The following is a 144,179-nucleotide window of genomic DNA, read 5'->3' on the forward strand; positions in this document are numbered from 1 at the left end:
GTCTAAAAATCTTTTGTCCAGATCTATTGTATCTTTGCCCTTTTGAAAATTGCAATTCTTTTCTCTTGGATAGAATTCTTTTCTCTTGGATAGAATTCTTTTCTCTTGGATAGAATTCTTTTCTCTTGGATAGAATTCTTTTCTCTTGGATAGAATTCTTTTCTCTTGGATAGAATTCTTTTCTCTTGGATAGAATTCTTTTCTCTTGGATAGAATTCCAACATAAGAAGCTGCTTCAGATTAAAATTATAACTGAATTGGGTAAAATAGTTTAAAAGTTTTTAGTTAATGCATTATGTATGATAATGACATGCTCTTACCTGACTTAGGCCGGCCAGTGTGGCCTTGCGGTTCTAGGAACTTCAGTCTGGAACTGCGTGACCACCACGATCGCAGGTTCGAATCCTGCCTCGGACATGGATGTGTGTGATGTCCTTAGGTTAGTTAGGTTTAAGTAGTTCTAAGTTCTAGGGGACTGATGACCACAAATGTTAAGTCCCATAGTGCTCAGCCATTTCTTACCTTACTTAACTTAGAACAACGTCTTTAAACTGAACGTAAATATTCCGCTCTCAAATATTAACGATTACCTGAGTCTGGGGTGCTGCCCCCTGTAGCCTTGGATGGAACTGGGTTGGTATCGCACGTCAGCTGTGTCGCGATGTTGAGACTTCATACACCTCCAACAAAATGTCAAAGTAGTTATAGTGTAGTATGAACAAATAAAAGAAAAAGTTCATTTCATCAAGATTTCTGCTTTGACTGAACTAGCTTCAATGCGTTACTTGGTTTATAGTTAAATACATAGTCGTAACATGTTCCAACTCATGTAATGCAGAATCATTATCGTTACTTAGCTTTGCCGATGTTGGGTGTGATAGTTCCAAAAGTATTAAATTTATGAAATATTTGCACTCGCCCACGTTTACTTTCCAAAACCTTTATTTGCAGAACGCGCTTTGACACCAAGCTGCCATCTTTTGTGTAAGTTAGGCGCCTGACAGCACCGTGCTGCCCACTCATAATGAGTGAGTGGTAGGGAAATATACGTGACTGAAGGTGGAAGTGTAGTTTTACGGATTACCTCTATAAATAAAAATTCTACAGGACAGTGTTCCCCGAATGGTTCCCTCGCCACCGACTCCCCATCGTCTGTGCTCGGCGAGACATTAATGGACATTCTTTTTTTCCGCAGGAAGGCGGCATGGAGGTGGAGGAGCTGCCTGCTGTAGCTGCATATCCAGGGGCTGTCGTGCTGCAGGCGGCCGGTAAGTGTTGTGGCACAGAGCAGACGTGAGCCGCCTTGTAGGCGATCGCCAGTCTCGTCTCAACCGTCTACTCAGCAACTACCGCTGCCATTCTGATACTGTGCTAAGACGCGTCTGTTTATATGGATCGTTGTCGTTCACACGTCAGTCAATATTTGGTAGTTTGTGAGGTGTATGCTGTGCAGTATCGTACCTGAACGGTGAAATGAGGTCATGGTGAAAATTTTTTTACAAAAAAGACCAAATATGGTTACAAAATATATGAAAAAGCGATAACACTTCGTTAGTGGTGGAAGTTATTGACAAAGGCGACGTTGTAGATTCATTACCCTCCTGAGAACTGGACGAATAGGAAAAATCATTGAAACAGTTCAGAACACACACATTTGACCTAGAAATTTGTGTTTGCAAGTACATATTTTCTTTAATTGCAGTAGGTAGTTGTTCTTCGGTTTAACTTCTGTACATTGTGTAACACTCCACCCATCACTTACCTGGTTTTGGCGAGTGTTGACCCCAGCTAATTGACTAACAGATCAACAGAGAGTGCAAAACTGCCGCAATATCGGATAACGCAAAGAAAGTAATAAGGCCCAGTCACTCCTGATTGAACTGCGGTGGCAGTGTTGACATTGATTGGTTCAGAATTGATCCCTTTTAACTAAAAGGGGTGCACATTCATCTTATTCAGCTACTGAACGCCAGATGCAAATGTTGAACATAAAATTAAGAATAAATTGCGTTTACGTGGAGTAAAACGCGGTAAATCAAATTTAATTCCTATCGACTTCTACAATACACGTCCCATGAAACCCTCGTGGAAAATTTGCCGACGTGATCCAACAAATTAATCAGTGGCCTAACTCAAGCCAGAGTGTGCGCAATATCACCGAATTCGGCGTGGTGTGGCGGGGCGGGGCGGCTCGTTGTGTGGACGTCGGCCGGCCTCGTGGTGCTGCAAGGCTGCGCTCGTCTATTCACTCCTAGCTATCTTGCTCAGTACATAGCTGAATGAAACCTTTTTATCTCCAAACTCAATCGTTCCGTTTGCTAAGCCCTAAACTGCAGAGGTGCTCACTCTCAGGCAAGCTGAGTAAAGAAAACGTCTGCACTCTAGGCAACCTGGGAACGGAAGACCCCTACGGAGACTTCTGCCAGTCTGCTCTTCGCCTCGGTGTCCCCTCCAGCAAAATAACTTACGCCAATTGCAGCGCAAGTTGCGTTAATTGTGTGTCGCTTCCCAGCGCCGACCAATGCCTGCTCTGGTAAGTGAAACTCCCACAAAATTTCCCTTCTTCTCAGCTTCCGCTATTTAGCTCCTTCCAGGCCACCCATCAAGGTTAGCATCTGCATAAAACACCAATTTTTCCGGAATTCTGACTCCCAGGAGAGTACTTCAAATTCCTTGGTCCTACGTTCCCATTGGAGGCCGGTGTATTTCATTCTGTCGCTCTTCACCTGATTTACATCAGACTGCGCACCGTGAATTCAGTGTGGAGTTGCTATAGTCACGAACACGCATATTTCGGCCTCTGTTGACTGCTCCACCGTAGCTTTGTGTGGTTTTCTCGCATGTTTCACTGAAAAAGGGACGTTGGACATTTATCCTGTCCTTCATGACAATTCTCCACATCATACTGGTGCAACTAAGTTGTTCATTCAGTATTTTCGATGCGAAGCGTTAGATCACTCACCATACCTCTGATCGTCATTTCTGCTCACGTGAACCGCTGGCTATGAAAACAGAATTTTGGCACACATCCAGCTGGAAACCAGAGTAGGGAATTGGTGGAAAGAATGACCAGAGTACTGCAAATTTCGTACCGCGCAATTAAGAATGTCGAAGTCGGAGCGGCGACTATGTAGAGGAGTAGCTGGAAGATGTGCCTAAATGTCGCAGATGAAACATTTTTGATTTTCTGCGGTTTCCATTTCGGAGTAATCAGAATAGTTCGCGCCTTCACATAGGCAACCCAATGGCCAGATGTGAGCTGTTACGTCGGCGGCAGCGGCAACAGCAACTTCAATGAGTTGCGTGCCGCTAAATGAGTTTCACCGCATCAGAAACGGGCTATACAGAGCACCAGCAACGGGAGTTTACACTGAGGTGACAAGCCATGGGATGCCTCCTGACAGCGTTCGGCACGCTTTTGCCCGGCGTATAGCGGCAACTCGACGTGCTGTAGACTCTACAAATTATTGGCAGTCCCCTGCAGAAATATTGAGCCTCTACAGCCGTCAAGAATTACGAAAGTGTTGGCTGTACAGAACTTTGTGCACGAACTGACCTATTGGTTATGTTCCATGAATGTTAAATGGGATTCATGACGGGCAATTTGGGTGGCAAAATCATACGATCGAATTGTCCAGAATGTTCCTCAAACCAGTCATGAACAACTGTGCCCCAGTGATGTGACATCGTTACTTGGGAACATGATGTCTTTGGATGATGGAAAACGGTATCATAGTCTAATGTAACAATTTCCTGTAGATAGGTTCATTTGGACCAGAGAACACAGTACCTAAACACACAGCCCATATAATTATGGAGCCATCTCCAGCTTGCACAGTGTCTGACATGGGTCCATGGATCCGTGGGGGTCTGCGCCACACTCGAACCCTACAATCAGCTGTTACCAACTGAAATTGGTTGTAGCTTACCAGGCCATGGTTTCCCAGTCGTCTAGATGCGAACCGATTGTCAAGAGTCCACGAGAGGCGCTGTAGGCGATATGCTGTCAGCAAAGGCACTCGCGTCGATCGCCTCTACTGTAGTCTACTAACACAAAACTTCGCTGCGCTGTCTTAAGGGTTACGTTCGTCGTACGTCCCACATTGATTCTTGCGGTTATTCCAAGGAATGCTGCTTGTCTGTTAACACTGACAAATGTAAGCAAACGCAGCTGGTCTCGATCATTCAGTAGAGGCCGTCGGCCACTGCGTTGTATGTGGCGAAAGCTAGAAACCGAAATTTATTCTCGTCACACTCTTGACAGTGGATCTCGGTATACTGAATTAGTTACAGATTTCCCAAATGGAACGTCCCGTGTGCCTAGCTCCAACTACCACTCCGCGTTTAAAGTCTATTAATTCCCGGCGTGAGGCCGTAATACGGAGTACAGCTCCGCCTTTGCACTGCCCTTTCATAACTTGTGTACGCAATGGTACCGCCATCTGTATTCGTGCATATCGCTATCCCACGACTTTAGTGACCTCAGTGTATAGCGTAGGTTCTGTATGCACCGACTTACGTCCATTTTTTGAATGATCTGATTCTGCAGTCTTCGGATGACACACGGGTAGAGGAAAGGTGCCAATTATGTGATAGTTCCCTAATGACACCCCAACTGTGCTCATGTTAGGGGTTGCACTCTGGTGGAGAGTTTCTTGAACACATCTACTGCGTGCCAGACGACGACACAGCGAGTAGGACGCCATAGTTGAGCCGTACACAAATTTTGTATCAACCTCTACGTACTGAGTTTTTGCGACAGCGGTGTTAAGACAATATTTCGGCTTAAAGGTTAGTGGATATTACTGTACTTTTATTATTTGTGACGGTATTACCTATAATTATTGACAATTAAGTTCATTTTCCAACGAACGTTGTTAGCAAGTGCGTGACTCTTAGCGTAAGATGGTGAAATTCCTAATATGTGATAGTGTGGGGATCCAAATACGCGACAGTGTCGCATATTACGATACCTATCGAATATTGGGAACTCGTTCTCTTACGATTTGTTATATGCAGTTTACGCAATACTATCATGAGATAATATTTTATCATTTACTGTAGTAAAATTCTGGCAACAGCGTTTATTTTAATTCGATTAAATTATCATAAACAGGGATTGCTTTGACTAGTCTTATGATTAGAAATTGGAATGTTTTTTTGAACTTTCTTCCAAGGCAGTATTTTGCCCAGAAGTTGATCACTATTACTCTGTTCACTGTACTTATAAAATATAATCTAACAAGTAAAATCATAGAAGTTGAAGTCCTTTAAGAAGTACGTCTAATTGTATTTATTCTTTGTAGATGGCACTAGCACCTAAAAGGAAAACGTGGGATAAAGCCGCCATGGTTCGTGCCATTACATGTGAGAGAAATGGCGAGATGGGGTACTTAACAGCCTGAAAAGATTTTGCTGTATCAAAACGTAGTTTGGAAAGGTATGTGAAGGATAAAATTCGTACACCCGAGAAGCTGGTTGGTGTTAATCTTGGCAGAAGGCCTGTTCTCTCATCTCAACTTGAAGATGAACTAGTGAAATACTACCTTGCAATGGAAGAGCGATTTTATGATTTTAAATGTAAGGACATACGAAGCACGGCCTTCCAGTCAGCTGTCAGGAACAGGCTGAAGAATCCCTTCAATTCAGGAAAGACTTCAGCAGGAAAGAAATGGCTCCTAGCTTTCCTTAAGAGACATCCCATTTTATCAATGAGAACTCCGCAGGGTCTAGCAGCAGCAAGAGTGAAAGCTTTCACTCCCGCAAATTTGGGGGATTTTTTGACATTTACGGGTCTGTGCTACCTGAAGTGAACCATGACCCGCATCGAGTCTTAAATGTTGACGAAACTGGGGTGACGTCTGAGCAGCACACACAGCAAGGTTATTGCTATGAAAGGGAAGTTGCTACCTTGACTTCAGCAGAAAGGGGAAACATCACAGTTGTAACGTGTATGAACGCAACTAGCACTTATGTTCCACCACTAATCGTCTTCCCAAGGAAGAATATGAGGCAGGAATTGATGGACAGTGCACCTGCAGGATCAATATCTGCTTGTCATCTAAGTATCCGGATACAAATTCACATTTTTACTCAGTGGTTTGATCATTTTGTGAGTCATGTAAAGCCATCTTCAAATGACCCTGTAATTTTGATTCTTGATGGTCATTATTCCCATACAAAGAATCTCGATGCGATAGATAAAGCACGTGAAAACAATGTTCATGTTGTATGTTTGCCACCTCACACAATGCATAAAATGCAGCCCCTTGACGTTGGATTTATGGGGCCTTTGAAAACCTACTATGCCCAAGAGATAGAAACGTGGTTGGCAAGTAGCCCAGGTCGTGTTATAACCCCATTATTAATAGACAGGTTATTTGGGGCAGCTTACAACCGAGCAGCAACAATGGAAGCATCTGTGAATGCCTTCAGAAAAACAGGTCTCATCCCATGCAACAGAAACATCTTTAGGGAACATGAATTTTCAATTCATCGCCATGCTGACAGCAGAAGAATCGTCTAGTGACTCGGCATCCGATGTCCATCTTGAGGACGGTGGGGATTCAGGCAGCAGTGGCGACGACGCCGCAGCGTGTCTGTTCTGTACTGGGCAAACACGAGGAGACATGGGCACAGTGGACGAAGTGTTATCGCTGGGCTCATGAAGATTGCGATGTCACAGAAGACAATTTTGTTTGCTGAGGATGTCGTAAATATAAACCTGAGTACTGTGAAATGAGTGAAGGATAACAGAATTGAATGAACATGTAAAAATTGTATATTCATGTTCATATTCTGTAATAAAATAAAGAAAAATATTATTACGGTCTCATATTAGGAAACCTTGATCTCATTTCTACGAAATACCTTGTTTGTGATTTAATTACTACTCTAAAATATTGTTTATTATTGCAAATACGATAATTGTATGATAAAATTAAACACTGCAAGATATTATCAACATCATAAAAAAATACAATTGCACTTAATTTTAGGTCTTTTAAATGGAGTTACAAAAGTGTCTTATTAGGCACCTTTCCTCTACTTAGTAACAGCGCTGTATTCCCTGAACGCTAGCAGCGCTACCCAAACGAGGCTTCAGACAAGGCCAGATCTCGGAGCCAGCCACGCGGTGGAGGCCCCCGACTGCAGTTTAACTTCAAACCGCCTTCTGAATATTGCAGATGTACCCTCCAAGAGAAAGCGGCAAAGACAAGCAGTTCCTGCACGCCGAGAAACTGTTACTGCACCAAACATTTGCGCTTGAAACAGGCATTTAGCCACCACATAATTTGCTCCAGACCTTAAGCCGTGTGACTGCTTCGGCAATGCGAAGTGCTGGCCAAGAATTGCGCACCGCCAAGCAACCTTACGGCGGCGCTTGGATAGGGTGACACGGGCTCTGGTTAATCACTCACCAGGCGATTCTCTGCGGTGAAGTTGTTTCCTGTCGCGTCGGGAACAGGAGTAAGGGATGTGAACTGGAGACGAAGCACCACACTGGGATGAAGCTCCCGCCTGTGGCTGTCGCTGTGGAATGGGCCGAGGTGCTAGTTCCTTGCAGCTGCAGTTGTCGCAGGCAACACTAGGCCGTCTACACCGCCTGTTGTGAAGCAAATTCCAGGCTTACTGTACTTCCGTCCGTATGCCATAATGCATTAAATGTCATTCGAGTCGTTCATTTGGATAACCAGCTAATAACTGCATTTTTTCTTCAACGGTACAGTCTCTTGCTTCCTTTATTTTGTAAATTAGTGTTAATTATTAGCGACAAAGCTCAAACATGCTACAGACATTAGGGTAGATAGGATACAGGCGGAATACCGTCAGACATTCAGGAAGAATGTAATAATTAAAATTCTAAAGACAGCAGATCCAGATTGGAGTGAATATTATTGAACTATCAGCTTAATAAGTTATGGGTGCCAAGTACTAACACAATTTTTTTTGCAGGAGGAGAGAATATCTTGTAGAAGCCGACCTTGGGGAATATTTGCATTCCAGAGAAATGTAGGAACACGCAAGGCAGTACTGACCCTACAACTTCTCTTAGCATATACTTTAAGGAAAGGCAAACCTACGTTTTTAGTACTTGAAGAGTCAGAAAAACCTTTTCACAATGTGCACTGGAATACTCGCTCAAATTCTAAAGGTGGCAGGGGTAAAATACAGGTAGTGAAGGCTACTCAGAATTTGTACAGGGACCAGACGGCATTTGAGTCGAGGGGCACGAAGGGAAGCAGTGATTCAGAAGGGAGTGAGACAGGGTTGTAGCCTATACCCAATGTTACTCAATCTCTATTCAGCAGTAAAGGAAACAAAAAATTTAAGTAGGTGTTAAAGTCAAGGGAGAAGAAATAAAAACTTTGAGGTTTGCCAATGATATTTTGTCAGATACAGCAAAGCACATGGACGAGTAGTTTAACAGAATGGACACTGTCTTGTAAGGATATAAGATAATCAACAAAGCAAAATAAGGATAATGGAATGTACTCGAATTAAATGACGCGATGCTGAGGAATTAGATTATGAAATGAGACAAAATAGATGACTTTTGCTACTTGTGCAGTAGATTAACTCATGATGGCCTATGTAGACAGACAATGGCAAGAATAGGATTTCTGAATAAGAGAAATTTGGCATAAAGAATACATTTGTCAGGAAGCCCTTTCTGCAAATGTTTGTATGGAGTGTAGTCATTTATGGAACGGAAACATGGCCGATAAACAGTTCAGACAAGAATAGAATTGAGGCTTTTGCAATGTGGTGCTACAGAAGACTACAGGTCAGATGGATAGATGAATTAATGAACAGAATAGGGGAGAAAAAATTGTGGCACAGCCTGGCTAGAAGGGATCAGTTGATAGAGCACATTGAGACATAAAGGGATCAGCAATTTAGTATTGTAGGTCAGTGTGGGGGTAAAATCATGAGGCCAAAAGATGAATACAGTAAGCAGATTCAGAGGATGTAAGTTGCCATAGTTCTTCCAAGATGAAGAGGTTTGCACAGGATAGAGTAGCTTGGAGTGCTGTATCAAACCAGTCTTTGGCTTGAAGAGCACAACAATAATCCTGAAGTTTCGTGTGTAACTATAGTTCCCTGGCGTAAGGTTTGGTTTCTATACAACTTGTACATAACTTCTCCTTCCCTGCCTCTTTAGTTCCTGTTGTAGTGTAATAATTGGATTCCATCATTTTAGTGGGCATATTTAATCTCAGAATGAAAATTCATCTTGTCATATGCTAGTTGCAACAACACTAAAAAGCTCATTTCTGTCGCAAGCATTGGCAGTTTCCACTTCGTCGCTACTTTACCTGGCGTCATGTCGCGGTTAAAATCGTTGTCACCTATATCAACGGCAAATATTGTTGAATGGAGAAAATCTGTCAGCGTGACACTGGTCTGAAAGCTGCTTGCTGCTGCACTGACTCAACACCACGATGTCATTTAGACTACCTCCCATTTCCCTTGTTTACAACTATTTACATTCATGGTGTTCTGCGGGCTGTAAGAAGCTGATGGACATTTTATGTATTTACTCAAGGCTGTTTTTTAATTTTCTTTGGACTAAAGAGATGCACATAAAAGGTCTTTCCTGCTTTCTTTCCAGTACCTTTTGTTTCGCTAGGTTTTATTTTCTTTCTTCTGTCTATATCGCACTACCTCTTTCTTTTTTAAGCTGCTGTAACTTTTTATATTTGCTCAGAACTTTTATTTCTCCTGTTTTTTCCAAATTTTTGCTTTTTCCTCAGGTTGCTTTAACTCCGTTGATCCACGCCACTTACGTTTCCGGGTTTGTCAAAGTAAATTTTCCTCCATCGTTTTTAGTCCTCCATGAAAAAGCTCTCCCCCTTCTTCAGTGGCTGTTTCGTTGTTTATTTTGACTGGCCTTGTATTTGGCAACATAACTCATCAGTAACACAGCGGATGGGCTAAAGGCCAACAAAAAATTAATGAAATTTCCAAGTAAATGGAAGGGAATGTCATGACACAATTTACAGCGTGGCATCTACAAATATACTGGTTTGGCCAAAATAGTTTGGTCTGTGTGTATATACAGTCATCAACCCTTGTTTGTTTAGTTCCTGTTCATCTTAAAAATCCCGCTATACTGCTCTTTAAAGGCCTTTGCCAGCTGATATAACGCCAGTGCTATCAGTAAACCTGAGTTTTTGGTTTCTGAACTTAATTCCCTCTCCAGATTTGTTGGGCTGCGTTTATTGATTACATAATGTACAGCCTGAACAAGATCGGTGGTGGGCTACAGCTGTGTCCCACTGATTCACCTTCGTGTCCTTAGATTCATACAACTAAGGTCTGGTTTTTGTACAAAACTACTTCTTCCTTGCCTCTTTAGTTCCTGTTGTAATGTACTCCAGTCATACTGCCAAGATACCTCTTCAGACAGGCATATATTTCTTTACCCTATATTCTAAACAGCTGTAGTCTCAGCATCACCTAGTGTGTTCCTACATTTGTCTGAAGCCCAAACAGATCTTCCCCCAAGGTAGACTTCTACCAGTTTTCTATTCCCCTGTAAGTGGGTAGCGTTTTGTAAGTATGACGTAATAAACGGATGGTCGGCTACTACTCACGTGTTAGCATCTGCCTTCATTGGAATAGCCTACCAGGTGGAAACCTCGTTTCAGGCACAAGTGTGATGGAGCCAGGAGTCCAGCCAGCCGTGACTTCTCCAGAAGGGCAGGAGGAGCCCATGGACGTCGAGCAGGAGCGGTGCTTCGCAAAGAAGTTTCCGTCACTGGCGCAGTTCCTGCAGCAACAGCAAAGGCAGCAGGCAGGCGTCGAGAGCAGCTCCGAGCCGATGGAGGAGGAGCAACCTCTGCCAGGAGGCTCCAGCAAGGGGTAACTTTCTCCAGTACTGCAAGGCAGCATGTGCGTTCCACACTTCACAAACTGTACACACGTAAAGCCATATATTGAAAGTTAAGGGCACATTTATAATCAGCCACGCCACCCACAAGTTGTACTTTGCAGCTATTAACTGGTACAGTGTCATCGGAATAGATCTTTCACTCAACACATTAATAATATTTCAACTATTGCAAACATGAACAATGCTGAACAAATTGGTGGGAAAAAATGTAAGTTATGACTCAGATTTCCCAGAATTCACTGAAACATTGGCATGTAATTCATACACCAACTCCCCATACACTGGACAGAGCATCGTAGGTACGTTTTTGTGGGTTTCTTGACAAAAAGTAAATTTAGTTTACCCATCTTTTTGCAGTTAACATTCTGAGAATCAGTTTTCCTGATAATGTTACCAGAGTGCGTTCATAGATGCCCTCGCAACTTGCTCATTCCTTTCCTTGTTTCTCCCTTCTGGATGTGTACAGCCTTACTTCCTTTCTGTGTCGCAAGTTTAAACATAAACTACCCTTTGCCCCTGACGTTCCATCAGATGGTTTCCTTGGTGCACTCTCTGCTTGCACTTGGTGTATGATTTAGGGCACGAGTTCACACTTCCGACAACGTTTCATTAAAAAGACGCTGTAGATATATTTGCATCCTTCCCTTTAATAGAGTAATACACCCAAAACCCAGCACATCAGCTGTCCTGTTGTGGGGAGCAATCGTAAATTACCTGGCTAGTGGCAGCCCTCGAACCATGCACCAATCGCATTGTTGGTGCCTGAGCTGAAAACTCTCCATATGTGGCAGTGTGTGTGCCTGTTGTGGCTAGGGCGTGCAACTCTGACAAACAGTGGTAAGTTAGCCATTACTGAGGGTGTCTGGCGTCCATGAAATCTCCCATTCAGCGGGTGGCACCATGGCGGATGAGCCATAAATAAAGTTCTCCCACTGGTGCCAATACAGCCCCAACAGTCTCTATAGAAGGAAAATTCTCGTTTAATGCGGAGATCTAACTTTTTTCATCAGTCTCACTGGTTTGATGCAGCCCCCCACGAATTCCTTTCCTGTGCTAACCTCTTCATCTCAGAGTAGCACTTGCAACCTACGTCCTCAATTATTTGCTTGACGTATTCCAATCTGTCTTCCTCTACAGTTTTTGCCCTCTACAGCTCCCTCTAGTACCATGGAAGTCATTCCCTCATGTCTTAGCAGATGTCCTATCATCCTGTCCCTTCTCCTTATCAGTGTTTTCCACATATTCCTTTCCTCTCCGATTCTGTGTAGAACCTCCTCATTCCTTACCTTATCAGTCCACCTAATTTTCAACATTCGTCTGTAGCACCACATCCCAAATGCTTCGATTCTCTTCTGTTCCGGTTTTCCCACAGTCCATGTTTCACTACCATACAATGCTGTACTCCAGACGTACATCCTCAGAAATTTCTTCCTCAAATTAAGGCCGGTATTTGATATTAGTAGACTTCTCTTGGCCAGAAATGCCTTTTTTGCCACAGCGAGTCTGCTTTTGATGTCCTCCTTGCTCCGTCCGTCATTGGTTATTTTACTGCCTAGGTAGCAGAATTCCTTAACTTCATTGACTTCGTGACCATCAATCCTGATGTTAAGTTTCTCGCTGTTCTCATTTCTACTACTTCTCATTACCTTCGTCTGTCTCCGATTTACTCTCAAACCATACTGTGTACTCATTAGACTGTTCATTCCGTTCAGCAGATCATTTAATTCTTCTTCACTTTCACTCAGGATAGCAACGTCATCAGCGAATCGTATCATTGATATCCTTTCACCTTGTATTTTAATTCCACTCCTGAACCTTTATTTCCGTCATTGCTTCCTCGATGTACAGATTGAAGAGTAGGGGCGAAAGGCTACAGCCTTGTCTTACACCCTTCTTAATACGAGCACTTCGTTCTTGATCGTCCACTCTTATTATTCCCTCTTGGTTGTTGTACTTATTGTATATAACCCGTCTCTCCCTATAGCTTACCCCTACTTTTTTCAGAATCTCGAACAGCTTGCACCATTTTATATTGTCGAACGCTTTTTCCAGGTCGACAAATCTATGAAAGTGTCTTGATTTTTCATTAGCCTTGCTTCCATTATTGGCCGTAACGTCAGAATTGCCTCTCTCGTCCCTTTACTTTTCCTAAAGACAAACTGCGCATTCTCAATTTTATTTTCCATTTTTCTGTATATTCTTGTAAGCAGCTTCGATGCATGAGCTGTTAAGCTGATTGTACGATAATTCTCGCACTTGTCAGCTCTTGCCGTCTTCGGAATTGTGTGGATGATGCTTTTCCGAAAGTCAGATGGTATATCGCCAGACTCATATATTCTACACACCAACGTGAATAGTCGTTTCGTTGCCACTTCCCCCAATGATTTTAGAAATTTTGATGGAATGTTATCTATCCCTTCTGCCTTATTTGACCGTAAGTCCTCCAAAGCTCTTTTAAATTCCGATTCTAATACTGGATCCACTATCTCTCCTAAATCGACTCCTGTTCCTTCTTCTATCACATCAGACATCTTCACCCTCATAGAGGCTTTCAATGTATTCTCTCCACCTATCTGCTCTCTCTTCTGCATTTAAAAGTGGAATTCCCGTTGCACTCCTAAGGTTACCACCGTTGCTTTTAGTGTCACCAAAGGATGTTTTGACTTTCCTGTATGCTGAGTCTGTCCTTCCGACAATCATCTTTTTAGATGTCTTCACATTTTTCCTGCAGCCATTTCGTCTTAGCTTCCCTGCATTTCCTATTTATTTCATTCCCCAGCGACTTGTATTTCTGTATTCCTGATTTTCCTGGAACATGTTTGTAGTTCCTCCTTTCATCAATCAACTGAAGTACTTCTTCTGTTATCCATGGTTTCTTCGCAGCTACCGTCTTTGTACCTATGTTTTCCTTCCCAACTTCTGTAATGGCCCTTTTTAGAGATGTCCATTCCTCTTCAACTGTACTGCCTACTGAGCTATTCCTTATTGCTGTATCTATAGCGTTAGAGAACTTCAAACGTATCTCGTCATTCCTTAGTATTTCCGTATCCCACTTCTGTGCGTATTGATTCTTCCTGACTAATGTCTTGAACTTCAGCCTACTCTTCATCACTACTATATTGTGATCTGAGTCTATATCTGCTCCTGGGTACGCCTTACAACCCAGTATCTGATTTCGGAATCTGTCTGACCATGATGTAATCTAATTGAAATCTTCCCGTATCTCCCGGCCTTTTCCAAGTATACCACCACCTCTTGTGATTCTTGAACAGGGTATTCGCTATTACTAGCTGAAACTTGTTACAGAACTCAATTAGTCTTTCTCCTCTTTCATTCCTTGTCCCAAGGCCATATTCTCCTTTAACCTTTTCTTCTACTCCTTCCCCTAGAACTGCATTCATCGCCCATGACTATTAGATTTTCGTCCCCCTTTACGTACTGCATTACCCTTTCAATATCCTCATACACTTCCTCTGTTCATCTTCAGCTTGCGACGTCGGCATGTATACCTGAACTATCGTTGTCGGTGTTGGTCTGCTTTAGATTCTGATTAGAACAACCCAGTCACTGAACTGTTCACAGTAACACACCCTCTGCCCTACCTTCCTATTCATAACGAATCCTACACCTTTTATACCAATTTCTGCTGCTGTCGATATTACCCGATGCTCATCTGACCAGAAATGCTTGTCTTCCTTCCACTTCACTTCACTGACCCCTACTATATCTAGACTGAGCCCTTGCATTTCCCTTTTCAGATTTTCTAGTTTCCCTACCACGTTCAAGCTTCTGACATTCCACGCCCCGACTCGTAGAACGTTATCCTTTCGTTGATTATTCAATCTTTTTCTCATGGTAACCTCCCCATTGGCAGTCCCCTCCCGGAGATCCGAATGGGGGACTATTCCGGAATCTTTTGCCAATGGAGAGATCATGACACTTCTTCAATTACAGGCCACATGTCCTGTGGATACGTTACGTGTCTTTAAGGCAGTGTTTTCTATTGCCTTCTGCATCCTCATGTCGTTGATTATTGTTGATTCTTCCGCCTTTAGGGGCAATTTCCCACCCCTAGGACAAGAGAGTGCCCTGAACCTCTATCCGCTACTCCGCCCTCTTTGACAAGGCCGTTAGCAGAATGAGGCTCAGTTCTTCGGCCGCAAATGCTGATTATCAAAGTTTAGGCAGTGGCGGGGATCGAACCCGGGACCGAAGACGTTTTGATTATGAATCTAAGACGCTACCCCTAGACCACGGGTCAATTCCGGGAAAGGGACGCAAGGATCTAACCTAAAATGTTAAATTAGATGGATATGCTATGGCAGGAACATAAGACTAAGTGGCAAGCACAGAAATACTCCCCCCCCCCCCCCTCCCCCCAAAATACTTAGTTTGAACATGGACTGATAGGGATTGCTTCTTGAACACAAAGCCCCTATTTTTTGTGGAAATATTAGACAAGTTTCGAAGGGTGGCAGCCATCTCTAAAATAAATTGGCTTAGGTTTGATCAAATCAGCATCCCCTGCCCCGTTATGGGCGTGGCTAGCTTGTAACAAGTTGGGTGACATAATAGTGACTGTCACTTCCCATAATACTCTAAATATCGTTCAGGGGATCATTTTTCAGAGCCCTGCTTTTGCAGTCTGGTGATCAGCTACGGACCAACTTGAAGCAACAGGGTGTACACTTTGTCCATCGTGTCCATAGCGACCAAAGGACAAACACCCCCCTGCGGGTCTGGGGTAAGAATAGGCCCGAGGTATTCCTGCCTGTCGTAAGAGGCGACTAAAAGGAGTTTCAACCGTTTCGGCCTTCTATGTGATGGTCCCTCTTGGGGTTTGACCTCCATTTTTCAAAATTCTACAGAAGTACGAGCCTTTTGGGGAAGGACACCTAACTTGGTGTACCACTGGTCCTAAGTGCACTAAGACCTTGGCACTCAGCATTGCACTGGCGTTGTAACCATACCCACTATTCCTCAAACTGGGCCTAAACGCCTGATGGGTTGTCCAAGTTACGCCCATAGTGCATCTCCATCTGCACCGGCGATCATGATGGACTTTCCATGGCACCAGAAATCCAGCACGGTAGCCAGCCCGTTGTGGTGGGGTCGTCATGTACCCTCTAGGTTGTAGCCCCCTGACAACACAGGGATCGTACTGCTGATACCTGAGCTGCACCCTCCCCACGTCGGCCAAGGAGTAGATGCCCGTCTCTTTGGGGCATCAGGACTCCCGGCAATGGTCATCCTGCCAGGTGGCCCTTGCTGCGGCTGGGTGGCGCCCGTGGGGAGAGCCCCTGGTCGGAGTGGGTGGGATTGGGGCGGACGTTTCGCAGATGAAACGTCAACATGTATCAGGTCGCTCTGCGGCCGAGTCTTTCAAAAGAAAAGGTACCGTTTCTAGTTGTGGTTCTCCTGCCCTTTCCCCCTTGGCCGCTCCATGGGAGGAGGGACAGGCCCGCCGGCTTGGGGCGAAGTACTTCCCCCGCTATTTGGTCTGTTCTCGAACCGATGGGGGGACGTTCGCCACCTCCAAGCCCATGTTCTTTGTTCAGCACATTGAGGACGTCTTCGGGGAAATCGAGGCTCTCAGCAAGATGCGATCTGGGTCCGTTCTTATCAAGACCACCTCCGCCACACAGTCGGCGGCGCTCCAGGCGTGCGACCGCCTAGGGGACATCCCAGTATCCATTGTCCCACATCTGGCACTAAATAGGATGCAGGGGGTTATTTTTCATCGTGACCTCCTGCTACAATCTGATGAGGAGCTCAGGGCCAACCTGGAGCGCTGCGGCGTGCATTTCGTCCGGCGAGTCCAGCGCGGCCCCAAAGACCGTCGCATCGACACCGGGGCCTTTATCCTCGCCTTCGAGGGGCACGTTCTCCCGGAGAAGGTAAAGGTGATGTGCTACCGGTGTGACGTCCGACCTTACGTCCCGCCTCCTATGCGATGTTTTAGGTGTTTGCGCTTTGGGCACATGTCGTCACGGTGTGAGGCTGAGCCCCTTTGTGGCGATTGTGGACGTCCTCTTCGTGAGGAACATACATGCACCCCACCACCTCGGTGCATTAATTGTCCTGGCGTCCACTCGCCTAGATCCTCAGACTGCCCCGCCTATCAGAAGGAGAAGAAGATACAAGAAATCAAAACTTTACATCGTCTCTCTTATTCTGAGGCCAGGAAGAAGTATGACCGCCTTCATCCCGTGCCATTGACCACTTCGTTTGCCTCAGTTGTGTCCACTCCTTCCGCGGTATCCTCACCCCCTATCCTGTCCCCCCTCTGCCTCCTCTGCCCATCAGGGGCCTCTGCCTCTGCCTTCCAAATCCCTCCCTTCCAAATCCTCCTCCCCCATGGCCCCCACCCCCTCTGCCCCAGGGGCCACCCTTCCTCCTCCTCCTCCCCCCACGCCACCTGAGAAGCGATCCTCTTCTCAGGCGTCCATCTGGGAAACGTTCCGGACCCCAGCTTCCGAGGTCCGGCGTTCCAAAACGGACCCCGCGTGTGAGGACCTTCTTTGGGTCCAGCCTACCATCCCTGTGCCTCCTCGGCCTTCCAAGACGGCCTCCAAGAAGAAGTCTCTATCCCTCTCTCCACCCTGGCGCGTTTCGTCTGAGGCTTCATCCGTGAGTCGCTGCTCCTGGCCGTCCTCAGTTTCGCCGGGACGCTCTGCTGCCAGGCGCTCCACCGGCCTTTCGTCGGCAAATGCTGCGGCCCCTCCTACACAACCAGGGACAGCAGCCGCAGCTGGCGACGAGTCGATGGAACCGGATCCGCCTCCCGTCGGTTGTAGCGTTGTTGCCTCGCAACCTGGCCCTCCACGGCCATCGAGGTGACCAGCTCTTCCCCGTCTCGTTCCCCCAACTTTTTGACTAGCGATGGCGTTGTTTCATTGGAACATAAGAGGTATTCGATCTAATCGGGAGGAATTACAACTGCTCCTCCGCCTGCACTGTCCGCTCGTCCTTGGTCTCCAGGAAACCAAGTTGCGCCCGACTGACCATATTGCCTTTACCCACTATACCTTGGAGCGGTATGACCTCACCCCTGTGGACGGTATCCCAGATCATGGTGGGGTCATGTTGCTCGTTCGGGACGATGTCTATTACCATCCCATCGACCACCCCACTCCAAGCAATAGCTGTCCGCATTACTCTTTTTGCTTTTACTTTTTCAGTTTGTACCATCTACACTCCACCGTCATCTGCTGTTAGTCGGGCTGACATGACGCACCTGATCGTTCAGCTTCCCCCGCCGTTCTTATTGTTTGGCGACTTCAATGCCCATCATCCCCTTTGGGGCTCTCCTGCATCCTGTCAAAGAGGCTCACTCTTGGCGGATGTCTTCAACCATCTCAATCTTATCAGCCTCAATACTGGCGCCCTGACTTTCCTCTCAGACTCAACTCAGACCTACTCCCACTTGGACCTTTCGATCAGTTCTACCACTCTTGCCCGTCGGTTCGAGTGGTATGTCCTCTCTGACACCTATTCGAGTGACCACTTCCCCTGTGTCGTTCGTCTCCTGCGCCACACCCCATCCCCACGTCCTTCGAGCTGGAACATACTGAAATCTGACTGGGGACTTTACTCCTCCCTGGCGACCTTTCCGGACCACGATTTTCTCACTTGTGACAGTCAGGTCGAATACCTCATGGCTGTTATTATCAATGCTGCCGAACGTTCCATTCCTCGTGCTACTTCTTCTTCACGTCGCGTTTCCGTCCCCTGGTGGAACGAGGCTTGTAGGGACGCTATCCGTGCTCGACGACGTGCTTTACGCACCTTTCGCCGCCATCCTACGTTGGCGAATTGTATTGAATACAAACGGCTCCGAGCGCAATGCCGTAGAATCATCAAAGACAGCAAAAAAGCTTGTTGGGCCTCTTTCACCAGCTCCTTTAACAGTTTTACTCCCTCTTCCGTCGTTTGGGGTAGCCTGCGCCGGCTGTCGGGCATTAAGGCCCACTCCTCGGTACCTGGCCTGACCTCAGGTAATGAAGTCCTTGTTGATCCTGTGGCTGTCTCCAACGCCTTTGGCCGCTTTTTCGCGGAGGTTTCAAGCTCCGCCCATTACCACCCTGCCTTCCTTCCCAGGAAAGAGGCAGAAAAGGCTCGGCGACCTTCCTTCCACTCGCTGAATCTGGAAACTTATAATGCCCCCTTTACTATGCGGGAACTCGAACGTGCGCTTGCACTGTCCCGATCCTCTGCTCCGGGGCCAGATGCCATTCACGTTCAGATGCTGGCACACCTTTCTCCGGCGGGCAAAAGCTTCCTTCTTCGTACCCACAATAGCGTCTGGACCGAAGGGCAAGTCCCCAGGCGTTCGCGTGACGCCATTGTTGTTCCTATACCCAAACCCGGGAAGGATAGACACCTTCCTTCTAGTTACCGCCCCATTTCTCTCACAAGCTTTGTCTGTAAGGTGATGGAGCGCATGGTTAATGCTCGGTTAGTCTGGATTCTTGAATCTCGACGACTGCTTACTAATATCCAATGCGGCTTTCGTCGCCGTCGCTCCGCTTTTGACCACCTTGTGACCTTGTCGACATTCATCATGAACAACTTTTTGCGAAGGCGCCAAACGGTAGCCGTGTTCTTCGACTTGGAGAAGGCTTATGATACCTGTTGGGGAGGAGGTATCCTCCGCACTATGCACAGGTGGGGCCTACGCGGTCGCCTGCCCCTTTTTATTGATTCCTTTTTAACGGAACGAAAGTTTAGGGTACGTGTGGGTTCCGTATTGTCCGACGTCTTCCTCCAGGAGAACGGAGTGCCTCAGGGCTCCGTCTTTAGCGTAGCCCTTTTTGCCATCGCGATCAATCCAATTATGGATTGCATTCCACCTAATGTCTCAGGCTCTCTCTTTGTCGATGACTTCGCGATCTACTGCAGTGCCCAGAGAACATGCCTCCTGGAGCGCTGCCTTCAGCGTTGTCTAGACAGCCTCTACTCATGGAGCGTGGCAAATGGCTTCCGGTTCTCTGAAGAGAAGACGGTTTGTATCAACTTTTGGCGATATAAAGCGTTCCTTCCGCCATCCTTACATCTCGGTCCCGTTGTTCTCCCATTCGTGGACACAACTAAGTTTCTAGGGCTTACGTTGGACAGGAAACTGTGTTGGTCTCCACATGTCTCTTATTTGGCGGCCCGTTGTACACGTTCCGTTAATGTCTTCAGAGTTCTTAGCGGTTCATCTTGGGGAGCGGATCGCACTGTCCTGCTTCGCTTGTATCGGTCCATAGTCCAATCGAAGCTGGATTATGGGAGCTTCGTCTACTCGTCCGCTCGGCCATCCCTCTTACGCTGGCTCAACTCCATCCACCATCGGGGGATACGTCTTGCGACCGGAGCCTTCTACACTAGTCCTGTCGAGAGTCTTTATGCTGAAGCTGCAGAGTTACCATTGACCTACCGGCGCGACGTACTGCTGTGTCGGTATGCCTGCCGGCTGTTGTCTATGCCCGACCACCCCTCTTACAAGTCCTTCTTCGCCGATTCTCTCGACCGTCAGTACGGGTTGTATGTGTCTGCCCTGCTGCCCCCCCGGAGTCCGCTTCCGTCGCCTGCTTCGACAATTGGATTTTGCCCTCCCTACCACCTTCAGAGAGGGTGAGAGCCCGACACCACCTTGGCTCCAGGCTCCGGTTCATATTTATCTTGACCTCAGCTCACTCCCGAAGGAGGGTACTCCGGCTGCAGTGTATTGCTCACGGTTTGTCGAACTTCGTGCTCGACTTGCCGGTCACACCTTTATTTACACCGATGGCTCCAAAACTGACGACGGTGTCGGCTGTGCCTTTGTCGTCGGGGCCGCCACCTTTAAATACCGGCTCCTCGACCAATGTTCGAGCTTTACGGCCGAGCTTTTTGCTCTCCATCAAGCTGTTCAGTATGCCCGCCGCCACCGCCACCGCCATTCATTGTACGTACTCTGCTCTGACTCACTCAGTGCTCTTCAGAGCCTTGGAGCTCCCTATCCGGTCCATCCCTTGCTTCAACGGATACAGCAGTCCCTCCATTCTTTCGCCGATAATGGTGGTTCTGTTAGCTTTCTGTGGGTTCCCGGACATGTAGGAGTGCCTGGGAATGAGGCTGCGGATGCTGCAGCCAAGGCTGCAGTCCTCCTGCCTCGGCCAGCCTCCCACTGTGTCCCGTCATCTGACGTTCGTGGGGATGTATGTAAGAGGCTTGTGTCGTTGTGGTGGGATGCTTGGTCATCCCTCCAAGGAAACAAGCTCCAGGCAGTAAAACCGCTCCCAACTGCTTTGACAACATCCTCCCGACCATCTCGGCGCGAGGAGGTCCTTCTGACCAGGTTGCGGATTGGGCATTGCCGGTTTAGCCACCGCTACCTGCTCTCCGGTGACCCAGCCCCGCAGTGCCCTTGTGGTCAGGCATTAACAGTGCGCCATGTTTTGTCATGTCCCCGTTTTAGTCAATTTCGTGTTGTCCTGTCCCTGCCATCTACTTTACCAGATGTTTTAGCTGATGACGCTCGAGCAGCTGCTCGTATTCTGCGTTTTATAACTTTAACTGGCTTGTCCAAAGACATTTAACCTTTTTACTTATTTTATCTGCATCTTTGTCAGGTCCTTCTGGTGTCCCCCCCATCCCCTTGAGTTTTAGCAGATTCCATGTGCTCTAACACCAGTGACTGGGCGCTAATGACCTCAGCAGTTGAGCGCCCTTAAACCCAACCAAAAAGTAAAGGACAAACAGGTTGCTACCTTTGCCTGTATCTTCGCCTTGCTGGGCGATTCATAGCCTGAAATGATAAAGGTGATGGTATACCAATATGTCAAATGGTATGCTCACCCCCCCTCCCCGTCCTCGTGCGGTGTGTGTAGTGCTTGAAATATGGGCACATCTCTGCAATACACCCTAGTCCCATCTGTAGATGTGCATGTGAACACTCCTTGCGTCCCTTTCCCCATCTGAGCCAACTGTAGAAAGAACCATTATCCCTGCCTACCAGACTGCACAATTTACAGCAAGAGACGAAAGTGAAAGAACGTAAGACTTCAGACAAACTAACTTAACAAGAAGCTACGTAGTAGTATGAGCAGTTGCACCCAGCATGTGCTGTAGCTCTGACAATGTCGAGCCCTTTGGTGACAGTACTCCTGCACATTAAATCTTCTATATTGGCCCTCAGGGTGGCTTGACTAAGCCTGCTCGCCTGGTGGTTGGGGACTCTACTCCTGCAACTTTGTCCACATCTACTTTCGGAGCATTGGCCTCCCATTCGCTGGAGACGTGTCACCACTTCCCAGTCAAACCACGTTCCTCCTGTCTCTCGCCAAGGTGGTGTCCTTGGACACACTTCCTCAAGGCTTCTGCCAGTCTACAACTAGATACCAGTCAGGGTTTTGCGATAATCACCATTAACTGAAACTGACGCAGAGAATCCCTCGCAATCATCTAAATCCTCTAAGCAGAGGAAAGATAAGGAAAAGTTCTCAAAGGATTGGTTCCTGCTGACCCCCAGGAAAACACATGCCACCTATTCCATTCCTGTGGCTGAGGTGGAGATTCTGGCGGCCCTTGAGGCCCTGCATCGTACTGTGCAATGGAACACAGAACCTCTCTCTCTTCCTTAACCCATCAACCAGTGGCACCAGGTGACCCTAGCGTATAAACTGCCTCCTTGGTCCTTTCATGGTCTCGCTGTACATATCATCCTCAAGTGCAGTTCTAGTGGTTCCTTGCAACACCTGGCAGAGCTAAGACATCTTTCAAACACATCACCTGACTTCATTGCCCTTAAAAGGATGTAACAGATTTTGGTCCAAAAGATCGATTTCTCAAAAATATTTCCTCGATATACACAGTTTAATCTGTTGTGTGAATTTTATATTGATAGCAGGTTTAGAAATGCCTTTAAATTATTAAGGGGAGGGGGATGTAAAGGAAAATGTTAACATTTCTTTAAAAATCATTACAGCCATATTTATTAATGTAAAAATGTAAAATTTTGCATGTGTAAAGCAAAAGAGCTGTTTTAACTAAAAAATATAATAAAATAGGCAACATTAATATTTTTTCGTTCTTATAGACAGCCATAACAACGAAAATCTACAACGATGAAGATGGTAAGAAACTGTGGCAAGAAAAGGATGCAGTAGCATGCTCCAAGACTTAGTGGCTCAAGTGGGGGCACAGAGGCTGCTGCAGTTCTCCAGATATGAGGACCAGTATGGTGTTACACTAAATACTTTGGTAATGGGGACTCCTCTTCGTTCAAAGCAGTAACAGATAAAAATTCGTACAATACAATAAAAAATTGAAATGTTTGCCACATCCAAAACAGGCTTGGTGGTAGGCTTCATCGCTTGCTGAAAAAGAAAGGTGAAGTGCTTGTGGATGGAAAACCACTAGGAGGTAAAGGCAGCCTCACTCTGAAAGAAACTGATTTTCTTTGTTTATTTTATGGAATAGCTATCAGGAAAAACGAGCACAATTTAGAGGCAATGATGCCTGCTGCGTGAGCAATTTTTTTCCACGAACTATGCACTGGCCAAATGCCAATGCACAGTCTGTGTCCGAAAGACGATTGGTGTAAGTTCAACAACATAAATGAGAAGCCTTTACAGAAACTCATTACCAGAACCTGTTATCAATGCGATTTATCCACTTTCAGGTTTCTTGCAAATCCTCACTTATTGAGGAAGTGTCTTCACAGAAAGAGACAAAATGCAAACGAGTCTCAATGTAATTTGGATTAGATGCTCAAAAAGACATTCTGTGGGTTTGAAGTACTCATATTAGGTGTCTATGATGCAGTTTTATGTTAAAATAACGGAAATTGAAGTGTTGAGAGTTTATATAGATCCTCGTGTTTACAACAAAAGCATTTTACACCATCGACGAGAGCAGGGACAAGAAAGCTAACAGGTCAGCGTCGTACCTGTAAATATAGATCAGGCAGATTCGAAAAGGAGAAAAGAAAAACCTGGAGAATGAGGGGTATCAGTATTGAGGATTTGAAAATTGAGGTAAGCTTATTACATGTAGAAGTACGAGGAGAAAATCTTTTAATCTCATTTTCTCTCTTCTAAATTTTTAAGTTATTGGAAGCCTTTCCTCAATGTATACGGGCTAATGCTACGAAATTTTCAGGAACTGTTCGCAACGTGTTGCTGTCTCCGTGGAACTAAAAAATACGAGATCCTGCAATGACATTCTGATTTTTAGATGATTATATGAAGAAAAAAGTTAATTTTGGTTGTACAAAATTAAACCTCTGTTAATGACACAATTTGTACAATAAATTAATAACTGTAGTTCAGTGGTCTTATAACCTTCTCAGGACACAATAAAACTATCAGATTAATTGCATAATTATAATTTGAGTTACGGCTTTTTATAAAAAGCAAATTAAATTCAAATTTCTGGATAAATACGAGGGTTGACTAAAAGTAATGTCTCCACCTTCGTAACTCAACAGTTCGCAGCATTGGTATGCGGCAGGTACTGGCTTGCTCTGTAGCCTCTTCTCTACAGCTCCGGTTGGCGGGAAGCCTCAGCATTGAACGGTTGTTGTTACAGTGTGAAGTATGGAACCCTGCGCAGAAGGTCGGTCAATTCCATTTAAGCAACGTGCAGTCATTGAATTTTTGACAGCAGAAGGTGTCACCCCAAAGGAGACTCGTCAGAATGAAAGCGTTTATGGTGATTGTGTTGAGTACTGTGCGTCGTTGGACGAGTAAGTTCAAAGACGTTGAGGTGGAACACCTACCTGTGACAGTGTCGGACGTCCTGTGACAGCAACCACATAGTTTCACAAGCATCCTCTACACAGTCCAGATTTAGCACCGTCTGACTTCGATCTGTTCTTGATAATGTCCTGCAGGGACGTCATTATGCTTCTGATGAAGACAAGGGAACTGAGAGGCTGTGGTTGTGGAAAGTGTCGACTTCTTCCGAGACAGCTTCAGAAAACTTGTTCATCGTTGGCAGAAATGTCTCCAATTACCTGATGATTCTGCGGAAAGTGCTTATCGGTAATTAAAGATAACATTCTAAGGTTTATTTCTGCGCTTGATTTATTAAAATATTCCCATCCAAATCCAATTAACGAAGGTAGAGGCATTACCTTTCATTCAACCTTCGTATTAACCCTACATATTTCGTATTTTTCGGTTAAAACGCAGCTTTTTTGCTTTACCCATAAAAATTTTAGATTTCTACATTAATAAATATGGCGGTAACGGTTTTTTAAATAAATTGTAGGATTTTCCGTTAGATTCCCACTAAAGAAGACTGTTTCCAGCAACGTGAATACCAAAGATATTCTAAGACTCTTGCTGGCTATGAAAGGGTGTCGGGCAGAGTTGGCACATATGTTGTAGAACTACATAGCGAAGTTGTGCATCTTAGTACACCTTTGGAGGCTATGGCTGTTTCGGTAAGGATACTTCAGAAAGTTACCATCTGCAGTGTTTACCTTCCTCCCGATGAAGTGTCACCAAACACTGTTCATATTGGTTTTCAGCTCTCCACTCCTATCCCAATCTAGGGTGATTTCAACGTACATAACCCTTTGTAGAGTGGAACTACTATCAGTGGCCGCTGCATTAAAGGCATAGAAAATCTACTGGCAGAACTTTAACTTTGGCGGTACTCCCACACTCTTCAGTGTGGTTCATGGAATTTCGACATTGTCCTTTCCATCTGCAGCCCTTGTCTTTTCCTGTCCATCCACTGAAGAGTCCCCATTGACCTGTGTGGTAGAGACCACTTCCCAATCTTCCTGTCGCTCCAGTGGACGCCTACCCCGATTGCCTGTCGCACTTTGCCCCTGCTGCATGAAGATACTGATGATGGAGTCTAAGAGTACAACTACAGTCACTTGTTTGGCAGCTGGTATAGCAAGCAATCCCTAGTTTTTTGGCCCTCCCCATTGGAATAAGATATCGTGATCACCAGGTATCAAACAGGCCATTACAGATCGTAGATGGGGTCCCCAATGCCATGAGCGGCTACTATCGATGGAGCACCTCATTGCCTTCAAGTGGCTCCGTGCCTGGTTCCGCCACCTAATAAAATGGATGTGAGCAAGCTGGGAATGTTATGTTCCGACCATTGGACCATGTACTGTATATTGCACCTCTCCTTTGCAGGTTGGACAAAGATGAGAAGTTTCTAGAGATAAAAAACCTGCAGATGTTCCTGGTATTATCTTGAATGCTGCTGTCTACACTGATCCATACGCCTTTGCTGAACATTTTGCTCTGAATTATGCTGGAACTTCAACATCTGAGAATTACTAACCTGCCTTTTACACTGAAACAGCAGGTGAAATGAAAGTAGTTATTTTCTACTACACGCTGCTTGGAGCCATATAATTCTCCATTCAGCGAGTGGGAATTCGTCAGTATCTTCTCCTATATCCCTGATACAGCCCGAGGGCTTGGCCATATCCACAACCTAATAATGAAGCACTTAAAGTGGATTGTAGCGTCATAGCTTTGCCACCTTGAACTGCATCTTAAGACAGGGTGAGAGTTCTCATCGCAATGGCCAGAAAGCATCATCATCCTAACACTGAACCCGGGCAAGCACCCTCTAGAGATTGACACTTATCACCCAGTTTGTTTCATCAATGTTCTGGAAGCTGCTTGAAAGCATTGTGAGTTATCAGCTATGTTGGCTCCTTGGGTATCGATTTCTTCTAGCTCTGTCCCAAGATGACCTCCACAAAAGCCATTCCATTACTGATCAGGTTTACCTGGAGTCTGCCACCCAAACGGCTTTTGCCTGACATAAAAGCTTATAGCCGTCTTCTTCGACCTGCAATAGGCTTATGACATCCTATGGCAACGCCACATCCTCTCTACCTTGAACAAATGAGGTCTCCTGGTTCTGCTCCCTATTTTTATCCAGAACTTATTGCACCATACTTCTGGATTAGAGTTGGTGCCTCCCACACTACCCCCATATCCAAGAGAATAGGGTCCCACAGGGCTGGGTATTGAGTCTCTCTTTCTAGTAGACAGGGGTCTAGCAGCAGCAGCTGTGTGGTCCTCAGCATAACTATCTTTAAATGCTGATAACTTTTGCCTCCACTATTGCTCCTCTACTGTGTATATCGTTGAACGTAGACTGCAAGGCGCCATATGAAAGGTGGAGGCACGTGGCCTCACCCACCACTTCCCCCTGCTGGTCCGGGTTAAGAATAGGCCCGAGGTATTCCTGCCTGTCGTAAGAGGCGACTAAAAGGAGTTTCAACCATTTCGGCCTTCCATGTAATAGTCCCCCTTGGGGTTTGACCTCCATTTTTCAAAATTCTACAGAAGTACGAGCCTTTTGGGGAAGGACACCTTACATGGTGTACCACTGGTCCTAAGTGCACTAAGACCTTGGCACTCAGCATTGCACCGGCGTTGTAACCATACCCACTATTCCTCAAACTGGGCCTAAACGCCTGATGGGTTGTCCAAGTTACGCCCATAGTGCATCTCCATCTGCACCGGCGATCATGATGGACTTTCCATGGCATCAGAAATCCAGCACGGTAGCCAGCCCGTTGTGGTGGGGTCGTCATGTACCCTCTAGGTTGTAGCCCCCTGACAACACAGGGATCGTACTGCCGATACCTGAGCTGCACCCTCCCCACGTCGGCCTAGGAGTAGATGCCCGTCTCTTTGGGGCATCAGGACTCCCGGCAATGGTCATCCTGCCAGGTGGCCCTTGCTGCAGCTGGGTGGCGCCCGTGGGGAGAGCCCCTGGTCGGAGTGGGTGGTATCGGGGCGGACGTTTCGCAGATGAAACGTCAACATGTATCAGGTCGCTCTGCGGCCGAGTCTTTCAAAAGAAAAGGTACCATTTCTAGTTCTGGTTCTCCTGCCCTTTCCCCCTTGGCCACTCCATGGGAGGAGGGACAGGCCCGCCGGCTTGGGGCGAAGTACTTCCCCCGCTATTTGGTCTGTTCTCGAACCGATGGGGGGACGTTCGCCACCTCCAAGCCCATGTTCTTTGTTCAGCACATTGAGGACGTCTTCGGGGAAATCGAGGCTCTCAGCAAGATGCGTTCAGGGTCCGTCCTTATCAAGACAACCTCCGCCACACAGTCGGCGGCGCTCCAGGCGTGCGACCGCCTAGGGGACATCCCAGTATCCATTGTCCCACATCTGGCACTACATAGGGCGCAGGGGGTTATTTTTCATCGTGACCTCCTGCTACAATCTGATGAGGAGCTCAGGGCCAACCTGGAGTGCCGAGGCGTGCATTTCGTCCGGCGAGTCCAGCGCGGCCCCAAAGACCGTCGCATCGACACGGGGGCCTTCATCCTCGCCTTCGAGGGGGACGTTCTCCCGGAGAAGGTAAAGGTGATGTGCTACCGGTGTGACGCGCGACCTTACGTCCCGCCCTATGCGCTGTTTTAGGTGTTTGCGCTTTGGGCACATGTCGGCACGGTGTGAGGCTGAGCCCCTTTGTGGCGATTGTGGACGTCCTCTTCGTGAGGAACATACATGCACCCCACCACCTCGGTGCATTAATTGTCCTGGCGTCCACTCCCCTATATCCTCAGACTGCCCCGCATATCAGAAGGAGAAGAAAATACAAGAAATTAAAACTTTGGATCGGCTCTCTTATTCTGAGGCCAGGAAGAAGTACGACCGCCTCCATCCCGTGCCGTTGACCACTTCGTTTGCCTCAGTTGTGTCCACTCCTTCCGCGGTATCCTCACCCCTATCCTGTCACCCCTCTGCCTCCTCTGCCCATCAGGGGGCTCTGCCTCCGCCTCCCAAATCCCTCCCTTCCAAATCCTCCCCCCCCGTGGCCCCCACCCCCTCTGCCCCAGGGGCCACTCTTCCTCCTCCTCCTCCCCCCACGCCACCTGAGAAGCGATCCTCTTCTCAGGCATCCATCGGGGAAACGTTCCGGATCCCAGCATCCGAGTTCCGTCGTTCCAAAACGGACCCCGCGCGTGAGGACCTTCTTCGGGTCCAGCCCACCATCCCTGTGCCTCCTCGGCATTCCAAGACGGCCTCCAAGAAGAAGTCTCTATCCCCCTCTCCACCCCGGCGCGTTTCGTCTGACGCTCCATCCGCGAGTCGCTGCTCCCGGCCGTCCTCAGTTTCGCCGGGACGCTCTGCTGCCAGGCGCTCCACCGGCCTTTCGTCGGCAAATGATGCGGCCCGTCCTACACAACCAGGGACAGCGGCCACAGCTGGCGACGATTCGATGGAACCGGATCCGCCTCCCGTCTGTTGTAGCGTAGTTCCCTCGCAACCTGGCCCTCCGCGGCCGTCGAGGTGACCAGCTCTTCCCCCGTCTCGTTCCCCCAACCTTTTGACTAGCGATGGCGTTGTTTCATTGGAACATAACAGGTATTCGGTCTAATCGGGAGGAGTTAAAACTGCTCCTCCGCCTGCACTGTCCGCTCGTCCTTGGTCTCCAGGAAACCAAGTTGCGCCCAACTGACCATATTGCCTTTACCCACTATACCTCAGAGCGGTATGACCTCACCCCTGTGGACGGTATCCCAGCTCATGGTGGGGTCATGTTGCTCGTTCGGGACGATGTTTATTACCATCCCATCCCATTGACCACCCCACTCCAAGCAATAGCTGTCCACATTACTCTTTCTGCTTTTACGTTTTCAGTTTGTACCATCTACACTCCACCGTCATCTGCTGTTAGTCGGGCTGACATGATGCACCTGATCGTTCAGCTTCCCCCGCCGTTCTTATTGTTTGGCGACTTCAATGCCCATCATCCCCTTTGGGGCTCTCCTGCGTCCTGTCCAAGAGGCTCACTCTTGGCGGATGTCTTCAACCATCTCAATCTTGTCTGCCTCAATACCGGCACCCCGACTGTCCTCTCGGACTCTACTCATACCTACTCCCACTTGGACCTCTCGATCTGTTCTACCACTCTTGCCCGTCGGTTCGCGTGGTATGTCCTTTCTGACGCTTATTCGAGCGACCACTTCCCCTGTGTCGTTCGTCTCCTGCACCACACCCCATCCCCACGTCCTTCGAGCTGGAACATACTGAAAGCTGACTGGGGACTTTACTCCTCCCTGGCGACCTTTCCGGACCACGATTTTCCCAGTTGTGACTGTCAGGTCGAATACCTCACGGCTGTTATCATCAATGCTGCCGAACGTTCCATTCCTCGTACTACTTCTTCTTCACGTCGCGTTTCCGTCCCCTGGTGGAACGAGGCTTGTAGGGACGCTATCCGTGCTCGACGACGTGCTTTACGCACCTTTCGCCGCCATCCTACGTTGGCGAATTGTATTGAATACAAACGACTCCGAGCGCAATGCCGTAGAGTCATCAAAGACAGCAAAAAACTTGTTCGGCCTCTTTCACCAGCTCCTTTAACAGTTTTACTCCCTCTTCCGTCGTTTGGGGTAGCCTGCGCCGGCTGTCGGGCATTAAGGCCCACTCCTCGGTACCTGGCCTGACCTCAGGTAATGAGGTCCTTGTTGATCCTGTGGCTGTCTCCAACGCCTTTGGCCGCTTTTTCGCGGAGGTTTCAAGCTCCGCCCATTACCATCCTGCTTTCCTTCCCAGGAAAGAGGCAGAAGAGGCTCGGCGACCTTCCTTCCACTCGCTGAATCTGGAAACTTATAATGCCCCCTTTACTATGCGGGAACTCGAACGTGCGCTTGCACTGTCCTGGTCCTCTGCTCCGGGGCCAGATGCCATTCACGTTCAGATGCTGGCACACCTTTCTCCGGCGGGCAAAAGCTTCCTTCTTCGTACCTACATTCGCGTCTGGACCGAAGGTCAAGTCCTCATGCGTTGGCGTGACGCCGTTGTTGTTCCTATACCCAAACCCGGGAAGGATCGACACTTTCCTTCTAGTTACCGCCCCATTTCTCTTACAAGCTGTGTCTGTAAGGTGATGGAGCGCATGGCTAATGCTCGGTTAGTCTGGATTCTTGAATCTCGACGACTACTTACTAATGTCCAATGCGGCTTTCGTCGCCGCCGCTCCGCTTTTGACCACCTTGTGACCTTGTCGACATTCATCATGAACAACTTTTTGCGAAGACGCCAAAGGGTAGCCGTGTTCTTCGACTTGGAGAAGGCTTATGATACCTGTTGGAGAGGAGGTATCCTCCGCACTATGCACAGGTGGGGCCTACGCGGTCGCCTGCCCCTTTTTATTGATTCCTTTTTAATGGATCGAAAGTTTAGGGTACGTGTGGGTTCCGTATTGTCCGACGTCTTCCTCCAGGAGAACGGAGTACCTCAGGACTCCGTCTTGAGCGTAGCCCTTTTTGCCATCGCGATCAATCCAATAATGGATTGCATTCCACCTAATGTCTCAGGCTCTCTCTTTGTCGATGACTTCGCGATCTACTGCAGTGCCCAGAGAACATGCCTCCTGGAGCGCTGCCTTCAGCGTTGTCTAGACAGCCTCTACTCATGGAGCGTGGCAAATGGCTTCCGGTTCTCTGAAGAGAAAGTTTGTATCAACTTTTGGCGATATAAAGCGTTCCTTCCGCCATCCTTACATCTCGGTCCCGTTGTTCTCCCATTCGTGGACACAACTAAGTTTCTAGGGCTCACGTTGGACAGGAAACTGTGTTGGTCTCCACATGTCTCTTATTTGGCGGCTCGTTGTACACGTTCCCTTAATGTCCTAAGAGTTCTTAGCGGTTCATCTTGGGGAGCGGATCGCACTGTCCTGCTTCACTTGTATCGGTCCATAGTCCGATCGAAGCTGGATTATGGGAGCTTCGTCTACTCGTCCGCTCGGCCATCCCTCTTACACCGGCTCAACTCCATCCACCATCGGGGGATACGTCTTGCGACCGGAGCCTTCTACACTAGTCCTGTGGAGAGTCTTTATGCTGAAGCTGCCGAGTTACCATTGACCTACCGGCGCGACGTACTGCTGTCTGTATGCCTGCCGGCTGTTGGCTATGCCCGACCACCCCTCTTAAGAGTCCTTCTTCGCCGATTCTCTCGACCATCAGTACGGGTTGTATGTGTCTGCCCTGCTGCCCCCCGGAGTCCGCTTCCGTCGCCTGCTTCGTCAATTGGATTTTGCCCTCCCTACCACCTTCAGAGAGGGTGAGAGCCCGACACCACCTTGGCTCCAGGCTCCGGTTCGTATTTATCTCGACCTCAGCTCACTCCCGAAGGAGGGTACTCCGGCTGCAGTGTATTGCTCACGGTTTGTCGAACTTCGTGCTCGACTTGCCGGTCACAGGTTTATTTACACCGATGGCTCCAAAACTGACGATGGTCGTCGGGGCCGCGACCTTTAAATACCGGCTCCTCGACCAATGTTCCAGCTTTACGGCCGAGCTTTTTGCTCTCCATCAGGCCGTTCAGTATGCCCGCCGCCACCGCCATTCATCGTATGTACTCTGCTCTGACTCACTCAGTGCTCTTCAGAGCATTGGAGCTCCCTATCCGGTTCATCCCTTGATTCAACGGATACAGCAGTCCCTCCATTCTTTCGCTGATAATGGTGGTTCTGTCAGCTTTCTCTGGGTTCCCGGACATGTAGGAGTGCCTGGGAATGAGGCTGCGGATGCTTCAGCCAAGACTGCAGTCCTCCTGCCTCAGCCAGCCTCCCATTGTGTCCCATCATCTGACGTTCGTGGGGATGTATGTAAGAGGCTTGTATCGTTGTGGTGGGATGCTTGGTCATCCTTCCAAGGAAACAAGCTCCGGGCAGTAAAACCGCTCCCAACTGCTTGGACAACATCCTCCCGACCATCTCAGCGCGAGGAGGTCCTTCTGACCAGGTTGCGCATTGGGCATTGCCGGTTTAGCCACCGCTACCTGCTCTCCGGTGACCCAGCCCCGCAGTGCCCTTGTGGTCAGGCATTAACAGTGTGCCATGTTTTATTGTCGTGTCCCCGTTTTAGTCAATTTCGAGTTATCCTGTCCCTGCCATCTACTTTACCGGATGTTTTAGCTGATGACGCTCGAGTAGTTGCTCGTATTCTGCGTTTTATAACTTTGACTGGTTTGTCCAGAGACATCTAACCTTTTTACTTCTTTTATCCTCATCTGTGTCAGGTCCTTCTGGTGTCCCCCCCATCCCCTTGAGTTTTAGCAGATTCCATGTGCTCTTACACCAGTGACTGGGCGCCAATGACCTCAGCAGTTGAGCGCCCTTAAACCCTACCAAAAAAAAAACCCGCTTTAGATTTTTCAGCTGCCAAGACTCACACCATGCAATTTTGTTGATGTCGTTCTATTCACCCATGACCAGAACTTTACCTCGATGACCAGCTACTTATTGTGGTAGAGACTTCCCGCTTTCTAGGACTGGTCTGAGATGCACAGTTGCGAGCAATTTCCCATCTTCACCAGCTTAAGCGAAAGTGCTTTCTGCGCCGTAATACATTTCAATGCCTCAGTAACACCAGCTGGAGTGCAGTTCGCACTACCCTTCTGCAGCTTTACAAAGCCGCCATACAGTTGTCTTGATTGCGGGACGTGAAAGCTCTTCCCTGTGCTTGGACCTCTGCCTCCCGAACCCGTCGTCGGGAGGAGGTAATTTTAACTAGACCTCGGATAGGGCATTTTTTTTAGCCATCGACATCTTTTAACTGGCGATCCTCCCCCGCTTTGTCCCACTGCTCTCAACTGTGGACGGTGAAACACCTTTTACTTGAGTGCCCCCTATTTTACTCCATTAAGCGCTCGTCTACAGCTGTCGCCTGATATATCTTCCATTTTAGCAGATGACACGCGCTCAGCCGATCGCGTTCTCGAGTTTTAGTCAGTGAGATGTCAGTCATTTGAAGCTCTTTTTGGGGACAAATAACACACCTTCTATAGTGGTTTTTTAAGCTTTCCTTCTGTTTTTAGTTTCCCCACTTTGAGTTTTGCTCCCATTGCTGCTGGTTTCCAGTTTTTTTACCTTTTCGTAAGTCACAGACCGGGCGCTAATGACCATAGCAATTTTGCGCCCTAAAACCATAACAACAAAAGTTCTGTCTTGAGAATGGGAATGTGGCATACGGTTTGGCATTGCTCTCAGCATTGCGGATACTGGATCTGATAAACTGCAGGGTTAGACTTTGGACAGGAGCCTTTCGAACTAGCACTGTGAATTGAGACTGGGGTATCTCCATTGCAGATCAGGCGCCAATAAAAGCTTGACTAGTAAGCTACACATGCTCACAGTTCCCACAAGTATCCAAACTACTGTCTTCTCTTCCCAAATATAAAATCAATTTCATACAATGGCGTCCCCGATTTGGGATTATGATCACAATGTGTGTCCCGTTCCCCCTCTCTGAACTCCAGTTGTTTCCTCTACAACCTCTCCTCCAAGGCCACTGACACATCTTCGTGGTGCATCCCTCAGCCACAGCTACTTGACATATAACAAGGTTCTTAAGACTCAGTTCAGCCTGAGGCCCTCTGCCACCAATTTTTCTCCATCCTTTTGCGCATCCTAGGGCTCAGAAGCAGTCTACACTGATGGCTCGATGGTTGCTGGTTATGTAGGCTTTACTTGTACTCATGCAGGACATAGCGAACTGGTCTGCTTGTCAGATGGCTGTAGTGTTTTCACTGTATATTTGGTAGCCATCTGTTACTGCACTTGAGTCCTTTCTCATCTGCAGTCACTCCTTAAGCAGTTAGCAAGCTCTCGAACAGTGTTACCATCTCCAGCCCTTACTCGTTGCTATCCACGTTTCGCTGTATGCACTTAACCAATGTGGATGCTCAGTGAATATTTTCTGGCACCTGGGCCACGTAGGGACCCTGGGGATTGAACTCTATGATCAGTGAAACTGGCTACCAGTAAAAGCCCTCTCTCGAAAACCATTCAGGAAACAGACCTTCGGTCAATATTACACCATAAACTCTTAGGCGTCTGTAATGCAGAATAACTCACTCCGATTTCACCAATCAAACTACAATAAAGGAGTTAACAAATCAGTGGAGGTCCTCCATGCTGGCTCCACATTGGCCATACCTGACTGACTTGCCCCAATGTCCTCTGTTGTGTGGATCTGCACCACTGTCGTTGTGATTACCTTTTGATGGTGGTAGTCATTTTGCTGGACTTTCTCAACCTATCTGCCCTAAGGTGTACTTTCCCCCAGGGGCCCCATCTCTCTCTGGTGTCTTTATGCTTGCCTACCACCATGAGGCCACAGCCTTTGAAGCATCTGCACCTTCCATGTCTTTCTGCTGTTCCTTTTTCTCCTCCCTTGAGGAACATGTCAGGGGTATTTTTGGGAATGTATTCTGATGTTTCGATAGTCTGGCATCAGAATGGTCCCTCAAGATCTCTCTCTCTCTCTCTCTCTCTCTCTCTCTCTCTCTCTCTCTCTCTCTCTCTCTCTCTCTCTCTCTCTCTCTCTCTCTCTTCATTGTCCATCTCATACCTGTCCTCCACTTCGGCGTTTGAATTTCCTGTCTTCTTCTGCATTCTCAAAGGCCAGCCCATGCATCTGATGCATAACAGATGACTGGGTAATATGTAATTCCCAGCACCGGGTCGACAGGTAGGGCTCACACGTATCCCCTAGCATAGACCAGGGCCAGGGAGGGGTGACTGCCTGAGCTGTTACTTTCCCAAATTGTCAATTGGTCCCTGTCAGGAGTTTGGGAGGCATGACCTGAGGTTTGAACAATCACCTAAGGAGGGTGTGTCCCCTTCTGGAAGGGGCCCACAGTTGGAAGGAGCACGCCTTCAGACACTGGCGATCAACGGGATTTTCTCGTAATCATGATCTGTCTCTGTCCACCAAACGTAAATGGAATGAGGCTAAAGATTCAAACTCTCCCAGGTGCACCTCAGTTCCTCATGGTATCATTTACTTGAGGTGGTCAAGCCTTTGCTATGATAAGTCCATTTACTATTCAGAAAGGTGTAGATGCAACTGGTGGCCCTGTGAAATCTTATGGGACTTCGCTTTTTGAAATAAAGAGCGATTTTGAAGCCCAACAACTGCTTATAGCTTCTTTCCTCTACAGCTATCCTGTTAGTGTTGAGGCCCAGTGAAAGCTGAATTCTTCCCGTGATGGTATATACACTTGGTTGCCCAATGATCTGACTGAGGGGGGAAATCAAAACTGATAACGACGTCACTACAGTCATCACGTAATGAAGTCGGTTGACACCACCTTAATTCCTACGCTTCATCTTTCTCTCACTTTCGATCGAGTAATGTTTCAATCAAATATCAAAGCAGACTATGAAGTCATCACAGTCTGACTGCATATTCCAAACCTGATGCAGTGCCACTGGTGTCAACGCTACAACCACACTCGAATGTCCTGTAAATTTGCCAAGTGTTACTGGCAGTATAGATGTTGGCCTCCTCCCTGCTGTAATAATTTTAAGAGGGGCCATGTTGCCTCATCCTCAGCATGTCCTGTGTATTTCGATGAGCAGGCTTTCCAGATCTGGCTGAAAAGTACGTTACTGTCTCTCTCATGCTTTTGGCTAATCGAAAGCCCAGCACTTTACCATGTGGAATTTACAGTACCATTCTTGCTAGGCCTCGTTCCACGAATGACATGGCCACGCAGAATTGTAACCTCAAATACAGCACTGCAGTTACCAAATCACCCAGTATCGTGGTAGCATCCACATCATCTCTTCCAGCTGGGTACGACGGCAATAAATTTTCGCCCTCGCTAGTAAAATCCCCTGCTTCTGGCAGAACAAAAACACTGCTGCGAAGACTTCTTATGTCCCTCTAGAAATTAAGCATCAGTCTCTTAAACTGCCAATTGCAAAGGCCCTAAAAATCAGACAATATTTTCCTTCCCTGACCCACAGATCTTCTCCAGCGGTGTCGCCGAGTGGTAAAATCATCCAGCCAACCACTATTTCGCCGGTCCTCACCAGCTACCGTTTTTGTGCCCTGGAATCTGCAGGCAGACCCAGTGAGTGTGCTGACACCTCTGTAGATCACATGGCACAGGATCCTCCAGCCTCTGCGCCCTATTGAAGTGTCTGCGAAGGCTGGTACTGGTCAGCCACTGAGGTGAAATCCTTTCATTTTTCCCCTCTTTTCCTGCCATGAATCTTCTCCAGTGGAACATTTGCATTCTCAAAGCCAACAACGAGGAATTACAGCTACTCTTAGAATCACAGCATCTACTTCTTTGCTGCCTTTGACCTCCTGCATATCTTTCTGGTCTGCTTTGACCTCACCTCCCTCCTGCTCCCCCCCTCACCCTCCCCAGGACGGTATTGCATCTCATGGGAGAGTCACGCTGGTAATCTTGAATGATATTCATAGTAAAGCCATCTCACTGAATATGTGTCTACAAGCTGTCGTCGTCCACATCTTCCTTCCCCTCTTCATCTTTCCTCTTCATACCATCTACGTCCCTGCGTCATTTAGTGCCACGAGACTTCCTCTAGTTTACTGAAAAACTTCCTCACCACTTTTTAGTGCTTGGGGACATTAAGGCACACCATCCCCTTCAGGGCTCTTCCACAACCTGAGATAGGTGCTCTCTTGGCTGACCTCAATAAATTAGTCATCTGCCTTAACAATGGAGTACCCATAGTCCTTCCAGACTCGATGCAGACCTATTCCCATTTGGGTTTCTCTTTCTGCACTGTTCAGCATACCCCTTGTCTCGAGTGATTCATTCTGACACTCTAGTGACTATTTTGCTGTTTGCCGACACTGACCCCACCTACGTGAAAACCCAACTGGCAGCTTTCTAAGGCTGACTAGAGGCTTCACTCCCCCTGGTGACCTTCGACGAATATCATTTCCCCAGTTGTGATGACCAGGCAGAACACATGGCAAACATTCTTAATGCAGAACATTCCATTCCTCACACTTCATATTTATTGAGCTGTGAGCAGGTAAAGTATTAGTTCGTGAAATGTGGAAGGGAGCTGGTGTTGAGTGGAAAGGTACTGAGGCATAATGAATTTCTTTCTAAAAACACTAATGAATTTATTTTTAAAAGGCAAAAGTCAGATTGACATTAACAAATTGCCTACAGAACTGAAGAGACTAAATTTCAATAACACAACTGATAAAACACCTCAAAACGGCAACAGTATAAAATCACTTCCTTATAATAAAGAATATTAAATAAGGTAAAAATAATTTACCTTTCAAACAGCAAAACATATGATCAAATGAATGTCACTAATATTAGCCATCGGCTATTGTCAGTAATTAACAAACTGCAATTGTCTTCGAAGTAGTCAAAATGACTGACAAATGTGGTGAAAATTTATGACAAAGCCGGCGGCAGAAGCAAAGCCAGCAGCAATAATTCTTCCTTCTCTACGACCATAGGACAGCGGTTGCCGCTACCACATACTAGAAACCCTCGTTACAAATGTCACTCTTGGTAGACAAGCCTCTTTAACTAGATAACAGTTAACAAGAGATACAATCACCCATCTTGTAAAACACACAACTCGTTAATTATTTAGTAAAAACTAAACAAACTAAAAGCGTAGAAAAGAACAAACCTATTGAGGCGTAAAATATTTCGTTAGATATTTTTAGTAGATGCAAACAATTAAGTAAATAGCTCGTGACATTAGCCAATGGGTAACTATAGACATGCCTCAGAAATAAGGTAGCTCGATTAAACAGTTTTCACTAACTATAAAGTACAATTCGTAAATCAGAAGAATTAAATCTGCATTCTGTACCCTTAGATTCTAAAATCAGTTTGGAATAGTGACAGCCACATGCCCACATACACATTGACAGAAATGAACTCGAGTAGTACCACACACAACCTTCATAAGTAATAGATTTATATATGTAAGTGTGTCAAAACAGCCACCACGCGACACCAAGTGACGTGCACACTAATCGGATGCTCACGGTGATTTCTCGTAAACACTTGCTTAGAGAGCGCCGGGAGAAGGATGTAAGGAAGATTACTCATAGTCGGAAACCCATGGGTATTATTAAACAGGCGCCACTGCATCTAGTACTTGCAAGGGTGAGACCGGACTCCAACCCGGCACCACAATACAGAAACTACTTGCAACTTCAATAGCAGAGGACACTCCGGATACTGTGCGTCCTGCCTAAGAAAGTGGGACCTTCTAACCAGTAATGTTCACGGCTGCGACCAATACTCGACCCCTCCAAACCCGCACTGAGCAAAGGCACCACTCTTGCCAACGGGCCACGACTGACGCTCGGGCACCCCATCACACCGCCTCGGTCGCGCTCCTCGCAGCCCGTGTCACCACGCCCCCGCCCTCGCCTCCAGGCCGCTGCGCCCCTTCACTACCTTCTGCTCCGACCTGCCCTCTACCCGCGACAGTAACGCTCGATGTGCTGTTGCGGCCAAGGGGATTCCAAATCCGCGTGAATGACGCGAAATTAAACTCGGGCGCACTGCACAGTTTGGTCTCTATTGAGCCAACCAACCAGTCTTAAATACTTCCATTATGCCAAACAGAAAACAAAATCAGTGCCTCGACATTGAACGTTTTTCAGCTGTGCAGTCAGCTTCGCAGTTAAATTTTCAGATTAATCTACATTCAAGTCCATTGCAATATCTTTCTCTGAAGGCAATCTAAATCTGAAGATCAGATTTAAGAACATGGATCTATGAACTGCAGGACAGCTGGGAGGCAATTTCGGTGTAGGGGAACACTGGCAAAAAGTCAGATTTTGCGACGTGAGAGTGGTGGATACTGGAAACTCCTGGAGCAGATTGCACCAAGCCTCCGTCTTGAACGACATTTTCCAGAAAACGTGCCGACGGCACACTGTGCGTTGGTCACTCCCAACATTCCGTTTTATCTGATCAGACGGAGGTTCCATTATCCATGCTCCGCCCCGTCAAAGGACTCGACTTCCAATCGACAATGGACCTAACCCATGTGCTTGTCTTGACTTGACAGAAAAATCGGCCTCGCGTCCAACAGACGTAACCTCTTGGCTGGTTCAGATGTTACCAACACAGATTAGTGCCGCATACCTGTCCTGCTGCTAAGGCCACGTTATACACGAGCGACAGAAACAGAGCGTGTTGCAGCTTAGTGACAACACGACCGCAGGTGTAGTTCCGGAAGTGTCCTAGGTCGGCGACGTCTGCAGCGCAGTTTGCCGTCCGCTGTAGTTTGCGACATTTGAATTTAAACGTGTCTAAATCTTGTCACTGCAGCGTGTCTGGCAACCGACAGCGGCAGTTAAGTCTTTTAGACGCAGCGCTGGAGTGGACGCGCAGTCTTCTATGTCAGAGTTTAAGAAAATTTGGAGACAAATCTCAATTCATTAGCGCCTTACAGCTTGATACCTTCACTTGATAAAGGACTGAATTTATTTTATTTATTACGGCTCTGCACGAAACGAAGTAAATGATTGCTCGAAGTTGAGTCTGCAGAGATAAAAACGTGCTACCTAGATTTTGCGTGCGGTTTGTGGCGGACGGGTTGAATTTCGTCCGTGTGCATCTGGAATCCTCATTAAATTAGTCATATTTCATAAACGGTTAAAGATGACCAGTTTTTTAATGAATAACACCATGCAAAGAGTACGTTTCTTATAATATTACTAATACTCGAAACGTTTTGGTCAAATGTTTGAGTGGAGTGACAGGGCTCCCTGTAAATTACAAAGTGTGTTCTTGCCCAAAGTTTGCGCGAAACGATGGGTGGGAATCGGACAAATGGGCTGTAAGATTCATCAGTGCGCGGTCTAGTTTTGCAAATAAATGTTTTAAGTGAATAAAAGTAACCAGGGCAATTAATAAATAATTTACTTAGTTGCTCAAAAATTCAAATATTTTAAGAACAGCTGCTGCTACCTATGTACATGAAATGTCAATGTTCCTCTGCACGGCCCAGCTATTTTCCACATAGTATCATTGGCGAGGTACTTACCAAAAGGCTTTAGTGAAATGAATTACAAAGGCACAAAGGAATCGGACAACTGCTGCGAGCGGACATTGATTTAAATCAGTGTAAAACGTTGGGAATTTGTCAGATGATTCTAATCTGGGTCGCCCACTTGGCAGATGCGCTGACCACTTCACATCCAGACACAGTGGTCGTCTGAGCTGCACGGACCGCCATAGAACGCCCCTCGTCAGACCCAAATTCTCAACTTACCCACACTACTAATGTAGAGCCTCTTGCCCACCATCCTCATTACTCGAGTTTCACCGATTCTCGGAATAGTTAGAGCACGGTGTGCATCCGCACCGAAGAGGTGACTGGCCGCCCTCGTCTTACTTATGTACATGCGCTGTCTGGTCTTTGGGACATGTCGGAAAGACACCACATGAATAAATTTGTAAAAGTACGACATGCTAAGAACTGAAGACGCTTGAAGCCAAATGAAGTCAGTGAGATCACGCTTTCCGAATAATACTTGGAAATAAAAAGTTAAAAAATCGCTCAAATATTTTGTCAAACAATTCGTTCAATATAAGAAACAAAATAAGTATTGGAAATGCCTTTCAATGATGCTCAAAATTATGTAAAGTAAATGACGTTCATTGGATGTTTCTCTAATTTTTTATTTTTAACATTTAGAGAAATAATTTCAGGAAAGGTTTGACTCTCAAAAAAATGTTTATGCTTTATTTATCCAGACTTTAGATTTAGTGAAAAACTTGGCAATAACAATGATACTGCATTGTTCCCAGCAATCAAATGTCAATAACATTTCTTGGTTGTTCAATGTTTCACATTTAATGTGATGTATTGAGACAGGTGTGTACCCACTGTAAGATAAAGTACTTCGTCAAAACCTACAAAAATATACTTTGATATGCGGTGTAGTGTGTGTACGTAAAACTCAGCACAAGCAACAGGTGACAGGATCATAGTGACATAAAGCTGAAGAGCCACAATGATGCAATTGACTAGTCGGCCTTACTGCGGATCCATGGATCCCTCCACATTAGTGGCAGCCACTTTGCTGTATTTCAGATACTCATTCTCTTTACTTACTGGTTGCTGAATGTTTGGGTTTAGATGAGACATCTTACCTTGGTAAGATAGTCGAACGTATGTGCTGAGTCTCTCACATGCCAAGAATTTGTCTGACGGTCTTCATAGCTGATGATATAGCTTTCTGCGAAGGTGCTTTGTACAGTTTATACACAGCTCTCCTGTTTCCCCTCGTCTTCCAAAGTAAAGCTAATTTTGATGCCTTATTCTCGGTGTAAAACATTGAACGGTTTGTAGGCGACATTTTTTAAGAAACGGCTGGTTGGCTCTCGAAGCTGCAGTTCGTCGTTCGCTCGCACAACTGTGGACAGTGTGGCCTAATGTTTCTACTTGCAGCAGGAATGCCACACATCCAGCCGTCGCATGCTGTTGGTCGCTTCTGCCTCAGGCGTGAGTTGGAAGATCCATGCGGCCAGTCCCTGCTTTCTCCTTTCTCCTTTCTCCCTTCTCCCTGGAACGGCGATCCTACGCTGCCCGGCCCCCACCCTCCACTGACGAGCCCGTGAACTGTTGTGCATTGGAGGACGCGGTGAGATCGGGGGTTCCAGGGCTTTCCAGCTACACGACACGTCTCTCAACGTCGCTGCGGCTGAAGGTAGCGCCTTGATGCCTGTGAAATGGTTCAGCGCAGCTTTCGTTCCGCTCATTTTCTGCGCCAGCGAGACATCAGCCATATCTTAGGAACGATGACAGTAGTCTCGTGTCACGTGAACGAACAGCTGTAAGTAGAGGCGGTGTGTCAACAAACAATGCTGCTTATACGGCAAAGTTGAACAGTCGTGATGACATGTACTTAGGGTTTATGCAGCTTGTGGTATAATTCTATTCGCATAGCCACACTTTCCATAAATCAGCGACCAATCAGTGTATTCCAGATAGGCTGTTTCGGGTACTAGTTCCTCATAACACAAATTATGCACCATAAAAGGTGGATTTTATGTAACGTAACTTTTGGCCACTACATAAAACTGTTCCAAACCCACCTGTCTCATTCTATATCGATCTTTGTTACTTTTCATGAGTTTTCTTGATGAGATTGAAGTTTTACTTTGGTTTGTCTTTTTGTAACTATCCACAGACAAATGTTAGAAAAACTAAGTGAGAACATACTGTTGTTCCCAGCGGCATAATAGGTTCTGGCGGCGGCGGCGGCGGGCGTGGCGGGGGGGGGGGGGGGGGGGAGGAATGGGTTGCTAGTCTAAACCCATGTCACTTATCTCCAAAGTTCATGAATATTTCAACGTGCGATTACAGTACGTTGTCTTCTTGTAAACTTAGCTCTAGCTTTCCAAGTTTAACATGGACTCCGTATCACGGTGGAATGTAGCATTTTTGACGTGAGGGGAAAAAATTTGTGAATTAGGACTGACTGCGTGAGCATTAGCGTCGTGGAAGCAGCGCCAACTGCCAGAGCCACAGTGTTGTAACGCTGGATACTACTGGTTTCCACTCCCTGGCAGCAGCCAGTAGGGGAGTGGGAGGCGAAAGGGAACGCCAGGGGTAAAGAGTGGTGTGTCGGCATTCCAGTGACGAAAAAATAGTCACTGAGCCGTGCTGCAGCTCGCGTCGGTGCTGTTTGTAGGTTTCCGCCCTCTGTTGGAGGCCAGACGGTATCGTATAGTTGGCATGGTTGCTGTTTTGTCTCCTCGTGTTGACTGGCGCCACTCGGTTTCGCAAGCGTTGCCTGTCCTCTAGTGGCGGCGGCGGCGGCGGCGGCGGCGGCGGCGGCGGCGGCAGCAGCAGCAGCGGTTATCGATATATAGTAACTGTTGCCCTATCTTTGGGGCGACGTAGTTTTGCCGGGTGAGAGAGTGTGGCGAGTTCGGTTGGAGACTGAGGAGAAGGCAGCTCCGCGCAGTGCGTGAACACGCCGGGACCGCTGGCAGCACGCGTGGACAGCCGGCTGGAAGGTCTGTGGTCACGAGGGTGCACGACTTCGTCTTAAACCGGATCCAGCAAGCTTTAAGATGAATGCATTTCTGTCCAAGTAGACAAACCTCCACCATTGTGACATCTCGCGTTTCTCCAGTGACTGGACATTTTGTTTTGATCCACCTACCGCTTTGACAAGAGACCAAAATTTCTTAGGATTTTCTGCAAAGTCAGTACATAGAACTTTACTTCAGAGTTCATTGAACGCCTCTCGCATAGCCCTCCTCAACTACATTTCGCTTCGCGTAATTTTTGTTTGTCTGCAAGGCTTTGGCTATGTTTAGGTTTGCTGTGAAGTTCCCTTTGCTTCCGCAGCAGTTTTCTAACTCGGTTGTTGTACCACGGTAGCTCTTTTCCATCTCTTACGTTCTTGCTTGGCACATACTCATCTAACACATATTGTACGATGGTTTTGTACTTTGTCCACTGATCAACACTATCTGTACTTGAGACAAAACTTTTGTGTTGTGCCATCAGGTACTCTGAAATCTACTTTTTGTCACTTTGCTAAACAGGAAAATCTTCCTACCTTTTTTAATATTTCTATTTACGGCTGAAATCATCGATGCAGTAACCGCTTTATGATCGCTGATTCCCTGTTCTGCGTTAACTGTTTCAAATGGTTCAGGTCTGTCACCAGAAGGTCTAATATGTTATAGCCATGAGTCGGTTCTCTGTTTAACTGCTCAAGGTAGTTTTCAAATAAAGCAGTTAAACTGCCAGTCTATATCCGGCAAATTAAAATCTCCACCCAGAACTATAACATGGTGGGGAAATCTACTCGAAATATTTTCCAAATTATCCTTCAGGTGCTCAGCCACAACAGCTGCTGAGCCAGGGGGCCTACAGAGACATCCAATTACCAAGTCTGAGCCTGCTTTAACCGTGACCTTCACCAAAATTATTTCACATTTCGGATCTCCGTCAATTTCCTTCGATACTATTGCACTTCTCATCGCTATAAACACGCCTCCCCCTTCACTGTCCAGCCTGTCTCTGCGGTATACATTCCAATCTGAGTTTAGAATTTCTTTACTGTTTACATCTGGTTTCAGCCAATTTTCTGTCCCTAGTACTATGTGGGCATTGTGACCGTTTATTAATGAGAGCAGTTCTGGGACCTTTCTATAGACGCTCCTGCAGTTTACTATTAGCACATTAATATTGTTATTCCCTGTTGCATTTTGCCCACTCCTACCTTGACGCGTCTCTACATCTACATCTACATCTATACTCCGCGAGCCACCTTACGGTGTGTGGCGGAGGGTACTTATTGTACCACTATCTGATCCCCCCTTCCCTGTTCCATTCACGAATTGTGCGTGGAAAGAACGACTGCTTGTAAGTCTCCGTATTTGCTCTAATTTCTCGGATCTTTTCGTTGTGATCATTACGCGAGATATATGTGGGCGGTAGTAATATGTTGCCCATCTCTTCCCGGAATGTGCTCTCTCGTAATTTCGATAATAAACCTCTCCGTATTGCGTAACGCCTTTCTTGAAGTGTCCGCCACTGGAGCTTGTTCAGCATCTCCGTAACGCTCTCGCGCTGACTAAATGTCCCCATGACGAATCGCGCTGCTTTTCGCTGGATCATGTCTATCTCTTCTATTAATCCAACCTGGTAAGGGTCCCATACTGATGAGCAATACTCAAGAATCGGACGAACAAGCGTTTTGTAAGCTACTTCTTTCGTCGATGAGTCACATTTTCTTAGAATTCTTCCTATGAATCTCAACCTGGCGCCTGCTTTTCCCACTATTTGTTTTATGTGATCATTCCACTTCAGATCGCTCCGGATAGTAACTCCTAAGTATTTTACGGTCGTTACCGCTTCCAATGATTTACCACCTATGGCATAATCGTACTGGAATGGATTTCTGCCCCTATGTATGCGCATTATATTACATTTATCTACGTTTAGGGAAAGCTGCCAGCTGTCGCACCATGCATTAATCCTCTGCAGGTCCTCCTGGAGTACGTACGAGTCTTCTGATGTTGCTACTTTCTTGTAGACAACCGTGTCATCTGCAAATAGCCTCACGGAGCTACCGATGTTGTCAACTAAGTCATTTATGTATATTGTAAACAATAAAGGTCCTATCACGCTTCCCTGCGGTACTCCCGAAATTACCTCTACATCTGCAGATTTTGAACCGTTAAGAATGACATGTTGTGTTCTTTCTTCTAGGAAATCCTGAATCCAATCACAAACCTGGTCCGATATTCCGTAAGCTCGTATTTTTTTCACTAAACGTAAGTGCGGAACCGTATCAAATGCCTTCCTGAAGTCCAGGAATACGGCATCAATCTGCTCGCCAGTGTCTACGGCACTGTGAATTTCTTGGGCAAATAGGGCGAGCTGAGTTTCACATGATCTCTGTTTGCGGAATCCATGTTGGTTATGATGGAGATTTGTATTATCTAAGAACGTCATAATACGAGAACACAAAACATGTTCCATTATTCTACAACAGATTGACGTAAGAGAAATAGGCCTATAATTATTCGCATCTGATTTATGACCCTTCTTGAAAATGGGAACGACCTGCGCTTTCTTCCAGTCGCTAGGTACTTTACGTTCTTCCAGCGATCTACGATAAATTGCTGATAGAAAGGGGGCAAGTTCTTTAGCATAATCACTGTAGAATCTTAAGGGTATCTCGTCTGGTCCGGATGCTTTTCCGCTACTAAGTGATAGCAGTTGTTTTTCAATTCCGATATCGTTTATTTCAATATTTTCCATTTTGGCGTCCGTGCGACGGCTGAAGTCAGGGACCGTGTTACGATTTTCCGCAGTGAAACAGTTTCGGAACACTGAATTCAGTATTTCTGCCTTTCTTCGGTCGTCCTCTGTTTCGGTTCCATCGTGGTCAACGAGTGACTGAATAGGGGATTTAGATCCGCTTACCGATTTTACATATGACCAAAACTTTTTAGGGTTCTTGTTTAGATTGTTTGCCAATGTTTTATGTTCGAATTCGTTGAATGCTTCTCTCATTGCTCTCTTTACGCTCTTTTTCGCTTCGTTCAGCTTTTCCTTATCAGCTATGATTCGACTACTCTTACACCTATGATGAAGCTTTCTTTGTTTCCGTAGTACCTTTCGTACATGATTGTTATACCACGGTGGATCTTTCCCCTCGCTTTGGACCTTAGTCGGTACGAACTTATCTAAGGCGTACTGGACGATGTTTCTGAATTTTTTCCATTTTTGTTCCACATCCTCTTCCTCAGAAATGAACGTTTGATGGTGGTCACTCAGATATTCTGCGATTTGTGCCCTATCACTCTTATTAAGCAAATATATTTTCCTTCCTTTCTTGGCATTTCTTATTACACTTGTAGTCATTGATGCAACCACTGACTTATGATCACTGATACCCTCTTCTACATTCACGGAGTCGAAAAGTTCCGGTCTATTTGTTGCTATGAGGTCTAAAACGTTAGCTTCACGAGTTGGTTCTCTAACTATCTGCTCGAAGTAATTCTCGGACAAGGCAGTCAGGATAATGTCACAAGAGTCTCTGTCCCTGGCTCCAGTTCTGATTGTGTGACTATCCCATTCTATACCTGGTAGATTGAAGTCTCCCCCTATTACAATAGTATGATCACGAAACTTTTTCACGACGTTCTGCAGGTTCTCTCTGAGGCGCTCAACAACTACGGTTGCTGATGCAGGTGGTCTATAGAAGCATCCGACTATCATATCTGACCCACCTTTGATACTTAACTTAACCCAGATTATTTCACATTCGCATTCGCTAATAACTTCACTGGATATTATTGAATTCTTTACTGCTATAAATACTCCTCCACCATTGGCGTTTATCCTATCCTTGCGGTATATATTCCATTCTGTGTCTAGGATTTCGTTACTGTTCACTTCCGATTTTAACCAACTTTCCGTTCCTAATACTATATGCGCACTATTTCCTTCAATAAGAGATACTAATTCAGGAACCTTGCCCTGGATACTCCTGCAGTTTACCAATATTACGTTAACTTTTCCTGTTTTTGGTCTCCGAGGACGGACATTCTTTATCAACGATGATAATGTCCTCTCTGGTAAGCCGTCAGGTATTTTATCGTTTCGCCCAAGGGGGGGTCCCTCTAACCTAAAAAACCCCCGTGTGCACGCCACACGTACTCTGCTACCCTAGTAGCTGCTTCTGGTGTGTAGTGCACGCCTGACCTGTCTAGGGGGGCCCTACAGTTCTCCACCCAATAACGGAGGTCGATGAATTTGCAACCATTATAGTCGCAGAGTCGTCTGAGCCTCTGGTTTAGACCCTCCACACGGCTCCAAACCAGAGGACCGCGATCGACTCTGGGCACTATGCTGCAGATATTAAGCTCAGCTTGCACTCCGCGTGCGATGCTGGTTGTCTTCACCAAATCAGCCAGCCGCCGGAAGGAACCAAGGATGGCCTCAGAACCCAAGCGGCAGGCGTCATTCGTTCCGACATGTGCTACTATCTGCAGCCGGTCACACCCAGTGCGTTCAATAGCTGCCGGAAGGGCCTCCTCCAGTCTCAGGAGGCATCTTGTCGGGCCTAGGGAGGGAATTCTCTAACCTAAAAAACCACATGTGCACTCCACAGGTACTCTGCTACCCTTGTAGCCGCTTCATGCGTGTAGTGCACACCTGACCTATTCAGGGGGACCCTACATTTGTCCACCCGATAGCAGAGGTCAAGAGTTTTGCACCCCAGATCTCCGCAGAATCGTCTGAGCCTCTGGTTTAAGCCTTCCACTCGGCTTCAAACCAGAGGACCGCGATCGGTTCTGGGAACGATACTACAAATACTTAGCTCAAATTCCACCCCGCAAGCGAGGCTTTTCGCCTTCACCAACTCCGCCAATCACCTGTATGAACTGAGGAAGACCTCTGAACCCAGACGGCAGGAGTCATTGGTGCCAATATGAGCAGCAATTTGCAGTCGGGTGCACCCAGTGCTCTCTATCGCCGCCGGCAGGGCCTCCTTCACATCTCGGATGAGACCCCCAGCAAGCAGACAGTGAACACTGGCCTTCTTCCCCGACCTTTCCGCTATTTCCCTAAGGGGCTCCATCACCTGCCTAACGTTGGAGCTCCCAATCACTAATAAACCCCTCCCCCCATGTGCCTGCTCGGACTTTGCTGAAGGAGTGGCCAGATGTCCACTCAGAGGCAGAGCGGGCGATGCCACATGGCCAGCCTCCACATTGACCCTCTGCCTCGTGCGCCGTGAACGCCGCTGAACCTGCTGCTCCCCTTGGGGAGAGGGTGGCCCAACTGCGCCTGGTACCCGCGGAGATGCCTCGACAGCAGGGACAGAGGGTGAAGCATGTAACACCTGCTACATCTCGTTCCATGGACGACATCACCATAGACATGTGACCTCAGATTTAGCACTGCAGTTGTGAAATCGCCCAGCTTCAGGACAGCATCCCTGTCTCCTCCAGCTGTGCATCAAGCCACCAGATATTCTCCTCACGGCGCGAATCCACCAGCTACACAAGCGACTGGCCAGAATGGACAGAAGGAATACTTTGCTGAAGACTTCATACATCCCTGCAGCCAACCAACATTTGAGTCTTCCTCTAACAGGAAAGGTTCGAAGAAGTCAAAGGCAAACAGTCTTCTCCTTCAGACTCTGATCCTCTTAGATGGTGTTGCCGAGTGATACTCCCGCCTGGCTGACCTTTGTGTCGTTAGTGTGACCACCCTCTTTTCAGCCTTGGACACCGCAGGTTGTCAGCAGGTGAATGCCAACGCTTCTGTAGACCTCATGGAGCCAGCAGCTCCTAACTGTGTGCTCTGTAGCAGCGAGTCCTCCAAGGCTGGCACTCGGCAGCAGCCCAGGTTACTACTAGTAATTTTCTCCTCCGCACGTCCGCTTTGAGCTATCTGATTTCTCCCGGCCCATTTTGACCTCCCAGAGGTCGGCATTCCATCTCATGGGGATTCATGCTACTCATACAGGATGACATTCATAGCCAACCCATCTCCCTGACTACATGCCTTCAGACTGTTGCAGTATGCCTTTTCCTGCCTCACTTCACTTTTTCCATTCATACTGTTCACATCTGTCTATCATTAGATATCCCCAGCTTACTGGACATCTGCCTCACCCCACTGTGCTCCTCAGTGATTTTAATGTGCACCACCTCCCTTTGGGTTTCTCCCAGAATCTGTAGAGGTGCCCTCTTGTTCGATATTCTCACTCACCTTAACCTCTTCTCCCTTAACACAAGAGCACCCACCTTCCTTTCAGACTCCATGCACACCTTTCCCTATTTGGACCTATCCTTCTGCACTATCCAGCTTACCTATAGTCTAGAGTGGTTCATTCTCTGACACATACTCAAGCGACCGCTTCCCATGCGCTATCCATTTGCTGACTCCTACCCTACCTACATACACACCCCAATGGCAGCTTTCTAAGGTCGACTATAGACATTACTCCTCGCTGGCGACCTTCGACGAACATTACCCCTGTTGCGATGACCAGGTGGAATATCGTACAGACGTTATCCTTACCGCAGCAGGATGCTACATTCCTCGCACCTCGTATTTAACACGCCATACTCCGATTCCTTGGCGGACTGTTGCGTGCCGCCACCCAAATTGCGTGCGAAAACATGCTCTCCGCCTTTTTTAACCATCATCCTAAGACGACAAAGTGCGTTCACTATTAACAGTTGCGTTTAGTGTAGTCGCATTCTTCGGGATAGCAAAGGATGCTATCTGGATTTCATATCTAGTTCTTTTAACAGTTGCACTCCATCTTCCTTCATGTTGGCCATTGGCCAAGCACTAAGATCTCTGTGGGACCAAGATCAATTTACCAATTTCCAGCCTGTCAGTAGCAGACGTCATTGTGGACCATATTGCTGTCTCCAAAACCTTGGGTCGCCATTTTGCGGAGATTTCGAGCGCCTTCCACTATCACCCTGCCTTCCTCCATCGGAAACGAGTGGAGGCGGCTCGGGCGATACCCTTCTCAGAACTGTTACAATGGCGCCTTCACTATGAGGGAGCTAGATTATGTTCCCATTTCATCCCAATCCTCAGCCCCAAATTCCAGATGATGCTAACATTCAGATGTTGCGGCACCTTTCTCTTGCGGGCAAGCTCTTCCTGCTTAATATGTATTAACACATCTGGGCAGAGGCCACATTTCCCAGACTGTGGCGTACTCATACTTAAGCCCGGTAAGGACAAACACCGTCCTTCTAGCTACCGCCCCACTTCTCCGACCGGCTGTGTTTATAATGTGATGAAACGTGTGATTCATGCCTGGCTGATCCGGTGACTCGAGCCTCGCAATTTACTAACGACTACACAGTGTGGATTTCGAGCGCGCCGTTCTGCAGTTGATCATCTGACCCTTTGTCCACCCATGTCGAGTGTTTTTCTGCCGAAATGCCATACTGGCCGTGGTTTTCGATTTGGAGAAATCCCAAGACAAGTGATGTAGTGCTGGTATCCTCCATACTCTTTACACTTGGAGCTTCTGGGGCAGCCTGCCCCATTTCCTTGAAAATGGTGTGCCTCAGGGTTCCGTCCTGAGTGTAGACCTCTTTGCCATCGCCATAACCTTATAATGGCCTGCCCCCCTCCAGCTATCTCCAGCTCCATTTTCGTTGATGATTTTGTCATATAATGCAGTTCTGCACGGACTAGTCCAAATGAGCTGCGTCTTCAGCCATGTGTCGAACCTCTAGACTCATAGAGAATCGAAAATGACTTTAGTTTTTCCACTGAAAAACCCGTTTTTATGAATTTCTGGTGGCGCAATAGGTTCTTCCATCGTCTTTACATCTTGGGGCCAGTTGTTCTTCCGTTTGTTGACACTACGGAATTTCTGGGGTTTATACTCGGTAGGAAACTTTCTTGATCTTCCGACGTGTCTTGCCTGGCAGCCCGCTGTACGCGGTTCCTCAATGGTACTTCCTGGGGTGCAGATCGAACCACCCTCTGCCGTTCGGACAATGTAATATAAAAATAAAATTAAATTAATAATTGAATATAATTGAATATAATCGAATATGATTGATTTGTTAAAATGTCTGCTTATTTTAACTGTTCTTGGCTATCGGACTGAGCTGACTTTGTAGTTGAAGCTGCAGGCGGTGGCGGACTACGGGTGCACCGATGCTTGTCATAATCACGAAAATCCTCTCCCTGTAATTTTACACACACACACACACACACACACACACACACACACACACACACACACACACACACACACACACACACACACACACACACACGCGATATCGTAATACTTCATACCTAAAATCGCACATCCTCATCGTCCTTCTACACACGAGATTCTGTGTCTGTCTAAAACAAAAATCTGTACAAAAAGTCTTCACTTGTCTTCACCTTACAACTTTGCTAATGCCTCTGTCCGATCGGTGTTCCATTTTCGTTTTGTTCTTAAATAAATATTAACTTTGTAGGCGTGCAGGTGGTCTTTCATCATATACTTACACAACCGGTCCACTGCTTCGAACTAGACTATAGGTGTTTCGTTTATGCATCTGCACGTCCGTCCCTCTTACGCCATGCCGATACTATGCAACATCGTGGTATGCTTGGTCACTTGCACCTTTTACACTAGCCCGGTGGAGAGTCCGTATGCAGAAGCTACCGAACTACCACGGTCCTGCTGCCGCGACTTTATCCTCAGCAGATATGTATGCCGTTTGTCATGCTTGGCTACCCATCCTATGCCTCCTACTTTGACCGCCGGTTAGGGGTGTGTCCGTCTTCTCTGTTACCCTGGAGTTCTTTCGGCTCTTACTTCGGCAGCTTAACTTGACGCCAGCTGTAATGTTCCTGGTGGGTGTGAACCCTCCATGACCTTGGCTTCGTGCGGTGGCCAGTGTTCACCTTGACTTTCATTCACTTACTAAAGACACTACTCCAGCATCGCTCTACCACCTTCAGTTTCACGACGTTCGCGATATCATCTTTGTGTACACTGATGGCTCTCTGGCATCAGTGTGAGGTGTGCCTTCGTCATTGGCTTCCAGAGCACTGCTCAGTATTTACAGCAGAGCGCTTCGCCCTGCATCATGCCACGCAGTACACCTGACGTCACAGGATTTTCCATTGCGTCACCTGCTCACACTCGTGGTGCCCTTCATAGCCTCCTTGTGCAGTACACCGTCCATCTCTTAGGGGCAATGGGTCTGGGAAAGCTGTCACCTTCTCCCTGTTGATGGAACCACTGTGATGTTTATGTGGGTTCCTGGTCAATTCGGTCTGACAGGAAAGGAGGCCGGTGACGCTGCTACAAAGGCTGCAGTCGTCGTACCTCAGCCCGATACTTCTTACATTCCCTCCGATGATCTGTCTGTCAGCAGGTGGCGTTATTTTGACATCACCACTGGTCTTCCCTTCAATATAACAAGCTCTGGGTTATTAAGCTCCTCCCAGCGGCTTGGACAAACTCCTCTGTGTCCTCTAGCCGCGAGATCATGTTAACTAGCTTGCATATGGGGGCACTGCCTCTTCAGCCATCGCCATTTTGTAAGTGGTGGTCTCCCACCACTTTGTCCACATTGGGCTCAACTTTAGCCTGCCCGCCATTTCCTGACGAAATGCCTTTTTTTTAACCGCTTACGATCCCATTTGTTTTTGCCGGCTGAGTTATCGGTCGTTTCAGCGAAAGATGCACCGTCTGTCGACGGCGTTTTTATGTCGTAGACATATAGCGAAGGCCATTTAATTTTTAGTTCTGGGCCTCCGTTTTTGTCTACGGCGTATTTTATAGACCTTTCTCCACGTCCCTGTTTTTAGCTGTCTCCTCTTCCGTTGATTGGAATTGGCGTGTAGTCGTTTTTAACTCTTCTGCCTTCGTGTTCTACAGCTTTGACCTGGGCACGAATGACTCTAGTTTTTTTTTTGCGCCCTAAAAGAAAACACAGTCCGCCACACATACCAGATAAGAAGCTAATTAATATTGCGTTGTCGTGCAGTTCTGACCTATATTTTCGATATAAAGTCTCTACCCCATCGGCAAATCAGTTTTAAAAAATTTGCAGACTTTGTACAGGACAGACAAGTAAGCGACCAAATAAAATCATGCTAAAAGACCTTTACATACAAAGTTGTCTTACATCCTCAGCAACAAACGCGCAAAAGGTCGGTATAACTACGGGAATGGTGAAACTTGGTACCTAGGTCATTCATGTGTGGCTTGAATTAATGCGCGCATATGTATATATATATCACTGTGCTCGCGTAGCCTGTTCATGTTTACAAACTGCAACATCTGCTATACGTTTTACTCGAAGACCATAGAACCATGGGCGATTCCCAAAGGTACTTCTGACTGAAAAGCGAGCGAGTCTGACACCTGCAGTCAAAGGATCTGGCGGTAATATTTCCATAAAATCAGACTAAGAGCAGCCGACCAGTTGCAAAGGATAAAGTAATCTTTACCTAGGTTTCAATAGATATAAAACTATCTTCTTCAGAAGACGGCAGTATTATAACAACATGAAGTCTTCTGAAGAAGATAGATTTATATCTATTGAAACCTAGGTAAAGATTACTTTATCCTTTGCAACTGGTCGGCTGCTCTTAGTCTGATTTACGTGGAACCATTGCTGTAGCGCAGCTATGTTTAAAGTACTGGATTTCCGTAAAAAGTCATCCCCTAATACAATTCTTTGTCTGAGAAGTAAAATATCAATTTTCATAAATTAGCTTTATAAGTTTTCTAATACAATATTTTCTTAAAATTTCTCATCCCCTATTTCATTGACAGTATTCAACCCCAAAAAACAATGAAGCTCCTATTTTTTATTTACAAGCGAAAAGTCTAACTGAAATTTTCATAATTTAGCTTTAAAAATGCTTTCATAATAAAATGTTAGCATAAAAAGGTTCATCCTATATTTCACCCCCTTATGGGGATGAATTACTAAAGACGCTGACGAACTTTTATTTGTAATCCAGAAATCGCCCTAATTTTCGTAAAGGTACCTCCAAAAATAATTCTATACTTAGTCAGTGATTTATGTTTCAAAAATGTTGTAAGAAAGATTTATTTCTGACTAAGAAATCAAATAGCAGTTTTCGTAGATCTAGCTTGAAGCCTTAATAGCGATATTAAAAAAAATTCTCATCCCCTGTTTTATCCCCATAGTGATGGAATTTAAAAAAATCCCTTGTTAAATTATGCCTACAGTAAAAGACCACCACCACCATATCCAAATTTTGACTTCCTTTCCTTAGTGGTTTAAACTTTGTGATCAGGAGTTAGTCAGGACACTCTTCTACTGAGTGTACACTAAGCAAATGTCAAGGTAGACAGAAGCAGTAAAATTCACTTCCAATTATTAGATTTTAAGAAATGCAGCTGCATCGCAGTCTGACATAATAAACATAGAGAAAACAATTTTTATAGTAGCTGATGGTAGTTGTTTATGGCACTATCCACAAAATATTTTTCGTAATTTATTTCGTGTGCCACCCTGTTACCAACATATTATGAAACCTGGTACTTTATGGAATTACTAGGCAAGGTACAGAATACCAAGGATCAGCAGTGGATAAAATGCACCATAAATAATGCTTTGCCTGATCATTTCATAGAATGCCTGTTGTTTTTAGGGGGAAGTATGAGAGAAAGGTAATGAAAATATTTTAACAGTTAAACGGTCTCCCAGACGTCATTGTTGTAACAGCTAGTCCACTTATTTTAGAGTTCGGTTGTCAGTGTCAGTTTCGGTAAAATGTAGTTTTATACTTTCCCCTATGCCCATTTGCCGTTTTATAAGACGCGTAGCAATATTAGACGGTTCCTAGAAAAATATAAAATCACACGCCTTGTGAAAAAGTTATAGGCATTCTGTAAGGGATGGTCGGAAATAGTCTGAAGAGACTGTAAGGATGTTGCAGGATACATTGTGTTGAGAAACAATTTAAAAAAGAAATATGTTGCTCCATTGTGTTGAGAAATAATTTAAAAAATATGTTGCTCCATTTTGGAGGTAATGATTGAAGCGAACAATCGGACAGTTGTGTCGCCACACTTGGTGGTAGATCAGTTTCCAAAACCTGAAGAACAGCGATACAAAAATTGGACATGGGGCGGTAGTCAGGATTCAACCCAAGCGAAAGGCTGAGCAGTCTCGTGCGTTGTCAACCGCGCCATGAGAAATGACACAAACTTCATAGGCGGGGCGCTTGAATTAGTGCACTCAATTGCCTGACTCTATAACTTAGATCCTATTTAACCCGAGACCTGCGTGATGATGTATCCAATACTTTTCTTCAGATCTCAGCATAAATTACCCTGCAACACTCTTGTAAGCTTCTCACACTCCGACTGTCCCGTATATTTCCTGGTCGTAGATACAATTCGACACTTTGCCAGTATGTTGTGGTGGTCTTCAGTCCTGAGACAGGTTTGATGCAACTCTCCATGCTACCCTATCCAGTGCAAGTTTCTTCATCTCCCAGTACCTACAGCAACCTGCATCCTTCTGAATCTGCTTAGTGTATTCATCTCTTGGTCTCCCTCTACGATTTTTACCCTCCACGCTGCCCTCTCTCAATGCTAAATTTGTGATCCCTTGATGCCTTAGAACATGTCCTACCAACCGGTCCCTTCTTCTGATCAAGTTGTGCCACAAACTTTTCTCCCCAATTCTATTCAATACCTCATTAGTTATGTGATCTACCAATCTAATATTCAGCATTCTTCTGTAGCACCACATTTCGAAAGCTTCTATTCTCTTCTTGTCTAAACTATTAATCGTCCATGTGTCACTGCCATACATGGCTACACTCCATACAATTACTTTCAGAAACGACTTCCTGACACTTAAATCTATACTCGATGTTAACAAATTTCTCTTCAGCAACGCTTTCCTTGCCATTGCCTGTCTACATTTTATATCCTCTACTTCGACCATCATCAGTTATTTTGTTCCCCAAATAGCAAAACTCCTTTACTACTTTAAGTGTCTCATTTCCTAATCTAATTCCCTCAGCATCACCCAACTTAATTCGACTACATTCCATTATCCTCGTTTTGCTTTTGTTGATGTTCATCTTATATCCTCCCTTAAAGACACTATCCATTCCGTTCAACCGCTCTTCCAAGTGCCTTGCTGTCTCTGACAGAATTACAATGTCAACGGCGAACCTCAAAGCTTTTATTTCTTCTCCATGGATTTTAATACCTACTCAGAATTTTTCTTTTGTTTCCTTTACTGCTTGCTCAATATACAGATTGAATAACACAGGGGAGAGGCTACAACCCTGTCTCACTCCCTTCCCAACCGCTGCTTCCCTTTCGTCTCCCTAAACTCTTATAACTGCCATCTGGTTTCTGTACAAATTGTAAATAGACTTTCGCTCCCTGTATTTTATGCCTGCCAGCTTTAGAATTTGAAAGAGTATTTCAGTCAACATTGTCAAAAGCTTTCTCTGTCTACAAATGCTAGAATCGTAGATTTGCCTTTCCTTAATCTTTCTTCTAAGATAAGTTGTAAGGTCAGTATTGCCTTAAGTGTTCCAATATTTCTAAGGAATCCAAACTGATCTTTTGCCAGTAATGGACGTCGTATTCTGCACAGGGCCCACGCTGCGGGGAGTCGGTTGCTGCACGCAGTGAAGATGCGCCTCGTGCAGAGCGGGCGCGCGCCGCTGGAGAGGCAGGCGTCCACCCCGGAGAGCTGCTCCAGCCTAGCCAGCGAGGAACAAGAGGTCACCGAAGACGACGCCAGCTCGCGGGACATGTCGGTCCAGGAGGAGTCCTCGGGTGACACGCGCGACGTGAGGGGGCAGTTGGGGGAGCTGATGCTCAAACCAGCCGCGCTGACTGTGGCGGTGTCGGTGGATGAAGCGATGCCGGAGGCGATGTCCCCCAGTGCTAGCAGCGACGTCTGGGCAGACAGGTGGGTCCAGTGGTCGACACGGGCTGTGCATCGGCCAGCGTGTTGGCGGAAGGGGGGCGGGGGTTCTGCAGGTCGTGGTGTAGTGGCTGCCTTAACTGCCTCTGGATCGCAGGGTCTCCGGTTTCGATTCCTGGCTGGGTTGGGGATTTTCTCTGCCTGGTCACTGATTGTGTTGTCCTCATCATTTCATGCTCCTCCTCCTTGACAGTGACTAAGTTGATCTGTGTAAAAATTGGACTGTGTAAAAATTGGGACTTTGTACAGGCGCTGATGACTGCACAGTTGAGCGCCACATAATCCCATCATGTCTGGGATGCTTTTTGAAATGTTTTCTCCATTTTCAGTAGCCTGATATCAGAATAATTCCTCCACTGTTTCGTTCATTTTTTCTTTCTTCGTTCTCATTTCCCTATCCTTCCTCCGCTTCGGCGTTTGAGGTTCCTCTTTTGCTTCTTCCTCCCTGTGCACTCCTGAAGGCCAGCCTATGCGTCTGAGGCGTAACAGGTGACTGGGTAACACGTAATTCCCAGCCCCAGGTTTGTATGTACCCTTCAGTATAGACCAGGCCGAAGGAGAGGTGATTGCCCGAGTTGTTAGCTTCCCAAATTGCCAGTTTTTCCCTCTGTCAGGTGTTCGGGAGGTGTGGCCTGAGATGTGAAGTCACCCAAGGCGGGTGCGGGGGCTCCAGTTGGAAGGAGCGCCATCGGAGATGCTGGCTATCGTGGGGATTTTCTCGCAATCAACGAAACGTAAACGGAATGAGGCTAAAGAATCAAAGATCCTCCCAGCTATGCCTTGGTTCTTCGTGGTTCCACGTACTGAAGACGGTCAGTCCTTTTCTATGATAAATCCTTTTATTATTCAGAAAGATGTTGATGAAATTGCCGGCCCTGTGCAATCCTCTTCCCCTTCACACCAGTGGCACTTTGCTTTTGGATACTACTGATTCTCAAGCACAAGTGCTTGCAGCATCTCTCCTCAACAGGTTCGTGTCGAGGTCCATCTGACACTGAATTCTTCACACACTGTTATTAACGGTAGGCTGCTCGATGGTCTGAGGCAGAAATACCAATCTCTGATCAGGGTGTCATTGCAGACGATCCAGTGATGAAAATAGTAGATGCATCCTCAGTGCTGATACGCACTCTTTTTGAGTTTGATAGAGTAGTCCTTCCTCAAAGATCAAAGCAGGCTATCAATTTAGCATGGTGCGACCATACATTCTAAACATAATGCACTTCTACCAGTGTCATTATTACAACCACACTCGAATGTCCTATCGACACCCTGGCCTATTATGTAATCTGTTCTAGGATGCTCAAGAGAGCAATGCTCAGCCTCCTCCCTGCTGCATCAATTGCGATAGTGACCATGCAGCAACCCTCAGAGACCATCCTGTGTATCTAGACATAAGTGTACTGTCCAGGGGATTTGGGTGCAAATATAAGTGCCTTACCCTGTTACTCAAAATTTGCTGGCTAGTCGAAATCCATGCATTTTACCATCTGGCACTTAAAATACTGTCCTTGCTACCTTTCGATCCATAAAGGAGATGACCACGCAGACATGCGACCTCAAATGCAGCACCATGGTTGTAAAATCGCCCAATGTCACAGCAGCATCGCCATCTCCTCCTTCAGCAGGCTGGAAAGAACGGAACGAATACCGCTGTGAAGGCTTCCTATGTCCCTCCAGTCAACGAACGTCTGAATCATCTGCCAACCACAAAGCCCCCCCCCAATAAAAAGTCTCCTCCTTTGCCGACTCAGGTCATCTTCAATGGTGTTGCAACATGATACCCTCATCCAGCCTACCTCCACGTCGGTGGTGCTCACTGTCAATCGTTTTTCTGTCCTGCACTCTGCAGACAGAGGGAGAATGCCAGTGCCTCTGTAGATATCGTGAAGCGGAATCTTCCAGCTTCTGCACCCTATACCAGTGTCTTCGAAGGCTGGCACTCGACAGCCATCTAGATGACACACCTTCATTTTTTCCCTCCTCCCCTTTCCTCATCATGACTCCTCCAATGGTACAATTGTGGCTATAGATCCAACAAGGACGGATTATGGTTACTCTTGAGATTGCAGTGTCCACTTGGTCTTTGCTTCCAGGAACCAAAATTGTCCCCCCATGACCGCTTTGAACTCTGGCATTCCTTCCTGTCTGATTTGACCGTCTACCTGGAGGATAGCATTCCATCTCATGTAGCAGGCATCCTATTCATCTGGGATAACGCTCATAGTCACACCATCTCCCTGAACAACCAGCTGCAAGGTGTTCCAGTCCATATTTTTCTTCCTCAGTTTTTCCCTTTGTACTGTTTAACATTCGTATGTCATTAGGTGTCACCAGGGCAGACTTCTCCAGTTTATTGGGCAACTCTCACCCTTTCTCGCTGCTCAGTGACTTTAATGCATACCATCCCTTTGGGGCTCTCCCAGAACTCTGCCAGAGAGGTGCCTTCTTGTGTGAGCTCAACTCAACCTCATCTGCCTTAACATTGGAGCACCCACATTTCCTTCAGACTCCACGCACAACTATTTCTCTATCGACCTCTCCCTCTGCACTGTCCAGCTTATGCGTCGTCTCGAGTGGTCCATTCTCTCTGAGACATAATCGAGCCACCATTTCCCATGTGCTATCTATTTGCTGTCTCCTACCCTACCGATGTGCAAACCCAAATGGATACCTTCTAAGGCTGACTGGAGACTCTACTCCTCCCTGACTACCTTCGACGAACGGCATTTCTCAAGTTGTTGACCAGGTGGAGTAACTTACTAATGTTATCCTTACAGCCGCAGAACGTTCCCTCCCTCACACTTCATCCTTAGCATGCTGTGGTCCCGGTCCCTTGGCGGACTGAGCCGTGCCAAGGCGTAATTCGCATGTGAAGTGATCTTCGCGTTTTTAAGTCATCTTAAGATAGAAAACTGTATTCGTTATAAGCAGTTGCATGCTCAGTGTTGTCGCAGAATTTCCTTTAGTAGTTCTTTTAACAGTTCCACTCCATCTTCCGTCATGTGTGCCAACTTCAGCTAGCTTTCTGGGGCAATGGTCCAATCGCCAGTTTCTGAACTGACTGCAGCAGATGTCATAGTGGACCCTATTCATATCTCCAATATCTTGAGCCGCTATTTTGTGGAGATTCAGAGCTCCACCCACTATCACCCTACCTTCCTCCATCGGAAACGAGTGGAGGCGTCTCTGGCGATACCCTTCTCTTCTCAGACTGGTGAGTGCTACAATGCCACCTTTACTATGATGGAGCTATATCGTGCTCTGACTTCATCCCAGTCCTCTGCCCCCAGGGTCGTACGATGTTCATATTCAAATGTTGCAACACCTTTCTCTTGCATGCAAGCACTTTCTCCTTCATAAATAAAATAGCGTCCAGGTAGAGAACACGTTTCCCAGATACTGGTGTGAAGCCACTGTCATACCTATACCTAAGCCTGGTATGGACAAACACCTTGCTTCTAGCTCGCACCTATTTACCTCACCAGCTATGTTCGCAAGGTGATGCTACATATAATTCATGCCCAGCTGTTACAGTGGCTAGAGTCAAGCAATTTAGTAACCACTGCTGATTTCGAACGCACTGTTCTGTAGTCGACCATGTCGTCATTTTTTTATGAATCGTACTCTGCGAAAATACCAGACTATGGCGATGTTTTCCATTTGGAGAAAGCCTAAGACACCTGCTGGAGGACTGACATCCTCATTTCTCTCTACATGTGGGGCTTCAGAGGCCACATGCTCAGTTTCCTTCATGAATTTTTAAAAGACCTAGTTCTCAAGATAAGTCTGTGTTTTGTTCTGTCAGTCACCTTCATCCAGGAAAACAGTGTGCCTCAGGATTTTGTGCTGAGCTGTCTCTTCTTTGCTATCGTCATTACCCTGTTTTGACCTGTCTCCCACCAGATGCATCTGGCTCCCTTTTCGTTGACCATTTTGACGTCTATTTCAGTGCTCCATGGACTTTTCTTCTTGAGCGGCGTCTTCAGCGATGTTCTCCATCGTCTTTAATCCCGGAGCATCGACAGAGGCTTTCGCTTTTCCCCTGACAAACCCGTCTGTATGAATTTCTCGTGGCGCAATTTGTTTCTTTCACCATCTTTACATCCCGGTTCTGTTGCTCCTCCGTTCGTTGAAACTACGAAATTCCCGGGGCTCATGTTCGATAGGAAAGTTTCTTGGTCCTCCCACATGTCTTACCTGGCTACCTGCTGTACCTGAGCCCTCAATGTCCTCCCTCTGGGGCAGCAGATCAGACCACCTTCCTCTACTTGTATCGGTTCCGTGTCCATCCGAAACTAGACTACGGGTGCTTCGTTTATGGATCTCCACGCCTGTCCATCTTAAGCCGCCTCGATACCATCCACCATTGTGGCATCCATATGGCCACTGGCGCCTTTTACACTAGGCCAGTTGAGACTCTGTATGCAGAAGTTGCCCAACTACTGCTCTGACTGCTCCGATTTTCTCTTCAGCAGATATGCACGCCGTTTGATCGCCAGGCGTGGCTACCGATCCTATGCCTCCTCCTCCGATGATTGCTTCGATTCCCGGTACAGGGTGCGTCCCTCTTGGTTGTCACCTCTTGGAGTTTACTTTCGGCTATTGCTCCAGCAGCTTAACTTCACGCTACCTGCCACTTTCCTAATGAGTGTTAACCCTTCACCACTTTGCCTTCGTGCGGCGTCCCATGTTCATCTCGGCATTCATCCTCTTAGTAAGGACACTACTCCAGCCTCGCTCTATCACCTTCAGCTTCACGACCTTCCCACGAGCCTTCGCCACAGTATCTTTGTGTACCCTGATGGCTCTCGAAGTGACTGGTGTCTGGTGTGTCTTCGTTATTGGCACGGACGACTTTCGGTATAGGGTTCCGGAGCACCAGTCGGTATTTACACCAGGGCCTTTCGCCCTATATCAGGCCACGCAGTACATCCAGCGACGCAGGCTTTCCATTTATGTGCTCCGCCTCTATGTGCCCTTCACAGCTTGTGTGTGCTGCACTTCATCCATCCCTTAGTGCAACAGGTCTAGGAAAACTTTCACTTTCTCACTGTTGATGGAACCGCTGTGACCGAGTTCCTAGTCACGTCAGTAATTAAGCCTCCCCCATTTACTTGGCCATTCCCTCCTCGGCGCTCTCGTCGTAACGAGATCATTTTATCTTGGCTTCGTATTGGGTACCGTCTTTTTAGCCATAGCCATTTTTTAAGTGGTGGTCCCCACGACTTCGCATTCATTGTCCTCAGCTTTTGGGGGTTTGCCATTTCCTGACGGAATGGCCTTTTTTAACCTCTACGTTCTAATTTATCGTCTGACTTATCGGCCGTCTGCTGTCGGCTGTTCTACTCTTTACTGTCTTAGCAGTATGGCGAAGAACGTTTAATCTTTGGTTCAGGACCTCCGTTGTCTTTATAGCGTATTTTATGGCCGTTTCTCCAAGAGAAAGTTCCGGATTTTAGCCTATTTTAGACTATTTTTGCTGTTGCACAATGTCTTGAGAAACTTTCTTCAAAGAAAGCTCTCCGTCACAGTGAATTTGGCAATTTAAGTTTTAATGCCCTTGTAACCCTTGTTTGCCGAATTGTAAATATTATTTCAAAATTTTTGAGTAACAAAAAATGTGAAGGACGAACAATATTCTTTCGGTGATTGTTATACCATGTAGATTTGGTTTGTGCCGTATAAAATCCTTCTAATATCAATTTCGTATAACAGAATGAGAAGAAAATATAAAAACTGACTTTTTGCAAATGAAATAGACCAGGTGATCCCCAAAGAAGAAAGTTAGAGAACCACTGTACTACATTCGTCATTTGTAGATAATGAAAACGTATTGTCAGAATTCAACCAGTCTATCAATTGTATAATTTAGTCATTAGAAGACATCAAAGTAAAACTTCGTTTGTTTTTTACTCTTTGATTTATTCTTTGATTTACTCTTTGGTGATTTTAAGTTACACATGCTTTTCATGACACCCATCTGTTAACTATCTTTAGACAAGTAACTTGTATGACTTAAGACCTTAGCTAAATTCTGTATTTTACATGTGAGATCATATTTGTTTTGCCAATGAGTCGTTTGTGTGGTAACCATTTTCGATTCATTTTATGTATTGCTTTGTAAGTACTAAAATTTTGATGTACACCAGCAAAATTAGGTTTGCCGTTATTTCCATTCGGCACAAAACAGGTTTTGTTGTTAATTCTTCCGGGTTATATGGCCGTGGTCTATGGTATACTTCTGTTCCTAACGTTTCGTCCAATACTGCGTTGGACATCCTCAGAGGTATGGCTGGTCCTGTTGAGTCCTGCCGACTGACGAGTCGGGCGTCGGAGAGCTGCCTAAATACCGAGGAAAGTGGGCGTGGTCTAGCTTGCACATAGTAGCAGAGAGAGAACTAGTCAAAGATAAAATGTAGCTATCGATAATAGTCCGTCATCGATAAATCACTTATCGAATCTGTAACGCCACTGTCCCTATCTCGCTTAATTTCAAGGCCTCTTCTTTTCTATTAAAATTATCTTCATGTGTTTAAATTTCAGTAGCCTCCCTATACAGTCGTGGATAATAGTTCGTGGTAGCACTTAAAACTGTAGTTTCAGAAAACTACATGGTCACCGGACTGAAGTGCCTGTTCCGCAACGGCCGATTTATCTATTTTACCCAGTGGGCAAAGACTTTGATGCTCCTTTACCCTCGTATTAAGACTTCTTTTCGTAGTACCAATATAGACCTTGCCACAGGTACACGGAATTTTATACACACCGCTAGACGACAATGGTGGCCTATCTTTAACAGAACGAAGTACGAGGGCAGTTCAATAAGTAATGCAACACATTTTTTTCTCGGCCAATTTTGGTTGAAAAAACCGGAAATTTCTTGTGGAATATTTTCAAACATTCCCGCTTCGTCTCGTATAGTTTCATTGACTTCCGACAGGTGGCAGCGCTGTACGGAGCTGTTAAAATGGCGTCTGTAACGGATGTCCGTTGCAAACAACGGGCAGTGATCGAGTTTCTTTTGGCGGAAAACCAGGGCATCTCAGATATTCATAGGCGCTTGCAGAATGTCTACGGTGATCTGGCAGTGGACAAAAGCACCGTGAGTCGTTGGGCAAAGCGTGTGTCATCATCGCCGCAAGGTCAAGCAAGACCGTCTGATCTCCTGCGTGCGGGCCGGCCGTGCACAGCTGTGACTCCTGCAATGGCGGAGCGTGCGAACACACTCGTTCGAGATGATCGACGGATCACCATCAAACAACTCAGTGCTCAATTTGACATCTCTGTTGGTAGTGCTGTCACAATTGTTCACCAGTTGGGATATTCAAAGGTTTGTTCCCGCTGGGTCCCTCGTTGTCTAACCGAACACCATAAAGAGCAAAGGAGAACCGTCTGTGCGGAATTGCTTGCTCGTCATGTGGCTGAGGGTGACAATTTCTTGTCAAAGATTGTTACAGGCGATGAAACATGGGTTCATCACTTCGAACCTGAAACAAAACGACAATCAATGGAGTGGCGCCACGCCCACTCCCCTACCAAGAAAAAGTTTAAAGCCATACCCTTAGCCGGTAAAGTCATGGTTACAGTCTTCTGGGACGCTGAAGGGGTTATTCTGTTCGATGTCCTTCCCCATGGTCAAACGATCAACTCTGAAGTGTATTGTGCTACTCTTCAGAAATTGAAGAAACGACTTCAGCGTGTTCGTAGGCACAAAAATCTGAACGAACTTCTCCTTCATGACAACTCAAGACCTCACACAAGTCTTAGCACCCGAGAGGAGCTCACAAAACTTCAGTGGACTGTTCTTCCTCATGCACCCTACAGCCCCGATCTCGCACCGTCGGATTTCCATATGTTTGGCCCAATGAAGGACGCAATCCGTGGGAGGCACTACGCGGATGAAGTAGTAGTTATTGATGCAGTACGACGTTGGCTCCGACATCGACCAGTGGAATGGTACCGTGCAGGCATACAGGCCCTCATTTCAAGGTGGCGTAAGGCCGTAGCATTGAATGGAGATTACGTTGAAAAATAGTGTTGTGTAGTTAAAAGATTGGGGAATAACCTGGTGTATTTCAATTCTGAATAAAACAACCCCTGTTTCAGAAAAAAGTGTTGCATTACTTATTGAACTGCCCTCGTACTTGTCCTATTTTTATGGCAGGTTTGAATACCGGTTTCACTTTGTTTTAGCAAAATTTTGCCGATTCGATCTGCAACCTTACTAATGAAAGGTAAAGACACCGTGTTCTTCCATTGTTGTGTACCATCCTTGTCCTTTGGCCTGCTGAAATTAGGTGTTAAAACTCTATTAATTTGTTTGTTAGAGTACCCATTGTTTTCGAAGGCCTGTTTCAGATGATTCAGTTCCGTATCCAGATGTTCCGGCGTACAAATCCGTTTTGCCCTGTCCACTAAACTTTTGATTACACCTCTTTTTTGTTGTGGGTGAGGATTGGTTCTTATGTAAGTATCTATCAGTATGTGTGCTCTTCCGAAACACTTTGAGACTACTCTTCCGAAACACTTTGAGACTACTCTTCCGAAACACTTTGAGACTACTCTTCCGAAACACTTTGAGACTACTCTTCTTCAAACACAAGCAGTTCGTTGAAAAGCGACATAGTTAGTTTCCCGAGCTTATAAATGTTTGTAGAGAGTCAACAGCAGAAACAGTGGCCCAGTGTCAACGGCACTAAGCTGAGGTGACAAGTCATGCCGTACCTCCTATTGTCGTGTCGGGCTGTCTTTTGCCAGGTGTTTTGCATCAACTCGACATGGCCCAGACTTAATACGTTGTTGGAAGCCCCTACAGAAATACTGAGCCATCCAGCCTCTACAGCGGTCCGTAATTGCGAAAATGTAGGTTGGTGCAAGTATTTTTGTATTAACCGGCCTCTCGATTGTGGCCCGTAAATGTTAAACGGGATTCACGTCAAGTGGTTTGCGTGGACAGGTCATTCACTCAAACTGTCGAATATGTTTTTCAAACCAATCGTGGTCAGTTGTGGCCCAGTGATATGACGCATTGTCATCCACAAAAATGGCAACATTGTGCGGTAACATGAAGGCCACGAAAGGCTGCAGATGGTCTCAAAGCAGCTTTACGTAACCATTTCCCAATAAGATAGCGTACACGTCTGTGGAGCCGCCAGCAGCTGCACAGTGGCTCGACAACCTGGGTGCACGGCTTTCTGGGGTCTGTCACGCTCGCAGCTCGTGGTCTAGTCGTTAGTGTGGCTGTTTATGGATCACGGGGTCCTGGCTGGGCTGGGTTAGGGGATTTTCTCCGCCCAGAGACTATTTGTGTTGTCCTCGTCATATCATCATACGTGACAGTGGCTAGATTGGATTGTGTAAAAATTGGACACTAAAAATTTGGCCTTCATACAGGTACTGATGAACGCGCAGTCGGGCGCCCCCATATACCTGTCGCCGTCGCAGTGAAACTCTAGCATCAGCTCTCGCCGTCTAAAATTAGGACTGACTTGACCAGGTCGCGGTTTTACAGGCTTCAAGGGTCCAAGTAATACGGACACGAGCTCAGGAGAGATACTGCATGCGATGTTGCGCTGTTAGCAAAGGCATTCGTGTCGGTAGTCGGTTGCCACAGTCATTTAACGCCAAATTTCACAGCGCTACCCTAATGGATACGTTCATCGTATGTCCCAAATTGATTTCTGCGGTTATTTCACGCAGTGTTGCTAGTATGTTAGCACTGAAAAATCTACGCGAAAGCCCCCTTTCGGTTGTGAGACCGTTCGCCAGCGCGTTGTCTGCGGTGAGAGGTAATACCTGGAATGTGTTATTCTCTGCACACTCCTGACGCTGTGGAACCTGGAATATTGAATTCCCTAACGATTTCCTAAATGGATTGATTCATGCGTCTAGGTTCAACCAACATTTCGCGTTCAAGGGCTGTTAATTCCCGTCGTGGCGGAAACCTTTCCACACGAATCACCTGAGTACATACGGCAGCTTCACCACAGCACTGCTCTTACATACGTTGTGCACGCGTTACTGCTTGTATTGTAGGGGTTCTCATTGGGGTAGTGGCCGGTAGTAAACACGTATTAAAATATATTAATGTGATAGTGATGGCTAACTACCACCTACTACTGAATCAAAAGCGATATTGTAAATAACTTGTATTTATCGTAAATTATCTCATGCTATAAATAACATCATACTGAACAAATTATGAATGAAAACAAATTAAACAAATTGTACACTGTTCTTAGATATATACTACACTGGTAAGATTTGCTCTCAGCTCTTAATGTTAAGTTGATGCGAAGTTAGATTTAATTATGCCCCTGGCTAAGCAAACGGTGTGTCTGAAATAATACGCACTTGGGACACCACCACCACCACCACCACCACCACCACCAAGAAACAAACCAAACAACATGCAAAAGACAAATGACCAATAACACATCGTAAGCAAAACTGCATGGATGCTCAGTGGATGGCAAGAACACGATCCAACAACTATTTCTGAACTTTGCTGCCGCTGCTGCAAGTTTTACAATACCGTCTACCAGCGTGCTGGCTCCGTCAATACTGCTGGGGCGACGACTGCAGCTGCGAAGTCGCTGAATTAAGATAAGTCTCTCAAATATCTTGAGCAGAATAAACCACTCGGAAACTAATTCCACAAGCCCTATATTTCCTCTAAATGGTATACAACGCTTTCAAGACTGGCTCAACAACCATTAAGATGCAGCCCAGTGTGTCTTGTACTACCGTGCAATACCACTATGATAGCTCTGTGCACTGGTTGACTACGTTCAATGGTGACGGCCAGCCTATAAGGCGGAATCAACTACAGTTATACTAGAATGAGATTTTCACTCTGCAGCGGAGTGAGCGCTGATATGAAACTTCCTGGCAGATTAAAACTGTGTGCCCGACCGAGACTCTAACTCGGGACCTTTGTCTTTCGCGGGCAAGTGCTCTATCATGTGACCTACCGAAGCATGACTCACGCCCGGTCCTCACAGCTTTACTTCTGCCAGTATCTCGTCTCCTACCTTCCAAACTTTACAGAAGCTCTCCAATTATACTAGTAGTCAATGCAATGCCTATCGTGGACGCTGATGTCCTACTGTAGCTGCAGACTCCAGATCATACACAGCACAGTATTCAGAATCTAATCCGCCTCGCTCTGCACGATGCTCTTGCGACAATCAGCCTATCCCGACGCTGCAAAGGCCTCCCACATCTCCCTCACGGAGTGGTACAATTTCTCCACCTATCCAACTTATCCAAAAATTTCTCTGTCCAAACAGCGGGCGTTGACCCTCGGCGTTTCCCGCACTTATGAACTGCCCAAACAGAGCTCAGCCCATTTGCCGCTAAAACAGCGCGCAACCTGGCTGCGCCAGCGCGTACGTTGGACGCTCTCTGTCTGCTAGACATTCCCCCCCCCCCCCTCTCTCTCTCTCTCTCTCTCTCTCTCTCTCTCTCTCTCTCTCTCTCTCTCGGCACCCAGCGGCGTTCCTTTTGATGCTTGCAGGTCAGCGGCCGCATCCCCTGAGACCCCCGGCCCCTGCACAATGCTCTTCCGGCCTTCGCCTCCCCGACTCCACTGGCAAATCCACTTAGCTTACACCTACAGCATGCAACTAAATATCATCATTACCAAAGCCCGTATTATTTCAGACATGTGTCTAATCATCACATCTCTCTTTCTAATCCACCTAATAAGACTAATTAACCATTATATGGGTTTATTTGCATCAAATATGCAGAATAATCTGCGAAATGAATGTCACAAATGAAAGCCACCTTTCAGTATTTCGTGACTTTCGGCATCTGATTGTATTTGGTTTTAAAGTTTCTTTAAATTGTGAGCTTTTTAAGTTAGGCTTTACTGACATAAAACGAAACAAGTTTACTGTCACTAGTCACTGTATATTTATCTCCACGACGCGTTTCATACAACTGGCTCTCCTTATTCCTAATATCGACAATGGCCCGTATTTCTTGCTAGCCTCGATGAGATTTAGTGAATAATGGAATCTTTTTGTTTAATTTGGCTAGAGTCGGCAGCCACACGCTACTTCTAACCCCTGCACGTTCGGCGAGTTTTTACTGCCGCAGCCGATAACACGGTCCTCGTCTATACAAACGCAGCCTGCCGGCCCTGTTCTTCGCGTTCTAAAGCGTATTTCGCTGTCACTTGGCACAGTTGAGCATTAGCGAAATACTACACACAATATTCCTGCTTTATCTGATAGTCACTAAATAACAATTAATAAATTTTGATACGTGTTTCTAACTAAAATATTTGATTTGGTCAAGGCCCAAAATATTTGCTTAATTGAACTTCATTGGAGCAGAACGCTGACTGGGGTCCAACCCTAGATATGACATGCCCTTACTGTTAGTACAGAGTTAAACTTTCGACCTTACGCACTGATCTGTGTTTTGGGCTGCAGTCAGCAGTCGTAACGAGAGACAATATGTTACACTCGACGGCGATACTGATCACTTACTGTGAAATATCCCCTGAAGAAAAAAAAAATTAATTCTACTAACATAGTTCGCCAACTCTGAAGGACTCTGATGCTACCGTATCTCGAAATGTGTGAGCAGCCCATAGTGGCTTGTACTCTGAATTCGGCTACGTACCCTTTTGGCTCGACAGGTGCTGAAAATCTCAGCGTCACTTCAGTGGTTGGCATTTAGTTCAGTGATCCAACCCGCCTTCGAGCGACTCTTCAGGAATCGGCGCCACGCGACCCAGCCATTTGGTACACGTGCTACGGCCTGCCTGAAGGATCTGGATCTCTCTGGCATGAAAATACACACCGACGGATGGGACGTACTGCCGCCTTCGTGTCTTCGGAGGCCCAAAGTGATTTTAAGCTTGACACAGTACCCGAAATATTGTACTCCAGATATGGTTTCTATAACTTTGTTTTCGTCTATTTTAAGTACGTACCATAGTTTTATCGTTATTAATACAGATGGATCCCAGCTCTCGGTTGTTCTGTGGTTTTTCCTGACAGGGTTTTCAAAGTGCGTCTTCCAGAACAATTTACAAATTACGATGCGGAGTTATATGGCATTCTAATGGCACTGGAGAGGGTTCAGACATCACCGTACGAGTCTTCTTGTCTGTTCCGACACTCTTAGTGCACTGCAAGCGCTTCACCAAATGTATGCGGTAGACCCGCTGATTCAGCTGCTCCATGACTGCTTACAGCGGCTCCAACGCCGTGGCAAGGAGGTGATCTTCTGCTGGATACCTGGCCACGTTGGGCTACAGGGTAGCGACATGGCTGATAAAGCTGCCAAGGAAGCATGTTGGGATGGTGCTTTCCATCAGTGTCCCATCCCGTTGCACGCCATTATCTCATTTTCTGACAGATGCATCATGCGTCAGTGGGAGACTGAATGGTTGCAGGTGTCGGACAACAAACTGCGGTCACTCAAACCGACCACAAAAGCTTGGCGGACTTCGTGTCAGCCTCGCCACTGGAAGGAGGTTTTGCTTACCAGACTGCGCATCGGGCGTAGCCCTTTCACACATGGCTTCCTCCTCCGGGGGGAGGATCCACCTTTCTGTGAAGTTCGTGGCGTGCCTCTTTCAGTTCCGCATATCGTGGCTACGTGTCTCCTGTATACTGATAATAGGGCAGCACTTGGTCTCGCTGGAGATCTGCCCACCGTCCTCGCAGATTCCGATACCAGTGTTAACAGAGGCGAAATTTTGTGAACCATCAGGCCTCATCCCTAAACTGGTGGGGAAGGGCGGCATACTTTAGTACGTCACAAACTGCTCTGCATGTGGGGACAGCCTTCGTCCCTACTCGTGAGATTTCCTGTTGATTTTTCGTCAGGGCGCTGATGACCGTGATATCGAGCGCCCCCTCAACCCCAACTCATCATAGTGGCTTGCCTTGTATCTTCTCTATTTTAAAATTTTGTGACTAAAGGTTTATCGCTTGATATTTATTTTATACGTGACATGCCAGTTTGAATGTTTTACTTCTGATGACAGCGCTCTTATTAGTTGCCGAAACCTATTTTTGCGACCGATGGCTGTTATTGCCGTAATTTTGGCATATCATCAATTTAAAGTTACGAACTAGAACGATCCTGTCGAAAATGCCCTAAATGCCGCGAACATTAACTTGAAGTTGGGAAAATCTGCCACTTTCATTGTTGACTAGATCTGAAGACGGTAAGAAAGTGTTCAGGATGACTTGGTACGAAATAGTAGGGTAGTGTAGTAGCTGGTTTCGGAAGTGGTCGTCGGCCAGTGCAGCCCGGTTCTCTCTGCCCAGCGGCCACCACCGCATCTCGACGCAGCACCACAGACAGCGGCCGAGCTCCATCGCGGACGTGCCGTCGCCGGCCCGCAGGATCCTGCGGCTGGCCTCGGATTCCGACGTGGACTCCCCAGTGACAGCGTCTCCAGCACAGGTGCCGGCGCTGGCTGTGGAAGATTCCTCCTCTCAGGATGACAGCATGGCGGGCTCCAGGGCGCCCTCCAGAGGGGAAGGTCAGAGCTCCGAGGACATGCCATCTGTCACGGACTCTTCTCAAGAGGCCAGTGAAGGGAGGAGCGAGATGGAGGAGGAGGAGGCGGCGGTGGCCAGCCCGTTCCCGGATCAAGCTGAGGGCAGGGCCGAGGATGTGGGCGTCTCCTCAGGCTCTGTGACAGCTGTCTTCCGGGCAACCTTCGCCGAGGCATCTGACAAAGGGTAAGCGAGCAGATTTTTCTTGACAATTGCATACTTACTGGTCATACTGGACTCGAGAGTCCATTACTGCAGCAACGTAATTTCGCCATCTGTCGCTGTCTTAGGCTATTTCTTTCCATTCCTCTTCAATACTTAGGCTCTTCAAATCAGCCTTCACATTGTCCTCCCATCTACGCTTCGGTCTCCTCACAGGACGTTTTCCCTCTAGGTGCCCTACCAGTACTCTGCGCACTGCCCTGCCGTCATCCATTCGAGCTACGTGACCCGCCCATCGCAGCCTACGTGATTTAATACTACTGATTATGTCAGGGCTTGAATAGATTTCGTGAACCTCTTCGTTATGCAGTTTTCGCCACATTTCGCTAATTTCATCCGTTTTTGCTCCGAAAATTTTCCCCAAAATTTTGTTTTCAAATACTCTAAACGGCTTTTCATTTAGCACAGTGAGAGACCAAGTCTCACACCCATATAGCATAACTCGTAGAAAAAAAAGTTTTGTATATTCTGATCTTTAAATTCCTAGACAATATCCGTGATGAAAGTAATCTATTCAGTGAGAAGTAGCACGCAATTCCCGCCCGTAATCTCTTCTTCAGTTCGGATTAGATCTCGTTTCTCGAACTGATGTCCACTCCTAGATACTTAAATGTGTTCACTTTTTCAAACTGCATGTCTCCAACTCGGAAAATTTCCTGATGAACTGCTGTTGGCATTCTAGTAGTAACCAAGTATTTAGTTTGGTCTTCAGTTGTCCTTACCCCTCTGCAGGTCCGGGGGTTAGAATAGGCCCGAGGTATCCCTGCCTGTCGTAAGAGGCGACTAAAAGGAGTCCCTCCCCCTCAAGGGGGTAGTTAGAGCCTGCGTCCGGAGACGGACGGTTCCACGACCTATATTTGTGGTCTTTTTGGTTTTTCTTTTCTCGTTTCTTCCTTCCTTTGGTTGGTTCCTTTCTTTGTTCTTCACCATCTCACTGTCTTCCTTACTCTTTCCCCTCCTGCCTTCTTTCCCCTCCTGCCTTCTTTCCCCTCCTGCCTTCTTTCCCCTCCTGCCTTCTTTCCGCTCCTGCCTTCTTTCCGCTCCTGCCTTCTTTCCGCTCCTGCCTTCTTTCCGCTCCTGCCTTCTTTCCCCTCCTGCCTTCTTTCCCCTCCTGCCTTCTTTCCCCTCCTGCCTTCTTTCCCCTCCTGCCTTCTTTCCCCTCCTGCCTTCTTTCCCCTCCTGCCTTCTTTCCCCTCCTGCCTTCTTTCCCCTCCTGCCTTCTTTCCCCTCCTGCCTTCTTTCCCCTCCTGCCTTCTTTCCCCTCCTGCCTTCTTTCCCCTCCTGCCTTCTTTCCCCTCCTGCCTTCTTTCCCCTCCTGCCTTCTTTCCCCTCCTGCCTTCTTTCCCCTCCTGCCTTCTTTCCCCTCCTGCCTTCTTTCCCCTCCTGCCTTCTTTCCCCTCCTGCCTTCTTTCCCCTCCTGCCTTCTTTCCCCTCCTGCCTTCTTTCCCCTCCTGCCTTCTTTCCCCTCCTGCCTTCTTTCCCCTCCTGCCTTCTTTCCCCTCCTGCCTTCTTTCCCCTCCTGCCTTCTTTCCCCTCCTGCCTTCTTTCCCCTCCTGCCTTCTTTCCCCTCCTGCCTTCTTTCCCCTCCTGCCTTCTTTCCCCTCCTGCCTTCTTTCCCCTCCTGCCTTCTTTCCCCTCCTGCCTTCTTTCCCCTCCTGCCTTCTTTCCCCTCCTGCCTTCTTTCCCCTCCTGCCTTCTTTCCCCTCCTGCCTTCTTTCCCCTCCTGCCTTCTTTCCCCTCCTGCCTTCTTTCCCCTCCTGCCTTCTTTCCCCTCCTGCCTTCTTTCCCCTCCTGCCTTCTTTCCCCTCCTGCCTTCTTTCCCCTCCTGCCTTCTTTCCCCTCCTGCCTTCTTTCCCCTCCTGCCTTCTTTCCCCTCCTGCCTTCTTTCCCCTCCTGCCTTCTTTCCCCTCCTGCCTTCTTTCCCCTCCTGCCTTCTTTCCCCTCCTGCCTTCTTTCCCCTCCTGCCTTCTTTCCCCTCCTGCCTTCTTTCCCCTCCTGCCTTCTTTCCCCTCCTGCCTTCTTTCCCCTCCTGCCTTCTTTCCCCTCCTGCCTTCTTTCCCCTCCTGCCTTCTTTCCCCTCCTGCCTTCTTTCCCCTCCTGCCTTCTTTCCCCTCCTGCCTTCTTTCCCCTCCTGCCTTCTTTCCCCTCCTGCCTTCTTTCCCCTCCTGCCTTCTTTCCCCTCCTGCCTTCTTTCCCCTCCTGCCTTCTTTCCCCTCCTGCCTTCTTTCCCCTCCTGCCTTCTTTCCCCTCCTGCCTTCTTTCCCCTCCTGCCTTCTTTCCCCTCCTGCCTTCTTTCCCCTCCTGCCTTCTTTCCCCTCCTGCCTTCTTTCCCCTCCTGCCTTCTTTCCCCTCCTGCCTTCTTTCCCCTCCTGCCTTCTTTCCCCTCCTGCCTTCTTTCCCCTCCTGCCTTCTTTCCCCTCCTGCCTTCTTTCCCCTCCTGCCTTCTTTCCCCTCCTGCCTTCTTTCCCCTCCTGCCTTCTTTCCCCTCCTGCCTTCTTTCCCCTCCTGCCTTCTTTCCCCTCCTGCCTTCTTTCCCCTCCTGCCTTCTTTCCCCTCCTGCCTTCTTTCCCCTCCTGCCTTCTTTCCCCTCCTGCCTTCTTTCCCCTCCTGCCTTCTTTCCCCTCCTGCCTTCTTTCCCCTCCTGCCTTCTTTCCCCTCCTGCCTTCTTTCCCCTCCTGCCTTCTTTCCCCTCCTGCCTTCTTTCCCCTCCTGCCTTCTTTCCCCTCCTGCCTTCTTTCCCCTCCTGCCTTCTTTCCCCTCCTGCCTTCTTTCCCCTCCTGCCTTCTTTCCCCTCCTGCCTTCTTTCCCCTCCTGCCTTCTTTCCCCTCCTGCCTTCTTTCCCCTCCTGCCTTCTTTCCCCTCCTGCCTTCTTTCCCCTCCTGCCTTCTTTCCCCTCCTGCCTTCTTTCCCCTCCTGCCTTCTTTCCCCTCCTGCCTTCTTTCCCCTCCTGCCTTCTTTCCCCTCCTGCCTTCTTTCCCCTCCTGCCTTCTTTCCCCTCCTGCCTTCTTTCCCCTCCTGCCTTCTTTCCCCTCCTGCCTTCTTTCCCCTCCTGCCTTCTTTCCCCTCCTGCCTTCTTTCCCCTCCTGCCTTCTTTCCCCTCCTGCCTTCTTTCCCCTCCTGCCTTCTTTCCCCTCCTGCCTTCTTTCCCCTCCTGCCTTCTTTCCCCTCCTGCCTTCTTTCCCCTCCTGCCTTCTTTCCCCTCCTGCCTTCTTTCCCCTCCTGCCTTCTTTCCCCTCCTGCCTTCTTTCCCCTCCTGCCTTCTTTCCCCTCCTGCCTTCTTTCCCCTCCTGCCTTCTTTCCCCTCCTGCCTTCTTTCCCCTCCTGCCTTCTTTCCCCTCCTGCCTTCTTTCCCCTCCTGCCTTCTTTCCCCTCCTGCCTTCTTTCCCCTCCTGCCTTCTTTCCCCTCCTGCCTTCTTTCCCCTCCTGCCTTCTTTCCCCTCCTGCCTTCTTTCCCCTCCTGCCTTCTTTCCCCTCCTGCCTTCTTTCCCCTCCTGCCTTCTTTCCCCTCCTGCCTTCTTTCCCCTCCTGCCTTCTTTCCCCTCCTGCCTTCTTTCCCCTCCTGCCTTCTTTCCCCTCCTGCCTTCTTTCCCCTCCTGCCTTCTTTCCCCTCCTGCCTTCTTTCCCCTCCTGCCTTCTTTCCCCTCCTGCCTTCTTTCCCCTCCTGCCTTCTTTCCCCTCCTGCCTTCTTTCCCCTCCTGCCTTCTTTCCCCTCCTGCCTTCTTTCCCCTCCTGCCTTCTTTCCCCTCCTGCCTTCTTTCCCCTCCTGCCTTCTTTCCCCTCCTGCCTTCTTTCCCCTCCTGCCTTCTTTCCCCTCCTGCCTTCTTTCCCCTCCTGCCTTCTTTCCCCTCCTGCCTTCTTTCCCCTCCTGCCTTCTTTCCCCTCCTGCCTTCTTTCCCCTCCTGCCTTCTTTCCCCTCCTGCCTTCTTTCCCCTCCTGCCTTCTTTCCCCTCCTGCCTTCTTTCCCCTCCTGCCTTCTTTCCCCTCCTGCCTTCTTTCCCCTCCTGCCTTCTTTCCCCTCCTGCCTTCTTTCCCCTCCTGCCTTCTTTCCCCTCCTGCCTTCTTTCCCCTCCTGCCTTCTTTCCCCTCCTGCCTTCTTTCCCCTCCTGCCTTCTTTCCCCTCCTGCCTTCTTTCCCCTCCTGCCTTCTTTCCCCTCCTGCCTTCTTTCCCCTCCTGCCTTCTTTCCCCTCCTGCCTTCTTTCCCCTCCTGCCTTCTTTCCCCTCCTGCCTTCTTTCCCCTCCTGCCTTCTTTCCCCTCCTGCCTTCTTTCCCCTCCTGCCTTCTTTCCCCTCCTGCCTTCTTTCCCCTCCTGCCTTCTTTCCCCTCCTGCCTTCTTTCCCCTCCTGCCTTCTTTCCCCTCCTGCCTTCTTTCCCCTCCTGCCTTCTTTCCCCTCCTGCCTTCTTTCCCCTCCTGCCTTCTTTCCCCTCCTGCCTTCTTTCCCCTCCTGCCTTCTTTCCCCTCCTGCCTTCTTTCCCCTCCTGCCTTCTTTCCCCTCCTGCCTTCTTTCCCCTCCTGCCTTCTTTCCCCTCCTGCCTTCTTTCCCCTCCCCCTCGCCTCCTTTCCCCCCCCCCTCGCCTCCTTTCCCCCCCCCCTCGCCTCCTTTCCCCCCCCCCCTCGCCTCCTTTCCCCCCCCCCTCGCCTCCTTTCCCCCCCCCCCTCGCCTTCTTTCCCCCCCCCCCCTCGCCTTCTTTCCCCCCCCCCCCTCGCCTTCTTTCCCCCCCCCCCTCGCCTTCTTTCCCCCCCCCTCGCCTTCTTCCCCCCCCCCTCGCCTTCTTTCCCCCCCCCCTCGCCTTCTTTCCCCCCCCCCTCGCCTTCTTTCCCCCCCCCCTCGCCTTCTTTCCCCCCCCCCTCGCCTTCTTTTCCCCCCCCCTCGCCTTCTTTTCCCCCCCCCCTCGCCTTCTTTTCCCCCCCCCCTCGCCTTCTTTTCCCCCCCCCCTCGCCTTCTTTTCCCCCCCCCTCGCCTTCTTTTCCCCCCCCCTCGCCTTCTTTTCCCCCCCCCCTCGCCTTCTTTTCCCCCCCCCCCTCGCCTTCTTTTCCCCCCCCCCCCTCGCCTTCTTTTTCCCCCCCCCCTCGCCTTCTTTCCCCCCCCCCTCGCCTTCTTTCCCCCCCCCCTCGCCTTCTTTCCCCCCCCCCTCGCCTTCTTTCCCCCCCCCCTCGCCTTCTTTCCCCCCCCCCTCGCCTTCTTTCCCCCCCCCCCCCCTCGCCTTCTTTCCCCCCCCCCCCTCGCCTTCTTTCCCCCCCCCCCCCCTCGCCTTCTTTCCCCCCCCCCCCCCTCGCCTTCTTTCCCCCCCCCCCTCGCCTTCTTTCCCCCCCCCCTCGCCTTCTTTCCCCCCCCCCCTCGCCTTCTTTCCCCCCCCCCCTCGCCTTCTTTCCCCCCCCCCTCGCCTTCTTTCCCCCCCCCCCTCGCCTTCTTTCCCCCCCCCCCCCTCGCCTTCTTTCCCCCCCCCCCTCGCCTTCTTTCCCCCCCCCCCCCCCTCGCCTTCTTTCCCCCCCCCCCTCGCCTTCTTTCCCCCCCCCCCCCTCGCCTTCTTTCCCCCCCCCCCCTCGCCTTCTTTCCCCCCCCCCCCCCTCGCCTTCTTTCCCCCCCCCCCCCCCTCGCCTTCTTTCCCCCCCCCCCCCCTCGCCTTCTTTCCCCCCCCCTCGCCTTCTTTCCCCCCCCCCTCGCCTTCTTTCCCCCCCCCTCGCCTTCTTTCCCCCCCCCCCCTCGCCTTCTTTCCCCCCCCCCCTCGCCTTCTTTTCCCCCCCCTCGCCTTCTTTTCCCCCCCCTCGCCTTCTTTTCCCCCCCCTCGCCTTCTTTTCCCCCCCCTCGCCTTCTTTTCCCCCCCCTCGCCTTCTTTTCCCCCCCCCTCGCCTTCTTTTCCCCCCCCCTCGCCTTCTTTTCCCCCCCCCTCGCCTTCTTTTCCCCCCCCCTCGCCTTCTTTCCCCCCCCCCTCGCCTTCTTTCCCCCCCCCTCGCCTTCTTCCCCCCCCCCTCGCCTTCTTTCCCCCCCCCTCGCCTTCTTTCCCCCCCCCTCGCCTTCTTTCCCCCCCCTCGCCTTCTTTCCCCCCCCCCTCGCCTTCTTTCCCCCCCCCTCGCCTTCTTTCCCCCCCCCCTCGCCTTCTTTCCCCCCCCCCTCGCCTTCTTTCCCCCCCCCCTCGCCTTCTTTCCCCCCCCCCTCGCCTTCTTTCCCCCCCCCCCTCGCCTTCTTTCCCCCCCCCCCCTCGCCTTCTTTCCCCCCCCTCGCCTTCTTTCCCCCCCCCTCGCCTTCGAGTCTGTCCTCTCTCTCTCTTCCTTTTCCTCTTCTTCCTTCCTCCCTGTGCGCGCCTGAAGCCCGACCCATGCGTTCGCACGCATAGCCAGTGACGGGGTAACGCGTAATTCCCCGCCCTGGGTAGACAAGTAAGGCACGCACGTACCCCCTGGTAAAGGCCAGGGCCTGGGAGGGGTGATTGCCTGAGCTGATACCTTCTGACCATGCCGATTGGTCCCTCCGTCTGTTTCTCGGGAGGTGTGACCTGAGGTGTAAACATCCACCAAAGGCGGGAGTGCCCTCTGAGAGGGTCCCCACAAGGAAGGAGCGCGCCATTGGAGACGCTGGCAATCATGGGGGATTCCTCCGCAGTGGATTTCTCTTCTTCTCTCTGGACTTCTGCCCATAAAAGGAAACTTGACCAGCCGCCAGTGACAAAAGTACTACCGGCTGCCCCACAGTTCCTCGTCGTTTCTCGATCAGAGGACGGAGAGGATTTCTCCTCTGTCAACCCTTTCGTTATCCAGAAGGGCGTAGATGCCATAGCCGGATCTGTCAAGTCGTGTACCCGGTTGTGTAATGGGACCTTGTTACTCGAAACTGAGAGCGCCTTTCAGGCACAGAAACTGCTTCGAGCCACACTCTTGTACACGTTCCCTGTCCGGGTGGAGGCTCACCAAACTTTGATTTCGTCTCGTGGTGTGGTCTATACTAGATCCCTCGACGGACTGACTGACGAGGACATTCAGTCTTTTCTCGCTGAGCAGCGCGTGACGGCTGTCCATAGTGTCATGAAAAAGGTCAACAATGACCTTGTACCGACCCGCACACTTTTCTTGACCTTTGATAGGGTTCAGCTGGCGTCGCGTATCAAAGCAGGCTACGAGGTTATTTCTGTTCGCCCCTATGTCCTGACACCTACGCGCTGTTACCAGTGTCAGCGTTTCAACCACACTCGCCAGTCTTGTTCCAATGCGGCTAAATGTGTCACTTGTGGCAGGGATGCCTATGAGGGTGACTGTCCACCTCAGTCTCCTCGTTGTGTGAACTGCCAGGGTGACCATGCAGCGTCCTCCCGTGACTGTCCCATCTATAAGGACGAATGCTGTATCCAAGATAATCGGGTCAAAGAGAAAGTGTCCACCTCGGCTGCTCGCAAGCTGTTTGCTAGTAGGAAGCCCACGCTGCTCCCAGCGGGGAAATACAGTACTGTCCTCACCTCTCCTCGGAGTACCAGGGAGGTGGCAACCCAGACATGCGATCTGACCTTCAGCACCACGGTCGTCCGTTCGGCCAGAGCTAGGATCTCGCGGTCGATGTCCCCTCTTCCTCCCATCACCCCACAGACACAAGCCCCTTCATCAGCTTCTGCTAAGACGAAGACCCAGAAGTCAGATGCACGGGCCTTCAAGAAGGAACCGTCCCGTGCAGACTTCCTACGTACCTCGACCTCCCAGCCTTCTACCGGTACTTCCACCAAACGACCTTCCAAGAAGGCTCATAGGAAGCACAGTTCTCCTTCTCCGCCACGGCGCATTTCTTCTCCTGCGCCACCCAGCGGTTGCCGCCCCAGGCCGTCATCTGTTTCGCCTGGCCACACTGCTGGTAGCCGAACATCTGGCCGTTCACCGGCGGAGGAAGCTCCCCCTCCCGGCCATCTTACCAAGATAGCCGATGAACCTATAGAACCAATGGACGATGACTGTCCGCCTACTGATAGTGGCGGCAGTGCTCGCTCGAAGCCAGGCCCTCAGCGGCCTTCGAGGTGACCCCTTCTTTCTTCTTCCTTTTCTTCTTACGATGGCACTTATTCACTGGAATATTCGCAGCATTCGCTCCAACCGAGAGGACTTGAAGTTGCTGCTCCGCTTGCACCGTCCGCTTGTCGTAGCCTTCGGCCTTCGGCCGCTTTTTCGCAGAGGTTTCGAGCTCCGCTCATTACCTCCCTGCCTTCCTCCACCGCAAACAGGCAAAGGAGGCTAGGCCACATAACTTGCGCTCCTCGAATCGTGAAAGTTATAATGCCCCATTCACCATGAGGGATCTCGAAAACGCACTTGGCCGATCACTGTCCTCCGCTCTAGGGCCTGATTCTATTCATATTCAGAAGCTGAAGAACCTTTCTCCTACGGGTAAAGGTTTTCTTCTTCCTACTTACAATCGCATCTGGATTGAGGGGCATGTTCCCGCATGCTGGCGCGAGTCTATTGTTGTCCCGATTCCTAAGCTGGGGAAGGACAAGTGTTCTTTGATTTGGAGAAGGCTTACGACACCTGTTGGAGGGCGGGCATTCTCTGCACCATGCATACATGGGGCCTTCGCGGTCGCCTTCCTCTTATTATTCGTTCCTTTTTAATGGATCGACAGTTCAGGGTCCCCCCCCAGGGGGTCCGCAACTCTTTTGTGGACATGTGCGTAGCGAGCACGGGACCCCGAGCTAATGTGGCCCTCCTTCCTTTCCGAGCTTGCATACCTTCCCTTCCCTTTCTGCATCCCTCCCCGTCCCCCATCTTCGCCCCCCACCCCCTCACCTCTGGCTCTTTCCTTCCCTTTTTCCCCTTCTGGGAGTATGGTTTGTGCCTACATCCGGAGACGGACGCTCGAAACTGTTACAAATTCCTTGCTTTCTACACTTGCAAGTCTTCGTCCTTTCTGTACTTCCTCTGTCCTTCTTTGCCCTTTTCTCCGCTGCGGCGTTTGAAACCCTTTCCCTTTCCCTTTTTCCTCCCTGTGCGTATCTGAAGGCCGACCCACGCACTTCCATGCGTAGCCGGTGACGGGGTAACGCGTAATTCCCCGCCCCGGGTATACAGGTAAGACACGTACGTACCCCCTGGTAATGGCCAGGCCCAGGGAGGGGTGATTACCCGAGCTGATACCTTCCGAAAGTGCCGATTGGTCCCTCCGTCCGTTTGTCAGGAGGTGTGACCTGAGGTGTGAACAATCACCTAAGGCGGGTGTGCCCTCGGTGAGGGCCCCCACAAGGGAGGAGCGCGCCATCGGAGACGCCGGTAATCATGGGGGATTCTTCCGCAATGGTTTCCTCACCTTCCACTATGTCTCCTCACAAACGTAAGTTCACTGAGTCTCAGCTACAGACGGTTCTTCCATCGTTGCCACAGTTCCTTGTTGTTTCTCGGTCTGACGAAGGTCACGACTTTTCCACGGTCAACCCTTTCATTATTCAGAAAGGTGTTGACGCAATTGCGGGTCCTGTAAAGTCTTGTTCCAGATTACGGAATGGCACCCTGTTGTTAGAAACACACAGTGCCCTCCAGGCTCAAAAATAGCTGCGTACTTCTCTGCTCCACACCTTCCCTGTCCGGGTGGAACCGCACCGTACCTTAAATTCCTCACGTGGAGTCGTTTATACACGCTCCCTCGATGGATTGTCTGACGAAGAAATTCAGCACTACCTGTCTGACCAGGGCGTCACGACTGTTCATCGGGTTATGAAAAGGGTTGACTCGAACATCATTCCAACCCGCACCGTCTTCTTGACATTTGACAAAGTTCAACTCCCATCAAAAATCAAAGCAGGCTATGAGATAATTTCCGTTTGCCCTTATGTCCCAAACCCTACGCGTTGCTATCGATGTCAGCGGTTCAATCACACCAGCCAGTCCTGTTCCAATCCGGCCAAATGTGTTACGTGTTGCAAGGATGCCCATGAGGGTGCTTGTCCACCTCCATCCCCTCGCTGCATCAACTGTATGGGTGACCACGCTGCTTCCTCTCGAGATTGCCCCGTTTTTAAGGACGAAAAGCTCATCCAGGAAATAAGAGTGAAGGAAAAGGTGTCGACCTTTGCTGCTCGAAAGTTACTCGCCTGTCGACAGCCCACTGTGCCTCAGAAAGGAAAATACAGCACTGTCCTTGCTTCTCCTCGGCCAACAAAGGAGGCGGCCACGCAGACTTGCGACCTCACATTTAGTACCACGGTCGTCAGATCGGCCAGCGCAAAGATCGCCCGTTCAACCTCACCACTTTCGCCTGCCCACTCGATGGCTCACCCTTCGTCGGGTTCTGCTAAATCTCGAGCCCAAAAGTCAGACGCCAAGTCTTCGAAAAAAGAGCTTTCTCGTGAAGAGTTTTTACGTACTGCAACTTCACAACCATCGGTTCCTCCTTCATCTAAACATCATACTTCCAAGAAGGCTACGAAGAAACACAGTTCCTCTCCTTATCCGCCAAGGCGTGTCACATCTACAGCACCACCTGGCGGAAATCGCCCTCGGCCATCTTCTGTGTCGCCGAGGCGCACTGCTGGTGGCCGGTCAACTGGCCGATCGTTGGTGGCAGGAGCTGCTCCTGACCAACCTATGGATCAGGATCTTCTGCCTTCGACTGAATGCCATTCCGTGCTGTCGGTCGCAAGCTCTGAGCAGTCGTTGAGTTGACAGCACCCGTGATCACGTTCCTCCATTTTCTGTTCACCCTATGTCCATTATCCACTGGAATATCCGCGGCATTCGCGCCAATCGGGATGAATTGTCGATCCTCCTACGATCCTACTCGCCGGTCATCTTCTGTCTTCAGGAAACAAAGCTGCGTCCCCATGACCGCTTTGTTCTCCCTCATTTTCAGTCCGTCCGATATGACCTCCCCTCTGTTGAAGGCACTCCAGCCCATGGAGGACTCATGATTCTGCTCCATGATACTCTCCATTATCACCCAATCCCCTTAAACAGTTCCTTCCAAGCTGTCGCCGTCCGTCTTTCCCTTTCTGGATACACGTTCTCTCTTTGTACGGTATACATTCCATCGTCTACACCAATGGCACGAGCTGATCTCCTTCATCTTCTTGATCAGCCTCGACCCCCCCTATTTGCTGGTTGGGGACTTCAATGCCCACCACCTGCTTTGGGGATCTCCACATCCTTGTCCACGTGGCTCACTATTGCTAGACGTCTTCCACCAAGCGGATCTAGTCTGCCTCAACACTGGGGTCCCCACATTTTTGTCTGCCTCCACGGCAAATTTATCTCATTTGGACCTTGCGGTCGGTACTGTTCCGCTAGCTCGGCGCTTCGAATGGTTCGCCCTTGATGATACACACTCGAGTGACCACTTTCCATGTGTTCTTAGACTGCAGCCTGAACTGCCATATATGCGCTCGCGACGCTGGAAGTTTGCCCAAGCCGATTGGACCCTTTTCTCGTCTCTAGCGACGTTCGATGACCGTCGCTTTCCCAGCGTCGATGAGGTCACACATGTTACCGACGTTATTCTCACAGCTGCGGAACGTTCAATACCACGCACCTCCGAATTGCCCCGGCGCCCCCTAGTTCCTTGGTGGAACGAGGCATGCCGTGACGCAATACGTGAGCGGCGACGTGCTCTTCGCATTTTCCGTCACCATCCAACTTTGTCCAACTGTATCCGATTTAAGCAGCTCCGTGCGCGATGCCGTCGCGTCATCCGCGATAGCAAGAAGGCAAGCTGGAAATTCTTTACTAGCTCATTTAACACCTTCACTCCCTCTTCGGAAGTTTGGAGTCGGCTTCGACGGTTCTCAGGCGCGCCTAGTTTCTCCCCGTTCTCTGGGCTCACTGTCGCGCATGATACCTTAGTGGACCCCGTCGCAATTTCTAACTCATTGGGTCAGCACTTTGCTGAGATTTCGAGCTCTTCAAATTACCCGCCAGCGTTTCTCCCGAAGAAACGTGCAGCGGAAGTGCGACATCTTGCTTTCTCCTCTCAAAATCACGAAAGCTACAATACTGTTTTCTCCATGCGGGAACTCCGACATGTCCTCTCCTCTTCTCGCTCCTCCGCCCCAGGACCGGTTGGTATCCATGTCCAAATGTTGCTGCATTTATCAACCCATAGCCTGCGTTACCTCCTTCGCCTTTATAATCGAATTTGGACCGACAGTACCTTTCCCAGGCGATGGCGGGAAGCTATCGTCGTTCCCGTTCCGAAACCTGGTAAGGACAAACATCTCCCCTCTAGCTATCGCCCCATTTCTCTCACGAGTAGTGTCTGTAAGGTTTTGGAGCGTATTGTGAAATACCGTTTAGCTTGGTGGCTGGAATCCCGCAGTCTTTTAACACCAGCCCAATGCGGATTCCGAAAGCATCGTTCTGCCGTTGACCATCTTGTTGCTCTCTCCACTTATATCATGAACAATTTTCTCCGGAAACGCCAAACGGTAGCAATATTATTTGATCTGGAGAGAGCATACGATACCTGTTGGAGGACAGGCATCCTCCGCACACTGTTCTCTTGGGGCTTTCGAGGCCGGCTGCCCCTTTTTCTTCGCGAATTTATGGCAGAGCGCACATTTAGGGTGCGGGTGAACACTACTCTCTCCCGTACTTTCTCCCAAGAAAACGGGGTACCCCAGGGCTCCGTGCTGAGTGTTGTACTGTTTGCCATTGCCATCAATCCAATTATGGATTGTCTCCTTCCTGATGTCTCGGGCTCCCTCTTTGTGGACGATTTTGCGATTTACTACAGCTCTCAACGGACCAGCCTTCTTGAACGTCGTCTTCAAGCATGTCTCGATCGCCTCCACTCTTGGAGCATCGAAACCGGCTTCCGTTTTTCTCCCAGTAAGATCGTTTGTGTTAATTTTTGGCGACGTAAGGAGTTTCTTCCGCCCTCCTTACATCTTGGTCCTGTCAACCTTCCGTTTTCAGACGTCGTTATATTCTTGGGTCTTATGTTTGACAAAACTGTGCTGGTCCTCCCACGTTCCCTATCTTTCGGCTCGCTGTTTGCGATCGCTCAACACCCTCCGTGTCCTGAACGGTACCTCCTGGGGAGCGGACCGAGTGATCCTTCTCCGCCTCTATCGCGCCTTGGTGCGCTCGAAATTGGACTATGGAAGCATAGTCTACTCCTCTCCTCTGCTCGGCCGTCTATTCTTCGGCGTCTCGACTCTATCCACCACCGTGGATTACGTTTAGTGTATGGAGCTTTTTACACCAGCCCTGTGGAAAGCCTTTATGCTGAGACTGCTGAACCTCCGCTGTCCAATCGGCGAGCAGTCCTTCTGAGTCGTTATGCTAGCCATCTGTCTTCCATGCCTGCTAATCCAGCCCATGACATTTTTTCGACGCCTCCTTTGATGTAGGGTATGCAGGCCGCCCCTCCTCCCTACTACCACCGGGAGTCCGCTTCCGTCAACTGCTCCATTCTCTTTCCTTCCGCTTTCCTAAAACCTTCTTGACAACTTAGGGTACAGCACCGCCTTGGCTCCGTCCCCGGATCTGCCTGCTCCGTGACCTTCGTAGATTTCCCAAGGATGGTAGCCCTTCACTTGTTTATCGTCGGGCATTTGCTGCTCTATGTGCACAAATGACGGACGCCACATTTATTTACACCGACGGCTCGAAAACATCGTTCGGTGTAGGGAGTGCCTATATTGTTGGCGACACCCCAAATCACTTTCGGCTTCCCGACCAGTGTTCGGTTTATACTGCGGAGCTTTACGCTGTTCTCCAGGCTGTCCACTACATCCGCCGCAATCAGCGGATACAATACGTTACCTGCTCAGATTCTCTCGGCTCTCTCCTCAGTCTCCAAGCTCTTTATCCTGTGCACCCTCTGGTCCACCGGATTTAGGACTGTCTGCGCTTGCACCACCTTCGGGGCGTCTCGGTGGCGTTCCTCTAGCTGCCGGGACACGTTGGTATCTGTGGAAATGAGGCGGCCGATATTGCAGCCAAGGCTGCAGTCTCTCTTCTTCGGCCAGCTATTCAATCGATTCCCTTCACCGATCTACGGAGGGTTTTATGTCGTCGTGTTCATTTATGGCACGCGCATTGGTCGACACTTTCCCATAATAAATTGCGGGACGTGAAAGCTCTTCCTTGTGCTTGGACCTCTTCCTCCCGAACGCGTCATCGGGAGGAGGTAATTTTAACTAGACTCCGGATAGGGCAATGTCTTTTTAGCCATCGACATCTTTTAAGCGGCGATCCTCCCCCACTCTGGCCCCACTGCTCTCAGCTGTGGACGGTAAGACACCTTTTGAGTGCCCCTATTTTAATCCGTTACGCTCCCGTCTACAGCTATCGCCTGATCTATCGTCGATTTTAGCAGATGACACGCGCTCAGCCGACCGCGTTCTCCAGTTTATTAGTGCCAGTGAAATGACGTCAGTCATTTGAAGCTTTTTTTGGGGACAACCAACCCCTTTCTGTAGTGGATTTTTCAGCCTTCCTTCTGCTTTTAGTTTCTCCAATTTTATGACTTTCGTTCCCATTGCTGCTGGTTTCCGTTTTCGGTTTTTTACTGTTTCCTAAGTCACGGACCGGGCGCTAATGACCATAGCAGTTTTGCGCCCTAAAACCAAAACAAAAAAAACCTGTTGTAACGCGCCGACTGGCGGTACCCAAGATCGAACTTACAACAGTGGATCGTACTGTACTGTACCAATGTCGCTATGCCGTTAATGTATGGCTTCCTGAATGAGATTTTCACTCTGCGACGGAGTGTGCGCTGATATGAAACTTCCTGGCAGATTAAAACTGTGTGCCGGACCGAGACTCGAACTCGGGACCTTTGCCTATCGCGGGCAAGTGCTCTACCAACTGAGCTACCCAAGCACGACTCACGCTCCGGCTTCCTGCCGCGAAAAATACTTGGGCAAACCAATCGATCACTACCGCTTTAATTAGGTTGTTGTTGTTGTTGTTGTTGTTGTTGTTGTTGTTGTCTTCAGTCGTGAGACTGGTTTGATGCAGCTCTCCATGCTACTCTATCCTGTGCAAGCTATTTCATCTCCCAGTACCTACTGTAGCCTATATCCTTCTGAATCTGCTTAGTGCATTCATCTCTGGTCTCCCTCTACGATTTTTACCCTCAACACTGCCCTCCAATACTAAATTGGTGATCCTTTGATGTGTCAGAACATGGCCTATCAGCGATCCCTTCTAGTCAAGTTGCGCCACAAATTTCTCTTCTCCCCAATTCTATTCAATAGCATTAGTTATGTTGGTCAGTACGTATCCATATAGTAAACTGTTCCACCTCTCTACAACATTGGAAGTGGTTAATGTCTAGATCCACTTGTACTCTGCAGCCATGGTTTGCAATCTCTGTATCCCTTCTGAGAGACTAGTTGGGCCCACTCCATAAATGCCCTTTCTCAGCAGCTCCGCCCTTCGTCCTCCTTGACGATTTTAATGCCTATTTGTGGAGCTTGCTCTTACGATCTAGTTGTTTTTGTGTCTTAAGAACAAAACAAAAAGCAAACTCCTGGTGTAAAAGTGCTTTTTCATTTAGCCAGCGGTCTCCTCATAGAAAATTTTCTTATGGACCACGACCTGTGCCTTCTTAATGATTTCCTGATCAATTTCAGTGCCACTTATGGCACTCTGCCATAGGTATTACACCTACTTCTCTTCCCTTTCTGTCATTCCACTGGTCCCAACATTACCACCTCTATGATACTGACTACTCCTGTTGATACCCTCGTTCCCTTCCCACCTCTCGATGGCCAGTTTACCCTGCTGAGTTTCCATCTTGCTGACTGGCCTCTGCACAGTTCCCAGATAGTGTTTAACCCCCTCTTTGTCAGATTGTATTGGTGAAGTCGTACATGATGTGTGTGATAAGATTATTTGCACTACTGCCATTGCTGTCCACTTGACAGGTACTTTTACTGCTACCCTGTCACATTGCGGAGCACGATCATCGCCATGCCACCACCACCTGTGATCGTCTTCAAGCCCTGCAATATCTTAAGTGGCACCTGTCCTCAGGTCTTACCACCTTCAAGTAATGGGCTTTAGTGTGAAGGCGTTTAATCAGAGAAAGTGGGTATATTGGGAACGCTTTATCTCTGTGGGTTCTTCTGTCCTTTAGTCAAAGTGAGGGCCACATTCTGCACACGCAAAGGTTGCCGATGGCAGTCTTCCATCCTGGGCCTTGCTCTTCTGGATAGCCTTTATATAGATCCATCAGTTCTTGTGGAAAACCTTGTGGCCCACTTTGTCACAGCGTTGGCTTCAGTCTCCTATCTGGCTACCTTGCGTAATGGGTTGAAGCTTTCCACTTAAATTTCATCAATTGTCAGGCAGAATCGAACAATGACCCTCCTGCTGAATGGGAACTGCTTCTGGCCCTCATTCGATCCATAACCAATTGATTTAACACCTCAATCTCCTCACAACGACAGTGTCCCCTCTGGACGTTTAACCATATTTGTCTCCAAGCTGTCCTTCCCTCAGAGGAAGGAAAGCATTGTAGTTCCTTTCCTTAAACCCAGTAACACACCATCGCCCCTCAGTAGTTACTGGCCAGTCAGTCTAACCAACGTCTCCTACAAGCTATTAGAAGAAATAGTGACTCACTGGTGCTGAAGGATTGTCAAATCTTGGGACCTTTAATCTCTTTGCTTGTCCAGCTTTTTGGAGGGAAGGTCTCCAATGGATCTGCTTTGCTTGGAAACAGCAGGTCAGCAAGACTTTCTCCAGCGCCGCCATCTAGTCTGTTTTCTTCAATTTTAGTAAGGCCTGTGACATGGCTTGGCGCCATCACATGTTACTACACTCCATGATTGGGGGCTTCAGGACCCTCTCTCGATTTTTTTATTCGCCACTTCTTGTCCCACCAATCATTCGGAGTTCAGGATGGTACCATGCCCAGCTCTCTGCAGATCCAGAAGAATGACGTTCCACAGGGTTCCATATTAAGCGACCTCTTTCTCATCACTATTAATGGACTTGCCGCCTCTTGCAGACTGTTGGTCACTCCCGCTCTGTATGTGAATAAATACTGTATCTGGACTAGTTCCCACTCATTGACTTCTGCGAAGTGACAGGTCCAGGGCGCCATCCAGCGCACTTCTACATGAAACCTCTCATACAGCCACCAACCCATCCTCCATGAACCCTCTGGGAATCTTCAGCTTCCTTTTCACCTCCACCGCCATCTAATAAAAATCGGACAATGAAGGGGATCTCGCCACATGGTGTTCTTCACTCCACCTCTTCCACTTGGAATTTGCCACCTCCCAGCTTCCTATCGGCCATAAGAGATTGACCCATGGCTTTTTATTCTGTAATAAGCCGCCCACCTTTGGGATTGCAGAGCCCTCTTCATGGTGATCCATATTTTGCTAGACTGCCTCCCCCGCTCCCCTTTCATACTCTGGTCGTTAGTACTAAATATGTCCTCCCACTCTCCTTGTCAAAGGTGTTAGCACTTGAGTTACATACTTACATCCATCCTCGATTTTGTTTATGAAAGTGGTTTATCTTCCCAGAATTTCGTTCAGGCATTGAAGTCTTTCAGTTAGCATTGGTGTTGCTCTGGGTGGCCTTCCCCCCGCCCTGATCATTATTTTTTGTCTGGCCTTTCATGTCGTATCTTTTTCCTTCGCTTCTTTCTCCTGGTGGTGTTCTCATTATGTTGCGTTCATGGCTTGGTGTGAAGATGGGAATACGTCGGTGGCAGTGCCAGTGTCCTGTCACACCTAACGCTCCTATGGCTCTCTCTGCTCTGCCCCTTCCCCTTCACCACTCCTGTTCCTTACACTTCCTGCTGCCAGGACGTTCCTTCTACCTCTTTCACCATTTTTCGTTCCCATCGATTTGACTATGTTTTTGGCATTGTTCCTCCCTTATTTTGTGTTATCTTGGATCATGGGACTGATGAACTCGCTATTTCGTTCTCCTCCATCCCTCAACCAACGTACCGATCAACATTCGTCTATAGCTCCACATTTCAAGTGCTCAGTCTCCTCTGTTCCATTATACAGAGAAACATAACAAACCACTTCTGTGTACTTTGACACAAGCTGCTCAACAGTGCTACATTCACTTGTTGATTGTCTTAGAGATGCAAAAATGTGGCAGCACTTGATCATTATGAAAAGGTCACACATTCGCCAACTTGTACATGAGGTTTCGATTGACAAATAATATTTCTTCGACCTAGGACACAGTAAAATTAGTGTACACAACTGTAGACAATCAGTGTTAACCCTTTAACATTCTACATAAACCAAAATACTAAGAGTTACAAAGCAGTTCGAAAAAGAGCTAGAGCTTTAACGTCTGTTAACAATACAGAGTAGATTATAAATGCTAGCTCTGAAATATGTGCCTACAAGATACATAATTCGAAGCAGTGTCTCAAAACACACAAAGCCAGACAAAACAGACTGTTTTGTCTCTTTACTACTGAGACAAAAATATTGATAGTTTGTACAAACAGTGTGGCAAGCAAAGTATCCATTTCTGAAATATATTTGTGAGTCCATTTTTAGACTGTTTCGAAACTAAAGGAAAGTGTTGAAGTGAATTCTCCAGTGGCTACAGTAACAGTTGGAAGTTTTTCTAACTACAAGTACATGGTGTTACAAACACTGACTCACTTGAGAAACGTCTGCATGCTGTCTGTGATAAATCATAATGATTTGACAATTTTTGTAAATCTTCAAAGAAAGACATGTGTTAAAGAAAACATAGTGGATTTTAAATTCTTTGTCCTTTTCGTAAATTTGTACCTCTTACAAAGATCTTTATTCTAGCTCATTTTATAACTCATTAAAAATACATTTTAAATCATTTTTACAGATTTTATAGGGGTTTTCAACTCGTTTTAGTGATAATTTTTAAGATATTTTGGATATTAAAGTGTGGGGTCTACAAGCACTTAATCATATTCATAAACTAAATGAATTATCACTAGCAACTTCACTATACTCAATCCTCCCCCATCCCCTGTCCACCCTCCACCTGCAGGCACCCCTCAAAACGAAGGCTGAAAGAGCCTCAGTGTTACACGTGGGCGCTGCATCATGCAGTCTGTCGCCTATTATGGTGGTGGGCCAGGTATCAAGTCCAAAAAAACTTTTTGAACAGTTTCGTAACTCCCAGTAGCTAAGTCGGATTCTTATTGCACAGCTACATGTCCAAAGGAATGAATTGTAGCAAATATTGCCCCATATCATTGCTCTTCCTGCAGGATTCCGGCAGAGACACCTACAGATCAGCAGAGTCAGCGAAAAGGGTCAGAGTGCCCATTGTGGGGTGAGGCAGCTCAGGTGGCAGACCAAGACAAAGTGGCTGCAGCCACTTTCGCACCCACATTTCTAGCCTCTGTGACCTCCACAGCCTATGGCAAAGTGAAGCAGAAGTTACAACACCAAGAGCAGGAAGAGTGCAGGGCGGAGGTGACTGAGCAGCAAGTGGAGGTGACTGTGCACCGAGAAGAGGTGACTGAGCAGCAGGTGGAGGTGACTGTGCACCGAGAAGAGGTGACTGAGCAGCAGGTGGAGGTGACTGTGCACCGAGAAGAGGTGACTGAGCAGCAGGTGGAGGTGACTGTGCACCAGGAAGAGGTGACTGAGCAGCAGGTGGAGGTGACTGTGCACCGAGAAGAGGTGACTGAGCAGCAAGTGGAGGTGACTGTGCACCGAGAAGAGGTGACTGAGCAGCAAGTGGAGGTGACTGTGCACCGAGCAGAGGTGGCTGAGCAGCAAGTGGAGGTGACTGTGCACCAAGCAGAGGTGACTGTGCACAGAGGGGATGAAGAGTGTAAGGCGGAGGTGACTGTGCACAGAGCAGAGGAAGAGTGTAAGGCGGAGGTGACGATGCAGCGAGTGGAGGAGTGCAGAGTGGAGGTGACAGAGCAGCAAGTGGAGCAAGCGGGTAGCACAGCGCTGATGCAGGATGAGAAGCAGCATGTGGCAGAGCTAGAGATAGAGGCGCCAATGGAGGAGGTCCCATCTGGGGCAGAAGAGCAACAAGCAAGGAAACGGAAGAGCACTGAGAGCCCCTACAAGGCGACCCCAAAGAAGAGGGGGCGCAAGTGAAGGCGGCGTGCCTGCAGACAGCTGCACACCATTTTAAGATTTAAACAAGTTTTAAACATCTTGGGAAACTTTTTAATGTTACTTGAAATTTATCATTATGTTAATAAGGCTTTTGGCAAATGTTAACATTGACGATCACTACTACAGATGAAAGTAAATTCATGTTCAGCCCATTTGTCAAATTTTAAACCATTTTTATAATGTATTGCATTTACTGAAGGAAAAAAAATTGGATAAGTTTTTGAGGCTTAATTCTCTGCAGAACTGTATAAAAATTACTTTTCTTACTTCTTATGCGTAATTCATTGTCTATGGTGAATAAATTATATAAGATGTAGAGATTCTACTTCGCTTGAAACTGACTGGTACTGTCCTATTTGCATTCCTCATGAGTTTGCCCAGTTAAATGAAAATAAAACTTCAGAGAGCAGACCTGGTGAAATGGCGCCACACACATTTAAAGAACGCTTAATCAGTTAGCCCTGTGCTACTGTGCTGTATGCTACACCAACTCATTTGATTTTAGCTATGTAGCGTTAATACCCATTTTGCATTCTTCAAACTTACTTCAGTTGAACCTTTTATCGAGTCTACAATACCTCCTCCCATCCTCTGGAAGCCGTCAGTGAATAAATTAAAATTGCTGCGTTCTACAACGTATTACCTAGTGTTTGCTTTTTAACTCAATTCGTCTAATTCAGCTGCCGCTCATTTGAAATTTTTCCTTATCACACTTAAGAAGTCAGTCTTACCTTCGCCAGCGTCTCTGTATGAATTACCTTCATCCTGCAAGATACTGAGATAGTTGATGGATGTAATCTGGCATACACTAAGTGATCATAGAGAATCCGAACACCCCAGAAACAGTTTTCACATTAGGTCCATTGTGCTGCCACCTACTGCCAGGTACTCCGTATCATCGGCCTTGGTAGCAATTAGACATCGTGAGGGAGCAGAATCGGGCGCTCCGCCGAACTCACGGACTTCGAACGTGGTCAGGTGACTGGGTGACACTTGCGTCATACGTCTGTACGCGAGATTTATTTCCACACTCCTAAACATCCCCAGGTCCACTGTTTCCGACGCGACAGTGAAGTGGAAACGTGAAGGCACACGTACAGCACAAAAACGTACAGGCTCACCTCGTCTGTTAACTGAGACCAACAGTTGAAGAGGGTCGTAATGTGTAATAGGCAGACATCTATCCAGACCATACCACAGGAATTCCGAACTGCATCAGGATCCACTGCAAGTACTAAGACAGTTAGGAGGCACATGAGAACTTGGATTTCATGGTCGAGCTGCTGCTCATAAGCCGCATATCACGCTGGTAAATGCCAAAAGACGCTTAGATTGGTGTAAGGAGCGTAAGCATCGGACAACTGTGGAAAAAACTTTGTGTGGCGTGACTAATCACGGTAAACAATGTGGCGATCCGATGGCAGGGTGTGGGTATGACGAATGCCCGGTGAACGTAATCTGCCAGCGTGTGTAGTGCCAACAGTAAAATTCGGAGGAAGTAGCGTTATGGTGTGGTTGTGCTTTTCAGCGAGGGGGCTTAAACCCCATTGTTTTGCGTGGCACTGTAACAGCACAGGACTACATTGATCTTTTAAGCACTTTCTTCCTTCCCACTGTTGAAGACGAATTCGGTGATGGCGATTGCATGTTTCGATACGATTGAGCACGTGTTCATAATGCACGGCCTGTGGCGGAGTGGTTACACGACAATAACATCCCTGTAATGGGCTGGCCTACAGTGTCCTGACCAGAATCCTGTAGAGCACCTTTGGGATGTTTTGAAACGCTGACTTCGTGCCAGGCCGCACCGACCGACATCGATACATCTCCTCAGCGCAGCACTCTGTGAAAAATGGGCTGCCATTCCCAAAGAAAAATTCCAGCACTGATCGAAAGTACGCCTGCGAGAGTGGAAACTACCATTAACGCTAAGGGTGGGCGAACGCCGTACTGAATTCCAGCATTACCGATGGAGGGCGCCACGAACTTGTAAGTCACTTTCAGCCAGGTGTCCGGATACTCTCGATCAGTGTATCTTCGTATCCTTAAGTGAATTCCTTAAATTTCCAGCTTCTTGTTTGAAGTGTCTTATTTCCAACTCAGCATCTGTGTTTACTATTCATTTCAATAGGCTAGGATAACTTAAAATCGTGATTCGATATAGGACAGGCACATGCTGGCCAGCTCTAGTGATAAAACATTTCAGTTTCTTCCCTTAGCTCATTGCTATGCCCTTCGGTTTTTGTTACAGATAAATAAGTTGAAATGAATGTTGTAAGTTTGACTCACCCCTTGGGCTACCTGGAGTTAATTTGGCTAAGGTGAACGCGGTACTGCTTACCAGAGCAGTTATCCTTCACAAACATTCACCGGGCCTAAAATACGCACGATGGTGCAAGGTTCCAAAAAACGAGGAGTAAATTTAGATTCCCAAAGCGCACCTGCCTACCGGGGAAATTGGACATAGTCCTGATTTCCTGGCCTCCCCCTAAGGGTTCCCCGATCACGGTTGTAACTCTCACCTTGTTTATTACGGACCCTGAGTATATTATGCCTGGCACGGTCCCAGTTTTTCTTGATGACTTGAGGACTAATATCCGCCGGAATTAGATCTTGAATTCCCTACAAGTTCGAAAGAGGGGAATTAACCGGATAGTAAAGGATCAAGGAGGCGGGCGTAGCTGTCAGCTTCATGAATGGCGGCATTAAAGGCAAAATTAAGCCAAGGAAGACTAGAGTCCCATTTACTACGCGTTTTTTGATGATGATCATCGCGGATTTAAGATTTCGGCTAACTCTCCGCAGAGGATCGCTGCAGATAATACGATGTAGTCGTGATATGCTTGACACCGTTCTGAAAACAAAACGTCTTGAAAGCAGCCGAAAGAAATGCTGGATCATTACCACTAATACTTTGCTTAGGTGGGCCAAAAACAGTGAACACGTTAGTTAAATGAGAAATAGTGGTGGCTCTGAAGGAGCCAAGTAAATCTGCAGAACGCATCGACAATAACATATCGATGACCCTTCTTAGTAGGAGGCAAAGGTCCTATATAATAAATATAAAGTTTGTGCATAGGGCAGCACTCGCGCCAGAACTCAACAAACCCTGTTGGAGCATTCTTGGGTTTAGCTACATTACACAAGCGACATTGGGATACCATCTCTCTCACATACCGGTCGATGGAGGGCGAAGTTAAATGCTGCTTGATTTTTTTTTTTTTGTGTCTTGTAAGTATCTAAGTGGCCACGCACTGTCTCCCTCTCTCTTGGGTTCCCCCATTACGAGTCGATTCGGCGAACATCCGAAAATTTGGGACAAAGCGCCTAAAATAGTTCGCCTTGCCTATGAACGTAGCAATTCCGCGCTTGTCAGTAGGCGGACGCAAAGCGCGTAAGGCCTTAGTGCGCTTTTGGTCGATGCGAATACTCTGGCCCGACACTGTGTGACGTAAGGAGACCTTCTGCCTGTCCAACGTCATCTTACTGGGTTTAACAGTCAACCGGGCTCCCAGTAATCTCATAAGAACTTGCCGGATATAATTCAAATAGTCGTGAAATGAGCGGCTATAGATAAATAAGTCGTCCAAATACTTATACACACAAACTTAGTCACCAAGAATATTACCCAGCAAATAAGTGAGAACAGCCGCACCGGTAGCTAGACCAAAGGTAACACTGTTAAACTCAAATTCTAATCAGTACAAAATGCGGTAATATGTTTACACTCTTCAGCGAATGGAATCAGATAGTAATCCTGGTTCAAATCGAGAACAGTAAACCAATTAGCGCTAGCAAACCAAGTGAAAGAATTACGAAGAGGAGGCAGGGACACAGATTCGAGCACTACCCTAGCGTTCAAACGGCGGTAGTCAACCACAGGTCTAAAATCGCGACCCTGATCCTCACAAACAAGGAATATGGGGGAAGCATAAGCATAAGCAGATGTAAATGGCCTAATCACTCCTTGTTGGAGCATTTGCGATATTTTAGCCTTCAGTATCTTCACCTTAGGGGGGTGAGAAGCGATATGGGGACTGCCTGACCGGAATATCGTCGGATGGATATGATAATTTAGAACATTAGTTACCCCAAATCATCACTAAGAAGCTGAGGGAAACCGTCTAACAAATCCCGTAATGGAGAAGCCTGATGCGGCGAGATCTGGGTAAGATCAAATAAGCCAGTGCTCAGTCACTCCCGTGCTTAATACTTTTAGCGCACTCACAGAAACCAAACTTCTCTACAGGAGCGCACTTGAAGAGAAAAAGGTGTGCCCAGAATAATCCAGGACTAACCCAATCTTATTGATGAAATCACACCCCAAAATTACATCAACCGGCAGTTCGTTAACCAAAGCTAATGACATAGGCCAGGAAAAATCCCCCACAGAAACACTCCCTCAGACCCAACTGTGCAAAGGCAACACTTGGCCGTTGGCCATCCGACATCTCTGCACCGGAGAGGGAACCGCCCGAAATTTGCCAAGATGTCCAAATTTCAAAAACCACTCGAAGCTCAATGAAAAGGAGCTACCAGAACCCAAAAGAGCACATATCGGTTCGCCACCTACTAGAGAACAAACGTAAGGCAGAGGCGGTGATGAGGGAGCAAGAGCACTGGTACGCCAGGGTCTAAAGGCTCGACCCCGAGGTCGCTGCCCAGCCCGTCGTCTTTTATTGGCTCTGGGTGCGCGAGAGAGACTGAACGCAAGAGCGCACCAAATGAGCCGTACTGCCGCACCTGAAACAACGCCGGGATTTCCTTCTAATTGCTTCAGCGCATGTAGAGACTTGGGAACCAGCACCGACGGTCTGCCCCTTAACCTCGTACCGTACACCGTCCCCGAGTGTCAATGCCGATACTGCTACAGCCGCGTTGCGGAGCTTTTCCCAGGTTGACAGCTGCTTATGGAAGACAAAAGGCGACTTATCCGACGCGCACAGTCCCCTAAGAACAATAGACACCAATTCTTGTTCAGGCAAATCAACCAACAAGGCCAAGGAGGCCGTCTGAACTCTATCGACATACTGAAGTAACTGCTCCTTATCGCGCCGCACTTCCCAACTGTAACGACACTCTAGCTGTTTTGGAACTCCGGTGGTCAACCTCTGCCTAATCACGAGCTCCCTCAATTGCTGTGAGGAGAACCCTCCTGCCATGGATCGCGAGAGGAGGTTCTTGCAACTCACCTCTAGCCAGCGAGTACAATAGTGAAAAAATTACTTGGTGCGGAGCGCTAATGGCGGCCGCGTGTTGTTCAAGGTGAACCAACAACCACAATTTCTCGTTCTGTTAAAGTCGCTCCACAACTAATTCAGTAATATCTCGGAAGAAATACGCCAGCGGATTAGGCACCTTGAAAAATATTGGGAACCGCGCGACCGCCACGGTCGCAGGTTCGAATCCTGTCTCGGGCATGGATGTGTGTGATGTCCTTAGTTAGGTTTAAGTAGTTGTAAGTTCTAGGGGACTAATGACCTCAGAAGTTAAGTCCCATAGTGCTCAGAGCCATCTGAACCGTTTTTTCAATCCTCTTCCCATCCAACTCTAAACAAGTGAGCTTAAACTGTAATGCGTTAACCAAAGCTCCCAGTTAATCTGTTAGTTTTTTTATGATCTAAGACTAACATGCCCAAATCCCCTATCCGATAAGTTAAATGCATTAACTGCTCCCGCACCCTATACAGCTGACTGCCACTAGGTTGGGTTCCTTCCAAAACAGTGTCTTCAAGGCCTCTAACAGCCTTAAACAAAAATTCAATGGCCGCTCCCGTCTCGCCCACAACCGCCGGCGTGGCGTCAACCGGATGAAGAACGGCAGCGCGGAAACGAGCCACTAATCCGTAACACTGCCCTCAATAGGTTGGCGCCTTATTGCCAACTCGTAAACTAGATGGTCCGTCCTGAGCAGGCCGATCTCTGGACACTGTCTGAGCGCCATTAGAATACACCTTAACAGTGAACCACCAAAACAATACAGTGCCACAGAACAGAAACTAGGATGAAACTGACAGTAACTGGAATGGCAAGCACAAACGTAACCACGCTCTGCTACCAGTTAAATGCCTGGGCTAGCAGGACAGAGTGGATTAGGTTGTGAAAAGGGGCCAAAATGAGTTCCTGTCAGTTGCACTCAACGTACAAACTTTATTTATCAACACGCAATATTACAACAAGAATGCAAAACACTCAAAACCTTAATCGACCTCCTTTAATTAACTTTAGTTCGGCTAAAGGCCACATTCAAAATCACGCAGGGCTTAAGCAAAATTGAAATACAAGGTTGTTCTGGCGGTTTCACCCTAGAATATTTCCTAAATCTTCACTCTAATCGGCTGAAGGCCTTAGCAATTAAATTGGGCTGAAGGCCCCATTCAAAAGCATAACAATCTTATGGCTTAAGGGCAAGGGAAGAAGATTAAAAGAGATATTAAATCTCGGTTGAAGACCACTCACAAACAAATAATTTAACGGCTTAAGCCATAGAAAGAGTTCCAATTTTAAAGGATAGAAGGCTGTATCTTAAGACACTTCATATAAAATAAAGAATAACAATCTCATGCCTTAAGGGCAAGACAAGAACATTAACTTAAGAGATATTGATACTCGGCTGAAAGCCACACATCAACCAAATAACCAAAATCCAAACAGGGAAATTACTACATAACACACACAGAACGGCGCTCGGAAGTTTCCAAGGGTCGGCCTGGGATTGTAACACTAACACCCGCTTAGGTGAGACAGGCAGCCCGACCAAAAATTTCTTAATCTGGAGGCAACCCAACAGACAGCCGACTGACCAATCAAATAAGTTCCGCTCCACGCAACCGACAAAGCGACCACAAGATTTCAATATACAACGACCAGCAACAGCTGAGCTGTCGAACTACATGCCGCGATGGACAGAAACAGTACGACGAAGAAAATACACTACCTAAAATTACATCAACGACCAGGGCAGGTAACCGGAACGTCAATAGCCACAAGGCAGAAGATAATGCTGGTGAACTTCCATAACAGTGAATAAATTAAGTTAAATTTCACAGGAAGACGGCTGGAATATTAGCCGACTTAAATACACACACGTTGTTGCGTCCCTCCGTCCCTACACTCGATGACCCGGGAATACTATCGGTGACTCCAGAGATGGTACGACAGTGCGCTTATCGATACGCGCTGCTGCTGCCAGTCACGGACAGGTAAGGCAGGAAGTTAGTGACGCCAGGAAATGGAACAAGAAAACGAGGCGGCACTACCGTAATAGATGACAAACAATTAATAGGACGAACACGAGTCGTGCACCGCTCAACCACATAGTTGATTTGCACGTCCCATAGAACTGCCCCTGTAGCGTTGGAGGCTAGACTACACCTGCCGTAACGCCTTGGCTGTCTAAAGTGGCCACTAAAAGCAGTCTTACCCAGTCTTATCCAAGGACTCGGCTCTTACGCCACTAGTCACTTTTAACTTATTTTACATCCTCTCCTTCAACCTTCTTCTGCCCCCACAGGATCCACAGCTCTTTTGTGGATATGTACTTGGCGAGTATGGAACTCGAGCTAGTATAGCTCTTTCCTTTCTGGGCTGCATAGCTTCGACTTCCACATCCTTCTCTCTCCCTGATCCATCGCTCCCTTGCCCCTTCTCTTCCCCTTCTCCCTCTCTTTGGGAGTATGTTTTGTGCCTATGTCCAGAGACACACTTGTGACTGTAACACTTGGTTTCTCTTCTATTACCTCTATACTGGAAAGTCTCTGTCCGTACTTTGTCCTTTTTCCTTGACTCTTCTCCTTACCTGTTTCTCTGCTGCGGCGTTTAAGAATTCGTCTCTCTCCTTTTCTTTGTTCATCCCTTTCTCTTTCTTTCCTCCCTGTGTGTGTCTGAAGATCAATCCATGCATTCTCATGCGTAGCTGGTGATGGGGTAATGTATAACTCCCTGCGCTGGGTAGACAAGTAGGACACATACTTACCCCTGGTAAAGGTCAGGCACAGGGAGGAGTGATTACTCGAGCTAATACCTTCCGGACGTGCCAACTGGTCCCTCCGCCCATTTCTCGGGAAGTGTGACCTGAGGTGTGGATAGTCACTGAAGGTGACCCTCCATCCTAGAGGGCCACCACTAGGATGGAGCGCGCCATCGGAGACGCTGGTAATCATACTTTCACAATGGTTTCCTCTACTCGTACAACTTCTGTCCAAAAGAGAAAGTTAGATCAGTCTGTTGCCGACAAGTGTTCCATCAGTTCCAAAGTTCGTAGTTGTTTCTCGGCCTGACGAAGGTCGAAACTTCTCCACAGTCGACCCTTTCATTATTCAGAAAAGTATTGACGCAATTGCAGATTCTGTAAAGTCTTGTTCCCAGTTACGAAATGGCACCTTGTTGTTCTATACAGGCAAACCTCCAGGCACATAAATTGCTTCCAACTACACTGCTACACAACTTCCCTGTCTGGGTGGAAACCACTGTACTTTACACTTACTGTGCGGGATGGTTTATATGAGATCACCCGACGGATTATCCAATGAAGACATTCAAAATTACCTGTCTGATCAGTGCATAACGGCCGTACATCGAGTCATGAAAAGGGCTAACAAGGAACTGGTACTGACCTGCACTCTCTCCTTGATGTTTGGCAGAGTTCAACCTCAATCGAACATTAAAGCAGCATATGAGATCAATTCAGTTGGCCCTTACATCCCCAACCCTACGTGTTGCTATCAGTGTCAGCGGTTTAATCATACCAGACAGTCCTGTTCCAATATGGCCAAATGCGTTACTTGTGGCAGGGATACCCATGAGGATGATTGTCCACCTCCATCCCTTCCTCACATCAACTGTATGGGCGACCACGCTGCTTCCTCTAGAGATGACTTATTTTTAAAGATGAACGAATTATTCAGGAAATCTGAGTGAAGGAAAAGGTGGCTGCCTTTCCTGCTCATTAGTTATTCTGCAGTAGGAAGTCCACTCTGCTCCTCGTGTCTCTTTGACCTACTAAGGAGGTAGCCATGGACACTTGCGATCTCACATTCAGCGCCACAGTCGTCACATTGGTCAGGCCAAAGATTGCCCGTTCAACCTCCCCACTATCACCCACTCACTCCAAGGCTCAACCTTTATCGGCTCCTGCTAAATCATGGGCCCAAAATTCTGATGCACAGACATCCAAAAAAAGAGCCTACTCGAGAAAAATTTTTTACGTACCCCGATCTCACTGGCATAGACTCCTCCCTCATATCAACGCCCTGCTTTCAAGAAGGCTCTTAGCCACCCTCGGCCCTCTTTCATGTCGCCGAGACACACTGCTGGTGGTCGAACAACCACCGGCGGCAGGAGCTGCCCCCGAACAACCTATGAATCAGGATCTTCTACCTTTGGCTGCATGCTGTTCCACGCCATTTGCCGCCAAGCAGTCGTTGACAGCGTCTCTGGTGAGATTTTTCCCTGAATAGTCGATCCTCTTACGATCCTACTCCACAGTCGTCTTCTCTCCTCAGGAAACAGTTACATCTCCATGATCGCTTTGTCTTCTCTTGTATCCAATCACTTCGATATGATCTCCCCTCTGTTGATGGCGCTCCAACATATGGTGGATACTATCCATTATCACACAACCCCCCTTGAAGAGTTCCTTCCAAACTGTCCCTGTACATCTTTCCCTTTCTGGATATACCTCTCTCTGTACAATACACATGCCTTTGTCCACACCAATGGCAAGAGCCGATAACCTTCAGCTCCTTGGTCAGCTCGCACTCCACTACCTGCTGGTTGGGACTTCAACGCCCACCACCCGCTTTCGGGATCTCTGCGTCCTTGTCAAAGAGGCTCCATATTGATTGACGTCTTCCACCAAGCGCATCTTCTTTGCCTCAACACTGGGGAACCTACATTTTTGTCTGCCTCCACGTCAAAGTATTGTCATTTGGGCCTTTCAGTCGGTTCGCCTAGCTCGATGGTTTGAATGGGTAGCTCTTGCTGATACAAATTCGAGTAACCATTTTCCATGTGTCCTTAGATTACAGCCACAACTGCCTTCTATGAGCCCAAGACGCTAGCAGTTTTCCCAAGCCGATTGGGAACTTTTCTCCTCTCTAGTAACATTTGAAGACCGTCAGTTTCATAGCATCGACGATCAGGTCACTCATGTTACGGAAGTTATTCTCACAGCCGCGGTGCCTTCAAAACCTCGTGCCTCCCCTTTGCCCTGGCGCCGCCCCTCCCCTCCCCCCCTCCCCTCCCCCCCTTCCCCCTCCCCTCCCCCCCCCCAGTTCCTTGGTGGAACGAGGCGTACCATGACGCAATACGTGAGCGGATACGTGCTTTTCTCGTTTTCCGCCACCATCCTACTTTGGCCAACTGTATCCGCTACAAGCAGTTACGTGCACAATACTGTCTCATCATCCGCAGTATCAAGAAGGCAAGCTGGGGCTCCTTTACCAGCTCCTTTAACGTCTTCACGCCTCCATCTGTAGTTCGCAGTCGAATTCGACGGTTATCCGGCACTTCTAGTTTCTCCTCGATCTCTAGGGCTAGCATCCACGTGGTAATGTTTCTGTATTTATCGTACCGTAGTCTGCGTTACCTCCTTCACCTTTGTAATCCAAATTCGACCGACAGCACCTTTCCCAGAAGATGGCGGTAAGTGATCGTCATTTCTGTTCCGAAACCTGGAAAGTACTAACATCTCCCCTCTAACTATCGCTCCATTTATCTCACGAGTGGTATATGTAACGTTTTAGAACGTATGGTAAATTGCCATTTAGGCTGGTGGCGGGAGTCCAGAAACCTTTTAACACCAGCCCAATGCAGTTTCCGAAATCATCGTTCTTCAGTTGACCATCATGTGGCACTCTCCTCTTAAATCATGAACAATTTTCTCAGGAAACGCCAAACGGTAGCTATATTCTTTGATCTGGAGAGGGCATATCATACCTGTTGGAGGACAGGCATCCTCCGCACTCTGTTCTCTTGGGACTTTCGTGGACGGCTACCCCTTTTCGTCCGTGAATTTATGAAAGAGCGCACATTTAAGGTGTGGGTGTACTCTGTTCCGTACTTTCTCCCAAGAATATGGGTTTCCCCAGGGCTCCATGCTAACTGTTGTGCTGTTTGCCATCCCCATAAATCCAATTATGGATTATTTCCTTCCCGATGTCTCGGGCTCCATCTTTGTCGACGATTTTTAAATCTAATATAGTTCTCAACGGACCAGCCTTCTTGAACGTCGTCTTCAAGGATGTCTCGATCGCCTTCACTCATGGGGAATCGAAACCGGCTTCTCTCAGTAAGACCGTCTGTGTAAATTTTTTCGTTGTACGGAGTTTTATCCGCCCTGTCTACATCTAGGCCCTGTGGACCTTACGTTCGACGACGTCGCCAAATTCTTGTTTCACAGAAAACTGTGCTGGTCTTCCCGTTTCATATCTTTCGGCTCTCTGTCTGCAATCCCTCAACACCCTCCGTGTTCTGAGTGGTACCTCTTGGGAGCGGACCGAGTGGTCCTTCTCCGCCTCTATCGCTCCTTAGTGCGTTCGAGATTGGACTGTGGAAGCATAGTTTACTGCTCTTCATAGCCGTCTGTTCTTCGGCGTCTAGACTCTAGGGTCTGGAGCTTTTTACACCAGCCCCTTGGAGAGCCTTTACGCTGAGACTGCTGAACCACTGCTGTCCAAGAAGAGGTAATTTTAACTAGACTCCGGATAGGGCACTGTCTTTTTAGCCATAGTCATCTTTTAAGTGGCGATCCACCCCCACTCTGTCCCCACTGCTCTCAACCGTGGGCGATGAGACACCTTCTACTTCAGTGCCTCTATTTTAATTCGCTACGCGCCGGTTTACAGCTGTAGCCTGATATATTTTCCCTTTTAGAAGATGACACGCGTCCTTTATCAGTGTCAGTGAGATGACATGGGTCATTTGAAGCTCTTTTCAGGGAAAACAACCCCCTCTTCTATAGCATTTTTCTAAGATTTCCTTCCGTTTTTAGTTTCCCTGCTACTTGAGTTTCGCTTCCTATGCTGGTGGTTTCACTTTCGGTTTATTATCCTTTACTAAGCCACAGAGTGGGCGCTTACGACCCTAGCAGTTTTGCGTTCTAAAACCATAATAAAAACCTTCTTGTCTTACTTAGGGTCCCCGTGTAGGAGTTGATGTCAAGTTTCCCGAATTTCAGTGAAGTGTGGGCTATTTAGGGGAGAATATCTTACGTTGTACATAGTCTATCCACCATGCGCTATCATCCCCCTGCACCTGCTATTATAGTGAATTTATGGTCACACTTGAAACCCAGTACGGTAGCAGTGGGCTAGATTTTCATGTATTCTCAGGATTATACCCCCTCCCTCCACGCCAGCACCCCTCCCCCCCCCCCCCCCCCCCCCACACCTCCGACAACGCGAGGATCGCACTTGTGGTGCCCGTGCTGTGACTTCATGTGTGCTGAGGATTAGCTGCCTGGCCAGTCGGGCTCACGCGGACTCCGCACACTGGGTGCTATGCCAGGCAGCCTTCACCATAGTTGAGTAAAGCTGGTGGAGAAAAAGTCGACAGACAGGGAGCATGATCCACAACGAGTCGGACAAAACTCACTTAATCTGGTGGCCATGCCAAAATGGTCGTCTCAGCAGTTTTGAAACATCTCTATGCAGAGAACTAAAATCTCATAGCATACCCGCTTTTGGTCACGCCATAGGATGAGTTGAGCAAGGACACAGCTTGCCCACCTCTTGGCATGTTGAAGACTGAATGAATCTTTTGCAACAATGACAGTGTTTTTGAAAGTATTGGGTATGTTCTCAGAAGTTGTTGCAGTAAAGAGAGGTGGAACTGTTGTGAAAGTTAACTTACAAGCACTTAGTCAATTACTATACTTTCTTTCAACAGGATTCAAGGTCTCACCTTCCAGCGAGTTAGAACATGTTCTGTTGAACTAATGAGGCTGATTGTGCAGGAGGGATAACGTACGAGTGCAAGCCTTGCGCGAAGAGCACTCTGCATTTATAAAATGCCCAGAACACTAAGTTCTTAATTTGCAAACTTTTTTTCAGTTTGTAAAAGAGAAATGAGCCTAGGATTATTGAAAACTTGAGCGCATGACATATCGAGATGTTAAAATATTTCAACGACTTTGTCCTATCAAGAGGACGTCGAACTTAGCAAAAATTGCAATGAACCCCACATCTAACGCTAAGCCAAGGTATCCACGCCCTAGCCGCATTTCAGTCCCCATTTTTCAGTCCAGGGATGGATACTGGCTTTTCGATTTCCGCCCTCTCCCCAAATCCCCCAGATTTGGTTGAACCGTCCTATTAGTGTAGCTGCACTGCTTCGTCCTCTGACATCGCCAGGGAAGACGGCACCTGCCAATGTGCCTTCCTCTGAGGACGAAACGGACCAGCGGTCTACTACCAACCAACCACTGACTACAGTTCGTAGAAGGAAGCGGTCGTCTGCCACTCCAGTTCGTCAGGTAGCGCCACCTGCAAGGTCGATTGAATTGTAATAACCGTCACAACCACTTAGCCAAATTCTGCCAGCGGCTACTTGGGAAGATAGTTTTCAAAGACCAAACCCTTCACTCAAAACCTCGCATTACCACACAGATGGAGTCTGAAGGAGTCTGTACGCTCATACGCTCTATGCTGTGGCTGTTAGTATCCACTTGCCAGTTATGGTAACACTGTGTAATACCTATCGATGTGCAGACGTGTCTGTACCATATCACGATCTCGTGGATATAGTGGAAAAGCTCCCTCCTCCTGCCTTCTACTGGGTGATTTAAATGCCCACAATCCTTGTGAGTTATTAAAACCACATCTAACAGGGACCAAGTAACACTGAAATTAATTTCAGAGCTGGAAGTCTGCCTACTTAACACTACATCCATGAAAGCTACTCGGCCAGCTTTTAGCCAGAGCATCTCGATCTTGATCCAGTGGTATGTCCAGGGCGCTCACTTTTGACATAGCAAATTCTTAAACCACCACCAAAAGGAATATGCACCACATGGCAGCTTTGGAAAGCCAACAGAAACTTTCACCTCCAAAGCTTCTCCTGAAGCCAGTCAAGAGGAAGACCTCGAAGGCATTGGACAAGATATACTACTAACCGTATTTTAACGATCTGCAGAAACAATGATACCTCAGTTTTCAGGTCACCTGTGCAAGAACCCTGTGCCACGATAGTATGAAGAAATAGCATAAAGTATATTAACCCATTTCTGCCTTAATTATTTTTTCTTATGATTTCTGCAAATTAGATATTTATGTGTTTATTGTCATCAAAGAAAAGCAATACAACAATCAAAACAAAAAATAACTGAAACAAAAAAAGGGTGTAACATATGTCACGCTAGGCAGAACATACATTTTAGGCAGAATATATGACAGCAAGTAAAATAATACACTGTATGTGATTTACATAAAGTTCAGGTGACAGTACTCACTTTCTGTGATATGGCACAAAACGTTCTATGCACAAACCAACATCACATTTGCAGCACATTGTTCTTGGGGTTCCTTTGCAGTTTTCCGCCGCACAGTGTCTTCTTTTTTTCTGTGGCACCATGGCTACGAGATGATTTGTTTCATCATATCTAATATCATGCAGCACTCTGCCTTGGTTTGAAATACCTGCAGGGCGTCCAGGACCTATTGGTACTGCAGCATTGGAAGTCAGGTAACATATCACAATGTAGCGCTGGAAGTGCAAAAATGGTTCAAATGGCTCTGAGCACTATGGGACTTAAAAGCTGTGGTCATCAGTCCCCTAGAACTTAGAACTACTTAAACCTAGCTAACCTAAGGACATCACACACATCCATGCCCGAGGCAGGATTCGAACCTGCGACCGTAGCAGTCGCGCGGTTCCGGACTGCGCGCCTAGAACCGCGAGACCACCGCGGCCGGTCTGGAAGTGCAGCTGAGGCATATTTATACCAGTCTATCTATGAAGAAGCCACCCACTGTGTATAGAGATATCCAGAAGCCATGTAAAAATTGGCCACCACCATTTCTTTCCTCCGACACTCACTCTATATAACGCTACATTTTCATCCATTCGGTCAGTTACTCCCATATTTTTGTTGTATTCTCCAATTACATTAGGTCGAGGTACAAGTATTCTTTCCTTCTCGTCTAGAGTATCGGGCAACGGTGCTGACTGGACTGATACCATGGCTTGTGGAAGCAATTGTTACTGTAGAATTATCTAGCCATCTGGCAACGATTATTCTACTTTCCTTGCTGCTCGTGTAATCAAAATCTCCTCTCTTATTATTTTTGGACATACTGTTAGAAGGTATGAGATGACACTCTTTAGGCAGACGATTTTCACGAATAGTCCCAGTTGCACCAAAACCTCGTTGCTTTAGGTAAATCAACAATGTCTGTGATGTAAACAGGTTGTCAAAATATAACCTGTAGGGAAGATGTTTCCTCTTTTCTGGAAGAGAATCGATCATTTGAATCAAAGAAGCAGCATATTTTCCAAATGCTTTCTCATATTTTTCATTCATCTGAGGATCAGCTCCTTTGTATGTTTGAAAGTCCACTAGATAAATCATGGTTGTGTTTAGACACCATGCTTTGCACCCAAATCTAATGGGCTTACCTTTCAGAAACTGTTTACATCCATGTCTGCCAAAATACTTTATCATGCTCTCATCGTAAGACAAATCTTGCTCAGCCTGAAAGTGGGGAGCAAACTTTTTTCTTAGCATATTTAATAAATGACGAAGTTCCCACATTCTATCATTAGCATCTATTTTTGTGTTGTGACACGAGTGAATGAATCTCATAATTGTTTCAAACCTGTCCTTTCTCATTGTGCTGTAGACCATTTCATTTCTCATGTCCAAACCAGTAATATCTTCTGCTAGGTAAAGGATTATAGCCAGAAAGAATTAGAATTCCTAGAAAACCCTCTATCCTTCCGTATGTTATTTTTGGATCTGAACAGTTCTTGAACAAAGCATACTTCGTCGATTCAGTGAGAAGAAATTCAATTACTTCGTCGTTCCAAAATAATTCGAAGCACTGAACTGGATACAAGTTTCTGTATTTACTATAGTCACTCTCAGGAAATACAGAACTAACACTACGCAGATCGTTTTTTCCAATTTCTGACTAGAGTTTTTAAGATCTGTGACTTTTCCTGTTCATCTGGTTTATCATCAGGAGAGAAAATAATCTCAGGTTCACTACCTAACTGTTTTTACTTGCTAAAACCACTTCTGCACCAGCCTGGAGTTGCCTTGGTCCAAGATTATCAACGTTTCCTTCCCCATGTTCTTTTCCAGAATCTTCATCCGAATCCACATTAGCTTCAGGAGGTTCAATAAATACATATGTTGCATCTCCTTCCTCCCCTTCAAGAATAGCCACGCTCTCATGGCGAGATAGACCTTTAAAGAGAACGAATCGTTATTTTCACCGTTTCGCCTACTGTAACATATATGCAACACAAAATTAGAATTGTATTTGGAGCCAAAAAATAAGAATTTCATTCTGTAGATAACCATTAACATAAATTTCAGTACTTTTAACATTATAATCAACCATAATTTAAACAAATTGTATTATAATTTGCGATAAAAAATTATACTTCTTATTCCAAGACATAATCTCACTCAGAAAAGTCTTCCATACTTGAAGCACCAGTCACTGACCACTTAATGTTTGCAACTGACTGAAACCTACCTAAACATGAACAACAAAGCTTCCTTATCTGAAAGCCATACAATAATAGCCACTCCAAACGCAGGCATTGTTGCCAACGAGAGAAAACAATGACAGGCTGTTCCGTGACATATATGTTACGCTAGGCAGAAATGGGCTAAGTGGCATACGATTTTATTCAAAATGATGGAAGCGTTATTAAAATGCTGTAGTTGGATGGTTGTACTACTAGATAAACCTTAAATTTCATGTAATTTCAATCATTCGATGATGTCGTGAGCTCACAAAGTTCCAGAGAACTGATAGTTGATGCACTGGTTCCCGAAGTTCTTGTCGGTCAGCTGCGTCTCAGTATTAGGTTCCCTGAAAAATTGATCGTGGATTTACTTTGACACACAGAATATTCAGACGACGTAAGAGTGCAATTACAGTACTCAGTTAACTCATGGAAGTCCCTGACAGACATGCGGATTTTCACAAAGGAAACAACGGGTTAATGATTGTCCTGATGAACTGGCCGTGACAACAGATTCGTTCGCAAACTTCCAATAATCAATGCGCCGAAAATCTTCGGACAATGCTGAACATTCACAAATTCAGATCATTTTTTGCATAAATAAGAATGTTATTTACCTTGAAATTCAGACTTCCTCTTGAAAGTAGTATACTCGAGGTAATTGAAATACTTATCAGACACCAATTTTGTCGGATAAATTTCTTAAAGTTAATGCAAGCCAAATGGCGGCCAAAAATCGTACATGTATCAAACAAAATTGCTGTAGCTCAGTCTTTCGTTCGCCGAAAACATTTCACAATAAATTTGAGAAAGTCCTTGAAATAGTGTAAAACGTCATTGACTCGCATTTAAACATGTGGAAATTTTGAATAACTTGTAGTAAAGTATTTAGACATATGCAATGTTATTACTATATGGCTCCTCGTGTGAGTGAAAATTTGGTTAAGCAATTTTTTGCGACCGTAAGAGATTGCTGTGCTAATGTGTTTTGTGTTTGTTTCGATTACTGAAGGGAATTTTAGTGAGCTCCTTAAGATAATGGGTAGTTAGTAACAGCGGCTAACGTTTGTGACTAAGGTGGGAAACTACAAACTGTTTTGCATGTTCAGCGATTAGTACGGTCGTGGCACAATAATGGCTTCCCATTTCAGGCGAGTGCTCTAAGGAAAACCATGGAAAGTCCAGAGGAAGTCTTCCATGTTTTCCATTGAGAGATTTTATAAAGGAATTGTTCTGGACGTATAAATTTGTATAACGATCAGGAATGTTCCTATAATCGTACCAATGCAGTGTAATCCATTACAATATGTGTATCAAAACATCATTACGTTAACATACATAAAGTAAATATGCCAGAATTCGAATAGAGAACAGCTGCCAACATAAGCTTATTGGATATCCTCGTAGGGATGAAGCAACTTAAATCACTTAATAAAAGCAACTCTTCCGGTCCAAACTATTCCAATTAGGTTCCTTTCAGAGCATGCTGAAGTAATAGCTCCATACTTAACCGTATACAACCGCTCTCTCGACGAATGATCCGTACCCAGAGACTGGAAAGTTTTACAGGTCACATCAATATTCAAACAAGGCACTAGGAGTAACCCACTAAATTGCAGACCCATATCATTAACGTCGATAGGCAACAGGATTTTGGAACATATATTGCGCTCGAACATTATGAATTACTTTGACGAGAACGGTCTATTGACACACAGTCAACACGGATTTAGAAAGCATCGTTCTACTGTTGACTGCTATTGACAAGGGATTTGAAATTGCTTCCGTATTTGTAAATTTCCAGAAAGCTTTTGACGCCGTACCTCACAAGCGGCTTGTAATCAAATTACGTGCTTGTGGAATATCGGACTGGATTCGTGATTTCCTGTCGGAGAGATCACAGCTCGTAGTAAAACAAAAGGGATTTCTGCCACTCCACAAGGAAGTGTTACAGGCCCTGTGTTGTTCCTTATCTGTAGAAACGATTTAGGAGACAACCTGAGGAGCCGTTTTAGATTGTTTGCAGATGACACTGTCGTTTATAGTCCGGTAAAGTCATCAGTATAACAAAAGAAGTTGCAAAGCGATTTATATATCGGAGTGGTGCGTAAATTGGCAAGTGACCCTGCGTAAAGACAAGTGAGGCCATCCACATGAGTGCTAAAAGGAATCCGGTTACACGATAAATCAGTCAAATCTACAGACCTTAAATTCAAGTAAATAGATAGGAATTACAATTACGAAGAACTCAAATTGTAAAACCAAACAGAAAATGTTGAGGGGGGGGGGGGGGGGGAGGGTAGAGGGGGAGGGAACCAAAGACTTCGTTTTATTGACAGAACACTTGGAAAACGTAACATCTTACAGAGAGACTGTCTACGTTAAACTTTGTCCCCCTCTGGAGTACTGCTGCGCGGTGTAGTATCCTTACCAGGTAGGATTGACGGAGTACTTTGAGGAAGTGCAAAGAGCAGCAACACGTTTTATAGTAGCGATAAATAGAGAATCAGTGACATGATACAGGATTTGGGGTGGAAATCAATAAAACAAAGGCGTGTTTCGTTGCTGCGGAATGTTCTCACGAAATTTCGGTCACCAACTTCCTCCTCCTATTGCGAAAATATTTTGTTGACGCCGACCTGCGTAGGGAAGAATGATCATGATGAAATAAGGGAAATCATAGCTTACGCGGAAAGATACAGATACTCGTTACTGCTGCACGCTGTTCGAGACTGCAATAATAGTTAATTACTGTGAAGGTGGTTCGATGAATCCCGTGTCGGGCACTTAAGCGTGATTTGCAGAGTACCCATGTAGACGTAGATATGGAAATCATTTTGTTGCTTGATTACACAAATATTGGACTGAATTTGTAAATGGTTTACACAAATGTTTGGTGGAACTGGAGAGGTAACACTGAATCATGCAAACGTATCGTCTTCAGGAAAAATGAGGCGTTGTTCATGGGATATCTCATGATCTGGAAGGTGAAGTTCTAGGTAGGATGATGATGGGGGGCGGGGCGGGGGGGGGGTGGTGGTCTTGAGTGGGATCAGGTGTGGGTGATGGGATGAACAGGAACGGAACTTATACTCATACGGAATCGCAGCAATGATTCGTGAACATGAGAGTAAACATTTATGAATACTATTTACTGGCAATTTACCTGCAAAAGAATGGGGTAGCAAAACTGTCCAAATCGTTTTTGGCCTGAACGATAGGATTCGAAAGGAGTGGTTATATATAGATAATTCTGAATTCAACTTCGGTAACTACTGAAAACAACACTAACTGGACGAGGTGCTGGGGCGGAGAACTGTGTGTAAAACTTAGATTCAACTGAAATTGCACGAAAGCTGCTCATACTTAATCCTCCCTCCCCCCCCCACCCTGCTTTAACTTAACATGTGCACAATGGGGATAGGAACTCTAAGAGAATTAGTAAAATGATCATCTAGATGAGTAGTAAAAACCTTTGAACACACACCCTAATTTAATAGAGTTGTTAATCAATTTCTATGTTGAATATTTGTAAAAAAAAAAAAAAAAAAAAAAAAAAAAGGGCAGGAACTGAAATTTGTCATCTGACCACTAAATGACAAACAATTTAAGTCTCACAAAGAGATTCATTTCGTCTGATAAACACACAAACACTGAACAATGCTTTAAAAGAACAAGGGGACAAGGTAATGGTTTTGACAATAAGTAGTTAAAAGGCATTTTTTGGAGGAGAAGGAGGACGAGGACGAGGAAGAGGAAGAAGAGGAGGAAATATCCTGTGAGATAATGAATACGGTAATCTATTATGAATGGTTCAATCAACAGAGGAAGTGATAACCCTTGACGGTGCAACAGAATGCCTATTGGAAAGGAGAACTCTGTGAAAAATCCATAAGCAAAATCGTGGGTACTGTAGCGCCGAAACGAGAGCATATTCTTCTGAGGGAGGGCATCGGAGAAGAATTACAGGTCCCTATTATGCCGGTGCTGCAAATACTTTACCACCAAGATCTCAGGCAGCGCGTGGACGCCAGACAGCTGACAGATGGTGCAGCCATTCTCCTCTGTAGTCCTGGTCCCTCTGATGATTGACGACTGCGGATAAAACTGGATGAGATAAATTCCAGGAAGAATCTAAACTTCTGTGTGGATCACCGAGACAGTTTGCTCAAGAGTATCTTCAGGAGGCGGCACTATCAATACACTGTTTCTCCCTGGCGGTCAGAGGTGGTCCCTATCTCTCCCTCAGTGCACTGACCCGAACACTAGTGGTTCGCGACCCCACCACGCTCGAATGTTTCCAGTCGCAGCAGGCCGACGGAAAATGCGCCAGTCATCTATGTTCAGTGCAATCCACAAAATCCCACCAAGCTGCATACCAACATTTATTTGTGCGTCTCCAATTTTCAGTCGGGCTCTCTGACTTCCTATTGCGTCTAGTTGCAGCGTTGCACAGGACACATCAAAGGAGCCACGAAAACCGCAGAAACGAACAAAATGTTGCACGGACGCTAGGCGCTGCTAGGTGTCCCGTGGCTTCAGACGTCAGATTCCGACAACAACTGGAAACAATACTACCTTATGATGTCGGCCAAGCGAAACCCAGACGACAAACATCAATTAAGCGTTTAATGTCGGCTCCAGAAAGTTGCTCTCGCTGACACTTCATGCCTAATACAAGGCCAAGAGCGGTAGCAGGTTGGCAGCCCTGAGGACCTGGCACAGGCTATTGTCCACCCCACCCAGGTATTCATAGAAGAAACAGGCGTGGTTCGACTCACATTATTCAGCCACTCTCAACGCAGGTGGCCCTCGTCCAGCCGCAGCTCGCCCACACAAAGAGAACAGAAGAGCAAGCATTGTCCCATCGCCAACTGAAATGTCACGAATAAAAGTCAAAGCCCTCAATACCAGTTTCATTTACAGCAATGACTTTTCTCGGCCTGCCCCCACTCAGGCACATGATACCAAATAAAAAAAAAGTGAAAAATGAGAGGTCACGACTTGGTGACCTGACAGACATACCACTAAAACACGAGAACCGACGCTTGTAAGCGTCAAAACAAGCCACGAGGCAGTGCGGCTGACGCTTATAATCACTGTCGGATTACTCAGTCTAGTTGCAGCGTCTAAGCTAGTATCAAAGATGGCTAATGAACCGGACTCCTGGACCTTCCAATGTGAAAAAGGAGCAGGAAAAGTGTTAAATTAACAGAGGAACAGTTACTTAGTGTACTAGACGATAGTGATTTTCTGTGTAGTGAGGACGAGGCATACCACGGAGATTGTCATTTAGAGGCTGCAGAAGAACTGCAGAGTAATGATAGCGTGGAAGCACAGCTTTCGAATCTGTTTTGTGACAGTTCTGAATCTGTTTTGTGACAGTTCTGAATCTGTTTTGTGACAGTTCCGAATCTGTTTTGTGACAGTTCCGAATCTGTTTTGTGACAGTTCCGAATCTGTTTTGTGACAGTTCCGAATCTGTTTTGTGACAGTTCCGAATCTGTTTTGTGACAGTTCCGAATCTGTTTTGTGACAGTTCCGAATCTGTTTTGTGACAGTTCCGAATCTGTTTTGTGACAGTTCCGAATCTGTTTTGTGACAGTTCCGAATCTGTTTTGTGACAGTTCCGAATCTGTTTTGTGACAGCTCCGAATCTGTTTTGTGACAGCTCCGAATCTGTTTTGTGACAGCTCCGAATCTGTTTTGTGACAGCTCCGAATCTGTTTTGTGACAGCTCCGAATCTGTTTCGTGACAGTTCCGAATCTGACGATACGGACCACGACGACTGCGTGGAAATCGACGACGAAAAAGAGTCCGACCTGTCACACGGAGAGAATCCAGGTGATTCCTGGAATAAATAATCACATAATATGCAATATCACCCATTTACGAATGAAGTTTTGCAAATTAATCCTGCTGGCAATTCTATGGATTTCTTCAAATTATTGGCAACAGACAAACTGTTGCAACTTGTAGTTGACGAAACGAACCATAACGCAGTCAACATATTGCTGAGCGAAAATACAAAAGAGGGATCTAGGATCCGTAAATGGAAACCTCTAAGAATAGGCGAATTACTAGTTTTCCTGGATGTTTCGTTACATATGGGTAACGTTAAATATCCGAGATTACAAGACTACTGGAAAAAAGAACCGCTGTTTGAGAATAGAGGAATAGCGATGAGTATAAGCAGAGACCGGTATTTTATCATATTACGCTCTCTGCATTTTGTAAAAAATCTGCTTCCAGGAAGCCTGAAACCAGACGATCGTTTATATAACATACGACTTATATTGGATTATTTTAACACGAGAATGTCTCAAGTGTATTACCCGGGAAGAGATTTATCAATAGATGAATCAATGATTCTTTGGAGCAGATTGTCATTTAGACAATACACAAAATGCAAAGGTAATAAATATGGCATTAAGACGTACATGCTCAACAATACAGACGGTTTCATAAATAAGTGCGCTGTGTACGCGGGAAGTAGTGGAGATATGGGGGGGAAAGGTCGCGCTGAAAAGGTCTTTTGCATTTGATGGCAGAAAAGCTGCATGTTGGTCATCACATTTACTTGGACAATTATTATAACAGTTTTCATTTAGCTACAACTCTGTTGAACCTAAAAACACTTTGCACAAGTACTCTGAAATTAATTAGGAAATATACCCCCGCAAACGTTGCATCGGCAAAACTTGGGAGAGAAGAGACAATTGCGCGGTATTCTAATGGAGTTATGATTGGAAAATTGAAGGATCGACGAGAGGTTTCCTACATTTCCACAGAACATCTAAATGTTATGGAGCAAGTGACGAATGCGCGCCAGCAAGTATTCACGAAACCTTTGCCTATTATTAGGTACAATGCGTGTATGTCTGGGACTGATAAACAAGACAGATGTTATCGTATTAATTGTGTGAACGAAAGACTATCCGCTGGCCGAAAAACTATTCTTTAATATCACTGACATGCTAGTTTTCAGTTCTCTATACCTATACAACAAATACTCAGGAAATAAAATGACGTTGTACGATTACAGAATGAACATTATAAAGGGCTTCCTTCCACCAATGGACGTTCCACGAAATGTGGGCAAGAAACATCACCAACAAACACACGTTGTGCAAAAGCGGGAAGCTACTGCAGGGAAAAAGCAAGTTATGAGGAAGGGGTGTGAGAAGTGCGCGGAACAAGGCAAGCGCTCTGATACACCATGTGGGTGTACAACCTGCCCAGGCAAACTTGGATACTGCTTGAACTGCTTTACAATTTCCCATAAGCAGCAAAAAAAAACGCGATAACATCGGGGAAATTCCGATTATCAAAGACAACTTCTTTTATTTGTTTTGACATTGGACGGTTTCTTTTTATGACGTGAAATGTTAGAACTTTTTTTTCACGAGTACTCAGAAAATGAGGTTTTCTTTTACGTTAAGTCAACTTATTTCTTATTGCGCTGTAAAGCATTCGCTTCAGTTTTTGCGAAAGAATTAGTTGTGCTAAATTTGTTTTAAGGGGCTCCGGAACGCCCTATACTTGCAATGTTAAAATAACGCTTATAAATTACATCTTTCCTCACAAAGTATTTGAGGTAGGAAGTTGAACTTTTTACGGATTATTTATTGGAATATGGGCTACAACTTAACACAGGGATTTTACAAAATTTTAGTTCAGTTATTAAAGATGATTTTTTTTCAATTGTAATGAAAATTCACAACATTTTTTTTTTGCAATTTTTTATTTATATATTCAAAAACATACAGTTTTTTTTTTGAAAAAGGCTGTGTTAAATTATGCAGAAGGTACTGTGTAACATTTACTGAAAGTTTGAAACAAATATGTTTGGAAGATCCTTAGAAAACATGTAATTAGTATGAGAAAATAAAAGTTTTGGGAATCGAGCGACAAAGATTGGATTAACTTTTTAGTGCATTCCAGGTCCATAGGATGGATTATCTTCATCCTCTGCAAACTCCTCCTCCTCCAGCTTCCTCTTGTTCCTCCTCCTGTTTACTCTTGCTTGTATTTCTAGACTCTTTACAGCCCTGTCTGCAGCCCGAAGGCGTTCCTTGTCTAAAGCAAGCATCGCTCGTTGTTGTGTTCGTAGATTTTGCTACCATTTTCTTCAGTTTGCAACACTGTTCCAAAAGGTGGTCATGTATGAACACTTATCACATTTCAGTTGTATTTCACTAGCAAGTGCTACGTGCTTTATTATGGAGAGTTCCAGACCAACTTCACTACAGTGAATACATCTTACACAGTTTGAAAAAATTCCTTTGAGAACCGACATATCAAATATTTCATTCACATCCGATTCGCCCATAAAACATTCATAGTTTTCACTCGTTGAACCAAGCTTCTTCTGTGAAGTATTTTCTTTCCCACTTTGACTGCTATGGGCAGGTGTACTTGAGAGGTTAGGTTCACTCACTTGGTTATCGTCTTTATTGTTTACAGTAATAACACATACCTTTGGCTTTCCAACATTTCTCCTTTTCTTAAAAGCCTTCAGAGGATTTCTAATAACTTTCTTTTACTCATTATTATACTTCAACAAAACAGAGACTCAAGAAACAGAATTAATTACGAATATTTTCGAGATAACGACAGAGTAAATAAACATGAAACAATCGACACTCACACCAGCGATATATATTGAACCATCACAGGTTAGCCACAACACATACTTTATCTCACATCACTAAAATGTACCTGATGAACACGGACGTTAATAATAACACCATTTGACAGCAGTTTAACAGCGCCACAGTGGGTCACGCCCATGTAGAACACATTTCAAAAAAAATTTAAAAATAGTTGTAATCTTCGGAATTGAATAAATTATATATCTATTAAAAGGTAATAGTCTGCAGATTCAGAAAACGCAAAAAAGTAAAAATTGAAATTTTCATGATTTTGAGCCTTTCCGGAGCCCCTTAATAGTCACCGCAAGTGATGAGGAACACGAGAGAAGCCTCTACGTACGGTGTGTTTCGCTTACTAGTTTCTACACATCCGGGCTTCCCCTGGGCGTCTATGATAAATGTAGACGGCCAATTCTCTCACACCAGGAACAAACATGCTACTGAATTGACGAATTCTATAAGAGTCAATCTTAAAAAAGCGCATTTGAAGTAAATATAATTTCAAATGAATCCAGTTTCCTTTTTTTCCTTCTTAAGAATTTGCGTTTTGGAATCCAAATTTTTCCTGAATGCAGTGGATTGTTGCTTGTTTGAATTGTATTTTTTTGTTACATTATCAACAAACTACGAACATTTGGATGAAGCCTGTGGCTCCTATAGGTGTCAGACAGCAAGCAGACTTTAAAACATGACCACAATACAGTCGAAGGTTATTTGAAGTAATGCATCTAAGGTGTCATCGTTAAGTCAGTATAGAACAGGATCCTACAGATGTTACAAGGTCTCGGCGTCAGCCTGTATCTCACGTGTGCTCAGGAGCGTCGGCTCCGAGCGGCACCTGCCCTTTCAGGGTGTCACCGGGCCGCACGCCCACGTTGACGGGCCGCACTGGAGACTTGCGCGCCTGCACACCGATGCCGCAGCGAAAGTGTTAAACAAGCCGATAAGTATGTGGTCTACATTTAAGGAGGAATAACACACATTTCGTAACTTGACATCATAGTCACTAAACACTTCACTTGAAGTTTGTTGTCTGTATATTTTGTCACCGTTTCATACACTGTGATCAAAAGTATCCGGACATCTGGCGGAAAAGGACAAGTTCCTGGCGCCCTCCAACGGTAATCCTGCAATTCAGTATGGTGTTGGTCCACCCTTAGCCCTGATGACAGCTTCCACTCTCGCAGGCATACGTTCATTCAGGTGCTGGAAGATTTCTTGGGGAGTGGCAGCCCTTTCCTCACGAAGTACTGCACTGAGGAGCGGTGCGGCTGGCACGAAGTCGGCGTTCCAAAACATCCCAAAGGTGTTCTATAGGATTCAGCTCAAGACTCTGTGCAGGCCAGTCCATCACAGAGATGTTATTTTCGTGTAACCACTCCGCCGCAGGCCGTGCATTATGAACAGGTGCTCGATCGTCTTGAAAGATGCAACCGCTATCCCCGAATTCTTCAGCAGTGGGAAGCAAGAAGGTGGTTAAAACATCAGCAACATCAATGTCGGCTTGTGGTGTGATAGGGCCACGCAAAACAACAAGGGCGCAAGCCTCCTCCATGAAAAACACGATCACACCGTAGCACCACCGCCTCCGAATTTTACTGTTGGCACTACACACACTGGCAGATGACGTTCACCGTGCATTCGCCACACCCACACCCTGCCATCGGATCGCCACATTGTGTACCGTGATTCGTCACTACACACAACGTTTTTCCACTGTTCAATCGTCCAATGCTTACGCTCCTTACACCAAGCGAAGCGTCGTTTAGCATTTACCAGCGTGATGTGTGGCTTATGAGCAGCCGCTCGACCATGAAATCCAAGTTTTCTCACCTCCCACCTAACTGCCCTAGGAATTCCAAACCGCATCAGAATCCACTGCAAGTATTTTGTGATGATCTGTCTAGATGTTTGCCTATTACGACCCTCTTCAACTGTCCGCGGTCTCTGTCAGTCAACAGACGAGGTCGGCCTGTACGCTTTTGTGCTGTACGTGTCCGTTCACGTTTCCACTTCGCTATCACATTGGAAACAGTGGACCTAAGAATGTTTAGGAGTGTGGAAATTTCGCGTACAGATGTATGACACAAGTGACACCTAATCACCTGACCACGTTCGAAATCCGCGAGTTCAGCGGAGCGCCCCATTCTGCTCTCTCACGATGTTAATGATAACTGATGTCACTGATATGGAGTTCCTGGCACTAGGTGGCAGCAAAATGTACCTAATATGAAAAACGTATGTTTTTGAAGGTGTCTCGATACTTTTGATCACAGAGTGTAATTCATAGGACAGCACAGCTACCTCACTTCAGGGACCAGTTAATTCACCAATAATAATCACGCGATGACCAATACTCAGAAGCATGGTATATAACTCCAAGAAAGAACACACTTTGAGTGCAGAACACAGAATGATGATACCAAAACCCTTTACCAGCGTCCTATACCAGTAGCCACAGATTACAGCTTCCAATAGACATATGAATTAGTCTTTCACCTAAAAACAACGTAACACTCGAGTTGGGATGTGGTAAATGCTGTCATCAATTGTATGGTTAAATTGTCAGATAATGTATGATGATTTGCATAGATTGGACTCAACTGAGAATCAATCATTCATTTCAAGTCAAAGACGATTGTTGTATGTAAGAAAACCTTTATCAAACTCTTTAACATTTTACATTAGACAGTAATGATAACATTGTATATTCGTTATTGGTATGAAACATTTCTATATACCTTACTAGATATTGGAAAGTCATTACTATTTCAACAAATTAGCACACAGACGCAAATAGACTGGTTACACATTGTCTGTAAGACAAGATTCCAAAAATACCTTTAGAATGGACATAACATTAAGTCTGCAGATAATCAATGCTGTGAAAACCCCAGAAAAATATTCTTATGTGTAACATTCACATTATTCTTTCATCTCTGAGATCCATAAGTCGAAATTTGAGATGAAAACACACATTTGCATATTTTTTGTAGGATAAAAAAATTTTGTTTCTTGGAGTCATCTTCTTCCATTACTCCTGCTAACCTCCTTGGAGGTCAGAACTGTTCAAAATATAGGCATTCAGCGCAGGCTAACATACGATTATCTGGTTATTAAAAATTATACTTACTGATATCCGGGTGACGGTACATCTTGGTCACCCTATGTGCTCCAGGGTACCCTACCTACAAGATATGACCCTGGATGCAGTATTTGTAGCACTTCAGAGGGACCGATGTACAACTATTGACACTTTTTCTTGTGTATATGTAATGATGATGGGCATGTACTCAATAGCATCCTGTGTCGAGTTTGGAAATTCTGTGCACTATTTCGATCCTTGTCACAATTACTCTTCTCCTTCTTGTCTTTTCACTTGTACCGTGCTGTTCACACGTTATCCTCTCATTGTCTCTTGATTGGGGATTTTTGGTAGCTTTTCCACCCACACATTCATTCCTTTCTTCTGTCTTTAACATAAGTTCTGGTGATATGAGGTCAGTTGAAGTGTGGAGTAAGCTATCAACTACACTCCTGGAAATTGAAATAAGAACACAGTGAATTCATTGTCCCAGGAAGGGGAAACTTTATTGACACATTCCTGGGGTCAGATACATCACATGATCACACTGACAGAACCACAGGCACATAGACACAGGCAACAGAGCATGCACAATGTCGGCACTAGTACAGTGTATATCCACCTTTCACAGCAATGCAGGCTGCTATTCTCCCATGGAGACTATCGTAGAGATGCTGGATGTAGTCCTGTGGAACGGCTTGCCATGCCATTTCCACCTGGCGCCTCAGTTGGACCAGCGTTCGTGCTGGACGTGCAGACCGCGTGAGACGACGCTTCATCCAGTCCCAAACATGCTCAATGGGGGACAGATCCGGAGATCTTGCTGGCCAGGGTAGTTGACTTACACCTTCTAGAGCACGTTGGGTGGCACGGGATACATGCGGACGTGCATTGTCCTGTTGGAACAGCAAGTTCCCTTGCCGGTCTAGGAATGGTAGAACGATGGGTTCGATGACGCTTTGGATGTACCGTGCACTATTCAGTGTCCCCTCGACGATCACCAGTGGTGTACGGCCAGTGTAGGAGATCGCTCCCCACACCATGATGCCGGGTGTTGGCCCTGTGTGCCTCGGTCGTATGCAGTCCTGATTGTGGCGCTCACCTGCCCGGCGCCAAACACGCATACGACCATCATTGGCACCAAGGCAGAAGCGACTCTCATCGCTGAAGACGACACGTCTCCATTCGTCCCTCCATTCACGCCTGTCGCGACACCACTGGAGGCGGGCTGCACGATGTTGGGGCGTGAGCGGAAGACGGCCTAACGGTGTGCGGGACCGTAGCCCAGCTTCATGGAGACGGTTGCGAATGGTCCTCGCCGATACCCCAGGAGCAACAGTGTCCCTAATTTGCTGGGAAGTGGCGGTGCGGTCCCCTACGGCACTGCGTAGGATCCTACGGTCTTGGCGTGCATCCGTGCGTCGCTGCGGACCGGTCCCAGGTCGACGGGCACGTGCACCTTCCGCCGACCACTGGCGACAACATCGATGTACTGTGGAGACCTCACGCCCCACGTGTTGAGCAATTCGGCGGTACGTCCACCCGGCCTCCCGCATGCCCACTATACGCCCTCGCTCAAAGTCCGTCAACTGCACATACGGTTCACGTCCACGCTGTCGCGGCATGCTACCAGTGTTAAAGACTGCGATGGAGCTCCGTATGCCACGGCAAACTGGCTGACACTGACGGCGGCGGTGCACAAATGCTGCGCAGCTAGCGCCATTCGACGGCCAACACCGCGGTTCCTGGTGTGTCCGCTGTGCCGTGCGTGTGATCATTGCTTGTACAGTCCTCTCGCAGTGTCCGGAGCAAGTATGGTGGGTCTGACACACCGGTGTCAATGTGTTCTTTTTTCCATTTCCAGGAGTGTATTTGTCCAAATTTGCCTAAACAGTTGATTAAGAGTTTGCGCTCCCCCCTCACACACAACCTCCCCCCCCCCCCTGAAATGGTCCAGCTCACGAAAAAAATCGTGCAATTGGATTCACTTCTGGGTGATAATGTGAGGTTAGTATCTGTCTAATATTGACTTTCTTAAAAGTATTCCTCCAACTAGCATGTAAAGTCGGGAGCATTATCAGATAATATAGTTTGTGACTTGCCCACATGAAGAACGTGATCTTTTATCATCTTGTTGACAACAGATTTGCTTCTAGCATATTTGACTGGATATAAATTCACATCTTTCGTGAATATATATATAAAAAAAAGAAACTTCTACATGTTTACATCCATCTTTTGCTTTAGGCAAATGGTCACAAATGTAATCAGATATGAGGATTAAATATTTATGAAGCAAAAATTAGTGTAAAAACCTTCAGCTACCCCTGTGTTGGGTTTTCACAGATTCCTACATAGGTTAGGAAAGTAGCAGAAAAATCTTAATTTATTTGCACATTTAATTGCTCCTGAGTGACTCCAAGTGTGATGTGCATACAAAATAAATTGTCTCATATACTTCAGAAATGGACATACATCAATTAGTAGTATTGTCATTCCATCAATAGAATAAAACATCTTTAACAATATTTAAGTACCATTTTACACTTTCTTGATTCTTTTGGGCTAGCTGTTGATAGATAGCAAACCACCTTGGATCATGTTGATGCAATCTTGATATATTCTTTCAGAGTTTTAGGCAATACTTTCAGCACATTTGATCCCTTATTAGTATTGCGAGGAATTCATCCTTCGGTTCATCCATAATCACCTCTTGTCCTAGTCCTTCTGGCAGATGTAACAAAGCATCTGTAATTTGAATGCCTTTTCCTTTAATACAAACAATTCTAAACTTGCGCTCCTGCAATGCTAGAGTCTATCGTGCTGCTCGAGCTTGTTACAGCTTACACATCTGAAGAAAACCGAGGGCCTGATAGTCGCAGTATACTATCGTCTACGTTCCATAAAGGCAATAATGAAATCTGATGAATGTCCAAAATACATGCAACTCGCAAAGAGAATAGGACAGAATTATAATTTACCATCTATGACTTTTGTCTGATATAAACATGTGCCTGATTCCATTTTTGAAGAGTCAGTCCTTTAGGCCAAAGTCTTGCTCCATGTTGGAATGACATATCCTTGACCGACCGAGGTGGCGCAGTGGTTACCACACTGAACTTGCATACGGGAGGACGATGGTTCAAAACCGTTTCTGGCCATCCTGATTTAGGTTTTCCGTGATTTCCCTAAATAGTTTCAGGCAAATGCCTGGACGGTTCCTTTGAGAGGGCACGGCCGATTTCCTTCCTCATCCTTCCCTAATCAGAGCTTGTGCTCCGTCTCTAATGACCTCATTGTCGACGGGAAGTTAAACAATAACCTCCTCCTCCAACATATCCTTGAATTGTGAATGCTTGTTTTATATCGTTTAAAGCGCGCTGACTACCATGTGTCCGTTGCCACAGCGCATTCTTATGCAGCATAGTCAGCAATTACTTGGCATTCGACTGGTCTTCAATAAACGACGAAACAATGAGGAGAGTCTAAGAAATCCCTTAAGTTGGTTTTTCGTTCATGGGACTGCAAAGTTCGTAATCACGCTGATCTTGGCTGAATCCACAGAAATCCCTTTTCATCTATTAGATATGCAAGAAATTTTCCATGTTGACTGTGATACATCTACATCCATAGCCCGCAATCCACCTCACGGAGTGTGGCAGAGGGTACCTTGAAATCCACTATCGGTTCTCCCTTCTATTCCAGTCTCGTATTGTTCGTGGAAAGGATTGTCGGTATGCCTCTGTGTGGGCTCTAATCTCACTGATTTTATCCTCATGGTCTCTTCGCGAGATAGACGTAGGAGGGCGCAATATACTGCTTGACTCCTCGGTGAAGGTATATTCTCGAATCTTCAACAAAAGCCCGTATCGAGCTACTGAGCGTCTCTCCTGCAGAGTCTTCCACTGGAGTTTATCAGTCATCTCCGTAACGCTTTCGCGATTACTAAATGATCCTGTAACGAAGCGCGCTGCTCTCCGTTGGATCTTCTTTATCTCTTCTATCAATCTCATCTGGTACGGATCCCACACTGCTGAGCAGTATTCAAGCAGTGGGCGAACGAGAGTACTGTAACCTACTTTCTTTGTTTTCGGATTGAATTTCCTTAGGATTCTTCCAATGAATCTCAGTCTGGCATCTGCTTTACCGACGATCAACTTTATATGATCATTCCATTTTAAATCACTCCTAATGCGTACTTCCAGATAATTTATGGAATTAACTGTTTCCAGTTGCTGACCTGCTATATTGTATCTAAATGATAAGGGATCTTTCTTTATGTGTATTCGCAGCAGATTACACTTGTCTACATTGAGATTCAATTGCCATTCCCTGCACCATGCGTCAATTCGTTGCAGATCCTCCTGCATTTCTGTACAATTTTCCATTGTCACAACCTCTCGATATACCACAGCATCATCCGCAAAAAGCCTCAGTGAAGTTCCGATGTAATCCACAAGGTCATTGCTGTATATTGTGAATAGCAACGGTCCTACGACACTCCCCTGCGGCACACCTTAAATCACTCTTACTTCGGAAGACTTCTCTCCACTGAGAATGACATGGTGCGTTCTGTTATCTAGGAACACTTCAATCGAATCACACAGTTGGTCTGATAGTCCATATGGTCTTACTTTGTTCATTAAACGACTGTGGGGAACTGTGTCCAACGCCTTGCGGAAGTCAAGAATCAAGGCATCTACCCGGGAACCCGTGTCTATGGCCCTCTGAGTCTCGTGGACGAATAACGGGAGGTGGGTTTCACACGATCGTCTTTTTCGAAACCCATGCTGATTCCTGCAGTTTCAAAATTTTTAAGGACCAAGGATAGTATTTTAACGTGTGCACCAAATGTAGATGATGTTGTGATTAAATCATTTTGTGTCATCACATTGCACTGTAGCCTTGTACGATGGGATGGATGAGAGGATGTTGTTTGGTGGCCAGTATTCTCTTTCTGTAACACAACTGCTTGCATCTACTAACTGGGTTCTTTATTTATCAGAACAGAAAATTACTTAAGTCAAGAGTTTCCAGGTGTTGTGGTACAAGCTCTTCGTAATAGTCCAGAGTAGCCTCATTGCTGATGAAGTACGAAGCCCTGTATACACTCCTCTGGTGGCTATGACTGACTCTGAGCAAGAGGCTGAGCTGCCTGTGACTGTGGCTGTGACTCCCACTGGGCTGCGACTGATGACTTGTTGACTCCCTGGATGACTGCCTAAAACTGACACGACCCTCCGGTCCACGGCGGCCATCTAATACTAGCGGTCGAAAGGGCGTTGTTGGCACGTTTCTTGCGAGTCTGTCTTTGGCCTCTATCGATCTTCTCGCAACCTCACGTGGTGTGCTGGCGCCAGCTTACGCCAGCACATTCGTTTATCCCAAACTGCTGCACCATCGTCACATAGTGAGGCTGCGAATGACAACGGCGTGGGAGGGAGGACACTGACGTAGAGATGAGCTGGGATCCGTAGCTGTGGAGGACGGCATACTCCTGCTAGTACCCTGCCATCTGGCTTCGAGGCAACAGGAACATCCTCCAGAAAACTGCTGCCAGGGACTCTTTCAGACCTGAGGGCGTGTCCTGGAGCGATGAGGATGGCGGCGGCGGCTGTGGCGGTGGCAAGGGCCCATCTTCCTTCCACCCCTCCTGAGGTACCCTGTTGGCACCTGTGGGCGGCTGCGAAGGATGCAGGGTCCACGAGGCAAAAGCAGAAGAATCACAGTGCAAGCGACATGCGCGAAGTTGGTTCTGGTGGCGGCGCTGCAAGCTTTTAGGACTTGCAATTAAATACGCACATCAAAAAAGCATCACCCCGGTTCCCAGAACTCCTGAAGATAGACGTTGACTGTGCATATTGTATCACACACACAGTCGCTTTTACGGTTCAGAGATGTCACTAAACCAACCCAAAGATGTAAACAACCATGCATGAGCAGCGCCTATTAGATGGAGGGGTTCCGACAGCCGATCAGTTCCAGTCACTCCTCCAGGAAGGAGGTACACGGCTCGTGTTGTCTGTAGTTCAACCATGCCTAGACGGTCAATGCCGCGGTTCGATCGCGTCCACATTGTTACTTTGTGCCAGGAAGGGCTCTCAACAAGGGAAGTGTCCAGGCGTCCCGGAGTGAAACAAAGCGATGTTGTTCGGACATGGAGGAGATATAGAGAGACAGGAACTATCGATGACATGCCTCAGTCAGGCCTCCCAAGGGCTGCTACTGCAGTGGATGACTGCTGCCTACGGATTAGGGCTCGAAGGAACCCTGGAAGCAACCCCACCATGTTGAATAATGCTTTTAGTGCAGCCACAGGAAGTTGTGTTAGACTCAGACTGTGCGTAATAGGCTGTATGATGCGAAACTTCACTCCTGACGTCCATGGTGAGGTCCATCTTTGCAACCACACCATCATAAAGCGGTTACTGCATCGATGATTTCAGCCGTAAATAGAAATATTAAAAAAGGTAGGAAGATCTTTCTGTTTAGCAAAAGTGACAAAAAGCAGATTGAAGAGTACCTGATGGCTCAACACAAAAGTTTTGTCTCAAGTACAGATAGTGTTGAGGATCAGTAGACAAAGTTCAAAACCATCGTACTATATGTGTTAGATGAGTATGTGCCAAACAAGATCGTAATAGATGGAAAAGAGCCACCGTGGTACAACAACCGAGTTAGAAAACTGCTGCGGAAGCAAAGGGAACTTCACAGCAAACATAAACATAGACAAAGCCTTGCAGACAAACAAAAATTGCGCGAAGCGAAATGTAGTGTGAGGAGGGCTATGCGAGAGGCGTTCAATTAATTCGAAAGTAAAGTTCTATGTACTGACTTGGCAGAAAATCCTAAGAAATTTTGGTCTTATTTCAAAGCGGTAGGTGGACCAAAACAAAATGTCCAGACACTCTGCGACCAAAATGGTACTGAAACAGAGGATGACAGACTAAAGGCCGAAATACTAAATGTCTTTTTCCAAAGCTGTTTCACAGAGGAAGACTGCACTGTAGTTCCTTCTCTAGATTGTCGCACAGATGACAAAATGGTAGATATCGAAATAGACGACAGAGGGATAGAGAAACAATTAAAACCGCTCAAAAGAGGAAAGGCCGCTGGACCTGATGGGATACCAGTTCGATTTTACACAGAGTACGCGAAGGAACTTGCCCCCCTTCTTGCAGCGGTGTACCGTAGGTCTCTAGAAGAGCGTAGCGTTCCAAAGGATTGGAAAAGGGCACAGGTCATCCCCGTTTTCAAGAAGGGACGTCGAACAGATGTGCAGAACTATAGACCTATATCTCTAACGTCTATCAGTTGTAGAATTTTGGAACACGTGTTATGTTCGAGTAAAATGACTTTTCTGGAGACTAGAGATCTACTCTGTAGGAATCAGCATGCGTTTCGAAAAAGACGATCGTGTGAAACCCAGCTCGCGTTATTCGTCCACGAGACTCAGAGGGCCATAGACACGGGTTCACAGGTAGATGCCGTGTTTCTTGACTTCCGCAAGGCGTTCGATACAGTTCCCCACAGTCGTTTAATGAACAAAGTAAGACCAAATGGAGTACCAGACCAATTGTGTGACTTGATTGAAGAGTTCCTAGATAACAGAACGCACCATGTCATTCTCAATGGAGAGAAGTCTTCCGAAGTAAGAGTGATTTAAGGTGTGCCGCAGGGGAGTGTCGTAGGACCGTTGCTACTCACAATATACATAAATGATCTTGTGGATTACATCGGAAGTTCACTGAGGCTTTTTGCGGATGATGCTGTGGTGTATCGAGAGGTTGTAACAATGGAAAATTGTACTGAAATGCTGGAGGATCTGCAGCGAATTGACGCATGATGCAGGGAATGGCTATTGAATCTCAATGTAGACAAGTGTAATGTGCTGCGAATACATAGAAAGAAAGATCCCTTATCATTTAGCTACAATATAGCAGGTCAGCAACTGGAAACAGTTAATTCCATAAATTATCTGGGAGTACACATTAGGAGTGATTTAAAATGGAATGATCATATAAATTTGATCGTCGGTAAAGCAGATGCCAGACTGAGATTCATTGGAAGAATCCTAAGGGAAAGCAATCCGAAAACAAAGAAAGTAGGTTTCAATACGCTTTTTCGCCCACTGCTTGAATACTGCTCAGCAGTGTGGGATCCGTACCAGATAAGGTTGATAGAAGAGATAGAGAAGATCCAACGGAGAGCAGCGCGCTTCGTTACAGGATCATTTAGTAATCTCGAAAGCGTTACGGAGATGACAGATAAACTCCAGTGGAAGACTCTGCAGGAGAAACGCTCAGCAGCTCGATACGGGCTTTTGTTGAAGTTTCGAGAATATACTTTCACCGAGGAGGCAAGCAGTATATTGCTCCCTCCTACGTATATCTCGCGAATAGACCATGAGGATAAAATCAGAGAGATTAGAGACCACACAGAGGCATACCGACAATCCTTCTTTCCACGAACAATACGAGACTGGAATAGAAGGGAGAACCGATAGAGGTACTCAATGTGCCCTCCGCCACACACCGTGAGGTGGCTTGCGGAGTATGGATGTAGACGTAGATGTAGATGCAGCGTAGTACAGATGGGCCCAACAACATGGCGAACAGACCGCTCAGGATTGGCGTCATGTTCTCTCCACCGATGAGTGTCGCATATGCCTTCAACCAGACAATCGTTGGAGACGTGTTTGGAGGCAAACCGGTCAAGCGAGTGTAGCTGGGTGAAGGTTTCCTGCTGTTTTGGGGTGGCACTATGTGTGGGAGACGTACGCCGCTTGTGGTCATGGAAGGCGCAGTAATGCTGTACGATAAGTGAATGCCATCCTCTGACCGATAGTGAAATCATATCGGCAGCATATTGGAGAGGCATTCGACTTCATGTATGACAAACTGTCCCCCCATAATGCACATGTTGTGAATGACTCCCTTCAAGATAACGACATCGCTCGACTAGAGTGTCCACCATGTTCTGCAGACATGAGCCCTATCGAACATAGCTGGGATAGATTGAAAATGGACGACGTGACCCACCTTCCACTCTGAGGAATCTACGCAGAATCGCCGTTGAGGAGTGTGACATTCTAGACCAACAGCGACTTGATGAGCTTGTGGATAGTATGCCACGACGAATATAGGCATGCATCAGTGCAAAAGGACGTGCTACTTGGTATCAGAGGTGTACAGCAATCTGGGGCCACACCTCTGAAGGTCTGACTGTATGGTGGTACATCATGCAGTGTGTGATTCTCATGAGCAATAAAAAGGGCGCAAATGATGTTTATGTTCATCTGTACTCCAATTTTCTGTACAGGTTCCGGAACGCTCGAAACCGAGGTGATGCAAAACTTTTGTTGATGTGTGTACATAGAAGGGCCAATGCGTTCCTGGGTTACGCGTCTTTCGTAGCGCCCACAGTTTACATAAAACCTGAAAAGAACAAGAGCGCGTGGCGCAAAACCATATTTGCGGACCATTCCGGACGCGGGATGCTAGAGTGCGTGTAGCAAGTGTAGCAGGGTCCAATGGCGGCGGCCGTGCAGAAATTCCGCCGGTGATGGTCCGTCTTGTGAGTGGGAGCGGTAAGAGGTGAGAGAGAATTGCAGCGCCTGCTCCCGTGTGTGGGTGGTGCGGTGATCTGAATACTGGCGGCCAAGAGGGCGTTGGCGGCGCTTTTCTTGCGAGTCTGTTTTTGGGCCTCTATCGATCTTCTCGCAATTTTTTTGCCATCTGTTTTGCTGGGGCCAGCTCACGCCAACACAAATCGTATACCAACAATGTCAGCTGGCTTCTAAGCCTTGGTCCTAGAACTTAGTCCAAAGTGTTCATGAATATGCCCAAACCTACATTTAGGCTGATAGGAAGAACTTTAAAATGGTAACTATGACTAGCAAATACAAAGGCAGTACATCTCCTTGAATCCTGCCCAAGTCTGATTTATCCAGAATGAAGTGTGGAAATCAATGCTCATAATATATTTTATTCTGTGGAACTTTTGTCTGAGCTCATCGATGTTTTCTGTAGGAGTTCTTACAGTACGATGATAGTATTGACTACCTGGGCTTCAGGCACGAGGTGAATCATCCTCTGTTTTTGGTACCACAAGAAGTGGATACAATAAGGGTTATCAAAGGTTCTATTAATCTCATTTCAACATAATTTGAATGTCTTTGTCAATGGTTCGTTGCTGCTTCCGAGGAATCAGATAGGGGGTAACGCAGTTGGATCAGAGTACTTGAGGATTTGTTCCCGTATTCTACTATTGGGAACATTGAACGCTATTGCATCCCATCCCCGTCGCCAGTTTTTTGTTTCGTCTCGTTGTCACTGTAGGCTTGTGTCACGCAAGCAAGGAGAGGACATTGTTTGGTGGCCAGTGTCCTCTTTCTGTAACACGACTATACGCATGCATGGATTAACTGGGTTCTTTATTTGTCAGAACAGACAATTACGTAACTCTGTATAGTCCAGATGTTGTGGTACAAGCTCTCCATAATAGTCCACGTTAGCCTCACTGCTGGCGAAGTACAAAGTCCCACTGAGTACAGTCCGCTGATCGCTAGGTACTGACTGACTCTGAGCCAGAGGCTGAGCTAACTGCAGCTTTGACTCGCACTGGGCTGTGACTGATGACTCGTTGACTAATTGGATGACTGCTTGGAACTGACTGCGCCCTCCGGTCTAATAAAGAGACTGCCTACACTTCGCTTGTCCACCCTCTTTTAAAATACTGCTGCGCGATGTGGAATCCTTACCAGATAGGATTGACGGAGTATATCGAAAATGTTCAAAGAAGGGCAGCATGTTTTATGTTATCGCGAAAGAAAGGAGAGAGTGTCACTGAAATAATACAGGATTTTGGGTGAACATCATTATAAACTAAGTCGTTTTTCGTTGCGGCGGAATCCACTCACGGAGTTTCAGTCACAACATTCTCCTCCGAATGCGAAAATATTTTGTTGAAACCAACCTACATAGGGAGAAACGATAGCCAAAATAAAATAAGGGAAATCAAAGTTCGCACGGAAAGATATAGGTGTTCGTTTTTTGCGTGTGCTGTACGAGACTGGAGTAACATAGAGTTGTAAACGTGAATTCTATGAAACCTCTGCCAGATACTTAAGTGTTATTTGCAGAGTATCCATATAGATGTAGATGTAGATGCCGTCGTATTGTTTAATCGAGCGGTCACTCTGGATTTCACATTGTACAGTGTGAGCTTCACATATTTCCATCTCAAATAAGCTTCAGATATTTTCAGTCAACATTTCTCAATAACTTAGCTTTGCATATTTTACCGTCTGAGTTCACAATTATGCGACTATTAAATCTTTTTTAAAGATCTTTCAACTTAAGTAAAAAGCATTAGACAGCAGATGTAAAAGAGTTCGCGGTAGAAGGTGCTTGGTTTCCTAATGTACGCACGAGAGGATGATGTCCCATATCAGTACTTTAATGAGGGTAAGCTATGGATTCCAGAGACATAGTACTATTTCCCACGGTGAGGAGCAGGAAGTATATTAGGAAAAATTCAGTACTTTAATAGGGGTAATCTATAGACTCTAGAGACCTTGTACCATTTTCCACACTGAGGGGTAGGAAGCATATGAGGAGAAATTGGCGTGGAGACAGCAGGAATATGAGGAAGCTATCTAAAGCAGAAATGTGTGACTATTGCAAAGGCCTTCTATAGACGACAACAAGCTTTTGGATTCAGATAAAGCACTAGACTTTTTTTAAAAGAAAGGAAAAGCGCGACTACCTAACGTCTGGCAGAAACGTTTACATCTTCCTCCGCTACAGATAATATGCTTTTTCCGCTCTGATTTATTGCTATGGAATGGACTGTTCGAGTCTGATTGTGTTTAAATGTATTAAATGCTAGCGCAAGAATAGTTTGTTTCAAAAATCAATGTGGGACGCATATGTGTGTATATAGTGTGGAAGACTGTATTTTTAAGGGAACATTTGTTAATGGTGCCGGGGATACCTTACACAGCAACCTGTATTTACATAGCCCTCAAAGATGTTTGGAAACTATATTACACACATGTGGTTCCATTACTCTGCAGGATGACTCACTATATCTTCGTAAGCAAACTGCATTTCGAAAGCACGACGGAGTCTATATGTCATAGAGGACTTCAGGAATGACTATAACTGACCATTTGTCACGACAAAATTAAATTTCAGATCAGCTCCGGATCTACGGGGAAGAGGGGGGAGTGTGCGGGACAGCGGTATCTGCCCTGGGCAGGAATTTCAGGGGGCGCTAAATTCATTTGTTTGAAGAAAAAACTTGTTGCAGTGAGCCGTGCGCTACTCGTGTTCGTGCCGTTTATTACTCGACATCTTGTCTTTGCGGTACTCCCGTCCCGTTTTTTATCCGATTTACTGGCGTCACTAAGTTGCTGGCCTGCCTGCCTGTGAGTGGCAGCAGCAGCGCTATCGATAAGAGCACTGTTGTACTATCTTTGGAGTGACCGCTAGATTTTCGATTCGTGGTGTGCGTGAGTTGAGGGGGAATGGTGCTCCAGAGAAGTACGAACAGCCAGTACTCGCCCGACCGCTAGGGACAGCCACACGCACTTTTCAACGGAAGCCGTCTTGAGTGGCGACGACCGTTGGTTGGTCGTTCGGTCGGTCATCTCATCAGGCGATGTGTATTTGATCTTCCGATCGCTTCTGTGTCCCTGCAACTGATCACCTTGACGGACTCGAGTCGGTTCCTTCCTTGTGCAGAGATGTCGGATGGCCATTGGACAAGTGCTCCCTCTGCATGGTTGGGTCCGAGCCAGTGTCTCTGGATCGTCGTGCGTCCGAAGGCAGTCGGGGACGGAGAAGCAGTGGGGAGACTCACCTGATCGTTGCCGACGCACATGACTTGAGTGGGGACGACCTCGGTTGGTCGTTCGCTCAGTCATCTCATCAGACGACGTGTATTTGGTCGCCAACCGCTTCTGGGTTCTCTGTGTGTGTCCACTTGTGATTCGTCCTTGTTGTTTCTCAGTGACTGGTTTTAGTATCGTTTGAGTTGTTTGTGGAAGTGTTCTGCAGAACCGTGTGTAGTTTGAGGGTTTGACTCACCAGTTGTTGTAACGCTGTCTGCGTGCTGGATGCAGTGGGTTGGTCGGGACGGAGGAGCAAGCGAGGCCAGCCCGGGGCCGCTGGCGGCGTGCACGCGCTGTCGGATCGTGAGGCGCTGGCTGCGAGAGCGAAAAGTTCGTTGCCCACCGAACCTGGACTCTGAAGCTGAGTGATCAGTTAATCTGTTATGAAACCTCAACTATTGTGACATCTCTTTGTTCATTTGTGGATGTTGCCCCCTTGCCCGTTCCGGCTAGCAGCATCGTATGATGTGTTGGAGTCGGCAAAATGTTGCAGCCATCTTCCTATGTTGTGACAAATTATTAAATTGAAATTGATTTACCAGTGAAGTGCACCAGCGGTATTTTCTACCCTGTGACCGTTAACGCTCCAGTTACCCGCCCTGGTCGTTGGCGTAGTTTGTAGGCAGTGTGCCTTTTCCTCGTCGTGTTGTTGCTATCGAGCACAGCGTATAGTTCGACAGCCTTTTAAGTTGTTTGGTTCATATACGATCTAAGGCTTTCCCGGCGAATGTGCTGTATCCAAGGTTCTCGCGTGTCCAGCCGGATCCGATCGTCGAAGTTCCACGATATTTCTGGCGAATAACCGTTCCGCCATCATCAGGTGGTGTTGATGGAATCATCTGTCTGCGCTGTGTTCGTGGTATTCATGTCCGCGGGGTCCCGAGTCGTACCCCGGCGCGGCCGGCCGGCGGAGCGCCGCGTGGTAGGAGGAGGGGGGGGGGGTTAGCTGCAGCCACGCCCGGTGATAGCCGCAGTTCATCTCCGTCCGCCGCGGCGGAAGGATCTCGCGTCCGCTCGCGCCGTTGCTCTTTGATGGTGTTTGATATTGGTTTCCAGGCCTTGCTGTTGAAACCCGGTGTCCCTGTTGATGAAGTTATCTGTTACGCGAATTTCTATGGCCTCCTTGTAGATACTGTCCCAGTAGGCACTTGTGGTAGTCAGGATTTTTGTCTCTTCGAATTTCGCTGTGTGGCCGGTTTCAATGCAGTGTTCTGCTAGGGCCGAATGGCTGGTTTGGCGTAATCGGGTGTGACGTTCGTGTTCCTTGCATCGGCCCTCGACCGTCCAAACTGTTTGGCCGATGTAAGATTTGCCACAGCCACACGGGATTTGGTATACGCCCGCTTTCTTAAGGCCTACGTCATCTTTTGCCGTTCCTAGCAGGTCACGAATCTTTGCTGGTGGTCGGAAGACTGTGTCAATCTTGTGTCGCCTTAACAGTCTCCCTATTTTTGACGACACGTTGCCAGCAAACGGCAGAAAGGCCCGAGCTTGCTTCTCTTCTTCGGGTTGTTCTTCATCTCGGCTCTTGCTGCACTTCTGTTGTCGGAAGGCCCTTCGGATTTGGCAGTTGCCATACCCATTCTTGCGGAACACGGTCTCCAGGTGTTTGAGTTCCGTTGTCAAGTTCTGTTCATCAGAGATCGAGTGTGCTCTCTGTACCAAGGTGTTGAGCATTCCATTAAGCTGCGCCGCATGGTGGCAGCTGGAGGCGTGTAGGTACAAGTCTGTGTGTGTAGGCTTGCGGTACACACTGTGACCCAGTGAGCCATCAGACATACATTCCACTAGGACATCAAGAAAGGGTAATTTTCCATATTTCTCAGTCTCCGTGGTGAACCGAATGTTATTGTGGACCGAATTTAGATGTTGTAGAAAAACTGTAGCTGTTCCTGTCCATATGGCCAGATGACGAACGTGTCGTCCACGTAGCGAAAGAAGCATACAGGTTTCAGTTCGGCGGCTTCCAGTGCTTCCTCTTCGAAACTCTTTATGAACAGGTTGGCCACCACTGGGGAGAGCGGGCTCCCCATGGCTACTCCGTCGGTCTGCTCGTAGTATTGGCCATTGAAGACAAAGTACGTAGATGTTAACACGTGCCTGAACAGTTGTGTCAGTTCAGACCCGAATTTCTCACCGATTAAGTGGAGAGAATCTTCCAGCGGGACACGTGTAAATGATGAGACGACATCGAAGATGACCATGATGTCGGATTCTTCAGGCGGCCAGTGAATTCCGTCGAGTTCCAGATATGATGCGCACATTTCCCCACATGAGGTCTTAGCATGCCCGCCAAGTGCTGCGCCAAAAGATACGTCGGTGCCCCTATGTTGCTGACTATGGGTCGCATCTCTTCTTTGTGCGTTTTTGGGACACCATATATCCTCGGAGCTACCGCCGAACGTTGCCGAAGTCTTTTGACGTCGTTGTCCTCGAGCGCGCCATTTTTCAGCAAGGTGGCGGTGCTTTGTTGTATCTTACTGGTAGGGTCTGTGTTGATTTTCCGATATGCTGGATCGTCTAGCAATTGCAGCATCTTCTGTTCGTAGTCGCGTCTCTCAAGGATCACTATTGCATTTCCTTTGTCGGCAGGAAGAACGACGATCTCCATATCGTCTCTGAGGGCTCGTAGTGCTGCTCTTTCTGCTCCCGAGATATTGCTTCTGGCCGGTGTTGTCCTTGAAACAATCCGGCAAGTTTCCCTTCTGATTTCTTCTGCTTTGTCATCTGGTAAGCCACGGACTGCCTGTTCTACTGAAGATATTATTTCATTGAACGGCAGAGATGAGGGTGTCGGTGCGAAATTGAGTCCTTTTTCAAGTACAGCAGCAGCTGCGTCGCCGAGTGGTTTACCCGTGAGGTTAATCACGGTCCGCCTAGTAGGCACTATCTCATGTTTCGGTTTGCCAGGTAGTCGTGCAAACTTGGTGATCTGCTTCTCCGTGGATTTGCGGTGGGTCCAGCCTGCCTGGGCCCAGGTAGCACCGTCCATCCATTCGCAGGAGTGATCTTGGAGTACGGAGGATAATCGTAGGTGAAGATGCAGCAGCTCCTTGGCGTTCTTGTCGAGTTGTAGACGGGTGTAGCGAATCCTCTCCTCGACCAGGGCCACCCACCACGCGGTGCTCCGCCGGCCGTCCGCGCCGGGGTACGACTCGAGACCCCGCGGACATAAATACCACGGACACAGCGCAGACAGATCATTCCATCAGCACCACCTGATGATGGCGGAACGGTTATTCGCCGAAATATCGTGGAACTTCGACGATCGGATCCGGCTGGACACCCGAGAACCTTTCATACTGTTCGGTTCATATTTGCTTAAAGTGGTTGTTGTTTCCCTGGCTGTTTTTAGACGCCATTTTCTGGAAGCATAGTGCTGTTCGTATTCTCGGCCAATATTCTCCATCGTCGTGCCATTGGTCAGACGGAAGGAAATGGGTTAAATTGTTGATTGGCCCTTGGCCCGTCCCTAGTTTGGGTTGCCATCTGATTACCTAACTTCAGCTCTTGGCTGACTGTCTCATCTCACCATACATTTGAGCTAGCTTCCCAGGCTGATCCTTGGATCACTTCTGAGCACCCCTTGTTCTGTTTGTTTTTAAATTGTGATTTTCATTTTAGTTGATTTATTGGGCGAGGCCTTTACATTAAGGTCTTCGCCCGTGTTAAATTAAAATTTTGAGCATTGATTGATTTAGGAAAAAAATTTTTACGCTTAGCAATTTTTCTATCTGAAATTGCTTGTAATCGAGGCCCTAAGTCTTTAGTTGTTCCAGCAGAGGATTTGCGTGAATCCCTTAATAAGGCCTTCGGCTGTGTGTATTCTCTAAAAGAAATTTTTTTATAAGAAGTAAGGGGTTTATTCTAAATTATTTATCTGACTTGTTGTTCAGGCCTTTAGCCGTTGTTTCAGATTTGTTTGTGGCCTTCAGCCGTGCAATAAGTTAATATTTCCTTAATCAGGCTCTGGCCGTTCTGTTGTAAGTTAAAAAGGAAATTTCTTGGTTAGAAAAATTGTTTATTAATGTGCTTTAATTGTAGTTGTCCTTCAGACATGCAGTGTAAGCATTCAGCCACTAACTGTTTTCATTGCATTTTTTTTAATTACCTTCTCTGACCACTTATACATCAGGTTTTGATTTCTAAGCCAGGCTTTCAGCCGTTCTTGTGTTTGCTGTGTGATTTTGGGCCTTCAGCCCAGAATGCATCTCGAGTTTTCTTTAACTAGGTCTTCTGCCGTATTGTTTAATTGTGATCTTTTAAGCCAATGAGTAAATAAGTGGTTCTTAGAAAATAAAGTTGTGTGTTTGATTGTACAACCCACAGTAACTGTTTACAGCCCCATCCACAACCTTAACCTTATTGTGTTAGCTCTCTGACCACTTATACATCAGGTACCATGCACGTTGATCTATTGATCTTTGATTTGATTTTAAAACACAACCCAATTGGTTTGTAATAATCTAAGTTGATTTCTGAACGTATTCTAAGTTTCTTTTTTTGTTTTTACATGTGCATACTGTATGTGATGTCTGTGCCTGGGTAATCCCTATCGCATCTAGAAAAAAAAAAAATTCTCAGACAAGGTGACGGGGCTACCCGAGCTGCGCCAAACAAAACCGAATGGTTAAATGTCAAGAAACGGTCGCTCTTTCTGTGGTTGATTGAGTGTCCGAATAACCAGCGATATTATGATGATTAACGAAATCCATAGATTCAAACTACTGAAGTGGAAGTAAACGATTAGTAGGAAAAACAGGTAATGAAGGTTACGTATTACATTGGGGGCCTTCACAAGTACGATTGTGTCCCCAGGACCTAGTGGGGCTGATCTGCGTGCAAGCCTGTACGCCTGCCGAACTGTGGCGCTCAAGTGCATGAGGGGGAGGGTTGGGGGGGAGGGGGGGCAGTCTGCGTGCGAGGTCAACGTCCAGGAGGTCCGTGCGCAAGTGCCTGCGTGTGAACGGTGCAAGCCGCGAGCAAGCGTGGCGTGTGGCGTCCGGTCAGTTCGTAAACCGTGTGTGGGGTGTGCGCAGCGACTGCGTTACCTGCAGCACTGCAGCGATGTTCTGGGTCAAAACCAATCAAACACGTATTATCAACGCTACCAGAAGTAGGTGTTACAGCTACGAACGAGAACGTAAGTAAAAGAAAACGTGGTACTAAGATCGAAGGGTACAGGCATCTACAAAATTTCCGCGTCGTCGCTGTTTAATGTAATTCCAGGCACATGTAGAGCACATTATGATGCCCCACAGCCAGATGTTACGAAAGTAAACAATTAAAAGTACTAGCTATTGTGTTAAAAAATTTAATTTAGGAAACTGCTGTAATTATATACACTACTGGCCATTAAAACTGCTACACCAAGAAGAAATGCAGATGATAAACAGGTATTCATTGGACAAATATATTATACTACAACTGACATGTGATTACATTTTCACGCAATTTGGGTGCATAGATCCTGAGAAATCAGTACCCAAAACAACCACCTCTGGCCATAATAACGGCCTTGCTACGCCTGGGCATTGAGTCAAACAGAGCTTGGATGGCGTGTACAGGTACAGCTGCCCATGCAGCTTCAACACGATACCACAGTTCATCAAGAGTAGTGACTGGCGTCTTGTGGCGAGCCAGTTGATCGGCCACCATTGACCAGACGTTTTCAGTTCTTGAAAGATCTGGAGAATGCGCTGGCCAGGGCAGCAGTCGAACATTTTCTGTATCCAGAAAGGCCCGTACAGGACCTGCAACATGCGGTCGTGCACTATCCTGCTGAAATGTAGCGATTCGCAGGGACCGAATGAAGGCTAGAGCCACGGGTCGTAACACATCTGAAATGTAACGTCCACTGTTCAAAGTGCCGTGAATGCGAACCAGAGGTGATCGAGCTGTGTAACCAGTGGCACCCTATACCATCACGCTGGGTGATACGCCAGCATGGTGATGAGGAATACACGCTTCCAACCTGCGGTTCACCGCGATGTCGCCAAATACGGATGCGACCATCATAATGCTGTAAACAGAACCTGGATTCATCCGAAAAAAAGACGTTTTGCCATTCGTGCACCCAGGTTCGTCGTAGCGTACACCATCGCAGGCGCCCCTGTCTGTGATGCAGCGTCAAGGGTAACCGCAACCATGGTCTCCGAGCTGATAGTCCATGCTGATGCAAATGTCATCGAACTGTTCGTGCAGATGGTTGTTGTCTTGCAAACGTCCCCATATGTTGACTCAGGGATCGAGACGTGGCTGCACGATCCGTTACAGCTATTCGTATAAGATGCTTGTTATCTCGTCTGTTAGTGATAGGAGGCCGTGGGGATCCAGCACGGCGTTCAGTATTACCCTCCTGAATCCACCGATTCCATATTCTGCTAACAGTCATTGGACCTCGACCAACGCGAGCAGCAATGTCGCGATACCATAAACCGCAATAGTCGAATACGTGATGGTACGCATTTCTCCTCCATACACGAGGCATCACAATAACGTTTCACCAGGCAACGCCGGTCAACTGCTGTTTGTGTATGAGAAATCGGTTGGAAACTTTCCTCATGTCAGCACGTTGTAGGTGTCGCCACCTTGTCTGAATGCTCTGAAAAGCTAATCATTTGCATATCACAGCATCTTCTTCCTGTCGGTTAAATTTCGCGTCTGTAGCACGTCATCTTCGTGGTGTAGCAATTTTAATGGCCAGTAGTGTAATATTCTGCTGAAATGTCTGTTGTTATAAAGTACACTGTGGTTACTACACTCTCGCTATGTGAATATAGAAGTGTTTACTTATTTTTTCACATTGTCATTGACTACCACCATCCATTGTACCCTAGTTGACCTTGTCATTTTCGTCATAATCAGTTCCATTCTCGTCATCCTCAGAGTCCTTGGATATTTCTGTGGATGCGGGTAAAGGTCAGTGTTCGAAGAACTCGCAGTTGGCCGGCCTGGGTGGCCGAGTGGTTCTAGGCGCTACAGTCTGGAACCGCGCGACCGCTACGGTCGCAGGTTCGAATCCTGCCTCGGGCATGGATGTGTTGGATGTCCTTAGGTTAGTTAGGTTTAAGTAGTTCTAAGTTCTAGGGGACTGATGACCTCAGAAGTTAAGTTCCATAGTGCTCAGAGCCATTTTTTGAACTCGCAGTTGTCAGCTCTCGAGCGATATTAGATAACAGAAATTCGTAGTGTCAGAAAGTATGTCATCGAGAGACCTGCCACTACGCTTACTGTCACACACTTTTTTTAGTTCATTCCTAAATGAACCCCATAAGATTCGTATTTTTTTTTCCTTTCTTGCAACAAACTCTCGTTCCGGTTTGGGAAAAACTGCTTTGCAAAATGCAACTATTTAATCATAAACTTATGTTTTTGAATTCTTATTTACATATTTTTTAGATCTCACTCTCCGCAAATATTTGCACTGAAGAGCCAAAGACACTGGTATACCTGCTTAATATCGTGTAAGGCGCCGGACCACGCAAAAGTGCCGCAACACGACTTGGCATGGACTCGGCTAGTGTCTGAAGTAGTGCCGGAAAGAACTGACGCCATGAATCCAGCAGGCCTGTCCATAAATCCGTAAGAGGATGACGGGGTGGAGACCTCTTCTGAACAGCACGTTGCAAAGCATCCCAAATAAGCTCAATAACGTTCATGTCTGGGGAGTTTGGTGGCCAGCGGAAGTGTTTAAAGTCAGAAGAGTGTTCCTGGAGCAACTCTGTAGCAATTCTGGATGAGTGGGGTGTCGCATTGTCCTGCTGGAACTGCCCAAGTCCTTCTGACTGCACAATAGGCATGAATGGATGCAGGTGGTCAGACAGACGTACGTGTCACCTGTCAGAGTCGTATCTAGACGTATCAGGGGTCCCAATCACTCCAACTGCACACGCCCCACACCATTACAGAGCATCCACCAGCTTCAACGGTCCCTTGCTGAGATGCAGGCTCCAGGGATTCATGAAGTTGCGTCCATAACCGTAAACGGCCATCCGCCCGACACAATTTGTAACGAGACTCGTCAGACGAGGCAAAATGTTTACAGTCATGAACAGCCTAACGTCGGTGTTCAGGGTCCCAGACGAGGCATAAGGCTTTGTGTCGTGCAGTCGTCAAGGGTACACGAGTGCCCCTTCGGCTCCAAAAGCCTATATCGATGATGTTTCGTTGAACGGTCCTCACGCTGACATTAACTGATGGCCCAGCATTGAAATCTGCAGCAATTTGCGGAAGGGTTGCACTTCTGTCACGCTGAACGATTGTCTTCAGTCGTCGTTAGACCCGTTCTTGGAGGATCTTTTTCCGGCCGCACCGATGTCGGAAATTTTGTCTTTATCCGCATTCCTGACATTCACGGTACACTTAGGAAATTGTCGTACGGGAGAATTCCCACTTCATCGCTATCTCGGAGATGCTGTGTCCCATCGCTCGTGCGCCGACTATAACTCCACGTTCAAACTCCCGTAAATATTTATAACCTACCATAGTAGCAGCAGTAACCGATATAAAAAATGCGCCAGACACTTGTTGTCTTATATAGTCGTTGTCGGTCAGCCACAATAGCTGAATAGTCAGCGTGACGGACTGCCGTCCTAAGAGGCCCGGGTTCGATTTCCGTCTGGGTCGGGGATTTTCCCCGCTTAGGAACTGGCTGTTGTGTTGTCTTCATCATATTTCATCTCCATCCGGTGCACAGGTGGCCCAATGTCGTGTCGAATGTAATAAGAACTGCACCACGGTGGCCGAACCTGCCCCGTAAGGAGCCCCCGGCCAATGACGCCAAACGCTCTTTTTTCTTTTTCCATGGGCGCTGTCGAACATAGCCCTGTATTCTGCCTGTTTACATATCTCTGTATGCTAATACGCGTTCCTATACCAGTTCCTTTGCGCTTCCCTGTATCAATTCGGTCAAAAAGAATTTTGTCTGGCAATGAGAATGATCGTGTCGCGCACTTTAGGTTACTGATAAGATTCCACGAGTTCACAGAAATCGCGTCGCGCGCTGTGGGCAGCTAACAGAAGAAACTGCGGGAGTGCACACAACAGCGTGTGTGAAAACGCCACAGTCCAGGCGAGTGCATCTGCACACGATGGTGAGCAACACGGGGTGCGTCTGACCTGCATCTCGCCCGCACAAATGCCTCTCTAGCGACATATCGTTCACACGGACGTTCTTACACCTGCCTCTCTAGCGACACAGCGTTCACACGGACGTTCTTACACCTGCCTCTTTAGCGACACAGTGTCCACACGGACGTTCTTACACTGGCGTCTCTAGCGACACAGCGTTCACATGGACGTTCTTACACCTGCGTCTCTAGCGACACAGCGTTCACAGGGACGTTCTTAAACAGGCCTCTCTAGCGACACAGTGTCCACACGGACGTTCTTACACCTGCCTCTCTAGCGACACAATGTCCACACCAACGATCTTACACCAGCCTCTCTAGCGACACAGCGTTCACACGGACGTTCTTACACCTGCCTCTCTAGCGACACAGCGTTCACACGGACATTCTTACACCTGCCTCTCTAGCGACACAGCGTTCACACGAACGTTCTTACACCTGCCTCTCTAGCGACACAGCAATCACACGGACGTTCTTACACCTACATCTCTAGCGACACAGCGTTCACACGGACGTTCTCACACCTAGCTCTCTAGCGACACAGCGTTCACACGGACGTTCTTACACTGGCGTCTCTAGCGACACAGCGTTCACACGGACGTTCTTACACCTGCCTCTCTAGCGACACAGTGTCCACACGGACGTTCTTACACCGGCCTCTCTAGCGACACAGCGTTCACACGGACGTTCTTACACCGGCCTCTCTAGCGACACAGCGTTCACACGGATGTTCTTAAACCTGCCTCTCTAGCGACACAGTGTCCACAAGGACGTTCTTACACCGAACTCTCTAGCAACACAGCGTTCACACGGACGTTCTTACAGCTGCCTCTCTAGCGACACAGCGTTCACACGGACGTTCTTACACCTGCCTCTCTAGCGACACAGCGTTCACACGGACGTTCTTACACCTGCCTCTCTAGCGACACAGCGTCCACACGGACGTTCTCACACTGGCCTCTCTAGCGACACAGCGGTCACACGGACGTTCTTACACCTGCCTCTCTAGCGACACAGCGTTCACACGGACGTTCTTACACCTGCCTCTCTAGCGACACAGCTTTCACACGGACGTTCTTACACCTGCCTCTCTAGCGACACAGCGTTCACACGGACGTTCTTACACTGGCGTCTCTAGCGACACAGCGTTCACACGGACGTTCTTACACCTGCCTCTCTAGCGACACAGTGTCCACACGGACGTTCTTACACCTGCCTCTCTAGCGACACAGCGTTCACACGGACGTTCTTACACCGGCCTCTCTAGCGACACAGCGTTCACACGGACGGTCTT

At 47.1% G+C, this 144,179-nt stretch overlaps 1 protein-coding gene across 1 annotated transcript; it reads left to right on the forward strand.

Moving 5' to 3' along the window:
- Nucleotides 1-1,204: 1,204 nt before the first annotated feature.
- On the forward strand, nt 1,205-92,397 carry LOC126416590 (cardiomyopathy-associated protein 5-like). Its single transcript, XM_050084343.1, has 5 exons — nt 1,205-1,268; nt 10,656-10,869; nt 57,301-57,621; nt 71,937-72,356; nt 91,548-92,397. Exons 1-5 carry the CDS (start codon nt 1,205-1,207, stop codon nt 92,395-92,397), a joined length of 1,869 nt encoding a protein of 622 aa, XP_049940300.1.
- The last annotated feature ends 51,782 nt before the right edge of the window (nt 92,398-144,179 follow it).

Source organism: Schistocerca serialis, chromosome 8 (genome assembly GCF_023864345.2).
Source record: "Schistocerca serialis cubense isolate TAMUIC-IGC-003099 chromosome 8, iqSchSeri2.2, whole genome shotgun sequence".
Classification (NCBI taxonomy): domain Eukaryota; kingdom Metazoa; phylum Arthropoda; class Insecta; order Orthoptera; family Acrididae; genus Schistocerca; species Schistocerca serialis.

Excerpts from the sequence above, each read along its gene's own strand:
- LOC126416590 (XM_050084343.1), top strand. The coding sequence starts at position 1,205 with ATGGAGGTGGAGGAGCTGCCTGCTGTAGCTGCATATCCAGGGGCTGTC. Across the intron at positions 10,870-57,300 it reads CCAGGAGGCTCCAGCAAGGG|GGCCCACGCTGCGGGGAGTC; the intron begins GTAACTTTCTCC and ends TATTCTGCACAG. Across the intron at positions 57,622-71,936 it reads AGCGACGTCTGGGCAGACAG|CGGCCACCACCGCATCTCGA; the intron begins GTGGGTCCAGTG and ends CTCTCTGCCCAG.